The 140,580-nt window shown below is 46.0% G+C and overlaps 8 protein-coding genes and 2 pseudogenes across 20 annotated transcripts; 3 read left to right on the top strand and 7 right to left on the bottom strand.

Moving 5' to 3' along the window:
* Positions 1–3,467: 3,467 nt before the first annotated feature.
* Positions 3,468–9,120, top strand: RNF24 (ring finger protein 24; the record flags this gene model as incomplete). Its single annotated transcript, XM_080931206.1, has 5 exons — positions 3,468–3,610; positions 6,603–6,645; positions 7,469–7,510; positions 8,260–8,339; positions 8,982–9,120. The coding sequence occupies 5 exons, from the start codon at positions 3,468–3,470 to the stop codon at positions 9,118–9,120; spliced, it is 447 nt and encodes a 148-aa protein (XP_080787332.1).
* Positions 9,121–13,345: 4,225 nt separating this feature from the next.
* PANK2 (pantothenate kinase 2) lies at positions 13,346–45,484 on the bottom strand. Of its 4 annotated transcripts, none has more exons than XM_080930978.1 (7): positions 45,215–45,484; positions 35,394–35,746; positions 31,537–31,790; positions 28,235–28,411; positions 22,981–23,104; positions 17,747–17,872; positions 13,346–15,335 (listed from the first exon to the last, which is right to left on the bottom strand). In XM_080930978.1, exons 1-7 carry the CDS (start codon positions 45,459–45,461, stop codon positions 15,285–15,287), a joined length of 1,332 nt encoding a protein of 443 aa, XP_080787104.1. In that variant the 5' UTR covers positions 45,462–45,484; the 3' UTR covers positions 13,346–15,284. The 4 variants fall into 4 exon arrangements, with proteins under 4 accessions (XP_080787104.1, XP_080787106.1, XP_080787105.1 ...); XM_080930980.1 differs by lacking the exon at positions 45,215–45,484 and adding an exon at positions 38,059–38,187; XM_080930979.1 differs by lacking the exon at positions 17,747–17,872.
* A 12,479-nt stretch (positions 45,485–57,963) lies between these two features.
* On the bottom strand, positions 57,964–71,507 carry MAVS (mitochondrial antiviral signaling protein). Of its 5 annotated transcripts, none has more exons than XM_080931529.1 (8): positions 71,454–71,507; positions 67,093–67,269; positions 66,200–66,298; positions 65,518–65,695; positions 64,372–64,541; positions 63,233–63,386; positions 60,331–60,785; positions 57,964–59,627 (listed from the first exon to the last, which is right to left on the bottom strand). In XM_080931529.1, the coding sequence occupies exons 2-8, from the start codon at positions 67,207–67,209 to the stop codon at positions 59,202–59,204; spliced, it is 1,599 nt and encodes a 532-aa protein (XP_080787655.1). In that variant the 5' UTR covers positions 67,210–67,269; positions 71,454–71,507; the 3' UTR covers positions 57,964–59,201. The 5 variants fall into 5 exon arrangements, with proteins under 5 accessions (XP_080787655.1, XP_080787654.1, XP_080787656.1 ...); XM_080931528.1 differs by lacking the exon at positions 71,454–71,507 and adding an exon at positions 71,221–71,357; XM_080931530.1 differs by lacking the exons at positions 66,200–66,298; positions 71,454–71,507 and adding an exon at positions 71,221–71,357.
* A 13,888-nt stretch (positions 71,508–85,395) lies between these two features.
* LOC308431452 (rRNA-processing protein FCF1 homolog) lies at positions 85,396–86,014 on the bottom strand (annotated as a pseudogene). The gene has a single exon. The product of its transcript is annotated as an rRNA-processing protein FCF1 homolog (transcript).
* A 4,156-nt stretch (positions 86,015–90,170) lies between these two features.
* Positions 90,171–92,852, bottom strand: AP5S1 (adaptor related protein complex 5 subunit sigma 1). 3 transcript variants are annotated; one of them, XM_080931535.1, is made up of 4 exons: positions 92,775–92,852; positions 92,559–92,694; positions 91,785–91,993; positions 90,171–90,743 (listed from the first exon to the last, which is right to left on the bottom strand). In XM_080931535.1, exons 3-4 carry the CDS (start codon positions 91,958–91,960, stop codon positions 90,317–90,319), a joined length of 603 nt encoding a protein of 200 aa, XP_080787661.1. In that variant the 5' UTR covers positions 91,961–91,993; positions 92,559–92,694; positions 92,775–92,852; the 3' UTR covers positions 90,171–90,316. The 3 variants fall into 3 exon arrangements, with proteins under 3 accessions (XP_080787661.1, XP_080787660.1, XP_080787662.1); XM_080931534.1 differs by having other exon boundaries at positions 92,559–92,828; XM_080931536.1 differs by having other exon boundaries at positions 90,421–90,739; positions 92,559–92,828.
* A 12,161-nt stretch (positions 92,853–105,013) lies between these two features.
* CDC25B (cell division cycle 25B) lies at positions 105,014–115,802 on the bottom strand. Of its 2 annotated transcripts, XM_080931193.1 has the most exons (15): positions 115,461–115,802; positions 114,651–114,772; positions 113,945–113,996; positions 111,907–111,948; positions 111,725–111,761; positions 111,325–111,492; positions 110,409–110,534; positions 109,959–110,039; positions 109,697–109,870; positions 109,408–109,500; positions 108,907–108,969; positions 108,649–108,747; positions 108,330–108,463; positions 106,382–106,493; positions 105,014–106,246 (listed from the first exon to the last, which is right to left on the bottom strand). In XM_080931193.1, the coding sequence occupies exons 1-15, from the start codon at positions 115,655–115,657 to the stop codon at positions 106,106–106,108; spliced, it is 1,641 nt and encodes a 546-aa protein (XP_080787319.1). In that variant the 5' UTR covers positions 115,658–115,802; the 3' UTR covers positions 105,014–106,105. The 2 variants fall into 2 exon arrangements, with proteins under 2 accessions (XP_080787319.1, XP_080787318.1); XM_080931192.1 differs by having other exon boundaries at positions 108,649–108,969.
* Positions 115,803–117,322: 1,520 nt separating this feature from the next.
* On the bottom strand, positions 117,323–118,184 carry LOC308431656 (small ribosomal subunit protein uS2-like; annotated as a pseudogene). Its single transcript has one exon. The product of its transcript is annotated as a small ribosomal subunit protein uS2-like (transcript).
* Positions 118,185–119,869: 1,685 nt separating this feature from the next.
* LOC308431991 (microfibrillar-associated protein 1-like) lies at positions 119,870–121,183 on the bottom strand (the record flags this gene model as incomplete). Its single annotated transcript, XM_080931611.1, is given in 2 exon segments — positions 119,870–120,721; positions 120,725–121,183. Coding segments are annotated over 2 exon segments (1,311 nt in total).
* Positions 121,184–127,518: 6,335 nt separating this feature from the next.
* CENPB (centromere protein B) lies at positions 127,519–130,288 on the top strand. Its single transcript, XM_080931661.1, has one exon. It carries the CDS (start codon positions 127,714–127,716, stop codon positions 129,517–129,519), a length of 1,806 nt encoding a protein of 601 aa, XP_080787787.1. The 5' UTR covers positions 127,519–127,713; the 3' UTR covers positions 129,520–130,288.
* Positions 130,289–132,174: 1,886 nt separating this feature from the next.
* On the top strand, positions 132,175–135,884 carry SPEF1 (sperm flagellar 1; the record flags this gene model as incomplete). Its single annotated transcript, XM_080931441.1, has 7 exons — positions 132,175–132,975; positions 134,203–134,314; positions 134,768–134,924; positions 135,138–135,177; positions 135,290–135,344; positions 135,527–135,650; positions 135,777–135,884. The coding sequence occupies exons 1-7, from the start codon at positions 132,867–132,869 to the stop codon at positions 135,882–135,884; spliced, it is 705 nt and encodes a 234-aa protein (XP_080787567.1). The 5' UTR covers positions 132,175–132,866.
* Positions 135,885–140,580: the final 4,696 nt, after the last annotated feature.

The following is a 140,580-nucleotide window of genomic DNA, read 5'->3' as shown; positions in this document are numbered from 1 at the left end:
ACAATATACCGTTTTGCCAAAACAGCTTTTCATGCAAATGCTCATCGCATTGAGTCACTGGTCTGGTTTGAGGCCTCTGGCTTCTGCTACATTATCAACACTGAATCCTCACTGTGATTCCTCTAGGATTGTTGTTGCTTTGTGTCATGGAGGTCCTGTAGCTTTAGTTTTGCAGCACCAGCCCTTTCAAATGCTCTAGCAGTTCATAGATGGGGTACATGTTGTGGTAGGTCAACTCCAAGTCCTGGGTCTGGATGGTAGCCGAGTTGGTCAAACCTCCCCTCCAGCTCTCCCACACACATCTCCCCTCCCCCTGGGCTGGCTCACCTGCACCTACTCCACCAGAGCCAGCTCTGCAGCACTGCCCAGGCAAGGGACAGAAACAGCTCATCTACTGTGCTGCCCAGGTGAGGTGTGAGTGTATTAAATGCTGCAGCTGGTGCAGGGTGCTGCTACCTCTCCCACAATGCTGAGGTGAGAGGTAGGCCAGCCCTCGGAGATGTCCACATGGCCTTTGGTGTAACAGACCCCCACAGCAGGGGTCATGGGCCAGGACCTAAACCATGGCCTCAGGTGTCGTTGTAGGCTACTCACATCAGGCTGTTCCTTACTACCCCACTGAGTCTCTGGTTCAGCCCCTCTTCATTTTGCACACACCATACTACTTCTGTCTCCATCTCTTTACCACTTACTTGCTCATCTTAGTGGCACTGGAGCCTCTGGATGTCTAGGGTCATCTCGGGTGTGCTCTACCTACCCAGGCCACCAACTATTGTGATTGACAGTTTTGCTGGGTATAGTAGTCTGGGACAGTGTCTGTGGTCTCAGTCTGTCAAACATCTTTTTATTCTACATCTGGCTTTTAAAGTCCCCATTAAGATGTTAGGTGCAATTCTAACACCTTTTTTCTAACACCTGGTCTTTTTCCTTTGCAATTTTTAAATATTCTTTCATTGTTCTGTATGCACAGTATTTTGATTGTTGTGCCTAGAGGAATTTCTTTTCTGGTCTGGTCTGTTTTCTGTGCCTTTGACCTGGGTTTCTTCTTCCTCTATCCTGTTCTTCTTAGATTTGGTCTTTTCATAGTGTCCCAGATTTCCTGGCTGTTTTGTGACAGGATTTGTTTTAGTCAGGGTTTCTATTCCTGCACAAATAACATGACCAAAAAGCAACTTGGGAAGGAAAGGGTTTATTCAGCTTACATTTTCTCGTTGCTGTTCATCACCAAAGAAAGTCAGGACTGGAACTCAAGCAGGTCAGGAAGCAGGAGCTGATGCAGAGGCCATGGAGGGATGTTACCTACTGGCTTACTTCCCCTGGCTTGCTTCCCCTGGCTTGCTCATCTTGCTTTATTATAGAACCCAGGTCTATCAGTCCAGGGATGGCACCACCCACAATGGGCTGGGCCCTCCCCCTTGATCACCAGTTGAGAAAATGCCTTACAGCTGGATCTCATGGAGGTATTTCCTCAGCTGAGGCTCCTTTCTCTGTGATAACTCCAGCTTGTGTCAAGTTGACACAAAGCTAGCCAGTACAGTATCCATTTCAAATATCATACCTTCGGTGCCTCAGCTTCTCTCTTCTATCTCTTATTCTGTTGGCAAGAAAGGCTTACCTCTGAGATACCCATTTGAGTTCCTAAATTTTTTATTTCCAGATGTTTCTCAGATATTTGGGTTTTCTTTTTTTTTTTTTTTAAGATTTATTTATTATATATAAGTACACTGTAGCTGTCTTCAGACACACCAGAAGAGGGCATAAGATCACATCACAGATGGTTGTGAACCACCATGTGGTTGCTGGGAATTGAACTCAGAACCTCTGGAAGAACAGTCAGTGCTCTTAACCACTGAGCCATCTCTCCAACCTTGGGTCTTCTTTATTGATGCCATTTTTACTTATGGGTTTTAGATTGTTTTATTCACTTTCTCTCACTTTTGTCTGTTTTTCTAGAGTTCTTTAGGGATTTATTCATTTCCTCCTTAAGATCCTCTATTAGATTTATAAAGACTACTTTAAGTCCTAGTCCTGAGCTTCAGCTATGTTGACAAGCCGTGGGGCCTACTGTAGTAAGGATGCTAGGCTGTAGTGGAGACACACTGTCCTTCTGTTTTTACGCTGGTATCTAGGCATCTGGATTTGTGATGATCATACTTCTAAGTTCTCATATTAGCCTTGTCTTTGGGTAGTGTTTTGTTCCTTGTTCTTTTGCCTTTCTGGATCTTAGGAACATGTGGTAGCTGTGTACTACCAGCTAGGGGATTCTTCTGGGATCCTGCCAGGTGTGCCCATTGGGGGTTTCAGGTAAATGTATCTCTAGGTCTTGGGAATGAGGATGGGGTTGGGTGGTTTGAAGGGATCCACAAAAGGGAAGAAAGCAAGGTGTTCCCTATGATCTGTTTAGTGTCCCAGGAATGGGGCAGAGAGGCAGGGGCCTAGTAGGGTGGCCTGCTACAGAGTGGGGGTAAGAAGGAGATTGAGAGCTTCCCTGGCGAGTGGGTTCCCAGGAAATTCCGTCCACTTTCTATGGCTGACTAGAACTTCATTGTAGGTGACAAACACAGTCGTTTGTTTACCTGTTCATTTCATTAGGCATCTGGGCCTTTCCACCTTTGAGCAACAATGAATTGTGCTGCTAAGAGCATTTATACACAGGGTTTGTTCATCTCATTAGGCATCTGGGCCTTTCCACCTTTGAGCAACAATGAATTGTGCTGCTAAGAGCGTTTATACACAGGGTTTGTTTGAAGTATTTGCAGAGCTTTGTCATGTTGCTAAGACTGGAATTGTTGGATCACATGATAAACCAGTTTTTTCATTTGTTTTATATGTTGTTTTAGATTCTCACTGTATATTCCTGGATAGCCTAGAACAACTTGTGAAGACAAGCTGGACTTGAACTCACAGAAATCTACCTACTTCTGCCTCTGAACATAGGAATTAAAGCTGTGCATTACCAGGCCCAACTCTGTTATTAAAGTTTTTGAGAAATAACCAAACTGTAACATTTGATGCTGTGTAATTACTTAACCCTCTGTTTAATACATTTTCTTTTTGCACTTAAAGGCTCTTTGTGTTGATTAATTACTGACATTTTATGTGGTGCCTTAGGAATGTAAATTGAAATGCTCTATATTTTGAATCTAATTAAGTTGGTAAATATTTGATATGATGAATCAATGCCAGAAAGAAGATAAGAATATTAATACTTTACCTTATTTTAGTTAAGGTCAGGCATTAGAAAACCGTTGCCTCTCAGGTATGAATATATGATGCCATCTTAGTTCCAAAAGGAGTTTGGTTTTGGTTTCTTTGTTTTTTACAGTCTTACTTTGTAGCTTTGGCTAACCTCAAACTCATAGCAATTCTCCTGCCTCATTCACCCAAGGGCTGGGATTACAGACATGCACTACGATGTCTATCCACACCTAATTCTTTCCCATTGTTTTTTTCCCCACAGTTCATCCATGAGCTCAGATTTCCCACATTATAACTTCAGGATGCCTAATATTGGATTCCAGAATCTGCCTCTCAACATATATATTGTGGTGTTTGGCACTGCTGTGTTTGTCTTCATCCTTAGTTTACTCTTCTGTTGCTACTTGATTAGGTAATCAACTTTTAATATTTTCAAATACTTCAGAATACTTGAAACAGCCATTTCTACCATAAGGTCAAAAAAGATTATGTGTAAGAATGGACCAGTTTCTAAAGCCATAGTAGCCCAGCATTTTAGTCATGAACAGGTGTTTAGTAACCCAGTCCTGTCTGCTGATGAGGTGTTTTCTGCTGTAGTAGAAAGTGGTCTTCAGTAGTTTTCCACAATTTTAGCATCCCATTCTGATACACTTACACCATTGTCTCTTAAGATTTAATCTACTTTCTTGTTTTAGGTTGTGTTTTGTTTTGTTTTGAGAAAGAGCCTCAATCTATGCATCCCTGACTGGCCTGGTACTCATTACATAGACCAGGCAAGCCATTCACTTATAGAGATCCACCTGCCTCTGCCTCTGCCTCTGCCTCTGCCTCTGCCTCTGCCTCCAGAGTCCTGACTTAGTCTTCTGGAAGTTGCTCTGGTAGAAGGCATTTTGTTCCATTGTCATCTGAAGTCATCACGGGTCAGAAGACAATGTTTTAAGTCAAGAGCTTTAGGACTCTAAGCAGAAGTACTTGTGTATTGATGTATTAATTACTTATCTGCATAACACACTAAACAGTCCACACTCCACCTTGCATGCTAGACAAGCATTCTATCACTAAACTATATAGTCTAGCTCCAATATGCTTGAACAACAAATAATGATCATATTAAATTTTAGCCCACAGAGCACAGACTATTGTAAATTATGTGAATTTGGGGATTTATTTTTGTTTTCAGACATGATCTAATTTTGTAGTCACGATTAGCCTGGAGCTTGCTACGAAGCTCAGGCTGGCCTCCAGCTCCAAGATTTGCCTGCCTCTGCCTCCTGAGTGTTGGGATTAAGTCTGTGGGCTGCCGTAACTGGCTGCTTTCACTCCTGTGCGTGAATCCCAATTAACTACAGAAATAATTGCATCTTTGTGGTGAGAAAGGTGGATGTTAAGATTAATAGAAAGATACTCGAGCAAAAAATTAGATAGAAATATGATTTTTTTTGAAGATTTATTTCATGTATATGAGTACACTGTTGCTGTCTTCAGACACACCAGACCTCATTACAGGTGGTTGTGAGCCACCATGTGGTTGCTGGGAATTGAACTCAGCACCTCTGGAAGAGCAGTCAGTGCTCCTAACCACTGAGCCATCTCTCCAGCCCTAGGGATATGATTTTAACTTATCTCCCCAAGATGTGTGTCAGGAATGGTACAATGGAAACTTGATGGTCGACAATACCTGAACTAACCAAAGGTAATTAAGTGTCAGAGGATCAAACAGCTAAGGAATTGCCATGGTAACAGAGGCTAAGCAGACACAGGAAGGTGTAAAATGGATCCCAGGTTGGAATGTTGCTAAGGAAAGGGCATGAGTGAAAACTCTTGTGGATTCAAAGGGGGCCTGTTGGTGAGAGGTGGCCGATGTCCTGTCAGGATTATGCCATGTTGCTTTCTAATTGTGTGGTCACCGTGCTCTACTTCTATAACTGTAAGCACTGGAGAAACAGGGAAAAATGTTTATGTGAGCTGGGCATAGTGGTTCAGGGTTCTAAGGCAGAAAGTTCTTAAGCCAAGCCGGACTGGCCTACATAGTTACATTGTAGTAACATAGTTACTCAAATCAAAAATATATATATTTCTTTACCTTTTACGTGTTTGTTTTAGAATGACAGTTGTGGATTTTTTAATGTGTATGTGTGTACATGAGTGTGTGCATCACATGTGTGCAGGTAAGAGTGAACGCTAGATAGCATTAGAACCGAAATCGTAAACAGCCATGAGTTATCTGATGTGGGTGCTGGGAACAAAACCCTGGTCCTCACATCTCTCCAGCCCTTAGAATTAAACATTAAAAAATAGCATAGTATTTACACAGGGTATTAGGTTTCTAGGATCCTCTCACGTGTGGAACAGGTGAGTCCAGGCAGTCAAAGTGTGTATCTCTTATCCACTCTTTGTAGTTTTGGTAATTACCAGCAAACCCTAGCTTTCCTTGACTTAGGGCTGCTGTCCAGCTTCTGCCCTGCAATCACTTGGTCAGTTGGCCTTTTTCCTGTCTCTCCCGTTGCCTAAGTTACACCAGACCCAGAACTCAGAGTTTTTGAGGGATGCCCTTGCAACCAGTATGCAAGGCAGGAAGAGAGCACACTGGTACAGGGTGCAGAGTCCAGGTGAACTCTATAAAACCAGTAAGAATCGGTACAAGGATAAAGAGTCAAGACCTGACCTTACAACACACATAGAATATAGGTTCAGGTGGCCTTCAGACCTAAGTGAAGTTGATAAAATAGTACATGATTTTTCAGAATATGGGGCATTGTCTTGAGACTGTCTTATGTAGCCCAGGTTAGCCTCAAATTCTCTGTAGCCAAGAATAACCTTGAACTTTTGATCCCTTTATCACTGCCTCCCAAGTGCTGGGATAGCATGTTTGTCTCCTGACATTGACTTCAAGAGATTTATCTTCTTAATCTTTGGCTAAGCAGACATTTCTGTCACTTGGATGCAGAAAGAATCTGTTAGGGACTGTGGAGTGGAAGAAACTAAACACAAAAGAGGACGCACCAAGTGGCCCCTGATGTACGTCTAAAAGCAGACACAGCTAATCTACATTTGGCCAATAGGGCCCGCTCTAGGTGGACAGGGACTGGGAAAGATAATTTCAGAACTTCAGGGATCCTCAGAAGAACCTGTATCTTGATGCAGGTGATAGTTATTCCTGCAGACATATTTTTTTACATTTCTGAACTGTGTAGTTAGTTTTTGCACTTGAATTTGTGTGTTTTTTAATTAAGAAGAATGAGACAAATTAACTATTGACCTAAGACTTTGCTTAACATCTATATCTTCATTACAATGTCTAATGTATTGAGATTCCTGTTTCAATGAGATCTCTCTAGAACCCAAGGTTCAGCGGGCACCCTCGCCGAAATCTCCGTATCTCACTGTTGGTTTGTGTCTTCTAGGCTGAGACATCAAGCGCACAAAGAATTTTATGCCTACAAACAGGTGAGAACGTTAATCACAAATCGCTTTTACTGTGCTTTTCAATAAACTTGGAAGCTGTGAATGCGTTCATAGTTTAAACTGGGATTATCTTCATATGGACTCATCTTAGCTTTTGCTTTGTCAGTTTATACCACAGAATAGAGCAGTTGATCTTCTAACGTGATCTTTTATTGGTATTATTTGGAGCTATAGAAAATTTAGATGACAGGATAAAATGACAGTTTCAGTGAGTATTTGTCAAAGGACAATGTTGTCATCTGTGACCCTTCGAGTCACCTGATTTAATAGAGTGCACATCCCACCGCGTGGATCTTCACGAGGGGCCAGCTGTGTTGCTGTGTCCAGTCTCTTGCCTTGGGTCAGTGGCCTTTCGCCCATGGGTTGATGACTCCAGCTTGCTTTGTGGGCGGTGGCATCTTTTATTTCAAAACAGGGTCTTATTATATGCCCCAGGCTGATCTGGGACCTATTTTGTAGTCCAGACTGGTCTGAGCATGAAGACCATCATGAGACCCTATATTTAAATATTACTCAGCCAGTGGGTGGCACTTGCCTTTAATCCCAGCATTTCTGAGTTTGAGGCCAGCCTGGTCTACAGAGTGAGTTCCAGGACACACAGGGCTATTCAGAGAAAACCCTGTCTTAAAAGAACAACAACAAAAAAAAAAAGTGTTTTTCAAAATATTTAAAAGAATGTTGTTAATTGTAGCACTCAGAGTCAGATCTCCATGAGTTTAAGGGTAGCCTGATCTACATAGTAGCCTACGTAATCTGATTCACTATATATTTACAGTGGTGTAAGAACAATTTTTTAACCTTACAGGTTATATTAAAAGAAAAAGTAAAAGAACTTAATTTACATGAGGTAAGTTCCTTTTAAGTATTTCACTTGTTCCTGGAACCGTTTCCTAATATAAGTGGCGTGCTTCAATACCTTCGTTTTTAGAAGCTGGAAAAGATCAGCCCATCTCTCCTCCCCTCTCCCTGCATCTCTATCGGCTCTGTGACAATACCATAAGGCACATGGTATATTATCAGTTAGTCTTCTTGTCACTGTGACGAAACACTGGAAAGCAGCTTACAGGAGAGAGTTTATCTGCCCATCGCGGTGAAGGAGAGCAGGCAGTGAGCCAGGCTTAGTCATCGCTCTAGGCGGATGAGCTGCTCACACTGCCCTGGGAGCGGAGGCCTGAGCTCTGCTGACACCCAGCTTCCCTGCTCCTCCTCTCCTTACTCACTTCACCTAGCTCACACTTAAGGTGTCTTCCTCTTCAGTTACACCTCTCTGTACACCCTCACAGCCACGGCTGTGTGCTCGTGATTGATGGTGAGGAGTAACCCTTACACGAAGTCTCAGAGTTCTCAGGGGTTGGTTCCCTGTGAGATCTCATTTGTGTCACAGGTTGTCCTTGAATTCACAACAGTCTTCGTGCTTCAACCTCCCAAGTGGTGGTAGGCATGACTCAACATAGCTGCTTTAAGAATTCCACTTGATATCTGGTCCTCTCACTGACAGCCTTAGGGAGCCCGAGTTCCTGTTGCTTTGCTAAGCTTCAGGAGCCCACACTGTGTTTTGTGGTGAACACTGGCCTCACCTGTGACTTTGCCTTTCAGCTCTGTGCTGTGTGTCTAGAAGACTTCAAGCCTCGAGATGAACTGGGGATTTGCCCATGTAAGCATGCCTTCCACAGAAAGTGAGTATTGGTGTGGAATTATTTAGTTTAACCCAACTTACTGTGGGCTGTGGGGCACTGCCAGCCAAGCATGGTGGCTTTACAATTGGTTTGTAGTGTAGAAAACCGACAGCACTCCACAGGGTGGGGCACATGCATGTGTACGTGACATTAGGAGGGACTAGACTGGAACACCACTGCAGGCTTGGGCAGAGTTCCAGCCCATCCTACGCCTTCATAAACAGCTCTTTAGCTGGGCTTTCCCAACAACTCTTTCCATCTCTTGACTGTTTTAATCAAACCATTTGTTTTAAGTCACAGTAAATAGTGTAGGTCTACATGGCGCTTTCTTCGGACACATCCATCTCCCCTTCTGGAAATGTTCTTTTATTTCAAACTTTGGGTCTTCCTGCTTTCCTTCACCAGCATACTTTATAGGAAGTCGTGTGTCCGGAGTATAAAGTACCGAATGTGGTACCTTCACGTCACCCTGTAGAGATAGAAGGCTCTGGCTTGTCAAGAGGTTGGTGTGAATTTTAGGGCTGAGATCCCACCCCAGACTCCACACTGACTCTGTGTAACCGACAGTCTCAGCAGTGAGCTCGGGCAGGGGGGGCTGTAAGTCTGGAGCTGACGTCTCCCACGTGGCTGTCTGTTCCGCAGGTGCCTTGTTAAGTGGCTGGAAGTCCGGAAAGTGTGTCCCCTGTGCAACATGCCGGTGCTGCAGCTGGCGCAGCTGCACAGTAAACAGGACCGAGGCCCCCCTCAGGAGCCCCTCCCTGGGGCAGAGAATATTGTATAGCCTGCTGCAAGGATCAGACTGTTGCTGGACACACCAGTATGGAGCCAGGGGGAACACAAGCAGACTCCGTTTCGGCTGCCCTCTGCCTGGGGCACTCACTGTCACTTCCTTTGCCTCATGAAGAACTCTTGAGCCAGGCAAGCTGAGACCCTAGGCATCTGGATTTTGTGACAACCAAAGCACCCTGATATCACCCTAAGCCGAAAGGAGTGGATGAGCCTGCAAGTTTGGTTTCAGAGGTTTCCCCGACCATCTCCTGTGTCTCCTAGGCACCGCCACATCAAGCAAAGGGAAGACAACACAGGTGTCAGAAACCAGAACTGTGAATGGGGCTTTGATGCCACCCCCACCTGTGGACCCGTCCCCTCAGCTGCTGTGCGGACGTCACAGCCTGTTGTTGCCACATGTCCTCTTGGCATCCCAAGTCAAGGGAAGCCAGCTGCTCCATCCACTGAAGCACAGCTGGCTGCCAGTATTTGGTGAGGCAGCTCCCCCGCCCCCCAGGCTTTTCGGGTTCTGTTCTGTTAATAAGGCCATCTTGGAACCTGAAAACTTTGGAAACAGCAGCAGCAGAACCCCCTGCCACATGTGCCAGTTCACACTTGCTGTCAAATCTTCCAAGTTGAAGCCATTAGAAACACTTGGAAAGGCCTGGTCGGGAGCCATTCCTCCTCTGCCCTCCTAGTCATCAGAAAGACCCAGCAGGAGTTCAACCCTGCGCCTCCACTGTCCCTGTGTAACCCAGGAGCCGGGGTACTACTCAAGTACATCACAAGTGTAGTGTGATTCCATTACAGCTGCTGGCCTCAGCCCACTGGCAAAGGAGTCTCTCTGGGCCCCTCAGGTGACTACAAAGAAGAGCCCCTTTATTAGCAAAGCCCGTCCTCTCCCACCAGGATGGCCAGGACAGACACTTTGGCTTCTCTCCTCCTCTCCTCTGCTCTTTTACTACATAAGAAAAATGTCTTACTGTATTTTTAAACATTTATCCCAAATAAGCTCTCTGTAATTCCGAAGCCAGTGAGCCACTTGGAGTTGTAAATAGTTTGAGGAAGCTCCTGCATGGCTGGCCTTCTGTTGGTGTGTACCTCAGTTCTGTGGACTTGAGCTCCCTAACTGACGGTGTTTTTATAGGGAAAATGCATGCTGCTCTTTGGCTCTTTCTGTCCAACTTTTCTACAGATAACTGCCTCTGTAGGCTCTGTGAATTGTAAATGCGCCTTGTGAAGCACAGACGAATCTTACACAGCTTGCTCTCCCTTCCCTTGTCACAGCAGTGCCACTGCAGTGCCTCACTAACTGCTCTGCTCCATCCCACAGCTGGAAGGAACATTTTCAGGAAGTGCATACACTCTGGCATGGAGAAGATGGAGGGCTTTGCTACTCTGTTCTTAGATTCTACCTAATCTTAGAATGAGAGGGGACCTGCCTTTGCCTCCAGCATGATCAGATGAGGAAGATTCCCGTCTTAAAAAGTGCTATGGAAGCCAAGTGTGGTGGGTCTGTGTAGTCCCAGCCGGGGCAGGCAGGATAACAAGTCTGAGACCAGACGGCTTCGTAGTGAGATCTTCTTGCTAAAGGGGGCGGCAGGGGTAGGGATAGGGGCTCTTGGCAGAGTCCATTTGAAAAATTACAAATCCAGTTGGAAAGAATCAGCTGTTCCCAGTGTGCTCTGTGGCAGGCCAGCTGGATTCATGCAGGGCAAGGGAGAGTGAGACATTTTCTATGAGAGCCTTATCCTGATTGACCCCAGTAATTCATACCTGTGTTCTTCTGTAGTACCAGAGTCAAATGCCCACACTCAGTTAACAGTGAAATGTTTTCAAGTGACCAATACCAGAAGTGGGTTTCCCCTGGCTTAATTTTGTTGTAGGCTAGCATCTACCATTTCATATTGGATAACTGGATACAATAAGGAAATCCCCCCTTATAGATTCCCATATGATCGATACTGTAAATTATTTCCACTCACAGCTTTTGTAGAATCTTGGCCTTTAGCTTTACCTATCCTTGAATTCAACTACTCAAAAGCCAGCATCACCAAAGCCCTGTATTTTTAGAGTCAAAATTGCTCATCAGACTTTCAGATAGGTTGAGGTGGTCGGTGTGCGACCTGAAGAGTAAGGGGCATTGGAAGAATCGTGTGTGCTCCGCTCTGCTCAACCTGAATGAGGTCCTCTGACCTTTTCTGCAGCCACGGTTAATGTGATTTCTTCCTAAAAGGCACTCCTTAGGCTGGAAGCTGCACCTGGGAAGTCTGTTTCTCGTCTCCCCTTCTTGGCCACTGCTCCCACTTCTGGCACCTGCCAGCCACAGCAACCCAATCTTTGCTCCTGAAGTCTGGGTCCTACACACCTGCAGCACTGGCTGGGTCATACTCGCTCAGGCCCAAACTTACAATGAGACCACCCTTTCCATCTCATTTCCAAGTGTTTGGTAACCTTTTTGGGTAGATGTGTGAGGGCTTGGGTCTACTCTCAGACCACTGGACTCTTGTTAAGTGTCTTAAGTAGCTAAAGGATCGGGTGTCACTTGTGTGCTGTAGCATTAGAAATGGAACAAAACCTATCTACACTACCTGAGTCACTGTAACATACAGGAAGTTGACATCTGCAGCTTTTCTTTGCCAAGTGTAATTTAAGTTTTGTCTATCCCTGATCATTAAGATTCTTTTAACATGTACTTGCCAAACCAGGAAGTAGGGGGGAAAAAAGCCAGGCAAGGACAGGTAGCCTCTGGGTGAGATCTGTGATGAGGAACAGGGGCCTCCCACCATTGCCAAATACTGTTCTTGACAAGACTTGACAAAAGATACTTTCCATGGCTGTTCCAAAGCATGCTATCTCAGACTTGGAACAGCCACTCTATAAACTACTGGATACCCACAGCACTTACTTTCTGGGAATTTGAGGTATCTATAGAAGTTCCTGAGGGCTCTATGTAGAAGTGCTCAGATTAGTTTGGATTGGCCACTTGTGCTTTTATGCAGGTCAGTCTCCCAGATGCCCCTTTCCTTCCTAGATCTGCCAGTCTAGTCTGGTAGGCACGAGCATGGGGGAGCAGGAGCTGCTACTAGCACATACCTTCCTGGTCACAAACTTGGGAACTTCTGAACTATGGGACTTCTACCCCTGGCTTCACCAGTCTTTTTGAGACAGGTTCTATGTACTACCATTCCTCCAGAAACTGTACACCAGGCTGGCCTCAAAATCAGAGATCTATCCCCCTCTGCCTCTGCTGCAGTTAAAGGCAGAGCACTATGCCTAGCTTCCAAATTGAATCTTGGTTGCTCGCTCTTCTTTGAGTCTTTGACAAAACTCCTTCACAAAATTCACACATCACAGTAATTGCCTTCCTTGCAAAACTATCCCATGAGCACTGGATTTCATTTTTGTTTGAGTGGGGGAGTCATTTATACAGAGAGCCAACCCAGAAATGTACTGTGTTTGAAAAGGTAAGGCTGAAGTAGAGGTTGTTTTTACATTTACATTCCTTTTTACAGCTCCCTTACCCTTAACAAAATGGCACAGCTGCTTTTCCTACCTTCTCCAGGATGACAAAGTTCCCCCCAGCCCTAAGCAGTCTCTCTTGGTGCCTGGACCAGCTGCCACCTTCCTCCCTCTCCCTCTTAGCTGTTGCCAGTGTTTTTGAGGCAGGAAAGCATATAAGGTAGAAGTCTCCTAAGTCCCCAGGGCTAACAGTCATTAAGTTTCTACAAGTAAGTCATAGAAGCAAATGCTTCCTACAGAATTCTCGTTCCAACCAACTTACATATTTTTGCCCTCTCCCCTTCAAAGGTAAAATTAAAGCTGCCTGCTACAGGCAGCCAGTAAGGGAAAAAGCAGACCTGTGCCTTGCTCTCCAGCATCCACCACCCATGCTCTTCCTCACTCACCTGCTTCCCTGCAGCCCAAGCCCAGTGGGTAAAATATGCCTGTGCTCACCCAAGATGAACCTTGGGAGGTGGAGACCCACCCCTTTGGCACTTCATGCAATCTCTAGCTTGGTTAATCTTCCCCTGTAGCTTCCTAAAGGGCTGGGGAGATGGTTCAGTGGCCAAAGGCTGCCCTTCCAATGATCCAGTTTACCTCACGGCTCACAGCTTCAACCTGTAACTTCAGTTCCAGATCTGGCACCTGAGTGTACCAGGCTCAAGCATGTACATGCAAGCAAACACTCATACACATAAAAATAAATCTTTATTTAAAAAACTGCTTAAAATAGAACTACCCAAGTATTTAACTTAAAGGTGAGGAGCTAAAATGCCAGGTAAAGGTTTTTTAGTAAGATTAACAGGACTGGGTTCACTAAGTTGAACATCTGTCGCTTCAGGTTCAGCTTTAGAACCCAGACTGTTTCAGGATGCTTTTATTCCAGTTAGTTCAAGTATCCGAATTCTTAGTTCCTTTGCTCACAGCATCAGGGAAAAAGGTACCCGGGCTGTTTCACTCTGTAGCTCGGTCATGACCTCACCAGTGTTATGGGACTTGTGTCAGGCTGTGGTGGTGAAGCAGGGCATCTTCATGGTGATGGCTTAGAGCCATTGCCTCTAGGTCTGCTGACAAGGTCCAGGAAGTGGAGGAGTGGCACTTTAGTCTTGTAGTTTAGCCCTATGGGGCTTATTTACTAGGTATAACTCCCTCAAAAAAGGTTTATGAAATGCTGAGCCTCAGGTTTCATAGACGTGTTTGTACACTAAGAATTCTGCAGCAGAATATTTTTAAACATTGGTTTTTGTAAGCTATATTTTTGTATATTTAATTGCTATTTTAAAACTTTAATGCATTTTTTGCTAATCACTTGTTTAAAAGTAAAACATGCATGTAATCGACCCAAACGTAAATAAAGAGCAGATTTTTGAAATACTTTGTAATGTGTACCTGTCAACTTTCGCACTTGTCCCCCAACGTGTGGGGTGAGGTGTGGCACACCGATGGGGACACGCACTCCACTGTGACCACCAGCGTTTGGGATGGCTTGATGTATATAGTTTTGTTCTTTTACAGCCTGCAGCACTCCCAGAACATGCGCTAACCCTAGCCCTAACCCCAGGCAGTGAGCAGCCCCATGGCTTCACCAAGACACACATAACCCTGGAGCTACCTCTGTGCATCCTTGTAACCCATCTAGTACCCGTTACAACAGTTTGCTCTTGGAACACCTACACCCCAGGTGGTTTTCCTTCCAACCTGTTCCTTCACTGCCTGTTGTTTTCTTATGTTTTGGGGTTTACTAACTCCTCCCATAAATAAATAAATTCCATAAATAAATACACCCAAGTGACTCCATGTTTTGGGGGTTCTCAAAACCAGGCATTCTGAAACCAAACTAGCCACCCTCAAACACCTCCTAGATCTAGCCACATTTCCTCTTTAGCCATCTTCCGCCTATCTTAGTTCAAGCTACTTTGTGCTCTGGAGCCACAAACCTTCCTAAGTGGGAGGAGTGGAGCTTTAGGCTATCAAAACAATGACCTGGACTGGACAGCTGAGAAAAGGCAAGATGGTTCCCTTCCAGTTCAGAAGTGGCTGTGAGGTGCAATGTGTATATTTCTGCAAATAGTGCAGGAACCAACATGAGGACAGCTTGGAGAGACAGCTGAATGGCAGAAACATCCCCAGCCAGAGCTTGAGGTTTCCATTCCAGCTCCAAGGCTACTGTGGGAAGACCCACCCTTGCATTCAGCTACAATGCAGGCCATCTCTTCTCAGGTGCAGAACAAACCTGCCAAGTTTGCAGAAGCTTGAAATAACCCATTTTCAGTATGTTAACATAGGCTAAACGTGACCCGATGCGCAAAGGAAGATGACCTCCAAAAGTATACTGATTAGATTCTCACACACTCAACAGGACAAGCAGTCAGCTGCTGGTGGAAGTCCATACAGCTTCGTGTGCATCCAAAGCACCTCAGGGTTTATGATACCTCGAAGAACACCTTATAATCAAATCTTCACACTGTGTGGGGGGGGAGGGGGGCGCGCTTACTAAATGCTAAGTTAGACAAAATTTTAAGACTTTATCTTGATGTCTTAGAAAAATACATTTGTTTCTTGCTCTGATTTGAGTAGTACACGATCATAAAACTTGTGTCTCTTAAAAAAAAAAAAAAAAAAAAAAAGGCACAGATGTCCCTATGGCAGGTCTCAGGACGTCCTCTGGGCAAGTCAGGGTATCTTCAACAGCTCAAGGAGTGCACCAACGGCTCCAAAATAACCCTGAAAATTGACACACCAAAAGTAAGATTTTTAAATATTTTTAAGCATGTGTGGGGAGGGGTAGTGTGCATGTGCAAACAGTGCACAGAAGAGCCAGAAGCATCACTCCCTGGAACTCAAGTTTGTTAGGCAGTTGTGACCCATCCAACTAGGGTACAAACAAGCAAATTTCAGGTCTTCTGCTAGGACACTGTGTGCTGTCAGCCACTGAGCAAGCCCTCCAACCTAGTTAAGGTCACTAACTCCCACAATTATGATTACTATATTAAAGATAGCACGTCATTTGTTTCCCAAGCACAGAGAGCATACCCAGTCTGGAAAAACCCTAAGGAACTCTCTAGTAAGGAAGGCTGGATGTTGGAGATGCCCAACTAGAAGGTACTACAGTAGCTGAGGGAAGAAAGGCTCAGGTCTGGCAAAGAGTTTGTTCTGCTTAGTTTTTCTGTCAACTTGACACAAACTAGAGTCAGACTGAGGAGAGGAGACTCAATTGAGAAATGCCAAGTAGACCGGCCTATAGGTAAATCTATGTGGCATTTTCTTGATCAGTTATTGATGTGGAAGAGAACCCAGCCCACTGTCAGATCCCACCCTGGGGAAATAGTTCTGGGTTCTGTAATAAAGGCTGAACAAGCCATTAAGAGTAAGCCAGTAAGTTTTCCTCCACTGCCTCTCATCAGCGCCTTCCAGGTTCTCATCCAGTTCCTGCCTTGCCTTCCCTTGACGGACTGTGGCCATGGAGAAATATGTAACCCAAATAAACCTTTCTTCCCCAAGCTTCTTATGGTTAAGGTGTTTATCACAGCAATAAAACCCTAACAATGACAGAGAGTGGCTATCCTGTCCTGGGACATGGGCCTGTATATTTCCAACAGCCAAAGATTGAAGGTGAAAAGAGCACTTAAGTTTAATCATGGAGGATAAAAGCCTAAATGGTCTGGAAGGGAGGAAGGTGAGTTAACAGTCTACAGAGTTCCAGGCTAGCCAGCGACATAGTGAAACTCAGTTAAAAAAAGAAAAGAAAAATACATGCCTTACTGACTCCAACAGTAAAGAATGGGCTCAAATAGGAACCAAAAATCAAACAAGAATAAATATTAAATGAAACAAAACCCTCACCAATAGGAAGAAAATGGAGTCAGAAGGAATAGAAAGAATCATACAAAAGACTGACCACATCAGTCTCCAAGCAGGATGTCAGAAATTAAAGTACCGCAAGAAAGAACAACTGGGCTGAGCTTTGAACAGCAGACCATCAGGTTGGGAGATAGACCCAGGATTTGATCCCCCAGGACCACCCACAACAACTGGACAGAAAACCCCCCATGTCCTGGAGGTGGATTCCAAAGAACACAATAAATATAACCAAAAAAGGTCCCCGTCCTTTATTTCTCAGTTACAAAAGAGAAAAAAAAAGAAAAAAAGGAGTCACACCTAAGCAAGTAGGGCCAGACAATGCAATGCTCTGGATCCTATCACACCAAACCCAAGGGCATAAAGCTAAGTACCTCCCTATGTCTGAGGTTTACTTTATAATGGAAGAACAAAGTTAACACAAGAAAAACAGACAACACACAGGTTACATTAGAACAAAACCCAGGACCTACTACTGAGTAAAGAAAAAAGCTACAGTGGCTCTTCACCACTGTGGGAAGGATTAAGTAACAAAGGGGACAGCTGAGCAGAAAGCATGCTACACCTCCAAACTGCTCAACCAACTGCCTGCTAAATCAACTACCTTGCCTTGAGAGGGCGGACAAGTACCTCAGGACCAAAATAATGAATGGCAAGGGCAGCCATCAACATGCAAGTGAGAAATCTGACTATAAGCAAAGCAGCCAAGGACAAATGGCCCAAGCTAAGCAGAGGGGGAAATGAGCAAGCAATGGGAACAACAAAACAGAATCCATGAAGATGTGATTATGGGCTGAGCTCCCTTTATCCAAAATACATGGGACCAGAAGTGGTTCTGGCTTGGGATATTTTAATGTATCTGCATAGACTGACCAGTGTACCAAAACCTCAGCACTCAAAAGTTTCAAATTTGCTGCCAGAGATGTTTAATCTGTATAGATGGAGAGGAAGGAGAGGATGCTATCCTAAGAAACTACTTCCTGTGGTTTACCTAGACAAGGTTCAAACCCAGCCCCAGGAAGCAGAGATTAGGAAGGCTGTAGAAAGTTAAAACCAGCTTGATCTATACAGCAAGCTGCAGTACAGCCATGCCTATACAGCAAGGCCCTGCTTCAGACAACAAAAGAACTGCTTAACCTGTTCAACACTCACCTCCACACACTGCTAACAAATAGTCTTCACAGCTACAGTCAGAACAGGGAGACTCACTGCAGCCAGGTCAGTCCTTTAATTCTGTGCCTTTGTGTTTGCAACAGTGTCAGAAACAAGCCACTCACCTCGTGCTCTGAGAACAGTGCTTTCAGCTGCCCCTTGGACCAGTAATCCAGAGCATATGCCAGAAGCCTCATAGCGATCGTGTTGACTCTCAGGAAATTGCCGACAAATACGACCTGGTTAATGTTCTGAGCACAGAAAAGCGACAGTGAGTTCACACCCTAATTTCTGTTTCCTCACAAAGCTAAACCCAGCAGCATCTGCAGTTTTACAGCAGTAACTGGACTGATGGATCAAATTCAATCCAGTTGATTCAGGTCTAATAAGATTTGATATTTAGACAATGCTGGGCCCACTGCAAGCTTGCCCCAAAGTGTATATAGAATGATTATTTTAAAAATACTTGTATTAAATATGGTAAACAGTAACATTACTAAGGGAAATTTAACACTAAGCTAAAAAAAATTAGTAAAAACTCCTGATGATCAATTTTGTCATCCTATTAGATTAAGATACTCTAGGGCATTAGTGAGGGTCAACTTTAGGTTTATCTGGGAAGGTACTTACAGAGAATTTTAAATCGGTGGCTGGGTGGGGCACTCTGAGGAAAACAGAAAGCCAGCTGAGCACCAACATTCACTGTGCTCTCTCATTCCTGGTCCATCCATTTGTGATTGGGGGTCTCACAATCACACTGCCATAAGCACAGGCAATTCCTATGGCCACACCTTCCCCACCACTAGTTTAAATACTTCTTCCCCTAAATTGCCCTTGACAGAAATTTGCCAACAAGAACAGGAATACAGAAACTGTGAGAGACAGATACTCAGTAAGTAATGGCGCTTGTTCTACAACGGAGGACATGAGCCAAATCCCAGCTGCATATGCCTGTAGCCCAGCAGGGGGCCCAAGGCAGGTTGGCCCGAGAGCAGGGTACAGAAAGATAAAGTGTCCTGTTCTAACCACACATGGGCATGGGTATGCACAGTTGCACTTTACATGGATAGAAGAGAGAAACGGGTACAGAGAAAAAAGAAGAGAAAGAAAAGGGAGAAAAGGAGGGATACCTTTCTAGAGAAAACAGAAAAGCAACACAAAATTGGTACCAATGGGTCAGTGAAATGAAGAATCAGGTAAAAAATGCTTACCTCAAACCCTAAAGGCCCAGAACCCACATAAAGGTAGTAAGCCAGAACCAACTTCACAAGTTGCCCTCTGACATCTGAAAGTATGACGTGACACATGTATACTCCCACCCCATAGTAATTACACTTTAAAGGAACATGGTACCAAGAAGTGAGGCCATCACTGATAACACTGACTGTGGTCCACAGGCATCTGGGCTGCTGGGAGGATGCAGGGAGGTCTGGACCATGAAGCACCATCCAAGAAACATGAAAAACGAGCAGTTTGAAAGAAAGGATCATGAATCCCGTTGATGTGACTCTAACTGTTAAAGAAATTAGTTCCACTAAAAGAGAAACTAGGGATAAGTACATCAAGAGAAAGACACTCTGAGGTTAAGATCACACCATCAAAAGCTCCAGGGCATGACAATGGAATCTTATTTGGGAAACTCAACTTAGAAAAAAAACACAAAAACACTACCTGAACGAATTAGCGACAACTTGCTCCAAAAGTCTTGAGTGTTTTCCTAGGTTCAGACACTCAGAGGCCTGTCACTGTTGTAAATAAAGCATGGCTCCATCTGAGCTGAGGCAGGGGAAGCATGGCACTGTTCCGCACAGGTGTCACAATCAGAGTTGGGTTGGTAAGATGTTTGGCTCAGGAGTTTTGTTTGTCATGAGCCAAGTTTCATTCCACATGCTAAGAGGATGGAACCAATTCCCAAAGATTCTCCTGACTTAACACAACCTCTGGCATACGAACACAAACACACACACACTGTTGGCATTTCATCTAGACTCTGCCCTACAGTTACTTGGCATGCCTGACTCACTGTAAGGGGTTGCTCCCCCCACCCCCAGCACTCTAGCTCTCTTGCTCTCTCTCTGCTTGCTCTGGCTCCCTTACCCTCTCTTCCTAGCTCTCCCCATTCCCCTCCCCCCCTCTATATATGCTCATGGATGGCCTCTCCTCCTCTTCTCTCCTCCCCCCTTGTCTCTACTACCTCCTCGTCTCTACTACCTCAAGTCCCCTCCCCATACCCTAAATAAACTCTATTCTACACTATACAGTCTGAGGCTGGTACCTCAGGAGGAAGGGATGCCTCAGCATGGGCCTGCAGAGGCACCTCCCCCCATACCCACACCTCCAAACACACCTTCTTTTCTGTTTATAACACAATACACACCCACTAAATCAATAAGTAAATAATGTTCTTAAAAGATGCAGAAGATACGGAGTCACCACAGCTCTAGAACACTGAGGCCAAACAATGCAGTACTGGGTTGAACAGAAAGTCTAAGTGGCAATGTAGACTTGAAAAGACTGGAGATGCCGGGAACATGGGTTATTTGCTCATGGAAATATATATATAGATTATATGTGAAACTATAGACTCCATGTGAAGACAGCTCAAGGGAGAAACTACAACTGGCACCAACAATAGCTAAGAGAGAACTGTGGCAGCCTGAAATCATGAGCTTGCAGTCTGTTGCGCCTGCTGTGCTGCTTCTCTTTATAGACTAAAAATGTTTGCTCTGCCTCACACTCAAGCTGGACTTTGGGTTTTGATTTTTATAGAGCCTCACCATTATTCGATTATGGAAGTCTCAGAACAGACTTTGTTTTGCTTTGTTTTCTTAAGACATTCTTACTATGTAGTCCCAGGTAGCCTGAAACTCACATTGTAGACCAGGTTAACCTGGAGTTCAGAGATCTGCCTACCTCTGCCACCTGAGTGCTAGGATTAAAGGCATGGTTCTCTATGTCCATTACTCAAGTAAATAATGCCCTACCTATGTAAGCAACTCCAATTAAACACAGCAGGCCACAAAACAACAATACAATTACAACAAAAAACAAAGACATGAAAGTAGGTGGAAGATTTGGGGTAGTAGAAGGTTCAGTGGTAGACAAAAGTAGTTGCTGAGGAGCATATGTGATGTAAAGGACAGACTCTTCAGACATTCAAAAAGCACGTGTTATGCATGATGATAAGAAAAGGAGACATTAGGGGTAAGAAGTGGAATGTTAGATGTAAAATGAGGTATTTGAGTGCCAAACTGACAAGGGATAAGTTTGAGAAGGACGATATTGACTGTCGGGATAACCGAGGAGGAAGCACCCACAGCATCAGCGTGCAGGCCTTTGGCTATGTCTGAGGGCATCCCCAGAGGAGTAATTAGGAAGACTTGCCTTCAAAGTGGTTAGCAGCACCCTCCACTGAGAAAGAGGCATGCCAGCTGAGAACCAGCATCCATCTGTTCCTTAGCATGTGCAGATATCATCAGCCTCACTCTGCAACAAGTTACTCTACCACCACACCTTCCTTACCACGATGGACCCTAATCTGTGAGCCAAAATAAATCCTGCGCCTAAGCTACTTTTGTCAGGGATTTGGTCACAGTGAGGAGAAAAATAACTAACCCAAAACAGGACATGACACAAAGAGGCAAATTATGCAAGGTATGCGACAAATAAAAACAGTTCAGCTTCATTTGTAAACCAAGGAAACAAAATCTTAGAGCTGTTTAACAAGGTCTGCCTGAAATTCCACAGTATCAGTAAAGCTGTCCAGACATCAATGCTGAAGATGCTGCTCTAAATGAGCTCACCCCCTTGCAGAATCCCTCAGCAATCTGCCAGGATTCCTTAGGCACAATCTCGATGTAGAATCACAAGGTTTGCTCCCAAGTAAGACCCATATCAAGAATAAAACAGCCAAAGAACAGGTTCATACTTCTAAATACTTACCACAGTCCCTACTTCCAAAAAAACCAAATGCCCAGCTCTATTTGAATAATTATGAAACAGTCGTAACCTAAGTGCTTGCCATGCAAACATGAGGCGCTGAGTTGAATTCCCCTGAATCCACCTCAGGAAGCAGCGGCAGTAGCATGTTTATGATCCCAGCACTAGGGAGCAGATCCGAAGGATTCACTGGACTGTCACCCAGCCTAATCAACAGTGTCAACCAGTGAAAGACTTTATCTCAAAAAATAAGGTGAGCCAGGCATTTTGTGGCATATGCCTTTAATCCCAGCACTAGGAAAGCAGAGACTGCAAGATCTCTAGGAGTTTGAGGCCAGCATTGTGTCTCCTTAGTCAGTTAAAAAAAAAAAAAATCTGGGCAGTGGTTATACACACCATTAATCCCAGCACTTGGGAGACTGAAGCAGGTGGATCTCTGAGTTAAAGCCTGCCTATTATACAAAGGAAGTTCCAGGGCAGGCAGGACTACACAGAGAAAACATGTCTCAAAAAGCCAAAATCAAAACCAAAATAAACAAACAAAATAAAATAAATAAAACAAACAAGGTAGACAGAGCCCAAGGAACACCCTAGGCTGTCCTCTAACCTACACACACATACAGCATAGCCACAAACCATGTATTTCAGTTAAAAGCATAAAATGTATGTGTAACAACTGAAATATTAGATACTTAAGCACAAGAAAGAACATATAATAAAAGAGTGATGTTATTCAAATGAAGATAGCATTTTAAAAATCTGGTGTATAGTAACTTCTAAATTAAAATTTAGACAAATCCTTTGGGGTCTTGAGGTCTCCCTTTAAGGCATATGTCTATATTATTAAAAGAAGAACTGTAAACCAAAGTGTATAAATAGGGACAAGCCATAAAGCTACACCAACTGGATCCTAGATCCTCTTTCCCTAAGGGCAGCCCATTCTTGGTTCTTTCATAGCCCTGTACAATGCTGCTTGACCTGAATGCTACAAGGCAGCACTGTAAAGAAGCTGAAAGCACGAAGACAGCTCTGCTGAGGTGGAGAAGAACCAAGGTGGGCCTTCCTCTGAACGCTCAGTCTTCTCCCAGCTCCAGTGGCTTCCTGTGGCTTCCTTTCCACACCACAAAAGCACCAGTAAACATCTAGTCACCATGTGAGCCATCATTCAGCTCAACACTGGCCTTCCTCCTGGCCCCTCTATATTCTCCTCACAGAAACCATTCACTCCTGCAGCAGTGTTTATCACTTATCTTGAGAAGAGACAGAGTGTGGTGGGGGATGGGAGGACAATCGATAAAGAGGAGTCTGAAGAGTGCACACTTTAAGAATACAGCCACTGTGTAAGGTTGGGGTAGGACCTTTAGGAAAGTCAGCATTTCCTTAAGAGTTAAGAGAACAATCTCATCTCATGTGCCCTTACTTCATTAAGAGCACACATTCTCGCTATGGAGCCAATGTTGTTGGTGATGGTGATCAGAGTCGCTCTGGCAAGGTCCTCCTTACTGGCAGCCTCTCTCTTCTCCTTGCTCATCATGTTTCCAAAACTGTGGTGGAAGAAAAACATTTCACTGATGAAACAAAAGCAACACAGTCCAGGAGAACTTCAATGTTACTTTACTATGATAAAATGACTTTATAGCAAGTCTTTCTACATTTATTTACAGAATGATAAAGCATCCACTAAAAAGAGCTCAGTTTAAAAAAAAAAAAAAAAAACCATAAATTACTCTAAATGAGCAGGTAACAACTCCCTGTCATGTACTAAAATTCACCTTGGGTACCAGCATATCCCCGTGAGGCAACACTGCCTGGTCCGCCAGCAGTGCTCCAAGAAGACATCTCTTATCGACAGGCCATCCCTGCTGTACAACTGTTCTACTCAAGATAGTCACAGTCGCATCTACTATAAAAAACTCATTTGATCAGCACACAAAGGTAAACCAGCTGAGGCCCACAGTGAGCTACTAACCTTCCAGGCTGTCCTAGAAAGTAAATAAAAGACTTCAAATTTCTTGACCAGCAGAGGGGCTACAATAGCAACTGTGACCCAAACACAAGGACCAGAATAAGAAAGAGATCACCAGTGATCAAATGCTGCCAATAAAACACAACCTACTGTATTTATCCAGTGCCTATTTCTCAGCAAGCTAAGTACTTGTACATGAATGCCTTTTCTATTATTGAAAACCAAGTACTGGGGCTGGAGAGATGGCTCAATGGCTAAGACTGCTCTTCCAGAGGTCCTGAGTTCAAATCCCAGCAACTACACGGTGACTCACAACCATATGTAATGAGATCTGATGTGTCTGAAGACAGCTGCAGTGTACTTACATACATACAATAAATAAATCTTTTTAAAAAAATAAGAACTCTGCTATGCATGTTAGCACACACTTTTAATACCAGCACTTAGAGACAGAGGCAGGTAGATTTCTGAGAGTCTAAGGAGAGCCTGGTCTATATAACAAGTTACAGGACAGCCAGGGCTACATAGTAAGACCTTGACTCAAAAACAGAAAACAAAAAACACATGTTTTCTAACACAAAAAATACCAAATTAAACACCTAGGGGAGCTGGAAGAATGGCTTGGTATAAAAGCACTGACTGTTCTTCCATAGGACCCTTTCAATTCCCAGAATCCCCATGTCAGCTCCTAAGTGTCTCTAAAGTTTCTACTTTCAGTCTCAGAAAATCTGATGCCCTCTTCTGGTCTCCAGGGGTATCTGGCAGGCACATATTGCACAGATTTAAGTTCAGGCAAAACACCTATATACATAAAAGTAATTAATTGCACTGGCTGGTTTTGTGTCAACTTGACACAACTGGAGTTATCACAGAGAAAGGAGCCTCAGTTGGGGAAATGCCTCCATGAGATCCAGCTGTAAGGTATTTTTTTAACTAGTGATCAAGGGGGGAGGGCCCAACCCATTGTGGGTGGTGCCATCCCTGGGCCGGTAGACTTGGGTTCTATAAGAAAGCAGGCTGAGCAAGCCAGGGGAAGCAATCCAGTAAGTAACATCCCTCCATGGCCTCTGCATCAGCTCCTGCTTCCTGACCTGCTTGAGTTCCAGTCCTGACTTCCTCTGGTGATGAACAGCAATGTGGAAGTGTAAGCTGAATAAACCCTTTCCTCCCCAACTTGCTTCTTGGTCATGATATTTTGTGCAGGAATAGAAACCCTGACTAAGACAGTAATTATTTTTAGAAACTACATACCTAAATAAACAATATAAAATATAGAAAGGCCCAAGCTAAGCATGGTGGCACAGGCCAGCATCTCAGCACCTGAGTGACCAAGACAGACCTGGGGCTTCACAATGAAATCCTGACTCAAATACAGCAAGAGGAAGACAGAGAGAAAGACTTTGATTTTTAAAAAATAGAATTAAAGAGAAATAGGCATATATTTAACAAAAGAAATAATGCTTGTGTACTAAAATCTTTTGCAGTCTAAAGACAACCATCACCTAAAGAAATGGAAAGAAGTCCATCTTCCTGAACCAAAGACCTGACAGTATTATTAAGCTGGGAATACTCAGGTCTATAGAGCTCAGCAGCTAAAAACACTTGCTCTTGTCGAAGACCCAGGTTCTATTCCCAACACCCAAATGAAGGCCATAACTGTGTTTCCAGACTGATAGCCTCTTCTGACCTCACAGCCACCAGACACGCACTGGTTACACATACATATAGCCAAGAAAAACAAAACATTTTTAAATAATTAAAAATAAAAGTTGGCACTACTCCTCAAACTGGCCAAGAGAGTCAACAAAATCCCTATTAAAATTCTAGCTATCTTCTTTACAGACATTGTCAAGTTGATACTGAAATTCATACAGAAAATTAAAAAATTTCTAACAGCCAAATTAATCGTGGGAAGGAAGAACAAACTTATGTCCTGTATGTCTGCCACTGTCCCCTTAAAACCTCAGTGCAAGGCGGCAGTAAACAAGGGGATGTGGTACTATCAAAAGACAAATATACAGAACAGAAAGAAATTAAAAATCAAGAATTCAGGGCTGGAGAGATGGCTCAGTGGTTAAGAGCACTGACTGCTCTTCCAAAGGTCCTGAGTTCAAATCCCAGCAACCACATGGTGGCTCACAACCATCTGTAATGAGATCTGATGCCATCTTCTGGTCTGAAGACAGCTACAGTGTACTCACATAAAATAAATAAATTAATTTAAAAAAAAGAATCAAGAATTCAACTGAAACATCTAGAGTCAATGATTGCTGACAAAGGGCTCAAAAGATTAGGGAAAGAACAGACTTTAGCAGATATGGGTCAGCTGGACAAAGTGAGAAACACCACGTAAAAGAATGTGGAGTCCTATCACACACTACACAAAAAACTAACATGTCATATCCTCAATCTTAGATGGGGCAAATGACACTAAAAGCAAAAGAGATAAAACACATAAAGACAGATTTCCCCAAAACTTCTTGCTGGGTCTGATAGTATTTAGGAGGCAGAGATAAAAGCAGAAAGAGACTTAAAAGTCTGAGGCCAGCCAGGCCCACACACTAAAACCCAGTCTCAAAAAAGACAAATGAGGCTAGATATGTAGCCTTGATTGGTAGAGTGCTTGCCTAGCACCTACAGGGCCCTTTATATACCCTAGCACAAAATAAGCTGGACATAGTGGCTCAGATTTGTAATCTCAGTACTCAGAGGTAGATACAAAAAGCCACACATCAGAAGGTCAAGACCAGCCCGAGATACAGGGAGGGAGGGAGGGAGGAAGAGAGGGAGGAAGGAAGGAAGGAAGGAAGGAAGGAAGGAAAGAAGGAAGGAAAAAAAGGTCTGTACTACAAACATCAAAGCAGTGGAAAAAAAAACCCAGAAAGTACATTCTCAATTATATGTCTATAAATAAATATACATGTTAAGAGATAGATACACATGTATTATCTAGTAAAAAACTTTTTTAAAAAGATTTATTTTAGACGAATACACTGTAGCTGTCTTCAGTCACACCAGAATAGGGTATCAAATTCCATTACAGATGGTTGTGAACCACCATGTGGTTGCTGGGATTTGAACTCAAGACCTCTGGAAGAGCAGTCTTTGCTCCTAACTGCTGATCCATCTCTCCAGCTCCTAGTAAAAGAACTTTTATCTACAATATGTAAAGAATTCCTGGAGCTCAATAAACAAAAAAAACAATTTTTAGTTAGCAAAAGATTTTAACAGGTCTTTTAGATAAACAGCAAAACAAAACTCAAGATCACAATTAGAGCCTAGTTATTTATATATATTTACATATTATATAACACCTATTATTTCCAACAGTCATAAACTGATACAGGAAGATTACATGTTCAAGGCTACTCTAACTTCTGTTGAGGGGAGACAAAGGCTCTACCAAAGGAAAGAAAAGCAAAGACCCAGAAGTTGGGATAAATGACAAATTCAGGAAACAGATAAGAAAAATTATGAGAAAGCTTAAAGGAGCTACAATGGAGCGACTGTCTGTGTATCTGTGCAGTGGGAGCCTTTAGATCTCAATGCCCATCAGGATGAATTCTGCTTGTCTGGCTTCTATCACTCTCCAAGAACTGCAGCAGGATTCCCAGGGTTGTCTTTTTCCTTACTCTTTGCTGCTGTGTCAACTTCTAACTATAGCGTCAATAATACAATTTTAAGCATTTGCTTGGGGAAAATGAAGTTACTAAAGCAGTTTATAAAAAGAGGTAGGGGGTGAGGTTCCTAAACATAAGACAGAGACACAGAGTAACAATGTCTTAAGTTGCTGGGGCTGTAAAGTGGTGTGGGAAGATTAAACACAAAGTCACCATGCAGCACAGCAGTTCCATTCCCAGACAGAGATCAAGAAAATTAAAGCAGGGCACACACATCTTTAATTACATGACTCTGGAGGTAAAGGCAGATGGATCTTGAGTTCAAGATCAGCCTGGTCTACAGAGTGAGTTCTAGGATAGCCAGGGCAAAAAAAAAGCCCGAATCAACAAACAAACAAAAATTAAAATTAAAAACATGTCCAAACAAAGACAAGCACTATGGTCTTCATCACTACTCTTGACAGCCAGAAAAAAGTAAACACCCAATGTTTCCTAACTAATAAGTACATAAGATGTGGTATATTAACATACTCAACAACAAAATAATTCTGTAAATATTACACTAAGAGAGATGAAGCTAGTCATGAGAGATCATCGTCATATATATATGAGAAATGTTCAGAGTAAGCAAGTCCAGAGAAACAGCAGCTTTAGGAAGGGCGATAGCTGAAATGGAAGAGTGAAGTTTCTTTCTAAAATGATAAAAATGTTCTGAAATTGAGTTATAGTAATAGTTGCAAAATTCTGCAAATATACAACAAATCACTGAATTACACATTTTTTTAAAAGATAAGTGTTTGTGTATACCACACTAGCCTCCAATTAACTAGGAAGCCGAGAATCATCTGAAACTCCTGATCCTCCTGCCTGCACGGCAGCGTTTCTGCGGCGCTGGGGATCTCACATACTAACTAGCACAGGCTTCCTATCTACTATGTAGTCTACTAACTGAACTCCACCTTCTGCTACAAATCAAATGCTTAAACAGTTAACTTTATAAATTACATTGCAATGAAGCTGCTTAAAATAAAACATATATCTTAACAGGATTGTAGTCCTGTACTTCTTACTTCAATATATTCCCTTACCTTGAAGCCACAGCCCAGCCTGGCAATCCAAACCTCTCATAGTCTCCTCCATATATGTCTCGAACTAATTTGTCCACTTTGGTGCTATCTCCACGAGACGCCATCTCAAGAGCCTCTTCAAAAGTACTACAGCCAGTAAGAAGACAGCAGAGACCAAAGAAAGTTCCTCCTCCAAGACTATGATTAAAAGCAAACAATGTTTTTAAAACACAGGAATGAAAATGTTGGACTCATGAACCCCAAAACAATATATATCAGTCTACTCTTGCCTTAATTAAACCATGAGTGATACCAATAAGGTAAGTTTGCAAGAAGATAAATACAAGTGCCTCATAATTACAAAATGCACATACTCATGTGATCCAACAAAGTAGAAAACAATTTAAACACACAGACACACACACCATCTCCCTGTATGTGTCCTCAATGTGGTCTACTCCTGGTGAGTATGAGAGCCTCAGGTACACATAAGGCCAACATACCCAGTGTCATGCTGACACCTTTCTGTATTCAAGTGCAGAACGACCTCTAAAGTCATTCAAGCAGAGTGACCCACCAGACTCCACTACTGACATCTGTTGCTTTCCCCAATGACTCTCAATCTTTGGCTAATACTCATTAGGTAAATGGTTATTCAAATCCTCAGTTCTTCTGTTTTCAAGTAACCTCTGAACCTTAACCAAAACATCATTCTTATTCCTCTAATCCTTCCTTCTAAAATCATTTTTTCTCGTTATCAGTATCTCAACGTCTAGATCCAAACTGTCTTAGTTACTTTTCTATTGCTGTGAGAAGACATCATGACCAAGACAACCTATAGAGAAAATGACTTAATTGGGACATTACAGTCAGTGTTAGAGACCGGGAGTATGGCAGCAAGCAGGCAGCCATGGCACTAGAGCAGCTGAGAGCTCTTATCTTGAGACACAACATGAGGCAGAGAGAGCTAACTAGGAATGGCTTGAGCTCTAGAAACCTAAGTCTATCCCCAGTGACACACCTCCTCCCATACCATCCACGTCTCTTCTGAGACTCCTGGCAGGCTTCTAACAGAAACACCATGTAAAAGCAAAAGCCAATCATGTACTTTAAATATGCACTGGCACAGAATAAACAGATTAGCTTTCCAAGTGGGAGTAAACAGGCAGAGTGAGGAAATACTGAATCAAACCAAGAATGAAAACCAGCAGGACAAACTTCAAATCCTGTCTGATGGCACACTTCTCTTCTCTTGGGCTAGTTCCACACCCTGTCTGTAGCTTTCTTTGGCAGGTATCTGTCCCAAGGACTCTGGCATCTCAAACATCTTGGGACTTCCTAGGCAATGCAGGCTTCACCTTCATAGCTTCATATAACAGCCACCTCTGGGACAGACAGGGAATCCCTGCCACATGCCTGTCTTTGGTGGTTTTCCTTACCCATGGAGAAAGAGTGCACAACCCCTTTACTCATATATCCATCTTGACTCTAAAGCCAGAACCATGTGAATAACTCTGCCAAACTAGGCCGCCTGCATGGGATGAGGCCCAGGCCCCTTCTTGAATTACATTTGCAGCAGCTTCCCTTTGTTGTTTTTTAAGAGCAGAAAATTTCTGAGCCATTTCCTTCTTTCAAGCTGAAAGCTTAGCTGGGCAGTGTCTTGCCCTGAAGGTACCCCTCTCTTATATTTCCATCAGACCTCACCTTATCTTTCAATACAGGTTTTGGTTCCAACATTAAATATCCTGATACTATTTTTCCACTTCAAACTATGTATTTTGTATTTTTTTTGTCCCAATTGTTCTTTTGTACTGTAGTCAGTGTAACAGTTACCACTAATAACCACATGACACAGTATTAGGCTGACTTGAAATCTTCTCAGCCCCCGAAAATTAATCCATTATTTTCAATTTTGCCTCAGGCAAATTTTTAGGACAAAAGTAAAAAGCAGCCACGATCTTGCCAAAATATCCCAAGAATAATCTCTACGCAGTTGCTTATATATTGTTTTCCACTGAAATATTTTTTGGCTTTGTTTTTTTTTTGTTTGTTTGTTTGAGACAGGGACTTTCTATACCAGCAATTCTCAACCTGTGGGTTGTGACCCCTTTGGGGTGGTATGACACTTTCTCTGGAGTTAAGACCATCGGAAAATACAGATATACTGTTATATTATGATTCACAACAGTAGCAAAATTAGTTATGAAGTATCAACAAAAATAACTTTATGGTAGGGGTCACTACAACCTCAGAAACTATATTAGAGTGTCAGCATGAGGACGGTTGAGAACTACAGCTTTATACAGTCCTGGCTGCCTGGAACTCATTTTGTAATCCGTGCTGGCCTTGAATTCAGATCTCCTCCGGAACGCTGAGATTAAAGGCATCTGTCACAGTGACCCCTCAAAACCTCTTGAGCTGAGCATCCACAGTCAGCACTGCTGTCTTCCAAGCTTCTATTAGGATGAGCCTATTTGCCTCTGCTTACTGCATTTAACCACTTTCCTAATCCAAAATCCACACAATGCACCAAACAATGGCACAGTCAAGTCTGCCACAGCAATAGTATCTGTGTATCAACTTCTGTCTATTGCTGAGGTTTATTTAAGACACCATAACCAAAACAGCTTATAGTAGAGTTTACTGGGGGATTCCATAATGGTGGGAGCATGACAGGAGACATAATGGTAGTAATTGACAGGTCTGGCACTTGAGTAGTAGCTGAGAGCTCACACTTTGGACACAACCATGAGGAGAGAAAACTGGAAATGGCTTGGGCTTTTGAAACCTCAAAGCCTACCCCAGTAACACATCTCCTCCAATAAGGCCACATTTCCTAATCTTCCCAAACATTTCCACCACCTGGGGACCAAGTATGAGCCTTTGGGAGCCATTCCCATTCAAACTACTACACACCATCCCAGGACCATCCCTTGGACACCTTAACCATCCTCTGTTATGAACACATGCATGCCCATGCTAAAGCATTTATACATTATGTGCACAAAATCTACAGGTTTCAAAGGAAGGGCTTTCTCTTCCAAAGGGTTACTTAGTTAACTTCAGCTACTCTATATTTGCACACCATAAACTATAGATGCAATGAGTCTGTTAAGACAATACTTAATGAAATAATAAAGACCCTAAGCAAAAGAGATTAAAAGAAGTCAGTAATATCAGAATTTTTAAAGTAGCATGTGCTTGCATAGTTTCAAAACTTTAATTAAATCTTTCACATAATTTTAATGAGTGCTGTTGTGACACCTGACAACTCAGTAACCTATTATTATCAAGTATAGAAAATAACTATATGAAGGATTTACCTGGTGCCTGTGACCCTCTTATAATTATCTTTGGAATACACGGCTAAGATGCTAACCCCTGAGCCGATGTTCACCAGAAGCAGAGGGTATGGATTTTTCAAATCAAATGGTAACTTCTGACATTTTTCAGAATCAGCAGGGTTTTCAAAATAATAGCATTGTGACCGTCCATTGAATCCAACTGAGTCAATGTATAAAATTCCTTTTATTAAGCAATCTAGTTCATCCAGTTTTCGAAGCTGAAGGTCACCTATCTGTAATAAAATAAAAATTTAATCAGATGCTCCACCATGTTCATAGCAGCCTTATTTATAATAGCCTGAAGCTGGAAAGAACCCTGATGTCCTTCAGTAGATGAATGGATACAAAAATTGTAGTATATTTACACAACTGAGTACTACTCGGCTATTAGAAACAATGATTTTATGACATTCCTAGGAAAATGGATGCATCTAGAGAATATCATCCTGAGTGAGGTAACCCAGTCACAAAAGAAGAAACATAATATGCAGTCACTGATAATTGGATACCAGCCCCAGAAAGCTCTGAATACCCAAGAAACAACTCACAGACTATATGAAGCTCAAAAAAATTAAGACCAAAAAGTGGAAGCCTCAGTCCTTCTTAGGAGGAAAAAAAAAAAAAACAACAATAGAGTATAGTACCCACTCAGAGTGGGGTACACCTAGACCTTAAATCATTAACTCAAGAGCTTAGGAGATAGCCTTGTGGCAATTTTTGGTATTTAAAAATCATTATGTTGAATCTATACACACCAGGAAAACCTTGGCTATTTCCATGTTACATTTAGTTTTACATGTACTTTATGCTCACTGTAACTAGTAAGATTTCAATGCATACTATCAAACCTTTAAAAAAAAAGTGCTGACAAAAATATGTTTATATAGTTTTATTCCAAAATGCTCTTGAAAATCTGTACATGTATCTCTTTTTTTAAAAAAAAAAAAAAAAAAAAAGTAAAGTTGTAAGAAAAAAAAACGTGACAGTGAACAAAATAAGAATACAAATAAAAGGTTCTATCACTAAAGGTTCCTAACGCTAAAAAAAAAAAAAAAAAGTAATCAGACTTTTTCTAGTATTCCTAAGGCCTAAGCTGGCCTGGAACCCTCTTGCCCCACTGTGGTAGGACTGCAGGTGTGAGCCACTACATATGGCACCAACAGAAAACATTGAATTCCATTTTAACAGACATCTCTACACTGAAGGAACCATGAAGTGCACCCACAGATGTGTGACATTTGTGTACTCTTTGTAGAGCAGATCTGGGGACAGGAAAAAGGAGGATGGACCACCAAGACAAACTCTAGTTCCTACAGACACACGTAGTCTACATACAAACCACTGTGAAATGAGTAAAGTCCTAAGTGAGCAGCAGAAAACAGGACCTCTGTTGACAGGGACAGGAGAGCAGGATGCAGTGGAGGTCCCGGCTTATCAGAGTATCTGGCAACAATGGTAGAATCTATAAAGACTGGCGGCATGCTAGATGGATGGAAGGACAGCTGGTAAGGTTTCTGAAACCTAGGCAAGAAGAACTGAGTTCCATTTCTACACTCATAAAAGGCTGGGTGTGGTCAGGTGGTGGTGGCACATGCCTTTAATCACAGTGCTTGGGAGGCAGAGGCAGAGGCAGGCAGATCTCTGAGTTTGAGGCCAGCCTGGTCTTCATAGTAAGTTCCAGGATGGCCAGGACTACCTACACAGTGAAACAGTCAACAAACAAACAAACAAAAAACTGGGTGTGGTAAGCACACACCTGTAATTCCCCCAGTGCAGGGGAAAATCTCTGGGGGTCCCTGACCAGATGGCCCAGTCTAATCAAGGAGCCCATGTGGACAGCTCCTTAAGATCAATACCAAGGTTGACCTCTAGGCTCCATGTAAGTAAGCAACTTACATATGTACATACTCAAACTCAAACTCACACACACACTAACACCTACCTTCAAAAAGACCATTTAAAGCTATCGAGCAATTTCAAAGAAACCACATCTTACTATTTAATAACCTGGAGAAACTTAGGATATAACCTTGGGAATGTGTTAACAGACCACTAACTTAAACTTAAGAATGTCATAAGACAACATGTGAAACTTATAGCACCTACAGCCTAATGTCTCCACCAATGCATTTGCAAAGGCACTGCCTTATAGCTTCCTTTTGTTTTTTAACCTCTTCCACAAAAAGATGTCATTAATGTCATTCAAACAGCCCAAATTTATATTGCTAAACCTGGCTGTTCCTATTTGCTTCAGAATAAATTTAATTCCTGTGAAGCAAAAGCTATGCTTTGTGTTGACAGAGTCAAAGGAAGAACCTCCTTCAGTCAAATCTTCTTATGAGAAGCAGTTACTGAGGACAATGTTCTACATGCATTGCACCCTCAAATAGAGGCTAGGAACCTGGCCAATTCACTTGTTAGTTCTTGCAGCTTCACCATACCAACCATCAAAAGACCTAGTCACAAGACTTTGCAGTTCACAGAAGAAAAGCAAAACCTAATAATGCACAGTAGAATACTGACCTTAGGAGCTTAGCTAAGGTTGAGAAATCTGGTTGGCAAGCATAGCACAAGCTGGGACTGTATTTGCCTAGTTTGAGTAAAACATCTGCTATCAGCTTTAATGCCTAAAAGGAACCACTTTAAAATTATTATTCTGTTCTCAATTTTATGTGTATGGGGTTTTGTCTGCACGTATATATTTACCTGGATCCTCTGGAACTGTACTTACTCATGGTTGAGAGCCACCAAGTGGGTTCTAGGAATCAAACCTGGGTACTCTAGGGAGCAGCCAGAGCTCTTAACCACTTAGCCATCACTCCTGCCCCACTACTCCTCAAAAAACAACTTTTAACCAGACATGCTGGGAAATAACTGAGGTGGCAGAAGAGGAAGACTGGAGACAGTTTTGTGGTCAGGTAATGTGTATGCACACATAGCAATAAGAGGACAGCCTGAGAGGATATTCCTCGGGTGTCATTACTGTCTCCTGATTCTTCACTAGCCTGGAATCCCCCATGTAGGCTGGAGAAACTACCCAATGAGCCCCTGGGACCCACTTGTCTCCGCCTCTCTAGTGCTGGAACACCACCACTCAGTTGTTTGTTTGTTTCTGAGATGATCTAGGTATCTGACACATCTGCAACTTTCTGTAGACTAGGCTGGCCCAACTCAATGAGCTATGCCAGCCTCTGGCATAGACTCTAACTCGAGTCCTGCTGATATGAAAGATGTGTACCACCACAACTAACTTAAATTTGTACTTGTTTCTATATGTGTGCATTGCCCAAGATGACCGAGTAGGCATCATATATCCTAGTACTGAAGCACAGGCGGTTTATGAGATGCTTTGACATAAGCACTGGGAACTGAACTCAGGTCCTTACTGAGCTACTTCTCTGGCTCATACCCAAGTCATTTTATGTAGGTTCTAAGGAATGAACACAGGTTCTCCAAACACTTTACCAACTGAAACATCTCCCTAGACCAGGACTTAATTTTAAAATTTTGTTTTTAAGTCCTTAATGAGACAGGATGTTACTCCTTGTAGGCTCTTATTCCACCTTTGTGTTTATCCCATACTCAAAAGTTTTCATACTAAAGAAATGGTAAAATGCTATGTTCATATATATACCAATATACTTCAACCAGGTAAGAAATACACTACCCAACAATCACTACACGATCAACTCCTAACTCCCACTTATTTAAATATATGCTCATTTCCGTAAGAATACTCAAGCTCTATTAGAAGAAAATGATTCTACCACTTGTAATCGGCATCATTTTAAACAATCAAATTTCGATAAATTGTATATAAGCTAAAAAATGCATACTGTGAGGAAATCCTGCTCAAATTTGTATGATCCACCTCCAGTGGCACAAAAGACAGTGTGGAGACTTGAGAAGTTTTTATCTTTGCCCATTTGAATGAAAGCAGGCATGTCGTGAGTGGGAAAGCGTATAAAGTGCAGATTGCCTTTGCGTCCACACAGAGTCAGGTCCTTCAGCTCAAGGTGCACGTCCCGAATCCCTGTTGGTCCATAAGCCACATTGGAGGTCAGGTACTTCCGGATGCTTTTCAGACTCTCCACTTCCTCCTTTTCTTCTTCAGCAGTGATGTCCTTAGGTTCAAAATAAACCAGTTTGACCAGGGTTCCTCCAATATCCAAGCCAAACCACGGAAAAACTAAATTGAAAGGAAAAAAAAATGTCAAAATACCTTTTCCTAAAAATAAAGTATATATTTCTTTGACTAGCAACTTATTCCATATGCTGTGGTTTCTAAGGAATAAAATTCTAAACTAAAATGTTTTTGAGGAAAAGAAATGTAAATCAAAATACCAAAGTATTAGTCAAACTAACTCTTCTGTACAGACATGTCCAAACTATACTATGAATACTTAAAAGCTAACAAATTAAGTTTCAACCCTAAAAACAAAAACTATAAATGAAGATCATCACTCTGCCTCCAGCTCAGAGGAAGGAATGTAAGAGCTCTAGGACTCACTCTCAAGAGCAAGGAAAGCCTCAAGCCTAAGACTCTCCGGGGTCAATTCCTCGAAGAACCTACTCTGGGCTTTGTGTACAGCTTAGTGGTAGAGTACTAGTCCACTATACACCAGGCCCTAGATTCTGGGAAGACAAAGGAAAACACTGGCAGCTTAGAAATAAAAGGCTTTAACAGACCTGCTTCGTAAAAAGAATTTCAAAATTAAACAGAGGGCTAGAGAGAGCACTTACGTGGCAGATCACGACCACATTTAACTACAGTTTAGGGGATCTGATACCCTTTTCTGGTCTCCATGGGCTCTAGGCACACACATGGTACACAGATATACAAACCATACACATAACATTAGTTAAACTAAAAAATAATAGTTTCAGAGACAGATAAATATGTACACATATGTCTCTTCCCAACCCTAATTCAAGAAATGACTAATAAAAGTTTAAGTTTCCTGATATTCTTTCCTAAAAAAATTCTGAAGAACATATACAGACACACAAAGACACAGAGACACAGACACGCACACACCTAGTCAGTGGCTGTTTAGAACCATCAAAAGGAACAGAAAGCAGTGTGAAGGTGGAAAAAGCACACAGGGTTGCTCTACCATAACAACAGATGGAGTAGTTGTCCAGAACAAGCAGCTATGAGGATATGGTCAGGAAATGGATTTGGAGGAACTCAACAGGCCACCAATTTCTCTCCACCAAGAGTGCTTCCCACCTTCACAGAAACAAAGACTCTCTTCCCTGAGAACATAGATCAGAGACAGAGTCAAGGTGGCATGCACTTTACTTTACCCAAAGTAAAGACAGCCTCCACACCTGGCTACACACACCCCATTTCCCCACTACACTCATCCCATGGCCCAGAACAGAATCTATAATCACCGACAGACAGATCAACAGCAAATTCTCACCCAAGGATGAATCACAAAAAGAAAAACACATGCCACAAAAAATGAGAAAGTATCTGAAGAAAACTTTCCAGGAATAATGAACTGCAAACATCTTTAGACACAATGTAATCTCATCTATGAAAAAACAAAAACTAAAAACTGTAAGAATTAATGTACAATAAGAAAAGTATGCAGAACCAGAAACTTGTAAGTCTGTGTAAAACTGTTGAACAGGGGCTAGAGAGATGGTTCAGCAGAAAAGAACAGATACTGTTCTTGTACAGGACCTGAGTTCAGTTCTCACAACTGCCTGTAACTACAACAGCTCCAGGTGATCCAACTCTCCTGGTCTCCCCTGGCATTTACAATCACAAAGCACATACTGACACGCAAATACACATACACACAAGTTTAAAAGAAAATAAATTTAAAACAAAACAAAAAACAAAAAAACAAAAAAACCTGGCAGTGGTAGCCCATGCCTCTTTAATCCTACTACTCAGTAGGCAAAGGCACAGGCACAGGCAGGTGGAGCACTGAATTTGAGGTCTAAAGTTTAGTCTGGTCTACAAAATGAGTAGAAACCCTGTCTTCAGGGGGGAAAATAGCAAAACAAAACTGATGACTAAGCTTGTTCCTACTTATGTGGGGAACGGGGTGAGGGGGGTGCTTTCAACACTTGCCCTTACCAAAAAGGTGTCGGGGAGGGCAAAAATTTACCTAAGAACTCAAAAACAAGCTGAGTTTCAGAAGCCTTGCAGAAAGGCTACATATTCTAGGAAACACAAACCAATCACGTCTGCAACTAGGAGAGAAAGCCAACTGATCCACTGATAGAAAGGAAGAACTTTATTCACAAGGACAGGTCGGTGTGATCCAAATCTAAACTTTAAGGGGAGGGGGACACGTCATAGAGCTATATACTCTAAGCCCAACGTACACTTAACTGTAACCTGGGTGTGCAGACACATAAAATGGGAATCAAAACTGAGAAATCCCTCCCAGAACGTCTCTCAAACATAAAAACAAAGGGTGGAAGTAGAGGTAGAACCAAAAGCCCAATGCCTTATCTTCCACAAGCTCTAAAACTTACTTCCTGGGACAGAGTGGAAACACTTAGGAAGACTTTTAAAAATCTTATAGAAGCCATGTATGGCGAGATGTACATTTAATCTCAGCACAGGCAGATCTCTTGAGTTCCAAGCCATCCAGTGCTCCACAGTGAGACCTTGTCGCAAATAAATGAATAAATAAATAAATAACAGAAAAGAAACCATAAGAACCTGAGTTCTTAAGAACAGAAATAAATTACACAAAGGTGAACAGTGCTCTTCAGCAGCAGCAAGTGTGTTAGAAGACGCACATACGCTTCAGATAAGGGGAAGTTTAGAAAGTGTTATCTAGTCATCCAGCTCTCAGGAAGAAACCCAAGAGACAAGGACTGCCACGTGCACAGCAGCATAATTTTACATTTCCAAGGGCTCTAAGAAAAGCTGTATCCATAAGCTGTAAGCAGAGGAATAAATGAAATGCATGCTGACTTTAATACCTAAAATACTTACACAAGTGCAACAAAGACATCAAGGAGAGAAGTAGGAAGTGAATGCAGCACGTCTGTCTTGTAGGGAAGGAAGAAGACAAGACTGAACAGCTAGAGACAAGAACAGAAAAGGGCCGCTTAAAACAAAACAAAACATGCAGTGGTAGTGAATGGCTGCAATCCTAGCACTCAGGAGACAAAGGCAGATCACTGCAGGTTCTAGACCAGCATGGTTACATATGTTGTGTGCATACATGGGAGGCAGGGATCGACAGAGTGTCTGCCTCCGTCATTTCTCTACCATTATTGAGTTTCTCACTAAACCTATAACTTTGGATCTACTGGCAGGCCCAGGATCTTTGTCTCCACCTCTGCCACGGGTCTGCATCATGCCTGTAAGTGGGTACTAGGGATACAAATGAGGCCCTCACCTCTGCACTACGCACCTTACAACTGAGATACCTAACTTTTCTCTACAAATTAATTATTTTACAAAGTCAAAGATGAAAAAGTTCATGTGGAGAAATTTTAAAATCAAGTATCTTTGTAACAAAAGTTTAAAAGGAACACTGAGATCAGCTACACGGGGAAAAACTCATAAAAAGTAGCTCAAAGGACAGAAGCTGACTCTTGTAAAACCATGGAAGAAAAAACCCTTAATCCCCAGTAAAAATATAAGGAGCTGAGCGTCTCAGCTCCCATCTGCAACCCCAGCATTCCTAAAGATAAATGGGAAATGGAGACAAGAGAATCCCCAGAAATTGATGGGCCAGCTAGCAAACAAAGGAATCCTTTCTCAACCAAAATGGAAGACTAGGACCCACACTCAAGGTTGTTGTCTAACTTCCACCTCCATGCCAAGACCCATACATGCCTGCACATACACACAAATCATACACATACAAAAGATTTTTTTAATTAAATAGAAAAAATTAAAACCACGAAGATCAAAAGCACTAAAAAAATCTATCACGGAAGGGAGTAGGGGGCATGCCCTTTTGGTTTCCAAATAGTGACACTTATGAAACACAAGCTCCACTCTGCCAACACCAATGTTCTCTAAAAGCCAAGGAACCCTTTTCTAAATTAGTACTGCCAAGCTACAGAAAGCTTCATTTTCTAAAGTAATGAAATTTAAGGGTATCCTGTGATTGGCAATGAGTCTAAAAATCATCAAGTTCCAAAGAGCTCCTTCATGTGCTACAGCACACAAGGAGTCCTCGTCAAAGAAAAAGCGAGTCCTCCACTGTGCCAAGGGGCTCTGACCCCAGTGTTCCCATGCTTCCTACATATGTGATACTCTACTGCACAGACACTGTGAAAACGGTTTTACTGTGTCACTATATCTCAATACATTTTAGAAGTTTAACTAAGCCTATGTTTTCATCTGGAAACTGAAAGGAGAGGGAGATGGCTCAGTGAATAATAACTTATCCTTCACAAGCATGAGTCCCTAGAGTCCATAAAAAACCCGCACTCAGCACAGCCATGCATGTATGTAGTCTCAACATTTGAGAATGGAAACCAGTGGATTCCAAGAACTCATTGGCTAGTCATCCATGCTGACAGGGTATCTCTTGCTGATATGAGCTTTATATTAGTTAGACTCGAGCAATAACACAGCAATAGAGAAAGAAAATACCTTATATTCTGCTCAAGACCGTGTGTACACTTAGGTGTGTGTGTGCACACACACCTCTACCTCACTGGATGAGACCTAGATAAAATCCAGAGGGGGTTCGGGGGGCACACAATCACCATAGCTATGCCACCATTTTTTACCTATTTAAAGCAATGCTAAACTTGCTACCAACTGAGTTACACCTTCACCCCATATTTCCCTTTTTTTTTTTTTTTAAAAAAGACAGAATCTCATATTCTCATATATCCCAGAATAGTCTTGAATTCACTGTGAAGTCAAAAATGACTTCAACTTCTTATCCTCCTGCCTCATCCTCCTTGGTGGTGGGATTATAAGTGACACCACTGCAGTTCAAACTCGAGGGTTCCTGCATGCTACAGACCCAGCCTTCATAATTTTTTTTTAAATGTTCTTTATGCTCTTGTGCCACAGCATGTGTGACACCCCTCCTCCCCAATCACAGAACAACTTTCCAGGAGTCGGATCTCTCCTTCCACTGTGAGACAGGGACTGTTTCTTGGAGTAGAGATGGGTTCTAGGGACCAGACTGAGGTGGTCAGGTTTGCATGGTGTTCTACAGCATTGTCCTGCCACTCGTTCCACCTTCAAAAGAGCATCACAACTGGGCTTGCAACTGCTAATGCTCCCTCACAGAAAGCACAGGGAGGGTCACTAGACCCTCACCTGAGTACCCAGTCTCTCCTCCCAGTCATCTGCATGCAATGCTAATGCTGCTGCAACTGATGGCTGCTTTAGGCTCTAAGTAACCCTAATCAACTCACTGGTTCTTCAGTGTGAACTTCTGTGGGACTCAACTTTGTAGTTTGTCACTAGAACCTTGGAAGAGGAGGATAGAGGCTGCCTTCTCCGCACACCGCAAAATTTCTCACAATACATGATAAGTGCTTTTATCCACTAAACCATCTCCCTGGCAATTCCCGAAATTTTAACATCACCTTTATTTGGTATTTTCTCATCCTGTGACATAAAACAATCACCTGATCTAAAGGCCAGTAAGATGGCAGGGAAAGACACTTGTCGATAAGCCTGACAACTGAGTTCAATTCCTGAGACCCAAAAAGTGTAAGGAGAGAACCAACTCTTAAAATGTGTCCTCACACATGCACCACAACACTTGTGTACACAAACACAGCATTTACTGTTTTTTCAGAATTTAGTAGGTTTTTTTCAGATGTTGTTAAAGTACACATGTGTTTCACTTGTATTGTTTTTTCAGAATTTAGTAGGTTTTTTTTCAGATGTTGTTATAGTATACATGTGTTTTACTTGAATCTTCGTGTATGTGCACCTCATGTGTGCCTGGTGCCCTAAGAAGTTGAAAGGCAGGTCCTCTGGGACTAGAGTTAGACAGTTGTGAACCACCATGTGGGTGCTGGGAATCGACCCAGACCCTCTTAACAAAGCAACAAACTCTCATGACTGCTCAACAAATTCTCTAGCCCAAATTTTATCACTTTAGAATATTTCACATTTCTTACCCATGCCCCTCATCTCTCTTCTAATACAGAAGTCTAGGATAAAACCAGTCTGGAAACCACATATGTGGTAGAACATTACTATAAACCAGGATCACAAGTCACAAAACAAATTAGCTCCTACTAGTTTCAGCTGCGTTTGTAAAGCTGTATAGGCCGAGCATGGTGGCAACACGCCTCAGGAGGCAGAGGCAGGCAGAGCTCAGTGACTTCAAAGCAAGCTGATCTACATAGTGAGTTCAGTTCAGCCAGAGCTATGTACAGACCCTGCCTCCAAAAAGAAAAAGAGAAAAGTAGTACAAAGACCATAAAACAAGTATTTCTAACTTTAGATGGCTTTCCAATAGAGACAAAGAATTATTTAGTTATCAATGGATTCTCTCAAAATTATGACTAAAATACACTCTTGGAAGGGTTCAACAGCCAACAAACTGCATTCTCCATCCAGCAGGGCATCCCTGGACAGGACAGAAGATCAAATGTTTTTTAAAAGGCCACTATCTTGTTTGAATCCTGGAGTGGTGGCTTTGTTTGTAATCTTAGCACTCAGAAAGCTGAAGTGAGAGACCACAAGTTCAAGACCAGCCCGAGACCATCTCCCCAGTAAAACAGCAAAAATTGTTTCTTCAGCACATTCATTACCTGAAATACAGTCTTTCATGATTTGTCATACAATCAGAGAAAGCAAAGAAAGGGATGGCCGATATCAGACGCCTTATTAGAAAAAAAAAAAAAAAGAAATCAGAGGTTGGTAGGATAGGTGGGCGAGTACAAATGCCTGTGGTTTGTTTAAATTCGAGAGGGGCAGGGAGAGAGGTTGCTCAGTGTGTAGAATGCTTGCCTAACATGCAGAAAGCCCTAGGTTCAACCCTCAGACAAAGCAGACATAGTGACAAAAAAAACCTGTAATGCCAGCCTTCAAGAGGTGAAGAAGATCAGAAGTTCAAAACAAGATCTCAAAAAATATATACACAAACTCAAGCTTTGTCTACTTAGTACTTTCAAAAAAGTTCTGAGATCACAGTAATATAACACTCTCAAATGTTTTTCAGAATTTTCTTTAAATCACTTGGATATGAATGACTTATTTGTAAGGCAGCTTTTTTTATTTGATTTTTGATTTTTTGTTTCTTAAAACAGTGTTTATGCAGTCCTGGCTAAGACAGGGCCTTCAACACCTCTCTAGATTCATTTTCCTTCATATTCCTTTTCACCTGACTCTATCTCCTGAGTGCTAGAATTAAAGGCCTGCACCTGGCCAGATTCTTTTTGGGTTTTGAAACAGGGTTTCTCTAAGTAGCCCAGGCTATCCTGAAACTCACTTTGTACCATAGGCTGGCCATGAACTCAGGAATCTGCCTGCCTCTGGCTTGCTAGGATTAAAGGCATGGGCCACTACCTCACCTCTCTCATTCTTATTCCAACTACTGAATTGGGCCCAGCAATCTGTGTTCTAACTCTCCGTACACATGAAAATGTGCAACTACAAACTAAAGCTCATTTCTAGATCCTCAGGTGCCCTCTACTTTTTGAGCTAGTGTGCCTCCCTGGCCTGGAACTTTGCCGAGTAGGCTAGACTAACTAGCCAGTGAATTTCTAGGGATCTGCCTGCTCTCCCACACGGCCATCACAGGCACAGGCCACTGTATTCCCAGCTTTTTTACCTGTGTTCTGAAGCAAGTACTTTACTGACCAAGTCATCTCCCCAACCCTGTAGATCATTTTTACATTCAGCACTTGGTAGTCACTTTTCCCAAGACAGCCTTGAACATACATACATACATACACACACACACACACACACACACACACACACACACACAATCATGTTTGTTTGATCTAAAGCAATGATTAAAAAAAAAAAAAAGAACAATTCAGTAAAACAGTAAAAGGAGGAAAAGCACAAAGGCTAAAATTCCTCAAATGCATTTATATTCTACTAAAGTAGCTACTTGTCACCAGGCACCGTTTTTCTGGTCAGTGAAACAGACTATAACCACATACCTACCACAGGATTTCATCAGACTGAATTGTGCTGTACTCACACACAACTAATCCAAAACAACACTGATATGGGTGACATAATCATCTACCTAAGGCTGTCACCTTAAACCTTTAAAATTGACATTCATGTTAATGTAATACAAACCCACAAAGGAACTAAGGTTTTTGTGTTGCTTAACAATCAGGTGCTTGGTGCACAGGCCTCAGCACTTGGGAGGTAGACAAGAGGATAAGAGTTCAAGGCCATCCTGGAATATGAGATTGTCTCAAAACAAAAACAAAACTCAGGTGCTTGGACTGGAGATATACACAGCTCAGAAACAGAACATTTATCGCATGTACAAAGCCCTGTGTTCTAACCCACGACTGAAAGAAAGGTGAGAGAGCCTAAGAGGAGCTTGGTAGTGGCACAGCATAATCCCAGCACCAAGGCGGCTGAGGGAGGACTGCTCTGAGGATACAGCAATTCCAGGTCCCATCAGTGTAAGACTGCCTCAAGCCTGACAACCTGAACTCCATCTCCAGGACTGGGGAAAGTTGTCCTCTGACCTACACCTGTACACAGACACACACACAAGACAAATAAGTAAATATAAGAAAAATTTTAATCATGTCAACAACTCTACAACAGGAATTCCTTGAAAAATCCGTTTTTCTTTTAGGACAAGGTCTTAAACTTCAGACCCCTCTGCCTCCACCTCCCAAGTGGTTGGTTATTATCAAATCTCTTGCAAGTTGAGAAAAGGATATATACACAGAGATATAAAATATTACTTTCTATGGCAAAACAGAGTTACATCCAAACACTCAAATCACCGATAAAAGCAAGTGGGGGATAGGGCTGGGTACAGACTATCCAACACTCACACATCAAGACACCTTCCATAACCCTCACAGCCTGCAATCAACATTTACCTTCCTCATACAGTAATCTGATAACCAAGTCTTAACCACATGTAAAACACAGCGAGGCTGTAAAGTTCCTATTACAGTATCAGGACAATTGACACTTTCAACAGTAGTAATGGCTGCTAGACAACAGCCCTCAAGGTCTTAAAGGGGAGAAAACACACAAGGCAAGAAACACAAAGTGGTAATAAAAATAAGAAACTGATTCTCTGAAGACGAACTCCCTAGGCTTACGAGTAACTGAAGAACAGGTCGACTCCCCTCCAAAGAAAGGGCCTTACTGCACAGAATGCTATGGCTGAAACCGGAATTCCCGTGTACTAACGGAAAGGAAACGGGGAAAGCCTCTGGGTGAGAGATGACCTGAATTCTCTCGGGAAGAAAAGCGAGGCGTACCGAGCCCAGAGTCGAATCTTGGGCCTGCTGCGCTTCGGGGGGAATATTTTCGGGTAGGCTCCAAATCGCCATGTAAAAGGCTTAATTTGTGAGCGCGACGGGGGACTCAAAGGGTCTTGGGAGAGAAGGAGCTTTCTTCAGAAAAAAAGGGGAGGGAGGTCCCAGGAAAAGAACGTCCCAGGGGGCAGGGAGGAAGTGGCGGGGAGCCCACGCGCGGGTACCGCTAGCGCGCGAACAACGACGGCCGTGCCAGGGCACTTACGCGGCCGCCTCTTCCGGAGGCCCTCGCCGCGCGGGCGGGCGGCAGGAGCGGAGCCGCCGAGGGAGCCGGGTGGCTCCCGTCTCCCGCTCTCTGCCGCCCCGGACCCCGACGGCGCCGCGCTACTCGCCCGGCGCCTGAGCGGCTCCCGCCTCCGCGCTTCGGAGTCCGCAGACTCGCTGGCTGCGGCTGAGGTGGCGGCAGCCCTGCCCTGGCGCTCCATAGGCGCACCAAACCGGCCCGCTCCCATCCGCAACAGCCGCCGCTGCCGCCCGAGCCAGCCCCCCAGCGCCGCCTCGCCGCCTCCGCGTAGCCCGCTGGAGCGCAGGCGTACGCCGGCTGCCGCCTCTTCCGTTGCGCCAACGTGCAGCGAGCCAATCCGAGCTGGCTAGGGGCGGGCGCCAGGGCTCTTGTCCAATAGGCTTCCAGACTCGAACCGAAGCTACTGCGCCGCCATCCAATGACAGGCACTCAGGACGGTTGAGCGGAGCAGGCGGGGTCGGCGCTGGCGGGGAGCGATGGCTGAGGGGCCCGAAGGATTTGTGTGAGGGGTACCCTCTCTTGCGCATCCACGAAAGCGACAGCCAGGCTGCTCCTCTTCTCCCTAGAGCTCTAGGAAGTCTAGTCTAAAGTCTAGTATGTCTTTGCTGCTCATGAGTCGCTCCGGCCCAATAGCGCCCCCAAAGCCACTAGAAGTCCGTGTTAGCAGAAGGAAGGACTCTAAACTGCGACTAACCTTAGCCTTTGTCCCTGGGTCTGGTTCTATAGCTGCCGTAGGGGCGCACAATACAGGCACCGTCTTTTCCTTTGTGCTAAGACCCTTCATTCCCGGTACCAGAAGGAATGAAAAGATTGAGGTTGGTCTCCTTGGCAACTGGAGGGAAGAGGTGGATTCTAAATCCTTCATCTACCCCCACCCCTCCTCTGTCCTGAAGGAGGCAGTGTGAAGGCCTGGAAGTTGGATGTGTTTTTGTTTTTTAAATATTTTAGCATTTTTCATGGATGTGTATCAGTGAGCCAGGTGCGTGCCTGATGCTCGCTGAGGGCAAAAGAAACCGAAGGATTCCCTATATGGATCCCAGGAGTCTGACCCAATCTGCAAGAACAGCAAATGCTCTCACTGAACCCATAGCTCCAGCCTCCTGGGTTGGCTTTTTACAGAAGACCTATTTTTTAAAATCGTTTGCCCTTCCCAACATCCTCAGGCTGCCCTGACCCCGGATATCCCACCCAGCTGTGCCCCAAACCATTCCCTCAGTCCCTCAATTTTAAGTGACTGAGGCTGTCTCACGATTTCCCAAGTACCTTTCTTGGGAGGAGATGGAGGAGATGATGTCCCCTGAATGACAGCCCTCTTACCTTCTAACTTAGTCCATCACTAATAATTCCAGGCTGAGAATCTTTTGTTCTGCTGAATAACACTACCACACTCACTCCAAACTAATACCCCACAATGCAGGATTATTAACTCTGGAAACCTTATGTCCTAACTTGGGATTCCAGCTTCTGCAGGAAATCTCCCTGCTCCCCGCTTCCCTCTCTCCCCCCTCCCCCTCCTCTCTGGATCTAACAAAAATCAAGAATGCCCTTAGTAGAGCTGGAGAACCCGATCACCAGCTCAAAGCACTGACTGCTCTTCGGAAGACCAGGATTCAATCCCCAGATTCCACATGGCTCACAACCCTCTGTAACTTCAGGGCATCCCACGATTTCTGGGCAGCCACATGCTGAAGTAAGAATGCATGCTGCCAGCCTCTCTGTCCAGGCTGCCTCTCTCCTATGTGTAACCACTATGCCAACCCAAAGCACTGGACTAGGGCCTGAGAAGAACTCCTTTTAGACTTTAAGCTAAAATCTTCAGACATCATTGGAATTCTGAATTATGTGCAAATAATAGACAAGATATAGATGAGACAATATGAGAGCCATCAAAGTCCTAATGCTGAACCCAGCATGCCCCTCCTCTGGGCTGGTCATCAGCTGGTGTTCGTTGGCCCTGCAAGCCCGAAGTGCTTGCTATCAGAGGAAACTGTTCCTGCTCCTGGTGTTATCTGCAGACTGGTTAGCTTACTTTGGCCACTATGCCTACAACTGAACACACCTCCCCTCTACCTGATAAGATCCAGGCCTTCTTAGCTAATCCATCTGCATTGCTGCTCCTGTAGTGACAGCCACCACTACTGCTCCTGCAGCCTCAGCTAAAACTGAAGGCAGGGAAGAATCAGAGGAGTCGGGTATGAATACGGGATTTCGACTAATTACAAAACCTTAACCAATCCAACTAGCTTTATTTGTAAAGTGTGGAAATCAAGGCTTAGATTTAGGTGATGAGGCAATTTATCTAAAAACACATAGAAGAGAGAGAGAGAGAGAGAGAGAGAGTGTGAGAGAGAGAACAGGGAGAGGGAAAATACCTCCGTCGAGAGTGCTTCAAATTGGGAAAGCCTTAGATTCAGGCCCCATCATGGCAAAAAGAGAGTAGGAGGGGAAGTTAGACTGTTCTCTGTCTTCATAGTCAAAAGAAGGCAGAGCCTGGAGTCAAGCATGGTGTTGCACGCCTGTACTTGCAGTGCTAAGAAGGCTCCCAAGTTTGAGGCTACCTTGGGCTATGTAGGAAGACCCTATCCCAAGAAGAAAAGGGATTGTACAGATTGAATTTTCAATAGTTTTCTAAAAACCCACCCTCAGCTTTTTCAAACCATGCCCAGATTTGTCTCTTAAATATAATTCTCACTCTTCGCGTCGCTTATATTTTGAACTTGCTGACATTCTTTGTATCATCAAATTTAATCACAAGTGGGATGTTTATAATCTTCAATCAGAAATGCAAATTGTTGGCACATACCTCCAATTAACCCCAGAACCATGCAAACAGAGAGACTGGCAGATCTCTGTGAGTTTGAGGCCAGCCTAGGCCACATAGAACCTGTTTCAAAAAAAAGGGGAGGGGACATAAGATTCTATATTAAGTTCAGAGGCTGGGGACTAACTTGGTGGTACTTGCCTCATATTCCCAAAGCCCTGAATTCAATCCTTAGCACTACAATTACTAAATTGAACTAGAGGGCTGGGCTTAGTGGTACATACATGGAATCTGAGCACTTGGGAGGTGGAGGCAGGAGGATCAGGAGACCAAGTCAGGCTGTCTCCCTTATGTAGGCCAGCCTGGGCTACATAAGACCCAGTTTCAAAACCTATTTTTTTTCCAATATTAATTTGAAATATAAGAAGTGAAGATGGTATTTGGGGGGAAAGGCAGGAAGGAAAAGAGATCTAAGAGATGGGGAACTTTGTTCTGGGCCCTGGGCCTGTGCCCACGTGGAAATCAGAAGATGAATTTTGTGGAGTCACTTCTCTCCATCTTTCATGTCCCGGGAGTTAAACTCAGGCTTACATGTGCTTTGCCCAGTGGACTCTCAGAGCCCCAGAAACTGATAGTGTTTCTTGATCTGAGTGGTTACATGTGTTCTCTGTGCAATATCTCAACAAGGTGTTCATTTGTGAATTGAGCAATAGTCTGTGTGTTAACATTTTAAAAATAAATTGAATGTTAGCATTTTAATTACAAACTTATGATTAAGCAATAGCTATTTACCTTTAAAAAGTGAGATAAAGATATGAGATGAAAATAGCAAGAAGTTTCCCTTCTCTGGAGTTAGGATGGGGTTTTCAGAGAGAGCATTACTGTGGGTTTTAGCACTTTTGGTCTCCCTCAGTTTTCTTGTGAACAAGTCAGAGCAAGCAGCAGCGCAGGGGACTTCATAAGCACTTCAGAGGAACTGACCAAATTCTAAAAAGAAAAACTTGCTCAGCTAAAGTTGCTTCTGGGCTGAAATACCATCTTAGTTATTTATTGCTATGTTTAAAAAAAAAAGTTTAAACAAATTATTAGTGATTTTCAGTTGCCCTGAGTAATGAAATTAGGAGTGATTTAGCTGTCAAGTTTAGCCTTAGGATTTTATTTTTATCTGTTTTTGAACAGGGTTTCCCTGTGTAGTCCTAGTTGTTCTAGAACTTGCTCTGTAGACCAGGATGGCCTCTAACTCACAGGGATCTATCCTGCTCTGTTTCCTAAGTGCTGGGATTAAAGGTGTGGCACCACCTGCCTAGGATTGGGCTAGAGAGGTGGCTTAAGGGTTAAGAGCACTTGTTGATCTTACAACTATCCAGATCTAAGTCCAGAGGATGGAACACTCTTCTGACATAGGTACACCCATGATGCACAAACAGACATGCAGACAAAACACTTTAGAAGACTGAAGGGAAGACTGTAAATAACAGGTTGAAGAAGGACAATGCCTGGACATCACAGCAGGGTCGTGCCGGCAATTAGCAGGAAGCCCCAAATCAAAATGTGGGCTTGTTTAGGGTCCCTTAAGTATCCACACAATATAGCAGCTTATGTTCTCCAGAGCTGGTGTTCTGTGAGAAAACAGGAAGAGGTAACAGTGTCTTTTATCACATAGGCTTGGAGGTCATACTCCATTATCTATGACAATATCCTGTTACTAAACAGGCCAGCCATATTCACTATGGATTCATGCTTCACAAAACAGAAAAGAGAGAACGCTTAAAGGCAACTTGGAGCCCCTTGTCTACCATTGGCTTCCAACGAGTCACTTCTCATCTCTCTTCTAAGAGAGTAAAATCTTAGTTTCCACAGGGTTTTCTTGCATTTAAATGAGAGCATCACTGGATAGTAAAAGATGATAATTGTCTTTGTTCCTGTTCATTGTCCCCAAAGCATCCTCCAGAACAGCCATGCTGAGGACAGTATCTATACTGGCTGGTTCTATGGCAAAATGACACAAGCTACACTCAGAGATGAAAGCCTCGATTGAAAAATGCCTCCATAAGATCCAGCTGTAAGGCATTTTCTCAATTAGTGGTCCATAGGGAAGACCCAGCCCATGGTGGGTGGTGCCATCTCTAGCCTGGTGGTCCTGAGTTCTATAAGAAGCAGGATGAGCAAGCCTTTGGGGAGCAAGTCAGTAAGCAGCACTTCTCTGGCTTCTGCACAAGCTTTTGCTTCTAGGTTCCTGCCCTGTTTAAGTTCCTACCCTGACTTCTTTGGTGATGAGCAACAGTGTGGAATTAATAAGCTGAATAAACCCTTTCCTCCCCAACTTGTGTTTTGGTCATGGTGTTTAGTTGCAGCAATAGAAATCCTAACCAAGACAAGTAGATACCAGGGTAGTGGGGTATTACTGTGATAGACATGACCATATTTTGGGAAGACTGTGGAAGGACCTTGGAACTTTGGGCTAGCCACTGAGTGTTAAGGGCTCAGTGGGATGCTCTTTAGGAGCTTGGAAGATAAGAATGTCAGCAATGCAGAGGATGAAGGCCCTGCTTGTGAAGTTTCAGAGGGGAATTTAAGGACTATCAGAGCTGTTTGCTATTTTGAATTAAGCATCTATTATTCTGGCCAGCTTGGGCTAAAGAGCCAGTCATGATTAACAAGATACCAGTACCATTGAAGTAAAACCCTTGCATTACTGGGATAGTTTATGCTGGTTAGTTAGAGCTGAGAAATTATCAGTGATCAAGAAGAAACCAGAATCACTGAGATGAAATCTTTTGGGAAGTGTTTCCAGAGAGCACAGAGAAGCTTGTTCCATAGGTGGCCAAAATTCTACCTGGTGCTGGCAGCCGGACTTGGTAATGTGTAAGAGTTACCCAGGTGGTACTTGTTTTCAAGGCATGAAGGAAATCATGGAAAGCTGCTGAGGCTTGGCACTGTGAGAGCCCAGGAAAGACCATTGGTGAGGGTACAGCCTCAGTGGCAGCTAAAGTCTCAGAAATGAACAGGTCATGCAGAGAAGTTGAGGCTTGGCACCATGAAGAGAGCCCATGAGAGGTGATTGGAGAAAGTGCAGCCCAGTTGCTGCAGAAGACTCCAGCATTTGGGAGATGGCAGTACCACAGGAGGACCACTAAGAACAGCAGGAGCAGTGGAACGGAACTAGCAGAGCCTAGAAGACAAGCTGTGTGTACCACAGAGACCTGAACTGAAGATCTGTGAGTGAATCCCAGACATTGGATGCCTAGAGTTAGATTTGGTTTGATTTCTGACTGTACCCTGATTTTTCCTTCTTGAAGTATTTAGCTTTTTATTTTTAAATTTAATTTTTTTAAAATTTTATTGGAGCCCATGACCGAGAGACTTTGAACTTTAAAAAACTTTAGGTTTTAGAAGGAATAATTTTAAACAGACTGAAATGTTAATGTGCTTGATTCTGTATAAAATGTGGGATTTTAAAAGTTATATATGTTTATGTTGGTCTTGGTGGACTTAACAAGAATAGGCAGACACATTTTAGAAGCAATAATGGCAGGAATGCTTAACGTGAGTGGCCATGGACTAACAATTCTAAATGCATCACTGTGACAGGAAGCCATGAAAGAAAAAGATCAGGCAACTGATGCTTGAGTTGGAGGATGTGTGGTTTGAATGAGAATGGTTCATATGTTTAAATACTCAGTCTTTAGTTGATTTTTGGGGAGGATTAGGCAATGTGGTCTTGTTGGAGAAGATGTACCATGAAGGGCGGCGGGCTTTGAGGTTTCAAAAGACTCCTGTCATTCCCAGTGCGTGTGTTGCTTCCTGCTTGCAGTGTTTAGGGTGTGAGCTTTCAGCTATTCATGCTGCCATGCCTTCTCTCCATCCTCATGGACTCCAACCCTTTGAAACTGTAAGTCTAATTAAATGCTTTCCCATTGATAGAAAGAAGCTCAACTTCACAACCTGACTCACTTGGTTAACGGGCACAAAGGAAAAGAGGGTGGTTCAGGAAATGCAGGCCCTAATAGGGCTTTTGGGCGATAATCTCAGGTCATGAGGAATTAAGGCAGGCTACACAATAGTTCTGAGCCATAAAGAATTGCTTAGCACCAAACTAACTGTTCTTTCTGTTGCACCTACAAATATGCCAGGTGAACAGCCCACTCTGCTCCCAGTCACCCCACAAAAGCAGCTATATTTAACTTCCTGTGTGTGTGTGTGTGTGTGTGTGTGTGTGTGTCTGTCTGTCTGTCTGTCTTCCAGCTCCTCTCATGCACTCAATTTTCATCCCAGGGGAGTGGTGGTTACTGGAGTCCCATGCTGTTAAAATAAATCAGACTCAGCCTGTTAAGATCAAATCTGTCTGCTTCTTTGCTTCAGTTCCATATATATATATAAATTACTTTTTTTTTAAAGTCAAGACAGGGTTTTATATAGCCTTGGCTGTCCTGGAACTTACTGGGTAAACCAGACTGGCCTCAAACTCAGATATCTGCCTGTCTCTGCTTTCTGAATGCTGGGATTAAAGCCTTGTGCCACCCCTGCCCTGCTACTAACCTTTTCACACTAGGGATCAAATACAGGGATAGATAAGAATTGTGGCACTGTGTTAAACTTCTGGGGAAAGACATACATCTCTACTCAGCCCAGATAGGAAAATCATGACAGGACAAAGTCCAACTAGGTGAACCAATGAGTTTGTACTGAAATTACTTACAGGAATATGGATAGACCTACTTACAGATCAGAGGTGACTAAAATGGAGCAGCATCATTTAAAAGCCACCTCGACACTAATGACAACTTGCAAAAGTTGTATCCCTGGAGGACACACTTGGCAGAAGCTCAGCAGATCCAAGAAAATCTTGGCTGCTCAGGCGGCTAGAGTCAGGGCCTAGCCATTGTTTATTGCTTCCATAAACTCGGAACAGGGCCCTAGGAAACCTTGTAAATTCCAGATTTCTCAGACAAATAAAGTTTGTTTACTTCCTGAGCTTCATGAAAATCTTCCCTCCTTCCTGGAGGAAATAATTCAGCTTAGAGTCTCCCATAGAACACTAAGTTACATCAGCAGTCTTCCTGGATTTTCTGTTTTGCTGCAGTCTGGTTTGTTTGTTTGGGTTGGGGGCTGTTATTTACTGTAATTAAAAACAGCCTCAGCTTTGCCAGTGTGTATAATCCAATACTGTACTGAGCAGGACAGGAACGTTGCTGCAAATGCCTCAAGGTTAGCCTGGGCAACAAATGGGTTCCAAGCCAACCTGTTGAAAAATAGAAAAGAATTGGGAGGTTGGAGGGGGATAGATTACAGAGGCAGCTTAAAGAGATGAGATGGAAGACACAAGCAGAAGTGTCTGACGCTGCCGTGTGCTCATGGAAATGCACAGCAGGGGGCAGACTCTGTGCGGAGGGAGGCTGAGCAGTCTGGCAGAGGGAAAGATGGCTCTGACTTCATATGGTCAGGGAAATAACTGCAGCAGTTGGCCTCCCAGAGCTGCCTGCCCAAGGCCAAACAGGCTGTCTCGGCTGAAAACCCAGCAAACTGAGCAAGATCAAGCAAGATTATCTTGCAATCTCATAAGAATACTGCCTTAGAGGGAAAACACGTTACTATTCCAAACCCTAAAGGGGTGGGAGTGTAGATTTTTTCTTAGCTTTTCCTGCTGAGGAGAGCTGTTGTTAGACGTTAGCTTAAGATTGTTGGAAAGGAGGTCCTCTGGGGTTTTGAAAATTATTATAGTTCTGTAAGCAGATGACTTGGTTAGAGTGAGACGGAGAGCTTGTCCAGGAAGTTGGATAAAGCAGGGGTGAGGGGTGGGGAGTAGAAGATAAGAGACAGTGAGACCATGAATGGAGGTGAGTCTAGAGCTGGTTTAGGGTGATGGTCCCTGGTCCCATTACCAGGAGTGCTCACCACAGTGAGCGAGCAGGAGCATCAGGGAGCTACTGAGCAGTGAAGGAAGGAAGCAGGAGAACACAGGACTAATGTAAGAATTGCATCTGGCCTGGGATGAAAGGGATGAAGGTCTGTTGTAGCCAGAGCCCTCCCCTCTGCACGCAGCATTGCAGATGCATCAGGAGCAGCTGGAGCAAAAGGAGCCGCTGTCAGGTGAGAGCCACTGGGGGAGCTTAGAGGAAGTTTGTTTGGGTGCAGGGAGAAGTTCTGTAAGGAAGGTGTTTAAAAGACAGGGTAAACACATAGACTGGCACCCAGAATGCCCTTCCTCAGCTCCATCCTTCCTCCATTCATCATTCTGACTCCTACCCAGAAGGCCATGCACATGTGCTATACGAACACCACTGTGTATGGCAAATTCTTTCATATTCATTGGCTACATATTAATGTGACAATTTCCCCATAATGGTGACAAAATACTTTACCAAACAACTTACAGAGAGAAATTACTCCAACTTCGTTTCAGATGCCAGTCCACACTCCTGGGTTCTATTGATTCCCAGTCTGTGTTGAGGCACTGTGCTAGCTTAGTTTTATGTCAACTTGACGCAAGCCACTTGATGCGGAGGCGAGGGAGCCTGAAGTGATGAGCAGCGCTCTTGGCTTCTGCAGCAGCTTGCTCCTGCCTCCAGGTTCCTCCCCGCTTCAGTTCTTTGTTCAGTGACGGATTATGATGTGGAAGTGTAAGCTAAATAAACTCTTTCCCCCTGACTTGCTTTTTGTCATGGTATTTCAAACTGTTTCATCGCCATAGTGATGGGAATGCGTGGAGGAGGCAGATGTTTAACCTTGTTTAACCTTCGGGTGGACAGAACAATGGTTTGGGTAGTGGACTGTACAAGATACAAGAAACGGGCAGTTTCCATAGTGACTGCCTCTTCCAGCCAGGTCCCCACCAATTGCAGACCAAGCATTCAACCCATGAGCTATCTGTGGGGGCCACTTATATCCAAACTGTAATACCATTTTACTGTGGGTAGCCATTTGGGTTGTATCTAGTTGGGGGGCTGTTATAGATAATGTGATGGTTAGAGACATTTTACATTTCTTGGAGAACATGAGTCCTTCTGTCATGAGCAAACCAAAAGACTGAATTGCTGACCCATAGGATAAGCCCCAGATTTCCACCAGGGTGACATCAACTGTCTTAGTCCACTTGCACTGTTATCAATGAACACCTTGGACTAGACAGTGTATAAATAACATAATTTATGACATTACTGGAGGTTGGGAAACCAAGATCCAGGCACTAGCAAATTCGGTTTGCTCTCTGCACCCAAGCTAACACTTTCTCCTGGCTACCTTACAGAGCGGTAAGAAAGAAGGACTTCATACTATAAATTACAGTGTACCTGTGCTTGTGTGCTTATGCATGCGTGCCACTGTGCATATGTGTTGCAGTGCATGTATGAAGATCAGAGAAGTTGGCTCCTTCCCTCTACTCTATGAGTCCCGGGGGTCACTGGATTTGGTGGCAAATGGCCTTTACCTGCTGAGACATTTCACTGGCCTTCAAGCCTCTTTGAGGGAGGGTAAGTTCCATTCAGAAAGTGTGGCACCACATGATCAAATCTCATTCCAGAGGTCCACATCCTAACACCAAGACCTCGGTACTGGGTTTCAATCTATAAATTTGAAGAGAGGAAATACACATTCAAACCACAATACCAACTTATATTCTCTCCAAATGAGTGTCAATTGTTGTATGTTTTTATCAACATATGATCTTAATCTCTTATGAGCTTCCCTCTTAATCTCTTTTAGCTATTAAATTACTTTTCTCATCGATATGATAAAATGTCTCACACAAAAGCAACTTAAGGATGGATATTTGTGGCTCACAGTCTGAGTAAGATGACAGCCCATCATGGTAGGGAAGTAAATCATGGCAGCAGGCCCTTCAGGAACCATCTTCCCAGATTCTAAACCCAGTCAAACTGACAATGAAGATTAACTGTCACCGGTGCTGTAAAGTTTGTTGCTGTGAGACGGGCCCTTGGTTCTGAACCTGCAGCTCTCATGCTTATGCCTCCCCGAGAACCAGGATGGTGAGCATGGCGCACCAACATGCCTGCCCTGGTTACGATAGTTCGTTACTAAGGCTATGTAGCACATCCACACAAACTTTCCTTCTCTCCCATTCTCCTCTGCCATGGACACTTCTTTTTTTTTTTTTTTTTTTTTTTTTTTTTTTAGAGACAGTGAGTAATAAGAGGGGTGACTCTTAGAACAATAAAGAAAGAAAAATATGAAGCCAGTTGTGGAGGCCCATGCCTTTAATCACAGCACTCCAGAGGCAGAAACGGGCAGATCTCTGTGAGTTTGAAGTCAGCTTGGTCTTTATAGTGAGTTTCAGAACCACCAGGGTATAAAGAGACCCTGTCTTATCAGGCGTGTCAGCACTCGCCTCCAATAGTGCACCTATGACAACATGGACCCTAGCATCAGAGTGGTTTGGCTTTTTTATTTTGTGTTATTTGAATCTTGCCTGCATGGGAATTTCTGCCTGCTAGAAAAGGTTGCCAGGCCCAAGGTGACACAGGTCCCTGATGTAATGGAGCGTCCCCATGCTGGGTGTCTCGTCTCTGAGAGTCAGAGGGCCTCTAGCAAAGGAGAGGAGAATGAGTGCCGCTGCACTGAATTCAGTCACAGCAGGGCCCACGTGGACCTGGCAGGGATGGAGCCGTTGAGAGTTCTTGGGCTTCTGAGAATTCTTTACCAGAGAAAGGTGAGCAGGGCTCTTTTGCCCATGGGTCTGTACACTGGATGCTCAGGAAGCACTGGTTCCTCTAGCCAACGGTGATCATCCTAAAGGAAGTTCTGTTTCCTCAAGTCAGTAGGTATGTGTGCCCAGACGCCTTCTGTGGGTACAGATGCTGCTTCCGTTGCCTGGGTTCTGGTTCACCCCGCCCAGATCTGCTCCAGCTCTCCTCCCTTCGACACAGTTAGGAAAGCAACATACAAACACCGGACCTGACAATACCAAAGCCTCCCTCTTCCCGAAGGTGGCGTCTAAGAGGCCAGCTGAGGTGAAGGTGTCAAGCTGGCCTGGTCATCAAAATTCACAAAGCGCAGGGAAGGCCTTTGATACTTCCTACACATTCTTGACCTAAGAGATGTCTAGTGACCAGTGCTTAAACTCTTGCCATTTGGGTGACCTCTGTAGGGCTACATACTGTATTATTGAGATTAGTCTTTCAAAGCTACACTAGAATGGTAACACACTAAAACTAGTAGTACCCATGCACAACTGTTCACTAGCATAGCCAACATGACCCCGGGAGAGGGCACAAAGTCCAGGGTTTGTTAGAAACAAAAGGTGATAAAATTTATGTAGACAACTTGGGGGACAGATTACACAGGTTGAAGTGTCTCTTGAAGTTCAAAAAGTATAGGTCATTAGGGCACGTATGGAAGGCTGTGATTGCAACCCCCATCCCTGATTTCTCTAAGGTTTGTGTTCACAGAAGAGCCCAGAGATGAAGTTGGCTCCATGCTTACCCCTTGTCCAGCAAAGTGCAGCTTAAGAGAACCCATGAGGGCAGCCTCAATATACAGCATTGTATTTCATTTTCTGGAGACCGGCTGGCCTAGAACTTGCTGTGTAGACCAAGCTGGTCTTGAACACACGCAGAGATCTGCCTCCTGAGTGCTGGGATTAGAGGCATGAGCTACCACACCCGGCCGAAACCTAACCATATTTCTGGTATAGGAGTAACTAGTCTTCCCATGAAGGAGCGGAAGAATGCTGGCACCTATCTCTCACTGAGGTTTGTACATCCAACAGTTCCAGCACCTTTTCCTTTAAAAGTGATAATGTGTCAGATGGTGGTGGCCCATGCCTTTTATCCTAGCACTTGTGCTAGGACAATGGATCTCTGAGTTTGTGGCCAGCCTGGTCTACAGAGTGAATTCTAGGACAGCCAGGGCTACTCAGAGAAACAGAGTCGGGTGGGGTGGCAATAACCAGTATCCAACCATTAAGAAATTTGGAACTCACAAGATTTGCACAGATAAACTCTTTTAATTATCCTGATAAAACTAGAATATATTAGCATATATGTATGCATACCCACCCCATCTCAAGGTGAGAATATATTAGCATATATGTATGCATGCCCACCCCATCTCAAGGTGAGAATATATTAGCATATATGTATGCATGCCCACCCCATCTCAAGGTGAGAATATATTAGCATATATGTATGCATACCCACCCCATCTCAAGGTGAGAAAAGAGAGGCACAGAGACTACAACTGACCAGGGAGGAAACAGGCAGGATGGAGGCGAGGGCTGCTCCCTCAAAGACTGCGCTATTACCACTATGCACTCTGCCTCTCATGCTCCCCTCTCAGCTCAACCAGCCCGGGCAGAGGGCAAGACCTTGTACTCACACCCTCTGGGATAGGCACTAGGCAAATATCTATATCCTTCAGTCTCAGAGGAGCCCAGTAAAAGGAAGTTACCCACTGTCCACATTGGGAGCAAGACTAGAGAAGCTAAACATCTGCTAAAGGCCAGAGAAAAGGCAGAACCAATCCAAGCCCAGCCTGAGCTCTACCCACTTGGTATCTCATCATCCAGTTTAGGAAGCCAATGAAAATGGAGACCAGGAGGGAGCAGTAAAGAGCCCGGAGAAGGAGGCTGGAACAAGGCTCCCAAGGGCTTCCTCAGGCCTAACAGCTGCTTCTGGCTATTTTGGAGTCCACAGAGAACCTCCAGATGTACCCTTAGGCTGTCTGGCTGTGGAGAGGGACCAAGGGGGCAGAGCACCCAAAGCTTCCTGGGGACCAGTTACTGTGCTGCTCAGCCTTAGGCCAGGCTGCTGGTGGAAGGCTAAGATGCTACGAGAGCACTCTTGTGTTTCAGGAGACCTGGGTGAGATGAGGGGCACTGTCAACAGTGTGATGCCTCCTCATTTTCAGGCTTGGGCCAACAGGGATGAGGCTGGTGGGGATACCGCCTTTGGAGCACATAGTATGAATTCTTACACTGCCATGTGGGCAGGTCAGAAGCAATGGAAGTAACACAGTGCCCCCAAAAGCTGAAGTCCTGAAGACCACAGGAACCAGGATAGAAACAATGTCTCTTCTCCCACCCCATAGTGATGGTGTCTTGGTGCAGCTATTCATCTGGACAGCTCAGTGGACTTCGCCATACCTAAGTTTCCCTGACTCAGCCTCTACCAGCCCAAGCCTGGAGAACATGCCTGACAGAACTGAGCTAGTGAGCGGCATACAGCGGAGGCTTCATTGAGCCAGACGTCTACGGTACAGCAGCACTGCCAGGAATGCAGCCAAGAGTGCACTGGTGGCCCCAAACCACTTAGCCCAGGGCAGTGAATTGGCACAAGGTTCTTCCTCTCCTGGGGGCTGCTGGGTAGCTAGTGGCTCAGGGTTTCTTAACAGATCAGCACTGGGACTTTCATCCACCTGGATTCGAAAGGATGAATACTCATTCTCCTCTGGACCATGGTTGGGTTCTGAGTCCAAGGAGCTGCTAGGGCTGATGGCAAGGTCCACAGAGCAGGCTGAGAATGGCTCATTGTCCCCCCCGGACACCAGCACACCTGGCTTGCTCATCTCTGTCACAGAGTGCAAGCTCCTGGAACTGCTATCTGGTCCAGTCACGCTGCCTCCAGTGGTGGCTATGGTTGCTGGAGCCTTCAGGGTCTCCTGGAAATATAAGAGGGGTCCAGGTGACGGGGAGATAAACCAGGGTGTGGCAAGGGCTTGAACTAGTGTCCCACAATAGCCGAGATTACCCTCTCTCGGGGGCTCAACACATTAGTGGTGAGACACAGCTGAGTAGGAGATGACCAAGATGCTGCGGCACCCCTCCAGGGCAGCTCTCTCCCACTCACCTAACTGCTGTGAGCGCCACTGTGAGGAAGCCCTTGCTGGGGTGTGAGCCACTACCTGACCCTGAGCCACAGGGCAGGCACAAGATCCCAAGGTTTACAAACTTGGTTTCCTTAGGTAGAGTCTGGTCTTGGGGAAAGTGGCTATAGGGGTCACCAGGTTGGAGGAGCTACTCCCCAGCAGGATGCTTGAGACCACTGTCAAATGAACAGGACACTAGGACACATGACCCACCATGTTTACTCCTCACTACTCCATCTACAAAATGGTAAACTTCACTGAGGCTGAAGCTCCAAATAGGTTAATATGCAGGTCAGTGGGGATAGTCTCACGCCCCACCCTGCTTAGAAGTGCTCATGACTATCATTTCTCTCAGAAAATAAGGTGTGAGGGCTGGGTGGGGCTGCTTCCCAATCTGTCCCAACAGCTTGAAGAAACCGACGAGGGACAGCATAGGAAGTAAAAGGGTCTAAGGGAAAAGTAGCCTGAGTCACTATTAGGAGGAACGAAGACTCACCTTGGCTGACTTGCTGTTCTTCTCAGGTGGCACTGTGTTGGCAGCTACTTTGGATGGCACTGTGCCAGCATTCACCCTGTTAGTGGGTAATTTTGATGGCACTGTATTAGTGAGCACAGTAGATGGCATTGCCACAGTGGACTTTGCACTGATGGGCAACTTGGAAGACATAGTGTTTACTGGTACCAATTTGACAGAAGGCACTGAGCTGGAAGACACAAAACTGGTGGGTGCTCCCCCATTGGTACTGAGAGAGACGGCAGCCTTGGCCTGATCACCAGCTGCCTTTGCAAACGCTGATCCAGTGGAAGAGGAGGACAAGGAGGTATCAGCAGATGGAGCTGATACTGTGACCCCAGGCAAGAGGTTTGTCCTCGGTGCAATACGTGGAAGGGGCTGGAAGGAAACAGTTGGAGACACGGGTCCATAGGTTGCTATGGGAACAGAGTCAGCATCTACAGGTGGGGAGACAAAAGCAGAAACAAACCCAAAGGGTGGTTTTAACTTAAGAGCTAGAGAAGGGTCCCCATGTGCTTGGTCACATGGTTACTTCCACATCCTGCCTCCCAATCTCCTCCCGTGGAGCAGACTCTTGCACCTCAACCCTTAACTTATAACCCTGTCGTGTCACCAAAGTAAAATGGGCTCTACCTTCATTCACACAATTAAACCTTGTTATAAACTATTCTTCTTCCTTCCATCCTGGACACTCGCCTCTTTTCCCACTTCAGCCTCTTCTACCTTGTCCTGGAGCATGAGCATGAATGTCCCGAGACATTCCTCTTACTACTGTCCCCCACTACCTTCTATCAGGAATCCTGAATCAGGGCAAGCAGAAGCAGGATGGCTTAATAGAACTGCTAACACCAGTCAACTGACCCATGAGCATTTGCCTCCAAGGGTAGGGAGGGACCTAGTAGACCCAGAAAGGGAGCTTGATCTGGGGAAACAGGAAGTAGCAGGTAGTAACAGTGCATAAAGTTGATGACATCATACTCTTCACACAACTCTGAGGATACACTTGGAATGGCTGACAAAGGTCAGAAGTGATGTCTGATGTCTCCTCCTAAACCTGATAGAAAATCTCCTGGATCCATCCCATATGCAGCCACCAAACCCAAGCACTATTGCTGATGCCAAGAAGTACATACTGGCAGGAACCAGATATGGATGCCTCCTCAGGGGCTCTGCCAGAGTCACACAGATACAGCTGAGGATGCTAGCAACTAAACACCGGACTGAACCAGTGTTTCAGTGAAGGAGACCCCAGTGAAGGAGCTAGAGAAAGGACTGAAGGAGCTAAAAGGGTTTGCAACTTCATGGGAAGAACAACATTATCAACCAACCAAACCGTCCACAACTCCCAGGGACTAAAACACCAACCACTGAGCACACATGGAGAGACCCATAGCCCCAGGTGCATATGTAACAGAGGATAGCATTGTCTGGCATCAATGTGAGAAGAGGCCTTTGGTCCAGTGAAGGAGCGTTTTCCCAGTGTAGGGGAACGCCAAAGTGCTGAGGTAGAGAGGGTGACTGGGAGAGAGTGCACCTTCATGGAAACAAGTGGAGGGAAGGGGAAGGGGAGGGGGAGAACATGTGAAATGTAAATACAGAGAATGTCCAGTAAAAGAATTTAAAAAGAAAATCTCCTGGAACCTGTGCTCACAAACACGCTACAATAAAGTGCTGTTGGTGAAGGGGTTGGGAGCACTAGGGTGCTTTCCTCTAGCCTTAAACTGTTCAGCTGGCAGTCCTAGGGCACTAAGGGCTGACCTGGCACCAGTAACAAACAGAACAAACACAACTCAGTTTGGAAAGTGGAGGTGAGCCACTCTAGCCTGAAAGCTGGGGTGGATAGACTATAGTCCTGAGGGAGACACCAGGTTCTGACCTCTGACTCACTCATCTGGGGTTGATCCACTTCAGTGATTTTTCTGGTGTCTTGGTTAGTTTTCTGTTGCTGTGACAATACCCTGACCAAGACAACATTATATATATATATATATATATATATATAGACACACACACACACACACACACATATAAAATCACTTAATTTGGGGCTCATAGTTTCAGGGTGTTAGAATCCATGACCATCACGGTGGGAGCATGGCAGCAGGCGGGCAGGGCACTGGAGCAGTAGCCGAGAGCTTACATCTGACCCACAAGCATGAGGCAGGGGGTGGGGGAGCGCTAACTGGGAACATCATGGGCTTTTGAAACCTCTAAGGCCACCTCTTTGACAAGACTACACCCCCTAGTTCTTTCTAAACAGTTCTACCCACTGGGGACCTTGTGAAGAGCAGTGTTTATGAGCTCCCTCGTCAGCTACTCGTATGTTGTCCCTCCTGTCTCAGGTCCTGGACAATCACTACCTTTTACCTGAGTGCAGAAATAGCCCTAGCTCTCTCCCATATTCAGCAATGTACAAAAATGTATACCCACAGGGCGAAAATCGTACTCTTCAATGTGATTTTAGCAGTTTCCCCACTCTCAGAAGCTGGGCTGGCCTTATTTGTTTTGACCACAGAACAGAGCAGGAGCAATAAGGCCAATTTTGAGCCTATGCTTAGAGCTCTGCCTCTTTAACCCAGAGTCTTGTCCAGATGCCATGAGTTGGGTTTTTGTGCTAGAGGAAGAGAGGATGAAGAATACCAGCCAATGGATAGTAGTAGGACATATGCATATGTCCGCGAACACCCAAGAGAAAGTCAGCAAGACCAGAAGACCTTCCCAGCTGCTACGCACACAGGCATGCATACAGCACCCACACACTCTTTGAAGGGAATCCCTTTTATTTCTACCCTGCCTCCTGACTAAGGAAGGCCAAGTGGTAACTGTAACCCTAACCTTCATGTGAGAGGCCCGACAGACCTGTGATACCACATTCTATACATACTTGTTGTGTAGGTGCCACTTAGTTCTGGTCCTTGCTCGTGATGCTCTCCGGAGGGCTGAAGGCTGAGAGGTCTCAGGTTAGGTGAGGGTATCAAAGAACCACCAGACATCCTCGGAATGGTCCCGAAGTTGGCCGTTGGGGGTTGCTCTGAATTCTGAAATGGAGGAAATGAGATAAAGCGGTTGCTTCTCTCAGGACTGACAAAGGGCAGGAGATACTTATGGGGGCTCTTCTACCAGCCTCAGCTCCTTGTCTAGAGCCCAGGATCCTCGGAAACCTTCGCATATGAGTGTATAGCTCATCGGCATTATACTTGCCTAAGGAGAGCCTTTAGTCTTAGAACCTACTTGGTTTTGTTGTTGCTGTCTTTGTTTTGAGATAAGATCTTGCATATCTCACCCTAGCCCTGAACTTACTAAGGATGACTATGAACTTCTGATTCACTTGCCTCTACCTCCTGAGTGTCAGGAGGTATGTATCTCATGCCCAGTTTATATGGTGCTGGAAATTAAACTCAGGGATGTGTGTGCCACACAAGCACTCCACCAACTGAAAGCTGTATTTCCCAGCCTCCCTGGATGACTTCAAGTACATTGAAACAAAATAAAACAAAACAAAACCCAGGCACTGCCCAAGTTCCCTACCCACGTGTCTGTGTTTGGCTCTGTAACCACTGCCCTTTCTTCAGCAGTCTGCACAGACCCTATGGCTTCAGACCTACAGTTTAGGCCTGGGGTTTCCTCTATACCCCATGGCTAACTGACTTCATCTCAGTAGAACTTTACGGTTGATAAGTAAGAGCTCTGTCACCACCCACCCATGACTTCCTGAGTCCTCGTGTCTCCTCCCTCACATTCAAATCTGGTTACCTCTAGTCTTTTTTACCCAGCTGAACATGTCACATCACTACTGCAAAGACCTCAAAACCATGACCACTTAGCTTGCAGACAACAGAACACTAAGGGGCCACAGGTCTGGCCAGCAGTTAGGTAGCTAGTTAGGGAACCCCAGCATTTTTAGCAGAAATGAGGCATCATTTTTCAGGAGGTAGGAAGGGGCTTCTGGAAGGCTCGGTGGGCAGAAGTGGGCAGAGAGGCACACAAAAGCAGACAGTTTAAAACAGACAGTGAGGAACCTACCTCTACTGGGGACTTTGGTTGCTGGGTGTCCTGGACAGGCTTAGGGTAACTTAGTTTCTCTTGCAAGTCATTGTCAGGGATGTTGTGGCCTGGTCTAAATACAGAAGGTCCAGAAACCGTGGTAGGAATTGCTGGTAACTCCAATGGGTCTAGGGAGCGGAGTGACGTCCCTAAGGTACAAAGATATAGTGATGTCCAGAAAGAATAAGAGGTACCCTGGTGATAGAAGAGGCCTGGATGCTTTGGGGGATCTAGTATCCCTTCAATAAGTCCATGACCCGATGTGGGATGGATTCATTAGACATAATAACCATCACTGGGAAGGGGAACAGGAGGGAAAAAAGAGCCAGGGAAGATAGGAAAGGTGGCAAGAAAGATGAGAGAGGAGGGGACGGGCCTCTCACCAGCCAGACTGTGAGTGCCCACTCTTCGATGACCCAAGACTTTCTCCTCTCAGCAGCCATTCCCAACTGACACACACCACAGCCCATAGCCATCTCTTCTGTATTTGAAAGAACACCATTCGCTTCCACAAACAAAGAGACCAACATGGAAAGAAGGGAGAAAAAGAGAAGCAAAAGCAAACATAGTGTGCTCAAGATTGGCTTGTTTTTTTTTTTTCTTCCTGGATCTTCTCTTCAGGCCCAGATACTAACCCCCCCCTCTGGTCACATGACTTAGCAGTGGCATTGAGAGGAATTAAGGGGCAGCCAGGCAGTTGGGTGTTATGGTTAGCAACCAGGATGTTCTCAGAGAAACCTTGGGGCAGGGAAGAGAAATGGAGAGTAGGGCAGAGGGACTGGGTGTGGCCTCTGTACAGATGGAGACAGAGGAAGGAGGACAGGTAAGGAGGCAAACACCGAGCCAAAAACATGATGGCAGGTGCTGAACACAGGGAAGATGTGGAACCCCAGCTAAGTGCAGCCACGCATGAGGAATGTGGCCATTCACTCTACTGTGACAAACTCAAAAATTAAGGAATAAGGCCAAAGGGACATATAGCTAGTGAGTGACTCAGCTGGTTCTAAAGCCAGGTATATCCTACAATGGAGAGTGATGGAGACAGAGAGGTAGGAGGTCCGAGGGAGATTGCAGGCCACAGGAACAGGTAATGGCCTAGGAAGAAGGTTAGGGCAGGATGCTCACCAGGAGGCAGGTATCTCTGATAAACTCGAGTCACTTCCTCAGCCAGTGCAGGAAGCTCACAAATCCTCAGTGCCCGGATGAAGACCTCCACCCAGCCAAGCCGACGCTGGAGCTTATTGAAGAGTTCCCAGAGTGTGTCCCGGTTCCCTAGTTGCTTGTAGGAAGCCCGAAGTCGGTCCTGGAAGACAGCACAGCCACCCTACTCAGGCCAGGTAGCCTAGCCTCTTCTCTACTACAAAGGGGACACTATGAAAGCCGCAGGAAGAAGGCAGCTGTCTGAAACTGGGTGAGAGGCAGGACAAGACCACGATGGTAGCCCAAATATGGCGTGAAGAGTAATGAACAACAATCAAGGGAGGTGCTGGGAAAGGCTAGGGCACGTCAAGGTTTGCAGGCATTGTCTCACTAAATGCTGTGACCATCCCTACTTTACAGACAAGGAGACAGAGGCTGAGCAGACGCAAAGCAGCATTGAGAAGGGAGCAAAGCTTGAATCCCACAGCCCCTAAAGCAAGAAGGGTCTGAACGAGCTGAGAAGGAAAAGGGGCCCAGCAACTGTGTTATGAAAGGGGCAAAGAAAGGGAAGGAGAGGCCAGAATGGGAAGCAAGGCAGGTGAACATACTGGGAAAGTTCTAGAACTATGACAGCAGCTACAGTATTGTTTATTCACTGGATTCCCACCTGAAAATGATCAGTCCGTTTGTCATCCCAGCACCAGGAAGGCTGAGGTATGAGGATTACAAGTTTGAGACCAGACTGTGATACACAATAAGACCTTGTCTGAAAAGGGAGGGAGGGAGGGAGGAAGGAAAGAAGGGAGTGGAGGGGAGGAGAAAGAAGAGAAAGAGATAGACTTGGAGGAGGATCAAGAGGAAGAAGAAAAGAAAAACAAGTGACAACCCACAGGAAATATTTATTACAGACTAGATGCCTGGGTGTTCCAAAGAATGTCCAGCATAGGACACTCTCCTAACTGCCCAGCCCTGCGCTCTAACAGTATCTGCAACAGAGACTGCACAAGAAAACACAGGCGTCCAGAGATACCTGGAACAGAGACACCCCCCCCCCCCCGCAAGAGCACACACACAGACAGCTCTGAGAGCACAGGAGCCCGTCCATCTGAGAAGAACCAAAACTTAAGTACAGTTTTGTCACTTCATGGCTGCTGAGTGCAGGCCCGCAGCACGTCTCAGTGTGACAAGGCACGGATGGCTCCAAGTCCTCAGGTCTTGAGGCCCATGCCAAGGTAAGGTCCTATGAGAAAATAAATCAAAACTAAGCAGGACCCTAGAACAAGCAAAGAGAAGGTTCTGGAGAATAAGGAGCCAGAGGTGGGGAAACCTGCTGATCTCGGGCCATGTTCTTGTGTACAACATAAAAAGGAAAGGAATTCAGCAAGGTCAGAAAAGCCAACTTGAATACACTAAAAGTCAGAAAAGCAGGGCAAACAGCAGTCTCAGGGGAGAGGAAGGAAGAGCTGGCCCTGACTTGGGAGAAGGGCCGGAACAGGCTCAAACTTGGACTGTGTAGCCCTGTGGCCAGTACACTGGCCAACTACGGCTTCCCTTGCTCACCTGGTCACTGGCTGTGAGGCAGGACAGGTAAGGCAGAATCTCCAGAACATCAACACAGCAAAACTTGCTGTGGTTGTCGTAGATATACTTATAGGTCTTGTCCTCAGCGAATGTCATGGCTGCTCAGCTTCTGGAGGGACTCTGACCCTGGGAGGGTGGGATGGACTGAGAGGTGGACTGGAAGAAAGATGGACAGGAGAACAGATTGGCAGTGTGGCCGGAAGAAGATAATTCTTTCTCAGCTTCTAGAATCTTCGCTTTTTTTTCCCCCTTAATTTTTACTTCTTTCTCCTTTTAAAAGATTTCTCTTATTAATTAAAAAAATTATGTATATGACTGTGGATATGTGTGTGAGTGGAGGTTCCTGGAGAGGTAAGAAGAGGGCATTGGAACCCCTGGAGCTGGGTGCTGGGATCAGCAGCACACTCTAAGCCAATGCTAATTTTTCACTTCTTTAAATCACCTGTATTATTACTGACTGTACTCAGAAGCTCTAACTGATGAGCGGAGAGCTAACAATGTAGAACCCACGTCTGCTTGTTGGGCTTAATCATTGGTTCATAGCCGCTCTAACAAGTCCTCAGCTGCTATGGTTGTGAAAAGTCCTGGATCCCCTCCTACCTCTAAGGCAGGATAGTACAAGAGTCACCTACGAATGTCGCTTCGTTGGGGTATACTGAAAATGAACAAGAGATGCCCATGTGATAATAGTAGAATAATTCTACTGTAAAGATGGAGACAATGCTTGCCATTAGGGGGTTTGCCAGCTTCTAGAAGAGTAAAGAACTAAGGTCTCTCAGATCAGGTTGTTTCTGGATGATGATGTAGGCCACTAATGTTTGCCATATATACATACATATGCCCTCATGGAAGAAAACTGAGTTCCACCACACTGAAGTCACTTTATGCCACAGGGTAAATTACCAGCCTCTTCCATACAATGGTTCAGAGAGGGGCTGGGGGGCTGGTTTAATGGCTAATGGAAAAGGGCATTGGTGAAGACGTGGTCCTCAGCCTTCCTGTTGCTGAGACCCTTCAATACTGTTCCTCATGTTGTGATGACCCCAACCATAAAATAATTTTGTTGCTACTTCATAACTGCAGTTTTGCTAATGTTATGAATCAGAATGTAAGCATCTGCATTTCCTGATGGCCTTAGGCAGCCCCTGTGGAAGGATTGTTTAGGATTGCTTGACCCCTAGAGGGGTCACAAGAACTACTCCTGTAGATGGTTTAGGGAAAAGAGCACTTACTTACTTGCTGCTTTTCCAGAGGACCCAAGTTTGGTTCCCTGCACCCACATCTGGTGGCTTGAAACTACCTGCAATTCCAGGTCCAGGGGATATGACACCCTCTTGTAGCCCAAACACACTTGGTACATACTCACACAGACGTGCACGTAAACTAAAAATTTTTAATGATGTAGAGAGATTGTAAAACATAGTTCAGAGATAAAAGTTTTTTTTTTTTTTTTCAAATTATTTATGTATACGGGCGTTTTGCCTACCTGTATGTTTACACACCACTTGTGAGCTTGGTGCCCATGATGGCCAGAAGGTGCCATTGGATGCTCTGGAACTGGAGTTAAGACAGTTGTGAGCTGCCATGTGGGTGCTGGTAATCAAACCCAGGTCCTGAGGAAAAGCAGTCAGTACTCTAGCCACTGACCCATCTCTCCAGCCCCAAGATTTATTATTTATATTTTATGTGCTCAAATGTTTTACTTTCAGGTATGTCTGTACACAGTGTTCTTACGGAGGGCACACCCATATGGTTGTGAGCTGCCACGTGGGCCCTGGAACTCAAACTTGGGTCCTCTGGGAAAGCAGGCAGTTCTCCTACCCACTAAGCCTTCTTTCCAGGCCTTCTAAGCCTAAAATTTTAAAAATACACCACTTTCATATTTTCACTCATTTATTTATTATTGTATGTATATGACGGGTGTGTGAATGTGTGCACACACATGAAAATTAGAGGACAACTTTTGTGATTTGGCTCTCTCCTTCCACCTTGGGCTCCAGGGATTGAACTCAGGTCACCGGGCTTGCACAGCACACACCTTCACCTGCTGAGCCATCCCACCATTAAGCACTGGAAGTGCCCTAGATGCAAGCGTTACATATGAAGCCCCACCATCTGCATCCACGTGTTTTGACCACTTGTCTCTAAGTTGTCCTCCACATCAGGAAGATGAAAGACGAGATATGCCACATCCAATTTATGTACTATTGGAATGGTACAGGTACCAGATCCACCTAGATGACAAGTCCAGAAGGGAATTCTGATTATGAAGAAAGTAAAAGGAGACAATGGGACAGAATCCAGGAGGAACTTCCTTGCTTAAATGGAGGGGACCAAGAAAAGCCCCGATTGGTAATGTCTAAGCTGAATTATTTTTCTCTGTGAAAAGACTGTGGAGTCTTGGGCAGAAAGCAAAGCAGATGGCAAAGTTCTAAGATCTGACAGAATTTGGGAATGAAGAGAAAGTAGGTGACTGAAGTGGTTAAAAAAAGCTGAGGGGAAGGGACAGAGGTTGAGGAAGAGGCTACTGGCATGTAAGGTGTTGTGGGAAGGACTCTGGGTTTTACTTGATGTGAAACAGGGAATCACCGGAGAGCCGGGGCTCTGATTTGCACTGCAGAACTCTCTGGAGGTTCTAAAGTCTTTGGGAAACCCGGGATAGAAGGAAGGTGACAAGTCACTACCATGTGAGAGGAGGATGGGTGTGGCCAGGATGGTGGCAAAGGTGGGGATGAGCAGCTATGTTCCTGGTGGGTGGGTGGGAATCAAACATTGCTTCTTGGGAGGTGGGGCAAGGAAGGTACCATTTACTATACTAGGGAAGGCAGTGAGAAGCCATGGAAAGACGGCCCTTCAGAGCTCCGTTTCTGACAAGTTTAACAAGTTGTTGGGTTCTAAGAGTATTATTCAGGAGGGCAAAAGGAAGGGGTAGAAGAGGGAACCAGGTGCCCATCATGGAGTATGAGGTCTCTGGGAGACAGTGCAGAGAGCCTCTGCCACACGGGAGACTAGGTACCAGTTCTACCTATGACCTCAGCCCAAGTTAGCACTGGTACTGCCAACTACCAAATGCTACATTCTTAGGAAGAGAGGAATGGAAGGTCAGGAGGAGGGAGATAAGACTGAGGTCTGTTGGGCCTTCAGGGGATGAAAAATGATATCTCTGTAGAGGTCAGCCTGAGGGAAACCCTCCTTCTTTCCCAGGTCACCTAGAAAGATAGGAGTCAAACCAACCATAATACAGAATGCAGATTGGGGGCGGGGCGTGGCATGTGTCCCCACCAAATGCAGAGGAAGCTCACACATTTATTCATTTCTTGAAGGTTCTGGGTTAACAGAAACAGCCTGAGGTTCTTTTACTTAAGTCCACTGACACAATCACAAGAGAGGAAGTGATACCAGGCTACACGGCTGACTTGCAGTGTGGAATTTGTACCCCAGACTTGTTCGGTGGACTAAGTCCCTGCAGCAGGAAAGCCACAGAACCCATCTTTATGTCAAGGTCACTGCCTGGGGATGAGACTACAGGGTGAGAAGATACAGCTTTTAGGCTCTTTGAAGACTTTAAAGTCTCTCGGACACAGCTGGCCTTAATGCTGCCTTCAGTGACATTCATCCGAGTTCTGAGATCAAGGCTGAATGCCCTTCAAGTGTTTGAAGCTTCGCAGTATCCAAAGAACATTATTGTGTTTTGCTTTCTTTTGTTTTCATCCTTTTCCTCAAACTTCTTTCTTAAATCAGATTAAGGGAGATGGCAGGGATGTCCTGGACACAGCAAAGCTTCCGACCTGACTTCCACAGAGCTTCTGACAGGGTCACGGAAATAAATATCCACACTCCCGAGAGACAAGTCTCCTGGCCTCAGACTAGATTCCTGGCGGGACTCAGGTCTCCAAGTGCAGGGAGGCCGTAACAGATGTCACTGCCTACAACTGTCCAGATCCAGGATCAGGCAGTATCCCGGACTGGCAGGCCTACTCCCTGGCGCGGCTGCCACAGGGCGTTGCTTACGGCCAGGCCTCGCTCGAGTCACCAGGGCCTGAGAGAGGCAGGGGGCACTCCGAGGTTCTTTCTGTCCAGCCTGGGCAAACGCTCTGCACCACCTACCTGCTTGCTAATGGTGCTGGATGCGACTGAAGGAACTGCCGGGGTCACGAATCCATGTGGGGGCAGACAGCATTCTCCTCTAATCCCGTTCAGGAGCCTCCCGACCCCGCGCGCCCAGGCTCGGGGCGCCCCTGCGCACTCCCTGGCGCACTCGGCTCTGGCCAAGGTCCCTTCTCTGAAGAGCCTCAGTGAGCACAGAGCCCAGAGGACCCACGCCCAGGCAGCAAACTTACCAAGAAGAACTCAGACTAGGCAACAGGTTGACCGTGTCCGACTGTGCAGAGCCCTCCCAGATGAAGGGGGCGGGGCGGGACGGGGCCAGCACGCGGCCATTGGTCAGGCGTGGAGAGGTAGGGAGGGGCGGGGCCGGAAGCGCGGCCATTGGCCTAACGGGGTCTTGCGGTGATGGGGTCGGAAGTACCGCTGTTGGCTGGGCTGGGAAGGCCTGGGCGGAGCTGAGCCAGGCCGGTCGCCAAGCCACTGGAGGAGTCCCAAGGTTCCAGAGCAGCTGCTCTGGCGGCTAGTTCTCCGTAGGCCTTGCTTGGGGGCTCATCTGACATCTTGCGGGTTCATAAAGGAGATTGTTTCTTCCTGCTTTGGTCTAGAACACTTTCCAGGGGACGTCCAGAAGCCCAGAACACTGGTGTTCTTAGATTCCGTCCCATGTTCCTCAAGCAAAGCAGCTCTTCTAGTCAAGTACTGGAGGAGAGGGTCTTGGTGTGATCCACCCCTTGTCTCCAGTGCTCCATAAACGTGTGGTGTCGCTCAAAATGTCACAAGGGTGTGGGTGCCTAACCAGGTGACACCAGCTGGGCCGGTAGGAACAGGGTGCAGCAAGAGACTGCACCTACCTGGGGATAAGCACCAAGTTACAACCGCTTTTAGCTCCAGCACTAGGGTAACCCGACACCTCTGACCTCCACTGGCTAACAGAGACAAAGGAATGTATGCTTTTTGCTTCCAGTCAATTGTTTCAACAAGAAGTAAAAACTAATGTACTTTAAAAAGAAACCATATTAGTTACCTCAGCACACCTAGATGGTAGAAATGTTTTATAACTTGTGTAGGTGGTGAGTACACAACTGGGGCTGATGAGATGGCTCAACAGGTAAGGACACTTTTTGCCAAGCTAGAGATCGGAGTCTGATCTCTGTAATCTGCCTGATAGAAGGAGAACTAACTCCCCAAAGCATTGGCATTTATCAATCCTCCCCCTCCCCCCCCCCATAAATGTAAAACATAAAAAAAAGTTGAAAAATGTTTCAATGACATACTTCATGTTATAATTTCCTAACACAGTTTTAAAGAGAAGCCTAAAATACTCCATGGTCATTGCTGAGGTTAGAGCTGCCACTAAACAGAATTAGTCGTGTGACAAAGATGCTGAAACTCTTTGAGATTAGATTTTATTATTACGGTGGGGTAGACGCCATAGCAGGCAGACATGGTGCTGTAGAGGGGCTGAGAGTTCTCCCCCTGCATCCTCCGGAAGCAGGAAGGAAGATTGAGCCACTGAGCCTAGGTCGAACTTATAAAACCTCAACATCCACCCCTGGTGACAATTTTCTCCAACAAGGCCACACTCACTCCAATAGGGACATATCTCCTAATAATACCACTCCCTATGGGCCAGTGGGAGTCGTGTGGATAATTCACAACCTTCCGCATATGCAAATCACACATAAGTTTCATCCCTGTGACAGATACACACACACACACACACACACACACACACACATATATATATATATATATAGAGAGAGAGAGATCCCCAGAACTGTCTTCTGATCTCCACAATTGCCTGTCCCTACAAAACAAACCTGAAAATGTAAAAAACAACTCTAAAGTGAGTTTTAGTGACTTAGTCTTGCAAACAACAAAGGCTTCTTATTTAATTCTTGCAAAAAGAACACCAGGCCTGAGGACCAGCTTCTAACTGTGGGTATAGATGCCTTGTCCTTGCTGGACTGTGAAGGGCATTGTAATAGTCCAGCTTCCTGGCCTGCTTGGCTCCCAATCACCTGTCAGTAGCTCTTTTAAAATCTAGACAGGGGACAGTGCCCCCAGCACTCTCAGCCTCATTGGTCATAGTTCGAATGTAAAATCCACCCAAATGTGGATCCGCAGATACTGGCCATTGAGATACAGCACATTTCCAGCTTAGAAATGTGGTTGAGAATTCTGAAATTTCATTTGGTTTTTAACACAGACATATAAGAATGTGCTTTTGTTTTAATCCCAGAACCAGGAATGTGGGGCTGCTTTGGACTGTCTGCAGCAACTGACCATGATTTATTTGTCTTGTGCTTTAGCAGAAGTGTGGGTTTGCAGGCTGCAGATATTTTCTAGGACTGTGTTACATTAGGAGTTCTGGGAACTTTTCAGAGAGTACATTAATGCCAGGACCCTGAGAGGCAGGGTCAGTCTTTGTTGGTTGTTTAGGGAGGTTGGTTGCAGTTTGTGAGTAGCTATGGCTAAAGGAGAAACAAAAGGAAAGAAATTAGATTCAGGGATTTTCCTAAATCCTCTCCCTTATGTCCTTGTTTCTCTCTTAGTGTTAGGAGATGAAATAACCAGGGGGATAAAAGGGGGGGGGGCAGGGAAGAATCCACAAAGTGTCCTGTGGTACACAGCCTATGACTCCAGCACGTAGGCAGTGGAGGTACAGGCAAAAACATCCAAAGTCTGAAGTCAACCTGGCTATATAGCAAGACCCTATCTCAAAAAGGAAAAGAAAACAAAAATCGCAAGGTCATGAAAGTCATGGAAAAATCAAAAAACTATTCCAGAGTAAAGGAGACCACAGCAACATCACAGCTAAATGCAGAGTGGGACCCAGTGTGGCTCTGGAACTACACAGGAAAAGGCCACTAGTGGGACAACGGTGAGATCTGAAGTAAGCTTTGGACACTTATGGCTCTATTGTGTTACTATTCTGTTTTGACTGATAGACTGCAGTTGAACGAGAGGCTTGTGTTGTTTGGAAACTGTGTTGTGAGCCTGAATTTTTTCCCAAATTATAAAGCAAGATAAAATGAACAGTTTTGGGGCTCTGGTTAAGGTATTGTGTTGTTTTACTGCTTGTTAGAACCCCCTGCTTCATAGCCACAATTAATTGTTGTCTTTTTTTATTTCGTTTGTTTGAGACATGGTGACTGGATATATGTAGGCCACGATGTTCTAGAACTCAGTGTATACACCAGGCTGGCCTGGAACTCACAGACATCCACCTGCCTCTGTCTCTTAAGTGCATTACTAGGCCCAACTCATTGCTGTCACTTAGAGCAAGGAAGATCTAAGCTCCAAGTCGCTCCCTGTGGTGGCCTCGGAATGTCTCCTCTCTAGTAAAGTTCATCCTGGGTCAGCGCTCTGAGAAGACTGTGCCCACTATGATGGCCCAGCAGTAATCGACTCATGTTTTCTCCAGAGAGCAGACAGTGACTGAGGACCTCAAAAAGGGGAATACTCACATGCCTCAGTCCTTCAGGCTGCTATCTAAGACTGAAAAAATAAAATAAAATTATCCCTGCCTTTACAACTTCATAGCAAATAAAGTTTTCATTTAAATGGTTACTTCGGTTTTTTATAAAATACAGTGTGGCCCAGCATGAGCTGGGAGGGGGAAGCATGGCTCTTAGATGCTAATTTAAATTCTAACATAGTTCTACCCCAGACCTGTTCTACAGTTAAAAGGCAAATGGGAGACAATCCTTATGCCCAGGTTTCCTTCTCTTTAAGAGACAATCTCCACTTCTATAAAGGCTATGGATTCTCGATTCAAAAAGTTTATTCCTATGAGCAAGTCTGCTTTCATGAGTACAAAATTCATGATGGGGAGCTAAAGCAATGGTTCATGGTTAAGAGTACTAACTATTCTTCTAGAAAAATGTAAGTTCAATCCTTAGCATCCACATAGTGAATCATCATAAGTGTTTGTGACTCCAGTACCAGGGGATGGAATACCAGGGGATCCAGTACAAGGGAATCTGGCCTCTGAGGGCACCAGGCACATAAGTAGTGCACAAATAATGTATGTGCAGGTACATACCTATATTCACAAAACGAATCAGTCTTTTTATTCTGTGGGGAGTGAAACTAAACACCGGCCTATCTATATCATAGAAACTACTAAATCTTAAGCATTAAAACGTTAGATGGCATCCTTTCAAAACCAAATACTCCCCTCCAGTAGCTTTTCCTTCTTCCTAGATGCTAGTGATAACCACACCTGGCGGGGGGGGGGGGCATTTTCTTAATTAGCGACTGATGGGGTAAGGCCCAGCCCTTAGTGGATGGTGCCACCCCTAGGATGCTGGTCCTAGGTTTTATGAAACAATCTGAGCAAACCATGAGGAGCAAGCCAGCAAGCAGCACCTCCCTATGGCCTCTGCATCAGTTTCTGCCTCTAGGTTTCTGCCCTGTTTGAACTCCTGTCCTAACTTCCTTTGATGTTAAATAAACAGTGCTGGGGAAGTATAAGCCAAATAAACCCTTTCCTCCTCAAGTTGCTTTTGGTCATAATACTCTAGTGCCCCAGTTCTCTCTTCTAACCACCACAGGCGCCAGATGTGCTCTTGACATACATGCAGGCAGGCAAAACACTCACATATATTTTTTAAAATTTAAAAAGAAAAAATTGTAGATTAGATTAAGATACCTTTTATACCTGGATGTAATGGCCTATACCTATAATCTCAGCACTTGAGAACCTGAGGTAGAAAAATCTTGCATTCAAGGCCAGCTGTCTAATGAGATCCAATACTTACAAAAAGACGAAGGGGAGAGCTGTTAAAATCCACAGTCTTCCCCTAATGCAGTGAACTTTTCCTTAGGAGGCATGAACCAGACACCAATAATGGACCAAAGAAATCATTACGACCAGAGTCGTGTCATGAACCAGTGAACTTACTGGTCACTTACAGAGCACAGGTAATGGGTTACTTACAGGTGACCTCAAAACAGCTGCAGCACCACAAAAAGCCAACCCAGCACAATGAGCTCATGGAAGCTGCATTGTGGAGCTCCCTTTCAGTCACTCTTTCACTTCAGTGACTCATCACTTGTCACTGGGGGAGGGCAAGAAGAGATGAGTGTGATCCCAGGAGAGGGTGCATTGTCCCCTGGCCAATCCCCCATACCCGCCCATCCTCCAACTATCTCTATTAATATTAACAGAGATCTGGCTACTTCTGGTCTGCTCTGCCCAACTGACTGCAGCGTGAATGGGTGAATGTAAGGTCCACTCCAAGATGCCAATCATATTATGTAAAAAAAACCTTTCCTTGGCCATGCCTCTCCAGGACTCCAGCCTCCCATTGTACTGCTAGACCATTCATGCCCTCAGTCCCCTTGCTACCTGTTGGTCTAGAGCCCTTCCCCAGTGGCTGGTGTTCAGTTCAGGAATTAGAAGTCACTGGATATTTCATGCATGAGAAGGTTTGGCTGTTTGAAGCATAATTTACCTTCAGTGAGTCACACCAATCTTCATGTATGTGAATGTATGTGTGTGTGCCATGAATGTATGCCACAGCACATGTGTGGAACTCAGAGGATGGCCCCAAGTGTCAGCCTCACCTTTAACTTCATTTGGTGGCAGGGTCTCCCTCTCCTTTCTTGTTTGCTAATGTATGTTTCAGGCCAGTTGGCTTGCAGGCTTCCAGAGATTCTCCCGTCTCTCTCTCCTGTGGGTATGCAGGGTCACAGAAACACACTGCCAAAGCTGGCTTTTAGATGAGCTCTGGAGATTTGAATTCATGCCTCCCTGGTCCCTAGCACTTGATTTCTATCCAAGTAAATACCTATGTAGTAGCACTTAGATCAAAATCTATCACTCAGGAGGCAGAGGCAGGTGAATCCCTTTGAGTTCGAGGCCAGCCTGGTTTACAGAACAAGTTCCAGGACAGCCAGGACTACACAGAGAAAACCTGTCTCAAAATCTGCCCTCTTAAAAAAATTTAGAATGTTCCATATTTTAGACAGTTCTCCCAACACTTTAAAAAATGGGGGGAGACCTTCACATAGCCCAGGCTGGCCTTGAACATATTTATAAACGTGCTATGTAACAAAGGATGAACTTAAACTTTTCTCTTTAAAATTTTTGATTACATTTAGTGTGTGTGTGTGTGTGTGTGTGTGTGTGTGTGTGTGTGTGTGTGTGTGTGCCCATGTGCATATTCATGCATGTGCATGACTGCTTGCTCATGCTCTATAGTATGTATGTAGAAATTGTAAGATAGGGCATAGTAAAGAAACCACAGAAATGGCAACTTCTCCATGGTTTGTGAGGTTTTTATTTTTTTAAAGATTTATTTTTTTATTTATGAGTACACTGCAAATATCTTCAGACACACCAGAAGAGGGCATCAGATCTCATTACAGATGGTTGTGAGCCACCATGTGGTCACTGGGAATTGAACTCAGGACCTCTGGAAGAGCAGTCGGTGGTGCTCTTAACGGCTGAGCCATCTCTCCAGCCACTGTGAGGGTTTTATTATAAATATGAGCAAAAGCATGCACCCAGAAGCATCTGGAAGAGTTTAGAGCAGACAGAAAAAGAAACAAACTGGCTATTGCTGAAGCAATCTCTTGAGAGCAGAGAAAACAGCAGGGAGAGAATAGTGGGGAGAGGACGGCCTTGTTATAAGAGAGCAGAGCCTCTGAGAGGGGAGTGAGCTGTAATCTGGAACAATCTGGGAGCTGGCACAGTGGGGTAGGAGTGGGTGGTGAACAGAACCAGAGGCTGCCATGGGACTTTTGGTATTCAGTAACAGGTCCATGTCACTAGGGACTAGAAGAGCCTGGAGGAGCCTGGAGGAGCCTGGAGGAGCCTGGAGGAGCCTGGAGGAGCCTGGAGGAGCCTGGAGGGGTCTAGAGGAGCCTGGAGGGGTCTAGAGGGGTCTAGAAGGGTCTGGAGGAGCCTGGAGGAGCCTGGAGGAACCTGGAGGAACCTGGAGGAGCCTGGAGGAGCCTGGAGGAGCCTGGAGGAGCCTGGAGGAGCCTGGAGGGGTCTAGAGGGGTCTGGAGGAGCCTGGAGGAGCCTGGAGGAGCCTGGAGGGGTCTAGAGGGGTCTGGAGGAGCCTGGAGGAGCCTGGAGGTTAGCTTTGGGCTTTGTTATTTAACCACAGATATATGCCAAGAGAACTGGCTCTTTGTAACAGGCAGAAACCCATTTCAAAGATCCCAGAGGAATGCTGTCTGTAGGCTTTGGTTCATCTGCCAAAAATCTTTCTAGCTTGAGCTGAGCCTCAACCATCAACTGGACAGAGTCAGTAGGCTTGCAGTGTGTTGGGAGTGCTTGAAGGTTTTTTGCTTTGGACCTGACAGAGTCCAGAAGACAACCTGGAAGAGGTCTCTCCCTCCAACATGTGGGTCCTAGGGATCCATCTCAGGTTCTCAGTCTTGGCAGGAAGAGCCTTTACCAGCTGAGCCATCCTGTGGCCCTACCTTGAACTCTGATCTTCCTACTTCCGCCCTCCACATGCAGAGATTACTAATGTGCTAGCTCTATCGAGCTCTGAGCTCCCTACTGCTTTTTTTCTGACTCTCTCACTGTGAAGGAGTAGAATGTGTAATTTCCCCCTCAGGCTTACGTCTTGAAGTCTCTCAGACCCCAGCCAATGAATGGTATTATTTTGGGAAGTTCTGGAAACTTTAGTTATGGAACTTAGCTGGAGGAAGTGGGTCATTGGAAGGTGGGCTTTAGAAGGCTATATCTGATCCTTCTGGGTTATTATCACCAGGGATGGTGATGAGTGGTAGTTTGGCTCAAGAGGAAGAGGCAGAGGTGGGACCACACCCAGCTTGTTCTGAGCATGTTGGGGTCCAAACTCAGGTCCTCACAGGTTCATTGTGAGCACTTTTAACCACTGAGCCATCTCTCATGTCCATATTCCTTCTGTTTTTACTGAACATTTGAGCTCTCTCGGGTTTGGATGGACAGGGATAAAGCTGCTATGAATATTTACAAGAAGTCTTTCTGTGGGATGCTCAGTGCCCTTGAGTAAAAAGAGGTTATATTGTATTTAGCTTTATCAGCAGTTTCCAGAGTTCTCCAAAGAGGCTGTACCTCAGTTCCCGATAGCAGTGTGGTGGGAGCTCCAGTCACTTCAGTCTGGTTCACTTCCTCACCAACTCTTGGCATGGGTTTTTCAGGTCAAGGAGTTTTATGCATACATTTAGTGGGCTTCAGAATTGTAAGAGACAGGGTGCCACTTGAATGGATTCAAGAGCACATTATTGCACTGATATGTACCTGTAACCCCATCACTTGAAAAGCTGAGGCAGGGAGATCATAGATTTAATTTAAGGGTATCTGTGCTACATATTCTGATTTTTCTCAAAAATAATATCTAGGCTAGGCAGTGGAGGTGCCTGCCTTTAATCCCAGGACTAAGGAGGCAGAGGCAGGTGGGCCACTGTGAAAAAAATTTGCCAAGATGAACTGTCAATCCTGAACATCTATGCTTCAAATGCAAGGGCACCCACATTCATAAAAGAAACTTTCCTAAAGATCAAAGCACACATTGCACCTCACACAATAATAGTGGGACACTTCAACACCCCACTCTTAGCAATGGACGTATCATGGAAACAGAGACACAGTAAAACTAGAAGTTAAGTACCAAATGGATTTAAAAGATATCTATAGAACATTCCATCCTAAAACAAAAGAATATTCCTTCTTCTTAGCACCTCATGGTACTTTCTCCAAAACTGACCATATAATTGGTCACACAACAGGCATCAACAGATACAGGAAGATTGAACTAATCCCATGCACCCCATTAGATCACCAAGGACTAAAGCTGGTCTTTAATAACAACAAAAACAACAGAAAGCCCACATACACATGGAAGCTGAATAACACTCTACTAAATAGCTTGGTCAAGGAAGAAATAAAGAAAGAAATCAAAGACTTTTTAAAATTTAATGAAAATAAAGGTACAACATGCCAAAACTTACGGGACAGAATTAACGCAGTGCTAAGAGGAAAAATCTTAGCTCTGAGTGCCTCCAAAAAACAAACAAACAAAAAACAAAACAAAAAAAAAAAAAAAAAAAACAACTGGAGAGAGCATACACTAGCAGCTTCAAGCCCTAGAACAAAAAGAAGCAAATACACCTGAGAAGTAAAGAAAGAAGAAGAAGCCAAGAAATAATCAAACTCGGGGCTAAACTCAACTAAGTGGAAACAAAAAGAACTATACAAAGAATCAACAAAATCAGGAGCTGGTTCTTTGAGAAAATCAACAAGATAAATGATTAGCCAGACTAACCAGAGGGCACAGAGACAGTATCCAAATTAACAAAATCAGAAATGAAAAAGGAGACATAACCACAGAAACTGAGGAAATTCAAGAAATCATCAGATCCCACTACAAAAGCCTATAGTCATAGTCAACAAAACTGGAAATTCTGGATGAAATTTTCAAGACAGATACCAGGTTCCAAAGTTAAATCAGGATCAGATAAACCATATAAACAGTTCCATAAACCCTAAAAAAATAGAAGCAGTCATTAAAAGTCTCCCAACCAAAAAAAAAAAAAAAAAAAAAAAAAAAAAAAAAAAAAAAAAAAAAAAAAATCCTAGGACCAGATGGGTTTAGTGCAGAATTCTATCAGTTCAAAGAAGGCTTAATACCAATACTCTTCAAATTACTTCACAAACTAGAAACAGAAGGAACACTACACAATTCATTCTTTGAAACCACAATTATGCTTATACTTCAACCACACAAAGACCCAACAAAGAGAACTTCAGACGAATATTGATGCAAAAATACTCAATAAAATTCTGGCAAACCAAATCTAAGAACACCTCGAGGGCTGGAGAGATGGCTCAGTAGTTAAGGACACTGACAGCTCTTCCAGAGGTCCTGAGTTCAATTCCCAGAAACCACATGGTAGCTCACAACCATCTGTAATGAGATCTGATGCCCTCTTCTGGTGTGTCTGAAGACAGCAGCAGTGTATTTACATGAAATAAATAAAAATCTTAAAAAAAAAAAAAAAAAAAAAACACTTCAGAACGATCATCCATCATAATGGCTTCATCCCGGGGATGCAGGGATGATTCAGTATACAGAAATCCATCAACATAATCCATGATATATACAAACTCAAAGAAAAAAACACATGATCATCTCATTAGATGCTGAAAAAGCAACTGACAAAATTCAACTCTCCTTGAATTTTGGTAAGTCTTGGAAAGATCAGGAACTCAAGGCCCATACATAAACATAGTAAATGCAATATACATATAGCAAATCAGTAGCCAACATCAAACTAAGTGGAGAGAAACTTAAAGCAATCCACTAAAATCAGGGACTAGACAAGGCTGCCCACTCTTTCCTTACCTATTCAATATAGTACTTGAAATCCCAGCCAGAGCAATTAGACAACAGAAGGAGATCAAAGGGATACAAATTGGAAAGGAAGAAGTCAAAATATCACTATTTGCAGATGATATGATAGCATACTTAAGTGATCACAAAAATTCCACCTGATAAACAACTCCAGCAAAGTGGCTGGAAATAAAATTAACTCAAATCAGTAGCCTTCCTCTACTCAAAGGATAAACAGGCTGAGAAAGAAATTAGAGAAACGACACCCTTCACAATAGTCACAAACAATATAAAATACCTTGGTGTGACTCTAACCCACAGCTCTGCCTAATGCTTAGCCAAACATCCTGTGTCTTAACAAGCTTTTAACATAGAATGTTTTGTCTCAGAGACATTGCTACAGGATACTTGGTCTTACCCATACCTTTCAGGTCAGTTGCCTCTCTTGTTAGGAACATCATGATAATTACAGATGGACTCAGCTGGAATGGTTCTCTTAAATTTTAATTAATTAATTTATGTATATATTAATATATTTATTATATATAATTTATTATTGTGGGAGGAGTACGTGTGCATCTCTCTCTCTCTCTCTCTCTGTGTGTGTGTGTGTGTGTGTGTGTGTGTGTGTGTGTAGTCAGAGGAAACTATAAAGTTTTCTTTCATCTTTACATGGGTTAAAGGGATTGAATCTAGGTACTGTGGTTTCTGCAGCCTTACCCACTGAGCCATCCCACCAGCCCACTGATGGCTCTATTCACTTACATAGTTTCTATCCTCCTTCAGGCTGAGCCAGGCATCCTTCATGACAGAGACCCCATTAGGCCTTGACTCTAAAGGGGCACAGTATCATTTCTGCCACATTGTAAAAGACTGAAGCAAGTCACGAGGTCAGATGCTCTTCACCCTCTCAAGGGGTGATATCAGACCACATTGCCTGGTGTGATAAAGTATGGGGTGGACAGGTACAGGAATCTCTAAGATATAGCTGGCAAACCTTGAGTCTTTGGGAGTTTATTTGTTTGGTTTGGTTTGGTTTGGTTTTTCAAAACAGGGTTTCTCTGTATATCCCAGCCTGGCTTAAAATTCAAAGAGATCCACCTGCTACTGGGATTAAAGGTGTCCACCACATATAAATTATGATATATACTTATTTTACTTCTACACAGAGACTATATTTCTTTATATATTGATTATGCATGTTGACCAAAATCCTCAATAAACTGTGATATGCAGATATATTAAAAAAATAAAAAGGCGTCCACCATTGCTTGTTTTGTTACTTTGGTTGGCTGTTTTCTTTTCTTTTTTTTTCTTTTGAGAGAGGGTTTTGCTGTGTAGTTGTATTAGGCTGGCCTTAGAGATCCACCTGCTTCTGTCTCCCAAGTACTAGGACTAAAGGTGTATGCCACCCCACTAACATCTTTCAAGTTTCTGGTTTGTAAAATAGGTAAATAAATAAAAATTCCTGCGTTTGACTCTTATACCTTCTGTTTTGTGGTGCACCCTTGGTTGGTTAGCCATATTTTCCAAATTTTCTAGTTAAATTTAAAGATAACACATGAATCCTGGTATGGAGGTGCACACCTTCCCAGCACTTGAGAGGCCGAGGCAGGGGGATCTTTGTGAGTTCAAGGCCAGCCTGATCTACATAGAGTTCCAGAACATCTAGGGCTAAGCAGAGAGACCCTATCTAGAAAATGATAAGAAGAAGAAAGAGGAAGCGGAGGAGCAGGAGCAGTCAGCAGGTGTATGCCAGGCCCAAAGGAAATTTCAATTCCTCACACTCCAAAAGGCAGTCCCAATATCCAGAAGTGAGATCAACCTAAACTGTAGGTAGATTCCTGTCTCAAGGGAAAAGACTGAAGCAATGAAGCAGGAAGGTATGGCTCAGTGCTGTGCCTCCCATTCGACCCCAGCCTCATGAAGAGGGTGTGGGGAAGTAACACAGTAAAGAGCCCTTAGGGAAGTTCTATACACATCTACTGACATTGGATTCCGGTAGGGACCGCCTGTAGAAGGGCCTCCAAGGGCATGAGCATAAGGGTCTCTTACATGCAGGTTTCTGCTATCCTGATCCTGTGAAATGTGGGTGGGTCACCTTGTTTGAACCAGCATTTTCTGGAGCTATCTGGTAAACTGCACAACCCAGATTAACGTCTTTAAATGTATAGAGGGATACCAATAGCTTCTGTCACGTTAGCATGGGAATTATTAGCTAAGGTATATTGCATTTACTTAATACAAAAGTGCCTAAGCAAACGACAGTGCGCGGCGTCCATGCAGACACGTCGGGTATGATAAGGGCCTTTGCAGAACCATGAAAAGACAAGTCAGCTTAATCAGTATCAGTGCAGTGCAGGCATGGCATTCCCGCCACCTCAATGTCATAATGTCACAGCAATATATCCCCTCACGTAGCCAGGGCACAGCCATGAAATGAATATTACTATAGACAAAGGGCTAACAGTGTGCATAAGGTGAAGCCCCACTGTGCTCAGGGTTCAGCCTTTGAATGTGAGTTGGCCGAATTGGCACCAGCATGAAAAAAGCTGCCTCTTAGCAGAAAACCTCAGCGTCCTGTCTCTTTAATGGAGAATTCCATTTCTCTAGCTGACTGAGTCTCAGATTCTGAAAGTGACATCAACATCTGTGGCTGTCCAGGCTCCATCCACCTAATAGCAGAGGCCTGAATTAATGTTGGAGCCTACGGTGTCTGTGCAGACTATACCACTAAAGGTGTGGTAAGGCACCCGGAAATCAGGATACTGGTTTCCCTGGTGCCTAAAGAGACACCAACCAGGTCTGTTTCCCAGGGTACACCCTTCAGAGAGAGTAGCACAATAATTCATTGTCACATAAAGAAGTTTCCATTTTATTTGCCCTCACAGCTAGTCACAAAGCTGCAGGCATCGAGCAAGAACAACTGAAGTACCCATTTCAGTCAGTGAGTTGTGCAGAGCACGATGCATTTGCCCACTCAACCTTGCAGAGCCTCCAGAATTCTCACTGGGCGCCCTGGAAAGCTGGTGGATTCTGGGTGGAATCCTGACCCCATCCATCCTACTGTGCTTTGAATTAGTCTTTTGTCTCTTCTCCTTAGGTTTCAATGCCTTGTTCTGCTTTTCAGAGAACAGATTAAATCCTTCAAAAGATTCTCTTCTGATTTGTCTGAGGTTTCTTATTCTTCCTTTCCTTCTCCTCCCTCCTTCTTCCCCTATCTATCTATCTATCTATCTATCTATCTATCTATCTATCTATCATCTATCTGTATCTATCACTACATCTATACCTATCTATCTATCTATCTATCTATCTTATCTATCACTACATCTATACCTATCTATCTATCTATCTATCTATCATCTATCTGTATCTATCACTACATCTATACCTATCTATCTATCTACAGACAGATAGATAATATATATAATCTTTCATGGCTAAATTCAACTCAGAGTTTTCTCCTAAGTGCTCTAAGCCCTTCCCTTCATCAGGTGGGGTTTTAATTTTGAATTTATTTATTGCTTTTTGAGACAGTCTTAACAGGAAGCTAAGGATGGCCTTGAGCTCACTTTGTATCCCGCTTGGCCCTGAAGCACTCACTCTTTCTGCCTCAACCTCCCCATTGGGAAGATGATGGAAGTGTACCACCACCTGTTTCAGGTGAGCACTCTTGACCTCAAAACCCGTGGAGCAACTTAACCATGTCTGTCTGTCATGTTACTAAGGAAATTCACTTTGATTCCTTGGCCAGGGAGTATTGAACATGCCAACCTGTAGGGGTACTGATACCCACTTTTCCTTATTGTTGTGTTGTTGTTTAGCATCTTTAAAAACAGAAAGTGTGTTTAATTAGCTGGTCCAAGAATGACAGTTGGATTTTGTGGAGTGAGAAGCAAAGGGCTCTGTAATCGTCTGGCATCTGCTCGATGTTCTATCTGTGGTTAGAAAAGTACGTGATAGGAACACCAGGGATCTTCCGGATTCTTCCTGTGAGGTCACTTGTGCTGAGTTACTATCTGTACCAGGCTGTCATTGGCCTAGGTTCTGTGCATGGCAAGTGGTCAAATTGTGGATCCTTGGTGATTCTTAGTGCCACACGGTACTTCTGCCCCAATTTCTCAATTTCAGCAATTACACAATCAGTTATACAAAGGAAGCACTTGGCATGCAGACAGTCCATCATCGACTGCACTAAGTCCTGTTTGTCCTTAATGGAAAAGTTAATGAAGTTGGTATCCACAAGGATGTGGTAAGGTGGACCCAGCTGTGTATTATACTGGAAGAACAAACAGGAAGGATTCTGGGGGACTTCTCTTCAGCACACTCGGATCTTTCTTTTCTTTCTTTCTAGGCTTCAACCTATCCTTTTCTTTAAGTCGCTCATCTCTGAGACTAAGCATCTGCTTCATAGTGACATATTTCCCTGTTTTCTTTTGCTGCCCCATGTTCATGCTGCGTTCCTGTTTCTTCCTGTTTTTGGTTTTTCAAGAAAGGGTTTCTCTAGGTAACCCTGACTGTCCTGAAACTTGTTCCATAGGCCAGGCTGGCCTCGAACAAACTCAATGAGATCTACCTGCTTCTGCCTCCTGAGTGCTGGGGTCAAAGGTGTGCCATCACCGAGTGGCTCTGATCCTAACTTTGAGTGACCAAGTGATCAGGCAAAGGCACTGTGAGCCTGTTCCCCACTGTCCTTTTGGTGTCTAGTTTGACATTTCCAGATCGCTTGAGGTCTTTGCACAGACTGTTTATATCTAATTATGCCTGGCCGTGAAAGCTTTGTGTTTAGCCCTGTAAAGTGGTTAGCATCTTTCTTTTCCTTATTAGTTTTACTAGTTTACTATTTAGTACCTAGGACTGCTGCTCTGTGCGTCTGTCTTTACTGCCAGCCTTTGCTTGGGCCTCTCTGAGGCTGAAGTTTGCTCTGCCCTGCCAGCACTTTGTTCTTATCACTCGGACATCCCAGGACTACATGAAATGGCTCCAAACACTGGTGGCCCTTTAAGCTGGCAAGGACAGGCTGAAATTACTCTGACCTTGCCCCAACAAATCAGGTGACTGTCCCTGAGAGGGAGGCGTTCTGACCACTCTTTTCACCTGCCTCCCCTCAGGATGGAAATTGTGCATGGGCAGTAATGTCCCTTTATAGCTCTGGCCTCACGGAGAGCACACAGTGGAAGAAAACATGCTGTCCTGAACACTTCCCTAAGCTTGTTGTTTCTGAATCCCAAGAGAAAGGAAAATCCCTTCACTGGGCTAGGAGTGTAGTCAGTACAATACCTGCCAAGCATAAACAAGGCTCTGGATGGTTTCTAGTACTGAAATGGGAAAGGTTGGCACACGGTGAGATATCAGAGTCCCAGCCCCATGGATTTCCTAGAAACAACCAGCCACAAACCATAGAATGTCTGTCTCAAATGGTAATGTTCTAGAAATAGAAATGCCACCAGGTTCCTGCTCTGTTCTGCTCCTTATACCCTCTACTGAACTAAACTGAAAGGGACCTACAGACATAGTGTGGACTGATGATCAGAGACTGTGCTACAGAAGAGAATTTAATAAACTGAACCATTTTCACTCAAGAGAGAGAGTGGGCAAGGACCAAAGGGGCTACTGCTTGACATTACAAGACAGACTTTATACTGGTTCTTACAACGTCTAGAACATGAGGACAGGTCCATACAAGCCCATGGATATCTATGTGGCTACATCACAGAAAAGACACTGTGCATATATCTAATTGTTCTTTATGATTTTGAGATCAGGTCTTGCTATGTAGACAGGCTACTTATCGGTACACCCCCCAATACCCACACCAAGTTTTCTGAAGGACTCTGGACTGACTTCAGGGCCTGACCTTCCACCCTAGCCTTTAAATGACAACTTTTTAAGTTAAATTATTTGTGAATGTGATGTGTGTGTGTGTCAGAGGACACTCTTAGGAGTCCATCCTGCCTTCTGTGTTTGAATCAGGGTCTATTACAACAGGTGGGCACAGTGTCATCCTGTCTCTGCCTCTCTTCTAGCCACAGAAGCACTGGAGTTTCAGATGCAGTCTACTGAGTCAGCCTTTACATGTTTCTGGGAATTCAAACTCAGGTGCGCATGCTTCTACTACTGGTATTAAGATCCAATTCAACACTCTCTCCAGATCTGCCCGAGAACTGATAGGAGGCCCCAGGTAAAGCCAGGAATGACTAAAAGCTCCTCGGAAGAATGGTTGGGAACTTCAGGGAATCAATGTGCTGGGGTTTCTCTTTTTTGGATTCACCTCTTAGGAACTTGGTCCCAAGTCTGATACTGGGAGGTAGCAGACCTTTCAGAGGTGGTTGTGACCATCCAAATATCTGAACCCAGATAATCTTCCAACTTCACTCCATTAAGAGAGGCTCACTCCAAGAAGACAGGGTTATCAGTCTCCAAGTGTCCTTATCTTTAGTAGGGTGACGATATGGGAAGGGGAAACAAAGGCAATTGATCACTCCCAAGTCTAGTCTAGTCCCACTCAAGTGGTTGGCCTTGGCTCTTGAGACTCACTGTGTGTGTGTGTGTGTGTGTGTGTGTGTGTGAGAGAGAGAGAGAGAGAGAGAGAGAGAGAGAGAGAGAGAGAGAGAGAGAGATGGGGAATTTTCACCTACACAAAGGCCAACCTGAAACATTTGCATTCATCCTGAGACATCAAGATTGAGGGTTAACTCCGAACAAACTAGTAGCTGGGCATATGTGCATTTTTCTTTCAAAGATGTACAAATATGCTCTTACAACATAGTTGTGGGTATTGAGTACACATAGCTGTCAGCTACTAGTAGTGCTTACTATGAGATCATGGCTGCCTCCTGTCTGTCCCTCAGCTTCCTGTGTGGCTCTCTCTTCTTTTCTTATCCCCTCCTCTTCCTGTCCACACTCTTACCATGAGGACATCACCAGAGTCAAGCTGATGCCAGTAACACACTTGAACCTCAAACCTTTTTCTTTAATTTCATTATAACCTCAGGTATTTCATTGCAGTGTCTGATTAAGTGACAAGTATGAGGATTCTATAATAAACAATTATGAGATTTGGGGACACAGCTCGGTTGTTCTTTATGACCCTGTCCCCTTACATGTTCATAATAGTCTGCTGCAACCAAATGTGTGTTTCTCTGTGAATCAGCATCAATGGAAACAGCATCTGTTACATGCGTAAGAGAGCAAAGCAGAAAGAAAAGTCACATGTTCTGAAACCCAAGAGAGACTGACAATGCCATAGAAGCAGAAACGTAGGACAAATGATGTCTTGGAGACACAGATGTTACATGAGATCTTGAGACGCTGGGGTGGTACTGAGCATCCCACTGCAGAGAATGGGGCTGAAGACGTTGTTATGTGATCCAAGTCCATAGGGTAGATGATTTGGAACTAACTACCCGTGTAGCAGAGATGTGGGACTCAGTTGAACGTCATTTTGCAGCCTGCAGGCCTCCTCCTTGGTTAAGAACAATCATGCCTTCCCTGTAGAACTGTTCTGTGGATCCTTATTCATTGTAAGCAAGAGATCTATCTTCCAGAAGTCACTTTTCTTTTCTGGAGCTCTCTGATATCTGTCACACTTAGGGTGGGGGGAGATTAGAGACAGGTGGCAGGCTGGGGAGAGCCACCTACTCTGCAACTGGATGGCCAGAATGGAACAATCAAACACAATAGCTGCCTAATGACCTAAGATGGGAAAACATTTCTGAAATGAAAAAGGGCTTCCGTTTACTTTGGAAAGAAGTACATCATGTACCGGTGAGACAGCTCAGCTGAGGAGAGAGCCTGTCAGGAAAGTCGGATGACCTGTTTGGTCCTCAGGTTCTCCAGTGGAAGGACAGAGCTACCTCTGGAAGGCGCCCTCAGAAATCTTATGCCTCAGTCTCCTCCGCTTCTCAGGTAATACCCACACTAACCTCCCACCTGTGACACATACCACAGCAAAAGAAAGCACCACCATCCAAAAGAAGCACAAGCAAGCAAGTCTGAGGAGGAAGAACTGAAGCCTCAAAAGGAAGCGTCTAAAGGGGGTACTTGAGCAAGTGGAAGAGAGAAGGAGACGGGGGCCACCCAGGCAAATGCTCACTCTCAAGAGGTCACACCAAAAGAGGACAAAATCAGACCGCATTGTTTTTAATTCAGAATAAGACATCACCTGGTCCAGATGCCTGGCACCTGTCAGCCAGCAGACAAGAAAAGCTGTTGTGCTCTCCTGGCAGACACAGGCTTTGCACATAAGGAGCTGCAGAATCCCTCTGCTCTGAACTGTGGTGGAGCTGGATGCAGAACAGGTCTTGCTGACAAAGTCATTGCTGATGTATAAAGGCAGGGACCAAGCCTGCCAGAGTTGAAGCTCCTTGAAGAGGGTCTGAAAGATTCCTTTTGTGCCAGGGCTGTGGACTAAAGTGAGCTTGGCAGGCACACTGCTCCAGCACTAACAGCTGGTACAGACGAGGAAGTGGAGTCAAGGACTAGCATGGTAGACACTGCAGAGTCTCAGAGGTCACAGGGCAGCTCCAGGTTCAGGATGCTCTACAATTCCAATGTCCTGACAACAGGCACAGACTGCATTCTACCCAGGTCCCTTCCTGTGGGCTTTCCCAATCCATATATCCTGAGTGTGGCCACACATCAGAGTAGGGAGCAGGCTGGACAAAAGGCAGATGTCCAACTTCCCCTAGCAGTATGCAATCTTTACCCTCCCTCTTTGTCCTTTCAAGAAGCCTCATTCTGGTGAGGGGTCACCGAGGCCAAGCAGCACTGAATTCCTTCTCTAGGTCCTGGACAAACTGGTCATTGAGGAAAAGCAGCTGCCCATGTGGCAGGAAGCGGGTGAGGATTCCCTCAATGCGGTCAGCCCGCAACAAGAAGTTGGTACCTGGTGTCAGCAGCCGGAGGTGGTCCAGAAGGAGGCGGGCCAAGAGCCTGAGTGTGCGCTCAGCCAGCAGCAGGTTCTCATGGGTATCCAACACCAGGGCGAAACCTAAGGAGAGCACGCCCAGCCACAGCACTGTCTGTGGCTCCTGGAAAGGGTCCCCAGCTGCCAGGTGGAAGGCTCCATGAGGGGCCTCGTGCAGGGACACGGACTCGGCTGAGAACTGAGGCTGCGGGTCAGTGGGGGAGCATCCAGATGCTTGCTGCTGCAGCCTACACAGTGACTCCACCTGTCTGCAAGAGAAATCAGGTTTGTCTGACAAGCTGGGAAGCCTGGTAAGACCAACAAGGCACCCCTCACCCCCAAACACACACACACACACACACACACACACACACACACACACACACACACCTCTGTCACTGTCACAACTTTCAATGTAGCTGGGAGCTGCTGATAGCTCCTATCTTGGGTAAGAAAACTTAGGCTTAGAAAAAGCTTAAGCCATTTGCCCAGGGACACAGAGCCAGGTTGGGAAAAGGACCAGCAAGTAAGGTCTTGTTTCATTTGTTTCACAGAAGCCTCAACGGAGACAAATAAGTGATCTCTCAACCATCCATCCTCCAAGTCAACGGTGCCTTCCATGCATCTGTCAAGACTGCCTCCGCTGCTTCCTCAACCCCATCTTCTACACTGGGCCATTCTCAGACTAGTATCCTGATGCAGGCCTATAATCCTAGCACTAAGATGCTGAAGTGGGCGTCCGGGAAGGGATAAGGTTATGGCCACCCTGGAATACACAGAGAGGTGGAGGCCAGCCTGAACTAGATGATTAGTCTCTGCCTCAAAACAAAATAAAACAGTTAACTCTGACAGGCCTTTGTTTGGATTTCTTTGTTGCAAAAGAGAAAGAAACAAGTTGAGAATAGACGGGTGGCAGAGCTGGCAAAGGGCAGCACCCTTCATGTGGAGCTGGGATGCCAAGGTTCCAGTCTAGCAACCTGTCTTATCCAGTGTTGCCCCAAACTGCCCCAAGTCCCTGGCATCTTCTCTCTTAGCAAGACCTCCACTGTAAAGCATGTTTCATCTGCACAAGAGTCTGCCTGTCTGTACTCTAGTCTCAATTACCCTACTTTTCAGTCACATAACCTTGGGTGGGTTAAGTGCCTTACACACTCTGTATTTTATAGTTTCTTTAGCCTCTTTCCATAGTGATACACTTATAAACAATGGTAGACACTAGGGGGAAGCATTCAGAACTTTTGCCTTCCTGCTTGCCCGTGTCCCTCATTATTACCTGTTTGATAAAACTTGGGGCTGGGTTGTGTGATTACCTGGCCACCGCCAAAATCTGTTCCTTGCGCAAGAGCCTGTCCCTTTCCGCACCATGAGGCCGGGGATCATGGGGTGATTTCTCAGCACCAAAGACACAGGAGTAGAGCACTCGGCAAAGGCCTGTGTCTTCCAGATTCGGGGCCCTCAAAGTGTGGATGAGGAAAGCGTGGACCATAGCTCCAGGGTTGGCTCCAGAGAAGCCAGAGACCTAGGAGGTGAAAGTGAAACTCCTGATAAGGAGGCATCTTCTTGAGGAGTGTGGCCTGGGTGTGTGTCCACAGATGGTTGTGGCTAGACAAAGATCACCATCTAGATACACCTAGCCTCTGAACAATGTTACGCCTGGTCTGCATAACACACGGAACAAGGGTCTCATAAGTCACTAAGCCTACTCCTGCGAAACTGTCTGGGAATCTCCGAAAGCATGAGAATGCAGGAAAAACTGAGAACTAAAAAAAAAATCAGAGACCACAGCTGAATGCCTTCGCAGTGCCTGCTTCTGGAACAAAGATAACCCAGTCTCCATACCGGGCATCATTAGGACAACTTTAAGTATGGAGTGTGAGACGGGAGTCTTCATGAGTGCCACTTGGTCTTGAATGCAGGAACATGTTTTAGGAAACACACACGGAAATACCTCTAAATGCCGTATCTGCAAACTGAGTCACATCAGCTGGGACAGAAGGCGCAGAGCGAGTGGGGCAAACCTTATCCAAAGAAACCTACCTAGATAACCGAAATCGTTTCAAAAAGAGAGACACGGTGGCACATACCTGAAATCCCAACCCTCAGGAGGCGGAGGCAAGAGAATCAGGAATTCAAGTCAGCCAGATTCATCGAGGGCCTGGCCGCTCTAGGCAATGTGAAAGTGGCGGCCCTGGGGTCTCAAGGCTGAGGCCACCGCTAAAGCTAAAGAAACCAAGAATTCAAAGTTACTCAACAGGAAATTTGGCAAACCCGCTTCAGGAAGAGAACTTAGATTTGCAGACCTTGACCTCTGGTCACCCTTCTGCAGCTGGCAGAACGCGTCATTACCCCAAGCCGTCCCCCTCCACCGTCGGTCCCAGTTACGTCACTGCCTCGCGCGGGCAGCAGCGGCGCGCTGAACTCTGGGGGTTGTAGTGCGGAGGCAGCCCTGGGCCTATGGCCCCGCTGTGGCCCTCGACTTCTCGAGGACGCACACGCTTCTGACCAGCCGATCCCCCCTCTTGGCTGCGGGGGCGCCCTGGAGGGTTCGTGGCTACCGCAAACTTCTTTGGAGGCGCTGGAAAGCCCTTGACCAGCTACGGCCTGGCCACTGCGAGGATGGCCGCCAGGGGGCGCCGAGGCCCCCGGCGGCGTGCGCGGAACTTTCCACGGAGGCCTCTGCTTGGCTGTCCTCAAGCTAAGCTCTGTGAAGTAGTAATGATGGAATTGCAGAAGCAGAGGTCCGCCTGCCAAAACGGAGTCATGAGTTTACCTCTGGATGTGACGACTTTGGAAGGAGATACCAATATGTAGGTAGTTGTGAAGATTCTGACCTTCGGTGGGTTAAGGCTAGTTCTAGATTTGACATAGGATTCTAATTTCTGTCCCAATTCTGTCATGGTGGTAAATCCCTGACAGGTCCATCAACTTTGTTAGGCCCTAGTGAAACTCCATAGAGTGACAGCTGGGGCAAGTGTTTAAGGATATTTTTCCCTTCTGTAGCCGCCGTTAGACTCCTAGAAAGGAGCCATAAGGTCTACAAAGTGAGTCCAGGACAGCCAGGGCTATAGCACAGAGAAAGCCTGTCTCAAAAGCCAAACCAAACTAAACAAGCGTAACATTTGAACTAAGTGGTACCAGGCACCAGCATTAGATGGAAGATCCAATCTAGAGGTGACTGGAACAAAGATGAACACATATTTCTTTAACTCTGAAAGGCACGGGGCCTGAGGCTTTATAAGTAGAGTGCAGCAGTGTTCTGTGCTTCAAAGTCCCCACCAGGGCTTTTCCCTCAGATTAGAATCCCCCTTCCTCTTCTTTCACCTTTCTAAACCTTTGTCTCTTGTGGGGTGGGGTACATCTCTGTCATGGTTCCTGTCTTAACTCCCCAAGGCCAGGTAGGTATAAGGCAGGTCTACAGTCACTTGAATAGTGTCTGAGGACCTAAAGGAAGATCAGAGTGACCCAGGCAGGGGTTCTGAAGAAAGACCCCCATGAAGAACTGCATCCTGAATTCTTCAGGCCTTAAGAACTGGGGCCGTTTGCCCGGGACAGGCACTGCATATCCTGTGTGGGTGTTTTGATCTCAGGTACAACACATAAATACTCAGACCAGAGGATGAGTCCAGGCAGTGTGGGGCCTCAATCAGAGAGCCAGGGAGTGATGTCTACTCTGTTCCTGCCAGCAGTTCCTGGCCCCTGGTCCCTATCACTCTTGGCCAGGCCTCATGTCTGCCAGCAGATTGTAGCAAAGAACTGGCAGGAAAGTCTGTGGCAGCTGGGGGTGGGGGTGGGACACTGGCATTAGGAACACGATATCTTGGCCTTTGTTCACAGTTCAGACAGTCCATATCAAGTGCCAAAACCACTGGAAACTAACCTTGTGTGGGGGTGCGAGGAGAAGAATGCCCTGAGCCGTTATTCTGGAGGTCAGTGGAAGACCCAGACAGGGGTAGTACAGAAGAAGGCTTCCCTGGTCAGTGCTGGGGCAGGCAGCACTGGAGGGCTCGCCTAGTGTGGTTATGGCCTGGGAGATCCTTTCCCTATGCCCAATGGTCCCTTCTGACCCTCACTTCAGAGTCTGATGGGCCCCCTGGAAACCTGCATGCATGCTAACTCAGACATGATCAAAAGCAGCCAGCCTAACAGTGCCTACTTCATGTTAACAGTGTGCTTGACCATCTAGCAAGCCCACTAAAATAATAATTTACTTTGAATTCTTTCTTTTTCCTTTTCTTCTTCCCTTCCTTTCTTTTCTTGAGCTCCTCGGAGATCCATCTGCATATGCCGTGAATTTTGACGTTAAAGTGAGCTAAGAGCCAGGCAGTGCACACCTTCAACCCTGGCACTGGAGAGGCAGAGGCAGGTGGATCTTTGTGAGTTTGAGGCCAGCATAGTCTACAAAGAGTTCCAGGCTACACAGAAAATCCCTGCAAAAACAAATCCCATCAAAAAACAAGCAAGCAAGCAAACAAACAAACAAAAAGAATAGAAAAATAAAAAATTAAATAAAAAAATAAAAATAAACAAACTAAGTATGTAATAGAATCCATCCCTGCATTAGAACAATACAAGGCTTGAATTAGACATGGCTCCGATTTATAATACGGAAAGAGACATGGGCAAAGTCTTTCATTTGGCAGATGACTAAGTCACACATCACAGTGCTAACTGGAAAGTGTTTGGATCCTGAGCTCTGCTTCCCACAGCAGCCAGTGTGGAGGGAAGAGAGGAGGGAGAACCTGCCCAAGATGGTGAAGGGCTGGCATGATCTGAGAGGACAGATACAAGGATGCTTTCCGTGTAGAGCATGACAAGAACATGAGATTCCACCAGAGCCCGACTTGGGAAAGAATGAGTTCCACCACCCTAGTTATTAGGTGAGCACAGCGGGAGGTGGGAGGGGCTGGCTAGCCTCGTAGGCAGCTATGTAGGTGAGCAGTCTTAGGCTGTACACATCCAGAGAAGAAGCCAAAGTTGCTAGTCTTTGCACACGTTGTTCAATTGGTTTTTTTTATGATTTATTTATTTATTTATTTATGTGAGTACACTGTTGCTGTCTTCAGACACACCAGAAGAGGGCATCAGACCCCATTACAGATGGTTGAGAGTCCCCATGTTGTTGCTGGGAGTTGAACTCAAGACCTCTGGAAGAGCAGCCAGTGCTCCTAACCACTGAACCATCTCTCCAGCTGTTAATAAACATACACATTGACTTCTCAGGAAAAGTTTGCCAATCCTCTTGTGCCTGATGGGCAATGGCTTTTCTAATTTCTCACGAGGCAACTGGCCTCGGAGTCCTTGACAAAACACACATTCACTCATGACATCACTGGTTCAGGGCTTCCTGCACTCCCATGGGAATGCCAACAGTCAACAAGTCCGATCTTGGGGGTCTCTTAAAAAGATTCTCAGCTGTTCTGTTGAAGACAAAGGCTCTTATACTTGGAGGAGACCATTCTACAAGTACCAATGCTTGTAATTACAGCACTTGGAGGTGAAGGCAAAGTCACCCTCGGCTACATAAACATACACTTGAGGCCATTCTGAGCTACACCAGACACAGTCTGAAATGGGAGTTAGGAGGAAGAGCTGATCATGGTCCTCTAGGTCCTTCTAGCAGGTTCTGTGTGGGCAAGTGCAGTTGCCACAGCAGGTAGGAGTTAAGAAAGAGGAGCAATAGGTTCACAGACAGGAAGAATCCTAGCACTGACCCTGCAGTAATGGTCTGTGTGGACGCACAGAGGAAGTGATATCTACCATCTAAGTTGTAGTGAATGTAAATAGTGAGAAAAGCCATTCTTCCTAGTCTCAGACTCTCAAAACCTTCCCGCTTTATCTCAAGGACCAGAGTCCCATGAAAAATTCCTCCCTGGGGCACTGAAGCCACCACCTAAGATAGGGTTCAAAAGAAGTAGTTTAAACGGACGTCACGCACCGACAAGCATAAAGGCTAACCACTCGTACACATAAAAATAGTTTTAAAGCTGCAATTTTGGTCAGGTGGTGGGACTTACAGTGTCATCCTCTGACCTATTATTATAACCCTCAGCCATCTGTGGCCACTGAGGAGGAAAGACCTAGTTGTAAACAGTGATGGGAAACATCCTGGGGCCTGGAAGTGCTGTGGTCATGCCACACGATGACCACACACAAATATGTGATAAAAAACCACTTCAGGGTTCTCGCACATGTGACCAGAAGTACCCCTAACTGACAATGCATGGGAAGAAATCCATAGGCAGATGAGGAAGACATTTCCTAACCCTGGTATGTCAGCTACTGTTGGCATGTCAGAGACTAAGGATGGTATGGGGGTGGGACAGGGCAGCCACTGGGTTATAGGGCCTTCCCCAGGACAAAGCAGGATCATGTGATAGGCTGGGGCAGTGTGTTGCATATTGGTTGTGTATTAGTCTAGCTCCCAAGGCAGGGCTGGGTACACAGTAGGTTTAGACATGGAATTGTGTGTTTGTGTCAGAGGAGCAGAGAAGGAACAGAATGTTCTACCACAAAACCAGAGGAGCCTGAAAGGAACATAGAGCTGGATCCGTGCATGGCCCAGCCTCTTAGCCTAGATGGGGCTGAGCGCTGTACACCACGCTTTGTCTTTCCTCTTGCATTGTAGAGGACTCCATTACTCCATACACCCCAGCCTTGCTCTTTTCAGTTGTCCTCGGAGTTAAGGATTGCCTGCATCCCCAGTATTGAACCCTTCTTTCCACTACTACCCTGGCCCCCACTCCTCTGTGCGTCCACACAGACCATTACTGCAGGGTCAGTGCTAGGATTCTTCCTGTCTGTGAACCTATTGCAGGCAGCCTGCGGTTTCTGTTTAGACTCTCTTGGTACCCACTGCTAGGATGTTGCATGAAGCAGCTACCTCTGACTTGGATGGGAAAGTGAATCTCATTCTTCAATTGCTCTGGCTGCGCGTCGAATTGCTGGTGGGCAGCCAAGCTTGGTAAGCTGTATTGCTTCTCCCAGACACTTATACCAGTCTCCAGGTTCAGGCTAACCACCTGTGTGGATGGCTCCCTTCCAAAGACTGTCCCATTTGCCTTTGACAGCCAGAGACTCTCACTGGTGACCTTTACAGAGCCTTTTTAAGGGACCTTAGGCTATCACTATCTGCATCTGGATGTAGGAAGGGCCATTCAGTGGAATCTGCCAGCCTCAGGCAGGGGATTTTTCTTCACTTGGCTTCCTGATAAGGGTTAGCAGAAGGGGGGATTATGCGATCTTTTTTCTTTCTTTCTAGAATTGGTGTGGGCTGAATTTGAGCTGATTACAGTTGCCCTAAGAAGGCAAAAATTCAGGCACCATCTGAACATTGCTGAGCTCCACCTCCCTGTGCACGTCCTTGTGCTGGGAGCCTTTCTGGGCCACGGGGGCTGCTTTTCTTTCTAATCCTTTTTGCTTCTGTGTGCTGTCAAGACTGGGGCAGAACAGCCACCACTTGCACACCAACGCTGGGCGTTACCCTGGTACCGTAACCCAGGGGCTTGTCCAGGTGAACGAAGGATCCCTTTCACTCCCTGGTCTTGTCTTCATCCCCAATGCTGTTCCTAAGTAGCAAAGGCAGAGGGACTCTGGATAGTACTTGCTGTAGGTAGGCCTCGCTCTGTGCACCCTGTACATCTACGTGCTTGAGCCAATCCGTAGTCCTTTGAAAGGGCTTTATTTTAATTTTGTTCTGTGTGTGGGTACTTTGCGTGGATGTATGTCTGTGCACGACTTGTGTGCTTGGTGCCCACAGAGGCAAGACGAGGGTATCAGATCCCCCTGAAACTACACATACAGAAGACTGTGAACCATCATGTGGGTGTTGGGAATCAGATCCAGGTGCTTTGGAAAAGTAGCCAGTGCTTTAACCACTGAGTCATCTCTCCCATCCCGGGGACTTTCTTAGCCCCATTTTTCAGATGAGGAAATAGAGGCCCAAGGAGTTGACTAAATGATCCTGATGTTTGTGTCATCATATGTGCCAGTAGACTTCAGCTCGTCTTTACTCTCCTTGGGTTTCTCCTCCCCCATTCCCTAGTAGCTACCCCATAAAATGGTTTAACCTCTTCCCCTTAGATCTGTGGAAGGCCTAACACCTTCACCCTACCCTGCCCAGCCAGCCATAAGAACGGCCTTTTTGCCCAGAACTGGATGTTTGTTTCACCAGCATTCAATCCTACCGCAGGAGCCTCCCTCAAGTTTCCCTTCAGGGAAGTGATCCTGGCCCAGGCCCAGGAGGACAAAGATGTACGTGATTTGTCCTTTCAAACAGCCTTGCTTCCTGTAGGGCTGCAAGCCAGGAGGCTGCACGAGGCAGTCTAAGTTCAGCCACGTGACCTGCTGACTCCAAACCTGGCAGCTGCAGCCACCCCCGTACCCCACCCCTGGGTGTGAACGTCAGTGTGGGCTGAGGGTGGGGCTCCGTGGCATCCAGACTTTGTCGTGCAGAGGGTAAGCATGCTTCTTCCTCCACACAGGTACCTATCAGGTTCCCTTCACCCTCCCCCACAACTTCTTCAGCAAATTCAGTTGTCATCTGATTGTTTCCAGATTTCATGTGCCCGTGGACTTCCCTGTCCAAACCTCTTTCAGGACCAACAGGTTTTTGTGTTTGATTTTGAGTTTGTTTTTTTGTTTTTTGTTTTTTGTTTTTTTTTTTTTTTTGCTGGAGGGATTTATGGGATTTTTTTTTTTTTTTTTGTTCTCTTTTTTGAGACAGGGTCTGTCTTGCTATGGGTTACCTGAAACTCACTCTTATAGAACAGACTGTCTTAAACTTTCAGCTATCCTCCGGTCTCTGTTTGCTAAGTACTGGGATTAGAGGCGAGCCGTCAGACACACTTTCCCAACAGCTTCATTGCCTGTAAAAAGTAGGGTGTCCCAGATGCCCAAAAGACCTCACGTGGGGAAAAGTGCACCTTAGATTAACATTACTTCACCTCACAGCATCCAAGTCAGAAACTAGGCTTGGTCTATATTACTTAAATGCCTGTCTAGGCCAGGCTGCAGTCTGTGAGCTCAGCTCTGACCAACGCTTGCACTCTTTGCTATACAGGAATAACAATTCATGCAGACAAAAAATTATAAATTTGTCCAAACCTTTTTGTTGTTTTTGCTTTTTGTTTTTGGTGTGTGTGTGTGCACACGCGCGTGCGTATGTGTGTATGTGTGTTTATACTCCCAGGCATGTGTTCAGGAGTGCAGACCAGAGATATCCAATGCCTTCCTCTACTGCTTTTTTTGCCTCACTTTTTGAAAAGGGTCTCTCACTGGACCAGGAGTACATTTGATTTGAATTTGGCTGCTTCTAGTGACTGACCTAAATTATTAGCTTAATGAAATTCAGAATCATCTACAAGACAGGCCTCTGGGCATGCCTGTAGGAAGTAATCTTGATTAGCTTAACGGAGGTGGGAAGACCTGGCTACTGTGAGTGGTACCGTTCTCTAGGCTTGGGTCCTGGGCTACATAAAAAGGGGAAGCAAGCTGAGTTCTAGCATCTGCTGCTCTTCTTCCTGACTTCAGATGCTGAAATCCTAGCACTGGAGAAGTGGAAACAGGAGACCAAAAGATATCCAGAGCTTGCTGGCCAGCCATTTTAGCTAAGTCAGAAAGCTCAATGAGACCCCCTGTCTCAAAGAATAAAGTTGAGATTGTGGAAGACTCACCTGATTTCATACTGACATTGACCTTTAGCCTTCACAAACACACACACAAATCCTAGCTAGAGGTAGTGGCACATACATAGTTCCACATATTCAGGAGGCCAAGACTAAATAGATGATCACTTAAACTTAGTGGTTTTGAGAACATGGTGCAATCTTATTTTTAAAAGACAAGTTTTATACTGCAGCCCAGGGACTGGCTTTAAAATCATAACAATTTTGCCTCAGCCCCTTAACCCAAATCTACTATAACCCAAATCTAGAATAAGGGTCCTGAATGGTACTGAGGTGCTAGGGATGAGAAGAAGACAGAAGCTAGGACCAGGAGGTTTTGCATAAGCTAATGATGTATGCCAAGCAAGTTTATTAAGAAGTACCTCTTACCAACTATTTGTAGAGGTGGTAGTGGCAGTGGTGGTGTGGTGGGGGTGGGAGTGGCCAAAGTCAGCAAAGCAGACAATGCTGGCAAAGAGAACTAAGGACATCTCAGATCCAGCTGCCTTAGGACTGATAATGACAGCCAAGAGCAAGAGTGGTTCCCCAGGAACTGCAGCCTGGATTCCTGAAGAGGCAGTGGCTCCAGCCCTAGACCAGCCTTGCTAAGTCCACTCCAAGACAAGGACACAGAACTCATGTTTCCTTTGTCCTTTCATTGGGGCCTCTGAGAAAATCTTGAATTAGTCTGGCTTTTCACAGCCTCTAAAATGTTGGGGTTAGAGCTGAGCCCCTATGCTCAGCTGAGACTTCTATCTTAATCAAATGGAAAAAGAAGATGTACTGAACCTCGTGGCAAAATCCTATAATCCCAGTTGCTTGAAAGGCTGGGACAAAGTCATCCTCAACTACATAAGACCAGCCTGAGCTACACGAGGTTCTGTCCCAACAGCAAAACCATGAAAGCAAAGGAACTAAAAACGAAAGAGGGAAGAGGTAGGCAGTGCTTGCTGAGCAGATGTGAACTCCATACACAACTCTGAAAAAACTATAAGTAAACAAAGCAAAAGAACAGACTTGAATGAAAACCTATCCATTTTATAGACTCAGCACTAAAAAAAAAAAAAAAAAAAAAAACAAAAAACCCTACTTTATTAATGAGGCAACACAACATCAAAATCACTAGGCCAAAAAGATTATGAAAAAAGACTATAAGCAAAAGAGTACTAACTATAGACTTCATAGGAAGTTCATGAGACTAAACCAAAGTGCTAAAATGGGGATCAGAATAATGGTTACCTATGGAGTTGGGGTGACCTGGTCTAGCAAGAGAGCCCTCAACATCCTCTACTTAAAAAGACACACAGCCAGGTGATGGTGGCACATGCCTTTAGTTTCATCAGGACTCAAAAAATAAAAGCAGGCAGATCTCCGAGTTCAAGGACAGCCTAGTCTTCACAGTGAGTTCTAGGACAGGCAGGGCTACACAGAAAACAAACAAACAAACAAACAACAAAGAAGACATGCTAGGGGTAGAGATCAGTGGTAGAGAGCTTGCTTTGCTGGGTTCAAACCCAGAACTACAAAACCACATTCACTCCCATTTTTTAAATTTATTTTTAATTCATTTATTTTATGTATGTGAGCACACTGTTGCTGTCTTCAGACACACCAGAAGAGGGCATCAGATCTCATTACAGATGGTTCTGAGCCACCCTGTGGTTGGTGGGATTTGAACTCAGGACCTCTGGAAGAGCAGTCAGTGCTCTTAACCACTGAGCCCATCTCTCCAGCCCCTCCCATTAGAAACACTGTCATTGACCCAGGCCTGGCGGTGCACACCCTCAACCACAACACTCAGGAGGTAGAGGCAGGTGGATCTCTGTGGGCTGGAGGCCAGTCTGACCTACACAATGAGCACCAGGTCAGTCAGAATCGCACAGTGAGACCGTTTTTTGTTTGTTTGTTCGGTTTGGTTTGGTTTAAAGTCATTGAAAGAGTCACAGAGTAAGAAGATGATGGTTCTCCCTGTTGCCTCCCAGGTCCTATGACCTGCCCCAGCCAGGCCACAACCAGCATTACTTGTGCTTCTGCCCTGCTGTGTTGGCAGCACAGTGATTGGTGGCTGCTCCCAGGCCCCTCACAAGCTGGAACTCCAGACTGCCCTGATCCCGGCAAAACTACCATGGCTAGCTGGCATCCCAGGAGTTTAAATGCCTCACCTCCTGCCCATGTTTTCCCTTTAAGAGAGAGGAACATGGCAGCTTCCCTGGAGAGGCGAAAGCAAGCCCCTCTGCTCTCACCTCAGCCTCCCAAGGCAGAGTGTATCCTGGGGAAGGCAGAAGCCAAGAGGCAAACCCATGATTGCTTAGGATCCCTGCCTGATCCCTGCCTTCCTTGGCATGGATGACATTAAGACTTGTCTCAGGAGGACTTCTATGTCCAATCTTTACCAATGTTCTCGGCATTTCCTCCACCTCTCAGCTCTTAGATTAAAAGTGCTGCATGTCTCTTGCTGGAGGCTGAGAAGACAATGTCTACAGGTGTCTATAGCATACAAAGTATGCCCCATTATTACCGTTGTAACTATGGCTTAGGTGGGGACCTATATGACCAGGATGTTGTGTAACAGTTTCCATCTTACTCAGAAGCTCCTTAAGCAGAAAATGAACAACTCAAAATAGGCTCCAGGAAGTCCCTGAAACTGAGCAGATTCACTAGGCCCTCCCTGCCAGTAAAAAAAAAAAAAAAAAAAAAGCTGAGCCAGGGGTGGGAGTAGGAGGTGGTTACACACACATTTAATCCCAGTTAATCTGGCCAAGGCTACACAAAGAAACCCTGTCTGGAAAAAAAAAATGAATAAAGAAATAAAAGCTGAGCTTCTCTCTTAGAAAAACTGATACTGGGCTGAGAGGATAAAGCTGTAAAAAGACTGAGACAAGAGCTGCCTGGAAGAAATTTGTACCAGCAGAGGCAACTGGAAAGGACATGCTCCAACCTGCTGAGCTGCCTACCAGAGGTGCACTGAGCTCCAGGTTCCCTGCCTTTTATGAACTGTTACACATGCTGGCTGGGTCTTGGTGATGCCATCGTCTGAGTCATTTCTGCTCCTATAAAATTCACTGGGTCACCTAGTTGGGCCCGTGGGTTTGCTGTCCCAGGTGAGTAGACCTGGCCAGTTTTATGTCAACTTGACACAAGCTAGAGTCATCTGAAAGGAGGGAAACTCAATTGAGAAAATGTCTAAAAGCCAGCTGTAGGTACCGTAGTGGGTGGTACTATCTTTGAGCTGGTGGTCCTAGGTTCTACAAGAAAGCAGGCTGAGCAAGCCATGGAAGCATGGCTTCTGTGTCAGCTCCTGCCTCCAGGTTCCTGTCCTGATGTTCTTTGGTGATGAACGGTGCTGTGGAAGTGTGACCTGAATAAACCCCCTTTGCTCTCCAAGGCGCTTTTGGCCATGGTGTTTTGTCGCAGCAATAGAAACCATAAGTAGGACAAGTTTATTTCCTCTCCCCAGGAAGTTTTGTCACACAACACAGGGACATCACCAGGTTGCATGAGGCTTGATAGTCTCTATCCTGTCCAGGGACAATACAGATGATAGCAGAAGCAAGGCAGCTGACCCATGCTGCCACCCTGATGCTCTCAAAGGTGCAAGGTGACTGATGTGTCCTGGGTGGTGTGGAATGTGTCCTCAGGGCAAGTAAGTGCCTTCTCAGAGCCTTCAGTTGCTTTCCAATGATATTAGACCACCTGGGCTCAGAGTGGATTAGAGTTTCCTGTCCCTGATCCATTTACTTGTGTAAGTATGATGTATGTGCCTTTTTCTGGGGTGAGTTCCTTACCCAGATAGATGCTGTTTAGTGGGGAATCTTTCATGACCTTCCCTCCATCCACAAATGCCAAGGCCTAGACCATTAAAGCCACATCCCAGCATAGCCCATTTTCTGTGCCATTCAGGACACTCTAGACCAAAGGTAACTGCAAAATGGGGCAGATAACCATTGCTCTATCTATTTCAGAAAAACTCTATAGAACATGAGACTCATACTGGAGGTGTATGCACTCTGGCTCACTACCTCCTGCCCACTGAGTCATACCCCAGCCTGGCTGCACTGTCAATTCAAAAGGGCCTATAACCACAAAGCTCATACTTAGGGGTCATGCACTGGTATTCAAAACAAAGGGATTCCTACTACAGGGCATGCTGGGACACACCTTTACTCTAGCTCAGAAGGCAGAGGCAAATCAACTTCTAGAAGTTGAGGTCAGCCTGGTCTACATCATAAGTTCTAGGCTAGCCAAGGACTGTATAATAAGACCCAGTTTCATTATTTGTTTTCTTGAGAGGCTTGGTTCATTTGGATTGGCTGTTTTCTGCTCTTCTGAGGAGACCCAGCTGGAGAAGACTGAAATCTTAAGGACTATAACATAATCCTTACAGGACAATGGAAACCATTGGCAATCCCATAAGGTGTGATGAGGTCATTCTGACCACTAAGAGCAGGCTTGGAGAAGGGTGAGCTCAGGAGAGCTTGGGTAGCACAGGGAGAGGGGGAGGAGAGGGGAGGGGGAAGGGAGAGGGAAATTCAAAGCCTTAGCAGGAGAGTCATGCATAAGATTCACCAGCTAGGAGCTGTGGTGCAGGACTACAACCCCAGCATGAAGAAGGTCAAGAGAACAGCCACAAGTTTGACACCACTCTGAGCTACATAGGAAGAGGACCCTTTCCTCTATGCCAAAATACCAGGGAGAACACGAAAAACTTCAGAAGAGAGCATGAGGTATAAGGTCCTTCCTCCAGATAGTCTTTCCACTTTCACTGGTCTGTCTGTACCCCCACCCTACCATCCATCTGCTATGGTCTTGTCAGCAGCTCCGCATAACAAACAGATTATCCAGCTTGCTCAGTGCTTTATTAAACCAAGGCCCCAACAGAGGACTCATTGGGGCCTTCCAGCATATCCTTCTCATATGAAGATTCTGAACCCAGAGGTTGCTTATGTTTCCCCATGACAATGTTTCTTTAATATTTCCAAATGCTAAGTGTGAAGACTTTGTCCACACGCACACATACACTCCTGCCATAGGCCACCATGTTTACCAAAACTCTTCCACCCAGTTTGTGTGCATCCATGACCATCCAACAAAGGACCCAGACTCAGTCACTAGTATGGCAACACAGAAAAACCACGCACACTCAAAAGGTCATCTGGACCAGATATGGAGAGGAGAGGGAAGGACAGAGAAGGATCAAAAATGGAAACTCAGTGACTGGTCCAATGCCCAGCAGCAAGTTTTGACCAGTGAGGCTCTGGGGTTCACAGCAGTGAGGATGGGGCTCCCAGAGGCTCCTGAATCAGGCCTTTGCTCTAGCCCTGAGGGTCTTAAAGGAGAAGATCCCTTTCTGGGCTAACAGAAGCCAAGCCTAATGAGTAAATGATATTTGAATCTCTAACCTCAAGTGTACAAGGGCATCTCTCCAGCTGTCAGTGTGTCTGGAAACACGCTAAGTCATACAGACAAAAATGAAAGCGGCAGGTAAGACTACAACAAGAAAAGTTAGCACTTAAGCTCCCAATGTGCAGAGGCCAGGGGAGGAGAGCAGATATACCCCTGTGCAGCAGAGTAACATCCTACATCCAGGCCTCCCAAGAAGCTACCGTGTACATCCTAAAGGGCTGAGGCTCTCCCCACAGAGGGGTAAGGCCAAGAGTTAACACAAACAAGGAAAAAACAGAAGATTGTAAAAGGGCTCCCATTGAACACATAGGCCATCCTCTTAGCTGGTATTCCCCCCGCCCCCAATCAGGTTCAGCTCTTTGAGACTGGTACCAAGAGACAGAAAATTAGTGGAGTGAGACAGGAAAATTGAGGACAGGGACAGACAGATGTGACACCACACCATCCCCCCCACCCACTATAGCACCTGAGGCCTCTAGAAGGTAGGTGGGCCTCATAGGCCCATGGGACCCACTGGCTCCCAAGCCTCACGAGGTAAGGATGGTAGCTGGGCTGAGGCTGACTCATCACTGGTCTTGCAGCCTGCTACAGAGTTCCCTCCGGCTCCGTTCCCCAGCCCAGCTGCGTGTCTTGAGGCGGAAGTTCCTCAGCTCATCCCTGAAAGCCTCATGGTTCATGGGTCGGTAGTCCTGGGGCTCACAAAAGTTCTAGAGGATGAGAAGATGAGTAGAATCCATCGGTATGGGAGAAAGAGTAAGTTCTGGGGACTGGGGTGGGGTATAGGTGGGGCCTGTGGCCTATAGCCCATGCTAGGAGAGCTGTGACCATCCCACCCATGTTACCGGATGTTGTGGGAAGAAGTCCTTGTAGCCGCCTTTGAGGATGTACATCTCAGGGTAGTACAGGCTGGGGTAGTGGTTAGCTGCACGGTCCCGTTCCCTGATGAAGCGGCACCTGAAGCAGCATGGGAGGAGGTTCAGGGCAGGCCACATGTCGGAAAGAGACCATACCCTGTACACACTGCTTTAAGAGCCTCTGAGTGCACAGACTCCTCAGCACAGCATGTCTCCTACGAGGGAAGCCTGGTTTTAGAGAGAAGACTCTGGGCTGAAGGCAGAGGTAAACCAGGAGTGGTCACTGTTTCTGGAAGGCTGTTTCGTAACCTGTTACAGCACTCAGTGACATGTCCCAGGAAAGAGGAAGCAAGAGAGGCGACAGATTGACACAGTCAAGGTCCACCCAGAGGCTGGCCTGGTGGTACAAGTCTGTAATCCTAGCTATATAGAATCCTGAGGCAGAGGGATTACAGGTTCAAAACCTGCCTGAGCTATAAAAAAAGAACTTAAGTCCAGCCAGCTTGGATTTAACGAAGACCTGTCTCAAAATAAAAGGTAGGTGTGGGAGGTAGCTCAGTGGGTAAGAGCACCCTCTGAGTAAACATGAGGACCTGAGTTCAAATCCCCAGCACAACAAAATGCCTATAATCCCAGCACTGGGGTAGGGGGGTAAAAACAGAAGAATTGTTTGGAGTTAGGCTGACAGCCTCAAAAGTTCAGTGAGAATCCCTGTCGCAAGGGAATTAGGTGGGGAGTATACAGCAGGATGTGTGAGGTCTTCCTCTGGCTCTCTGCATGCGTGTGTGTGTGTGTGTGTGTGTGTGTGTGTTTAAGGGCCAAGGGCTGAAGAGAAGTCTCAGTAGTTAAGAACACAACCATAAAGAACACCAGCACTAGGGGACTCAATGCCCTCTTCTGATGTCTGTAGGCACCAAGCATGCATATGGAGTACACATATACATATAGGCCAAGTACTTTCATTTGAACTTTTCTTTTCAAGACAGGGTTTCTCTGTGTAGCCCTGGCTGTCCTGGAACTCACTCTGTAGCGCAGACTGGCCTTGAACACAGAGATCTATCTGCCTGCCTCTGCCTCCCAAGTGTTGAGATTAAAGGTGTGTGTCACCATCACCGCCTAGATCAAAATAAACTTCCTTAAAAGGGGGGGAGGGAGCAACGAGATGGGCCAGCAGGTACTTTCTGAGTAACCCTGGCAACCTAGGCTCAACTGAAACTCCTCTAAAAGTGGTAGAAGAAAACTGATTCTATAAAGTCAACCTCTGGCTTCCACATAACTAATAGATAAATAAAATGTAGCGAGAGGGGCTGGGGCTAACCCTCACTGGTAGAGTACTTACTTAATATACGTGAAGGACCTAGCACAGTCACTAATACTGCGACATAGAAAACACACACACACACACACACATACTCCAGAGTCTCCTGGATCAGATGTAGTGAGTGAGATGTAGTAAGGAACAGAAAAATCGACGAGTGAAGCTCTGTGATTGGTCCAATGCCCAGCAGGAACCATATGAGAAAGCTGGAACCCCACTGGTGGCCACCCTGGACCAGGAGGCAGAATAAAAGCCAGGAAAGATCATGAAGCAGGGACAGAGGAAAGGCTGCTGAAGGAAGGCAACAGATCCCAGTGGCCACCAGCATAGGAACAGGGTACCAAATACTTGAGTGCCACTGAGAGTGTGGCTTGAACAGTATCCTCAGATCCTAAGGATGCTATTATATTTTGGTGGGGACGCAGCTATGGATGGAAGATGGACAGATGATGTGGACGGAAAGAAGACAAATGGCAAGATGTGTTGTCTACGACAGGGGAGTTGAAGTCGGCTCTAAGCAATCATACACAGCAAGATGCTATAGCACTCAGTGCCAGGCAAAGAAAGCCTAGGGTGGGGCACCGCTGACAGCAAGGGCGGGATGGAGCTAGGACTCACATTCGTGGTCCACGCTCAGACGAGAATTCACAGTGGAAAATGAGGATGATTCTCTTGTCCAGGCTACAAGGCATGATGGGACGCTGCAGCAGAAAGGTCTCGGCATCCCGTTCCAGGGGCAAGTTCACAGCATTCTGTCAGAGGATCTGGGTGTCAAGCTGTAGCCTGTACCATGCCCCTTCTTGTTCAGTTTCCAAGTAAGTAACCCCACCTCTTGCTGGGCAGAAATCCTCCCAATGGGAAATTCACATGGAAGGTTATTCATCTTCTTGGCAAGGAATCTGAATGGAAGATCTGGCCTTACCAGCACCCGTCTCACCTTGATATGCCCGCCTTCATACTCATAGGGGTATCTGCAGTCCACAATTACAAATTTCTCCACGATGTTGCTGAACTTGCCTGTCAACAGGGCCACCATCTGTAGGAGGCCATCAGGGTTGGTGCCAGCAGGTAAGGCTGGTAGCCAAGGTTTTCCCTCTCTCTTCTGATGGCCTCTATGCAGCCCATCCCCAGGGGAAGATAAGAGTAAAAAAAGGTGGTCCCCAATGCACCTGGAGAGTAGTTCAACCCTGCTTACAGTTTCTGGTGAGATGTACTTGAGGTCTTGGTGTTTGCCATCCACAGTCTGCAGGAGGAAGGCCTGAAGGGGAGGATGAGTCAGAGTCAGGGAAAGGAGACACACAAGGCTAGAAGGACGGAGGCAAGACCTGCTTTGACCTTCAGATTCAGCTAAGAGAAACCTCCGAGGGCCCTTACCCAGGGAGCCATCTTCTGAGGATAAAAGAGGAAGGAAAAGCCCTAGACCTTCTTGCTTCTTCCTCTTGGGTTTGAAAGCTGGGGGCTGAGGCAGGAGATTGCATACCAGAGATTCATTTGGAAATGCTTTTCAAGGCTGAGATATGGCTTATGCCTGGACAGATTTGAGGAGGCATCAGAAGGGGAGCCAGAGGGCAGAGTCTGCATGAGAAGAAGAATGAAAAGACACAAGAGGGAAGAGGGGACCTCTGGGGACAGATTGCTCCTGCACTAGGGTGTTCAGAACAGATGAAAGAAGCCTCCTGAGGTCCTAGAATGCTACCTTAGAGTAATCTCCAATCAATCCACGGTGGTCACTGTCCAGGATGCTCTCAATATCATGACACAGGGACTTTGAGCGGAAGACACGGGCCTTCTGGAAAGCAAGGCAGATAGAGGGCGGGGTCAGGGAAGAGGCTGCCTCTCGGTGCTATTTGGTTAAGACCTCCATGCCACCTAAACAACTGTACACGACCCACTGCTACACATCTGGCCGAGAGAGTACACCCAGAGCATCTTCAGGCCAACCGTATCCCCAGGTGACAGCCCAGCTCCCGGAGGAAGGAACTAACAGGTTCTTCGAGCGGCTGTTCTTCCAGGGGTGTCACACTCTTCCTGCGCTTGCTCTGGACAGGCACGTCCCTGTCCTGGGGCCGCTCTAGCCTCTTGAGGATGGGCCGGATCATACTGCACGGCATGGACGGAGAGCGGAAGAGCCGCTGGCACTTGCTGAACATGACGAGGTCCTGGCAAAGGTGACATGGCAGGAGTCGGAGCGCCAGGTCCCTCCACCCCATGTCCCCTAAGCTCCAAGGGGGTACTGCTGGGCCTCACCTGTTCCTCTTCCTTATCCAGCTTTTTGACCAGTGGGGCACTAATGAGGTTCTCCATGCCTGCCGGGACCATATCATCACCCTGAGGTCAAAAGAGTAAGGGCAGAATCACAAACTCAAGCATGGAGTAAACCGTCTTCTCTTGCTTACTCCCCCAGAAACACTAGGCTGTCCCCAGCCCTGCTGACTATGGCAGCGCCCCACCCCCCACCCCACCTACCTAAAGAGCAGTATGAAGAGCAGCTGCTGCTGGGGCCTGCCCTGAGTCAGAAGTACCTTTATCACGCCCAGCCTCCATCCCTTTGTAGCGCCAGCCCACCAGGGCTTCTGATTGGCCAGTATCAGTTCCCCCAAAAACCTTTCTGACATTGGGTGAGGTTGTAGTCTTGCTGATAGTCTGGTCTATCCAAGTGGGGAGCGAGTAGGGGCCTTGTGGCCCAAGGCTGTTTACCTTTAAATCACTCTCTAGGATGTCCACAAACCCATCATCTTCTTCAGAAGCCCTTTCGACAGGAGTCAAGGGAGACTGTGCCACAGGGCTAACCTCTACTTCCATCTTCCACTCAGTGGTAAGACACTGTCCAAATGACAACAAGCACAGAATACCCAGATAGGGACTCCTTCCGAGAAAGAGTCTCCAGTACCCAGGTGGTTGGTGGGGAAGGAGTCTAGACCACCCTTTTCTTCTCCTACTGTCTCTTTAAAAAATTTTTTTAGCTTCTTAAATTTGTTTATATTATAGTTCAAAATTATTTCCTATTATAAACATATATGCTTTTTTATAGCATTTACTTTTTTTTTTTTTTTTTTTTCAAGAAAAACAGGTTTCTCTTTGTAGCCCTGGCTGTCCAAAACTCACTATGTGGACCAGGCTGGCCTTGAACTCAGAAATTCCCTTGCTTCTGCCTCCCAAGTGTACATCACCACCACAGATTTTTCAATTTTTAACTTTATTTTATATGCATGGGTATTTTGCCTGCACATACGTCAGTGTACTATTTGCAAACAGTGCCCATAGAAGCCAGAAGAAGGTATTAGGTCCTCTGGGACCAGAATGATAGAGGGTTGTGAGGTGGGTTGGGTGCTGGTAATTGAACCAGGTCCTCTGGAAGAACACCCAGTGCTTTTAACCACTGAGCCATCTCTCCAGCCACTACCTCTCTCCAGAGCTGTTTCTTGGCCCTATTCTCCTTATATACCATCAAGTCAGGGGCTGAGCTGGGCCTGGGGTAAAGGCCTCTCTGCAGGTGACCCATTCTGCCAAAGCTTGGGCAGGGCTGGAATGAGGGAGGTTCTGTGGCATCATGAAGATATATCCATCCTGCGGGCAAGATGGGAAAGGAGACATCAGGATAAACCCAGCGTACCCTTCTCTCCCTGGAGCTCCTCCATCCTGGTCTCTGGAAGCGCACATTCTCTTTGTCCTCCCCAGGACCACTGGCAGCTCTGCAGACTGCTTCAGCTTTCTTCCGGCTGACCAGCGCTTGGGAGTTGGTGATGTTCTGTAGCACAGGGCTGTACTCCAGCAGCCTCACCTAGGAAACCAGACAGGGCAGTGATGACTACAGGTGCATTCTGGGTATCGCCCAGGAATACCACCTTCTGCCTTCAACCCTGCTCCAACTCCCCTGCCCGCCCGATGAAACCCCATCTCCCCCAATAGTCCAGGAATGCCTGGCTACTTCAAACACCTCTCGCAGGTACCCCTAGGATGTCGATGCCAGCCAGGGTGCCTAAGCTCCCTGTCAGGCCTCGGGGGACACTCACTGGCAAGGATCGGAAGCGTTTTATGGCAAACTGCTCACTGCACAAAAAGAAAAGAGAAAGAACAGTTCAGAGCTCTGGAACCGGGGGCCAGTGACTTAGAGCCGGCAGGATCTCCTCACACCCACGCCATCTACATCCCACGGGACAGCAGGAGGTGGGTAGGAATGGATGGAAAGACTCACTTTTGAATGACCCGACTGGCTGCCTGAATAGCCTGTTCAAACCTAGGAGAGAGCAGAAATGACCCATTTCTCTAACATCTACCCCAAGCTTCAGGCCCAAGCCAGGCCCATCCCCAAAGGGCCAGCAATAAAAGCAAGGGCAGGAACCTGTGCTCAGGCAACGGGAGGGGAGAGTAGAAAACAGTGCACTGTTGGGACCAGGGACCAAGGATGAAGGGTTTGAGGGATTGTAAAGGCTGCCTTGAATGAAAAGCAGGCCCAGAGAAAGGCAGTGATGGAGGCAGCTGGGGCAGGTCACAGGGTCATTAAGACATCACCAAGGCAACAGTCTCGCCAGCCTGCACACACTAGCACAGGCCTTCCACCTGTATGCAAATTACATCAGTGGGGCCATATGGCCACCATGAAAGGCACTGATCCATCCATGACAACAGGCTGAAGGTACCCTGTAATGTAGGTGACCCTGGGGGTGGATGCCGGCACTGCTGAGATTCCCTTTCTGCTAGGAGAAACTGGCCTGGCTCCCCGCAGGACAGGGGCTGCTTTGGCATTTCTCTGGATCAGCCCAGCAGACCCTTCAGTGACAAGTGTACAGGATTACATTCTCTCCTCCCTCCTAGGGAATTTTCTAAGACCCAACCTCTGTTCCACCCCCTCCTTCTGTTTTAGAAGTGGCCAGCTGGCAAAGAATTCCAACAGATGTTCCATTTGAGGCCGAGGCATCAACTTTTACACACAGGCCCTGCCTTCCAATGTTGCTGGGGCACCTGTCTTGTGGAGCTTAACACCCCCCCCCCCACACACACACATCAGCTTCTTTTTGGGAAACTGTAAATAGCTGAAAGTAAGTGCAGACTAGAAAGGCACTTAGTGCCCAAGTGATCCTGTGTCCACCAACCCGGTATCATTTGTAGCTGGGCCTTAGGGGTGAGGGATCTGTGCTGTCATTTAAAAAAAAAACGACCTACACTCCTCCCATCCCCACCCAATTCTCTGTTTCCTGTTCATGAATAAACCCTGAGACCAACCAGCACAGTCTGATCAAAGGCATCAGAAGGAAATAGTAACCGCCACCCTAAACCAGAAGCTCTGGCTGCTGGTGCTCAGCTGTCCCTCCTAATGACTGTCAGCTACCCCAGCAGCTGGATGGGAACAGGTGTGCTCTAGAAGGCTCTATTGTGCCTTAGCCAAGGACGAGGTGTCTGCTCAGAGCAAAGACCAGCTTTTTCTTTCCATTCCCAAGGGTTGGTTCAAAGCATCAAATGTCACCAAAAGCTGGGAGCTGATGATGAGAGCCAAGCCACTCCAGCCAGTCTGCAAACACCATTTTTGTTTAAACTGTTTTGAGATACGATCTTACTATGTTAGCCTTGAACTGCCTGCCTATCTTTCTGTCTGATCTTCCTGAGTATTGGGATTACAGATATGGGCCACTACACCCAGCAAGACCATATTTTTAAATTGGAAAAAAAATGTTACATGTAACAAAAAAAATGTGTACATGAGAAAAAGAAAAATGGGAACATGAGGGACATTGCATTGTTTTTCTGAATGACAAGGTTAGCTAGAGCTAATATTGGAGTATACTTCCCCAGAGGCCGTTGTTTCTATGACTTGTGATCCTGAGCCCACCATTATCTGGCTTCTACGACATCAGGCTCTTCTCTGAATAGGGAGCCAATTCTCAAGACTTAGCAAGAGACCAACCCCTCACAATGGGGATCCTGAGGAACCTGCCTATTATTTGGTTTCCCTGTAAGAAAGCCAGATACTGGGGGCTGGAGAAATGGCTCGGTGACTAAGAACATTTGTTATTCTTGCAGAGAGAGGACCTGAGTTCAGTACCCAGCACCCATGTCAGGCATCTGGCAACAACCTGGAATTCTAGCTCTAAGGGCTCCAAAGCCCTCTCTGACCTCTACAGGACCACACACTTACATGCACATATCCCTAACGCAGAGAAACAGAACATAATTAAAAATACATCTTAAAGAAAGATCAGTCCTCAAGGGCAGGTACCAAGTCCTCTCTTACTCACGTGTGCTCTGCCATCTGTGGGTCCACAGGGCTGGGGGAGTCCATGCAGAGACCTGGTGGGACAGAGCACCTTGGCTTGCAAGTAGCAGTCTTTCCTGCTTACTTTTTCCCCCCAAGAAAGGAAAAAAGAAATGACTTCCTCTTTGAGATCAAGACAGACTTTAGAGAAACACAAACTACTTATGAACCCTAAGCATTGGACATTGCCCCCCACCACCCAAAAGGACACAAAGCTACATTCTGTTTACTATGGAAAACATATGTACACTTTTTGTTGTTGTTGTTGTTGTGCTTTGTGTGTGTGTTTTTTTTAATGCTTCCTAAGCATATTTTTTTCTTAAGCTGGTTTAAAACAACTTGGTAAAGATAAAGGTTTTCTAGAGAGAAATCTAGGGCTTAAGAGACAGACTTTTGGTGCTGTGTGCCTTCTGGGTGGAGCTGTAGTTCAGTGGCTTAACCGCTAGGTTTCGGATATGTAAGATACCATCTACCAAGAGCCATCCTTCCCCAGGATCCCTGTTTAGGTTGGGTGTGGTGAGACCCACCAGAGGTTTGTTTTCTTCATAGTTTTGAAGGCAAGGTGGGAGAAGATTCTGGGCCCATCAAGCTGTGACAAGGACAGTGATCTGATGGGTAGGAGGTCCAGGAAGTTCCCTGATAGTGGTGATGTGTGTGTCTGTACCCCCACTACAGGCCCTGGGCCTTACCTGCATCAGAAGATTCTGAGGACTCGGATGACAGGGAGCACTCAGAGGTACGCCTAGACAGGGATAGGTCTGCCAGCCTGTTCTGGAACGACAGGCTTCCTATTTGAGCTTTTGGGGTCTCGCTAGGAAAGGAGAAGAGGCACAGAGGCGCAAGGGAAATGAATGTTGGATTTGGAAGCTGGCTGGGCCATGCTCCCATGTATTCCCTATGAAGGGCCCATCTATCACTGACAGGTGACCCTAGGACTAGCCTGTACCTCAGGCCAAAGCTTTTCTTTCCACTGAGGCCCAAGAAGGTCTTCTCTGGTTTGGCTGATTCAGGAAAGACTCTCCTAAGGATCTGGAAGAGTGAGGAGGATGAGCAGGAGACAGCCTAGAAGCTTGGAGAACCTGCTCTTCACACCTTCACCTATCCAGCGTTTTCCTGGAGGCAAAGGCTAAGCAAGACCTGGATCTTTACTGCGGGCTGGATCACCTAGCTGGGAGCCCACGGGTAGGATTAAGGAGGTGGTCTTTTGTCAATTTAAGCTTAGAGGAGTTTGGGAGATACAGGGTGCTTTCAAAGAGCAGAGCACAGCCTTTTAAGATTCATTTATATGCCAACTTCATAACCCCCTGCCTAAGGATAGTGTGCAGGAGGCACAGTGAAGGAGCAGTGAGGTAAATGATCCTTTGATGGTCATCTGGAGGTTGTAAGTCGCATAGCTCGTCCCCATGTCACTGAAAGGCTAAAGGCTAGGCTCTGGTGCCTAGTCTCTCCTGGTCTGGGCCTCCCATCCCACCACACCCAGCGCCCTTGGGGCATCCTACCTGCCGAGCCCAGCGAGGTTGTGCATGGTCTGGGTAAGAGTAGTAACCGGAGAGTAAGCCACACGCTCCGGAGATCTCAGGAAGCCATCAGACCCAACCCCGAAGTCTGAGAGGTGGCCCGGCCGCTGAATGCCACCCAGCACGCGGGCAGGACTGAGAGCTGAGCCCGGTGCAGACTGCTGCGGAGGTACCTCCATGGTGGCGGGACGGGCAAAGGCTAGGTAGAGGGCCACAAGTACAGCAGCCAGCAGACGCCGGCTCCGAGAGTGAGCCAGGGGTGAGGGGAAGGAGGGAGGGAAGGGAGGGAGGAAGAGCAATGGGCCTGGGAGTGAGGAGAGGGAAGGAAGGGAGGGGAGGACGCGGAGCTGGGCAGCTGCCACCTCCACCTCCTTATATATTCGAAAAATAACAGCGGCAGCGCCGCCAGACGCCACCAATGGGGGCGCCGGTTCTGGGAGGGCGGGACCAAAGGCGGGGCTCTCGTGGCTGGGGCTGAGGCTGGACCAGCTACTTCTGCCCGCCCGGCTCCTTAGGGTGACTCAAGGAGTTGGGTTCAACCCCATCCCCCACCCACCCCGCTCCACACATACCTTCTGCTCCGTTTGACACGAGACTCCTGGTCTCCAGGATATTGCCTCCTAGGGCAGGGTTTGGAGGTACATATCCTCAGAGGGAGTCGCAACCCTTAGGGTGGCCACGTAAGGAGCCCCTCGACGTTTACCATCATGCACGGTCACCGGCAAGGGACGGCGCGACGCTCTGCTTGAGTCTAGGACGCTTGCCAAGTTTGCTGTGAGCTCTGCATTCCCTGTCCGGTTTACAGACACGAGCGTTGAAAAGTTTCTTAACTCCTTTAAAGTCACGGGTTTGGTTGAGTGGGAGACTTACGATGCTCCCTCCGGGGCTCATCTGATCCTGTAGTCTCCCTGTCAACGTCCCTGAGCCTCACAGAGCAGCTGCAGTCATTCTCCAGCAGAGCTTTGCGAGGCACAGCGAAAATGCTGGGTTCTGGGGCTCCAGAGTTAAGCTTATATTTAGGCAATGATTTCTGCAGCTGGCAGTTGGGATATGCCACCAGAGAACCCAGTTGGGGAAGAATCTCACACCCACTTATGGCTTGCCTAATTTGGGGTTAATAGCACCATGTTTAGTGTTTCTTTGAAGGTGAAAGAGGCTGACTTTGCTATTAGCTTACAATGAGCGCTTTCTAATGATCTAATCACCTTGTAGCCTTGTCTGTTTTTCTGGAATGAGGTGGGAAGGACCTAGTGGGCAGTTGGGAACTTTTTCAAATTCCCGAGTGAAGGTGTGGCTTCTGGGATAGTCATGGGGGTGCAGTACAGATCTAGGAGCAGCCTTGCACACCTGCCTTTGTTGTTTTAACCACCACCCTAGGCCCACCAGGTCGGAATGGCAAAAGGGTAACTAAGGGCAGGAATGAGATCTAAGAGGTTCAGCTGTGTGTGAAGAAGGACACTAACCACACCTGAGTGGAGTGACTGAGGCAGGAACCATGACTGCTCTTTCAACATTTTGCCCCGTTCCTGTGGTATGTCAGGAACTTACGTACCCATTCTTAGGGACCCATTTCTTATTCCAGTCCTAAGTTGAGCTCCAGACCTACAGCCCTTTAGTGCCAGGACTGGGTGAGAAATGTGTCCCCACACGGCCTTCCATTCCAAAGACCTGGAATAAAATCGCTCTGAGGACTGTATTTTCTTTCTTTCTTTCTTTCTTTCTTTCTTTCTTTCTTTCTTTCTTTCTTTCTTCCTTCCTTCCTTTCTTTCTTTCTTTCTTTTTCTTTTAGAAACTTTGTTTTCCTTCCACCTTATTTCCCTTTCCTCAGGTGTCTGCTGAGCAGCTCAGGACCACTCAGTGGTGGCTCCAACCCACTCAGTGGCCTGCGCTGTAGGAGCCGCTGACCAGTCCTCAGTGGCTGGCTGCGCACTCCAGTCTTCTGCGGGTAATGGCTGGATGGGCACAGAGGGCACCCGCTCAACCTCAGACCAATCAGCCACCTCAGGCTGAGCGGCAGTGAACTCAGGAGCTGGTGTGGTCCATTCACCCTGGAATTCCTCCTTGGTCACAGCCTTCTCAGCAGCAGCCTGTTCCTCCTTCTCAATCTCCTCTGGATCTCTGTAGAAGTAAAGATCAGGCATAACCTCCCATGGGTGCTCACAGGAAATAGTACCTCGCATGCGGAGTACCTCCCGGGCCAGCATCCACCACATCGGAGCCACTGAGTGAGCTCCCTTGTTGTTGCACGGGATGGCAATGTCCACAGAGTGCAGGGGAGAGTCTGTGTTACACAGAGCAATGGTGGGCAGGTTGACATAAGAGGCCTCTGTGAGGGGCTGGTGGTCAGCCCTGGGATCAGTCACCACTAGAAGCTGTGGCTCCCTGAAGGCTGCTTGGATCTGGTTAGTGAAGGTCCCAGGTGTGAAGTGGCCAGCAACTGGAGTGGCTCCTGTGGCAGCAGCAAACTTCAGCACAGCTCACTGGCCTGGAAGAGATGACGCTGACGTCGGCGGGGTTCTCAATGGCAACAACAGCGTGAGCTGCAAGCAACAGCTTCTCCCAGGTCCTCTTCAGACTTATGATGTAGATACCGTCACTTTTCCTTCTGTAGATGTACTGCTCCATCTGAAAGTCAAGGTTGGTGCCACCTAAGTGGGTTCCTGCAGCAAGGAATTTGAGGACATCCTCCTCCTTCATCTGCAGGACATCAAGGCTCCGGACATTGTGTAAGTTTCCCTTTTAAGTTACTATGGAAACCAAGAACAACGCCGTATGGACCCTTCCCCGGGAAAGGCTGAACTGTATTTTCTTTTCTTTCTTTTTTCTTTTCTTTTTCTTTTCTTTCTTTCTTTCTTTTTTTTTTTTTTGGTCGCAGGTACACAAGTTTATTATTATCATTATTATTTTTTTAAGGTAGGATTTTTGTTTTAGCTTTGGTCATCCTGGAACTTACTCTGTAGACCAGGATGGTCTCAAACTTGAAGACCTGCCTCTGCCTCCTGAGTGCTGGGATTAAAGGTGAGTACCACCACACTTGGCTGCTTTTCTTTCTTTTTAAATTACATCTCTTGTGAACACTAATACATACATACATCCCATGGAATACATATAGAAGACAGATGACAATTTAGTGGTTGCCAGACTGAGTTTTCTACCACTGTGGTTCTGTGGATCAAACTCAGGTTGTTAAGACTTGTTGGCACAGGTTTACCACTTTGAGACCTGCGTGAGTAGTTTAGTGAGACTTTTTCTGAAAACACACACGGATGCACACACACACAAATAAAAGAACTAGAGATATAGCTCAGCAACAGAACACCTGGCAAGTATTTACCAGGCCCTGGGTTCAAATCCTAGTATTGAGGAGAGAAAAGAAAGACCTTTGCCTCTTTTTTTTTTTTTTTGGGAGACATCTTATATTGTTCAGGAAGGCCCTGATCTATATAGTTTAATATGCCTGAAGTCTTTATTTTTTGACTCTGTATAGCCCTGGCTTTCCCAGATCTTGCTCTATAGACCAGGCTGGCCTTGAACTCAGATCTCCTGTCTCTGCCTCCCTGGTGTTAGGATTAGAGATGTGTGCTACCATGTTCAGTTTGGATAACTGAACTCTTGATTTTCCTGCTTCTACTTTCCAAGTGTTGTGATTACAGGTGTGTGTAACCTACCTAGCTAGACTTTTAGTTATTAGAGTTCTGTTTTGTTTTTGAGATAGGCCCACTGTGCAGTTATGGTTGACCTTGAATGAGAGATCTGCATGCGTCCCTAACTTTTATTGTTGGACTGAAGGCCTGTGTCACTGAGAGCAGTCTCTGTTCCATGGGTTATACATCTTGTTTCTAATAGTTTAGTAAAAATATTTCTGGTATGTTGTTTCTCTCTCTTACACACACACACACACACACACACACACACACACACACAGAGAGAGAGAGAGAGAGAGAGAGAGAGAGAGAGAGAGAGACCAAAAAGTATATTTACTTGGAAAAGTAGATTCAACACCCCAAATGCAAAACTAGGTTGGACTGAGCGTGGATTTCCTGATAGCTACTCCTAACACTAAGGAAGAAGTAACGTGCCACCCATTCACATGCCCAGGTATCTGATCCAGGCTGCAAAAACAAACTCAGAATAGTCCCAAGTCAATATGGGAAGCCACAGTAGAGAAACCTAAGATTTCTCAGGAATAGTTTTAGGTGGGAAGTCTCTAATCCTACCTGGTTAGTGCTTTTGGGTTTCTCAGTATGAGTCCAAATCTCTTACAAAGCACTTTCAAACACAGACTATGGCCATGAGTCTGAAAAGCTCTGTACAAGAACTGTGTAAATAATGGTTCAGGAAAATGGAGGACCAGATCCCTGTGTCCCACAGTTGGAATAAGAAGTTGAAGCCTAGGTGGTTTTCCTCTTCTTGGCAGATGGTCGCTCAAATACATCTCGAACCCCTGCGGCCTTTTGTTTAAAGCATTTTGTGTTCTGGGCACTCTCTTGGCCCCATGCAGAGTCAAAGGAAGTGGTGTCTTGATCCACAAGGTGGGTGTACTTGGTGCGACCAGACCGTCCAAAATTCTTGACCTGCATGACTTTTGGAAGAATGGTTTTGTTGAAATGGCCCTCAAGAGTAGGTGCACTAAACTCTCTCTTGTAGACTTCTTCATCCTCATCCATGAAGAAGGCTCCTCGGTGATAATACTTTTGTAAAAACTTGTATTTGCCTTTAACGGCTTTATTGGTAATGACTTTGCCATTTGCCCGAAGTTCAGCCCGCCTTTCTTCCTCAGTCAGATTTCTCATGCGTTCAGTCTCTGCTTTCTCCTTTTCAAGCACTTCTCGGTCTTCTCTGTCCCGCTTGAGTCTTTTGAGCTCCTGGACTTTCCATGGCTCGTACTCCTCCTCATCATTTTCATCATCAGTATTGAGTGTATCCAGGGCGGCAAGGAACCACTTGTTCTCCTCTAGCTCTTTCTTGGTCTCTTCTTCAACAATCTTGAGGGTGTACTTGTGCCACTCCTCAGCTGTGCATTTTGCTTCCTGTTCCAGTTCCTTCTGTCTCAATACCTCAGCTTCTCTCTCTTGAACTGTCACCCAATCCTTCTTTCGAATGAAGACAGGCTTAAGTCGAGGCTCCATTTCATCTTCACTGTCTGTGTACTCCTCATACTTGGACTCAGACTCCTCCCCAGAGCGCCCTTCATCTTCCACCTCTATGACTTCCATCTCTTCATTTTTCCCCTCCTGTGCTTGCTAACACCTCCTGCCACAACTCTGCTCTATTTCTTCATCATCAATTTCTTCCTCCTCTTCCTCACTGCTAACTTCTCGTTCCATGCGCCAAGCATCTCCTTCTACTTCTGAGTCACTTTCTCCTACTACTTCAGGTTCCACTATTTTTCTGTGTCGAGCCAATCTCTCTTCCACAACTTCACTAATGCAGTTCTGTAATCGCCGAAGTCGAGGGTCACTGGATGAATCCTCCTCCTGTTCCTCAGGTTCTGCTTCTTGTTCCTTAGCTTTCTTAATGAACCGAAATTCTTCATCCTCTTCATCTGAGGATTCCATTGGGCCATAATCTGGTCTCTTTCCGGACACATAACGTTTTACCGTCACTTTTTCCATTGAAATCTCACCTTTCTCTTTGCGAACTGGGACGGCCCCAGCCGTAGACTGAATGGGCGGCTGCTTCATGAGTGCGCTTGGGACCGACATGGTGACAGCTGTCTCGCAGACTCCCCAAAATGGACTAAATCCCAACAATGAAGACCAAGGAACTGAACACCGCTGCCCACCGAGCTTTGCCGGACTCTCAGGACGGTATTTTCAAGACCAACGTAGCCAGTTTCCCCCACCCTGCATCGCAGCACACACACTCTTCTGGGTGAGGAGCCAAGCTGCATTGATGTTTGAAGATCACTTGAATCTCAAGAAGTCCCACAACTGAAAGGTGCTCCTTGTCCCCGTGGAGAAGAGAGTAGACCTTCCCACGGCACCTGGAACCCACTCGCACCCTTCTGAAGCTCATTTTTCCACTTAGATCACAAACTACATACTCAACTGAGATGACAGTAACAACAAAAACCAATCCCTAGAGATCAGTTGGAGAATTTGCTCTTTTTGGGATTAGGGAGAGGAGTGTTACATTATGTAGATCTGGCTGGCTGCTGGCCCTGTATTTAGAGCAAGCTGGCTTCCCACTACTGGCAGGTTAAAATCTTACGCTGCAGCCTGCAGAGTTTTACGTGTGTGGGTGTTTTGCCTGTGTGTGCACCATTTACCTGCTTGCTGCCTGTGCAGGACAGAAGAGGACATCAGATCCCCTGAAAGAGATGGTTGTGAGCTACAGTGTGGGTGCCGGGAATCAAACCTGGATCCTCTAGAAGAGTAAGCAGTGTTATTTACCTAGAGCCATCTCTCCAGGGCCTTTTTAGAAACTCTTGTTTCCCCTACTGGTCCCCCAACACACACCTTTTTCTTTTTTCCAAAGCTGTGACATGTTAAATTTTTGTGCCACCAAAACCTCAAAGGACAGCATCATATGACACAAAAGATAGCCCTACCCCTAAGTCTTCAGAAACAGCACCGTGAGAAACTGCTTGAATCGTCTCCTGAAGGCGATTCATATTTAGCCAAAGGAAACATGGTGGCAGATGTGGATGATGGCCACGAACAGAATTAAAGATTTCCTAGTAGCCACATTCAAAAAGCAAAAGGGAAGCTGGCCTTGGTCCTGTATTCCGTAAACTCACGGAGGAGTGAGGAATAAGGACCGTTGACAGTTCGAGGCCAGCCTAGACTGTAGGGTAAGACCCTGTCTCAAACGAATAAACAACCCTAAACTACTACCAACACAAATAGAAAAGGGCCTGAAGTGTGTCTCAGTGGCAGACCATTTGCCTAGCACATGCAAAGGCCTGGCTTCTGGCATCTACTCAAAACACAGCAAAAATATAAATAAACACAGTTAAAGACAGTAAGTTTTAGTTTTACAATTTAATTTTAGTATTCTATTTAACTTAACATATTAAAAATATTATTGTGCTGGTTAGTATTTTTTGTCAGCTTGACACAAACTAGAGTCTTCTGGGGAGAGGAAACTGAAGAACCAATTTTAGGCAAGCCCAAGGCTTTGTCTTAGGCTAAAATGCCATCTTATAGTAAAGACAAACACTAGGTTCATCCCTGGTTATGATTAAACCTGTTTCTCAAGGATTGTGCTGTCCCCCCTGTAACCTTACCTACCAATGGCTCTGTGCTGCCCGTTCCAGAAAAGGCGATCATGCCCTTGCTTCAAAAAGTTGTTTGTAACCATCTCGAAACCCTACCTTTGGTTCAAAGGTCACTTGACCACCTATAACTGCCGGTTGTCCTGACGACCTGGTAATGCCCATCTAGCAACCATGTCTTTGTTTTAGGAATAACTTGTGTTTGTGTTCTACTCCTCATCTATTCTGCCCACCAAACCCCCACTGGAAACGTCCTACCCCTGAGCTATAAAAGCCTCGTCTTCCTCACATCCAATGCTGACCTCTTGAGCCCAGCCTTAGGGGGAGGCAACCTTTGTGCAGACTTTAAAAAAGCTTACTTTCATTAAGTGTTCGCTTTAGTTAATTTGGCCACGGTGATATGGCTCGGTGGTCTTTCTCTTCCCATCTTTGGGATTAACAGACATCTCAACTGAGAACATGCCTCCAGCAGACTGACCTGTGGGCAAGTCTGTGGGGCATTTTCTTGATTAATGACTGATGTGGGAGGGCCCAGCCTACTGTGGGTGACATCACTCCTGGGAAGGTGGTCCTAGGTTGTATGTGTAGGGGATGGAGAGACATCTCAGTAGTTCAAAAGCACTTGAACTCTTCCATAAAACTCAGGTTTGATTCCCAGTATCCACATGGCAGCTCACAACTGTGTGTAACTCTCATTCTGGGGGATCCAATGCCCTCTTTCTGACCTCTACAGACAACTAGGCTTGGTGCACAGACATATATGTGGTCAAAGCATTCATACATATGATAGTTTGAGTAAGAATGGCACACATAAGCTGGCTCATATATATTTCAATGCTTAGGAATGGCATTATTAATTGGAGTAGATGTGGCCTGTGTTGAAGAACGTGTATCACTGGGGGTGGGCCTTGAGGCTTTGAATTCCCAAGCCAGGCCTCTTCCTGCTGTCTGTAGAACTCTCAGCAACTTCTCCTGCACGGTGTCTGTTTGCAGGGCCTATGCTCCTTCATAAAAGTCAGCAGAACCCCTGAAAGTGCAAGCAAGTCCCCGAGGACATGGTGTCTTCACAGCAAGAGGACATTTATGACTAAGGCAATACACACACAGTAAGTAAGTCTAAGGAAGCAGACAGAATATTTGCCACTTGGAAGGTTCAGACTGAAGGTTAACAAGAGTGAGGACACCTTGGGCTACATGCTGAGCCCCTAACTCAAAAAACAATAAGCAAAGCCAGCTGTGGTGGCACCAGACTCTAATTCTAGCTTATCTTTGTGAATTCATACCAACCTGTTCTACATAGAGTTTCAGGACAGCCCAGTCTACATAGCGAGACCTTGTCTCAAAACAAACAAACAAACCCTAAACCTAATCCAAACCACACAAAAACAACAATAAATTCCAGACTGTTTTAGAAGAATGCTTTTGTCCTGGTTTTTCTGAGTCTGTGTAACCCTTTGCTGTCCTGGAATTTGCCCTGTAGACCAGACAGTCTTCAGTAATTTGTTTCCCCGAGTGCTGGGATTAAAGGTGTGTACCATTACACTCAGTTTAGAAGAATGCTTTTTATATCTCGGGTGGGAAAGGCCTCTGTGTTAGACACAAAACCAGAAGCAATATAGCAAAGTGTAGCCAGAGCTGCCTACTTGAAGTAGTTTCATAAACGTGGAGAAACAAGCCATCTCTAAAACATTTTCTAAACTAAAAGACACGTGGCAATTTAAGGGAAACTTTTATAATATACCTATCAAAGATTTTATATTCAGAGCATACGTAGGGTTTTATTTATTTATTTATTTATTTATTTATTTATTTATTTATTTGAGACAGGGTTTCTTTGTATAGCCCTTGCAATCCTGGAACTCTGTGTAGACCAGGCTGGTCTTGAACTCACAGAGATTCATCTGCTTCTCCTTCCCAAGTGCTAACACTATTTGGCAAAAGTGGAGTTCTTAGACGTCAGGGGAATATGGTTGGCGGTAGAGCATATATATGATTGGCAAGCATGAGGCCCTAAGTTTGATCCTTATGGCTCATGTAGACAGGAAAAGACCAGCAGGAGAGATGTGGACAAAGGCAGAGAACCTTACATACAGGATACAATACACACACGGAAAGAGAAATGTGTATTTGAAGACCAGAGAGTCACATTCTCTTCTCCGGCCTTCAGGATGCAATAGTGACCTGATTTCTGATTCCGTCTTTGGGAATTTCTAGAGCCCTTAACCTGGAAGCTCTCAGGGCTTGGTTCTCTATGTTTCTTGACCCAAAGCTTTGTCTACCCCAGCTCCTCAGCCAGCCATCCTGGATGCTGTTCTTCCAGGACCTTTAAAAACATGTGTAACCAAAGGTGGCATCATGCTTCCAGAAAAGTCTCAAGGAAGAGTATTGCACGGAACAATCTTGGCTGCGGGGTCAGGGAAAGGATTGCAAGGAACAGTCGTGGCTGTGGGGTCAGGCAGGAAAGGAAAGGGTGGAGAGATTGAGCCTTTCAGCGTGAACATCAGAGATAAAGTTCTTCTCCCAGAATATGGAGGCGCCGAAGTAGTTCCAAACAACAAGGATTATTTCTTATTTAGCCATGGTGACATTCTTGGAAAGTATGCGGGCTGAAATCACTGTTGAAATGGTGACGCATGAAGCTGCCCATTCCACTGATGTTCTGAACTATTTCATCATGTAAATAATTTCTGCGTCTCCCTTTTATAATAAACGGACGATGCCCAAACTGACAAAAGCAAATAAACAAACAAAACTATGGCCACCAGGGCTGGAGAGATGGTTCAGTGGTTAGAGCACTGACTGTTCTTTCAGAGGTCCTGAGTTCAATTCCCAGCAACCACATGGTGGCTCACAGCCATCTGTAATGAGATCTGAGGCCCTCTTCTGATGTGTCTGAAGACAGCTACTATGTACTCACGTGTGTGTGTGTGTGTGTGTGTGTGTGTGTGTGTGTGTGTGTGTTAGATAGTTAGATAAATCTTTTAAAAAACATGGCAACCTCACTCCTAAATAGGATATCTTGATCAAAATCCTCACCTAAGGGCTCAGGGATCTATGCAGAAAAGGAGGTAAAATGATTTTTAAGAGCCAGAGGTGACAGATAATTCCACAGTGACTTCCACACACAACAGGACTGATGCACACATGAACTCACGGTGTGCACAAGGCCTGCAAGGGTTCAAGACAGACCAGGTCCCAGCACTGAAAGGGGAAGTGGACAAAGTGTCCCATCCCAAACCAAGATGTTATCTGCAACTGATATCCACCGGCAAAGGGACAATCAGTTTTCCCCATGGATCGTCACTGAGTGTATCAACCACACTGAGGGCAGATCCCATGCCCAGGTCAGCACAAAATGAACTCAGTGGTATTTCGTGGACTTTTGGGGCATTTTGTCTTACTGGTCTTTTGCTTGTTTGTTTTGAGCTTTGTTTTTGTAGGGCTGTGTGCGTACGTGTGTTCGTGTGTATGTTTGCATTTCTTAACTTGTCCCCAGCACTGGGAAGGCAAAAGCAGGCACATCTCCGTGAGTTTGAGACCAGAATGGTCTATACAGAGTTCCAGGCCAGCTGAGGCTACATATCGAGACTCTGCTCAAACAAAACAACAACAAACAAACGGACAAAAACAGACAGGAAAAAACACTACAGTGTGCCAGTCTTGAGGGTCCATCACTTTCATATTTGGTGCTACAGGAGGAAGTTTTAAGGTTTATTTGTACTTATGTGTTTCTGTAGTTTTAGATATGGTTACTTGCATGGGGGGGAAACAGTAGCACCCTGATGTTAACAGTGTTTATAGATTTGAATGACTGGGTTTTGTTTTTTAAGAAAGTGTTATTCTGCAAAAAGCCCTGGAGCTAGCTCTGTAGACCAGGCTGGTCTTGAACTCAGAGAGATCCACCTGCCTCTGCCTCCCTCATGCTGGAATTAAGGCATGTGCCACCACCCAGAGCTAGATTGCTAGAATTTTTTTAAAAAAGATTTATTTGTTATATTATATATAAGTACACTGTAGCTTACACACACACCAGAAGAGGGCATCAGATGGTTGTGAGCCATCGTGTGGTTGCTGGGATTTGAACTCAGGATCTCTGGAAGAGCAGACAATACTCTTAACCACGGAGCCATCTCTCCATCCCGATTGCCAGAATTTTAAAAATGTCATTAGCACCGTCAGATGGATTTAAATGCTATGTTGTCTTTACAATAACCCGTGTAACCACAGATTGGCCTTTTCACATTTGGAACAATATACACCATCGAAGTTCATGTTAGATGTCTGAGGAGAAGGTGCAGCACTTAAGTGCTTGGCTGCTCTCAAGAAGAACCGGTTTGGATCCCAGCACCCACGTTGCAATTCAGAACTACCTGCAATCTCACTCCTGTCTGACGCCTTCTTCTGGTCCTCTTGAGCATCTGCATGCAGGAGCGCCTACACACAGGCAGACATACACATGCATAAAGACAATTATTTTACATAGAAGCATACTGACAGTTGCATTTACACATAGCGAAAAATCCTAACCGCTTGACGCCAGCCAATTAAAACGCAGTCTAAGCACCCTGATGCCAGCCAGCAAGCCTCCTCCGGAGGAAAGAGCAGAAGCGAGAGCACCAAAACGTCCCTGTGCATCTGTCCAGGTGCCTGAGTGCGTTTTGTCTGCGTCGATGACCTTTCCCGCGCGTGGCCGAGGCGCACGCTCCGGGCCCCAGCGCCCCCGGCGGCGGATCCCGGCAGCGGCGCGGGGTCGGGGAGGCGGCGCCCAGCGTCCCCACGCTTCCCGCGAGATCCCGCGCGCGCTCCGCCCCGCGCCGCGCCGCGCTCCCCGCTGGGCACGTCCTGCCGCCCGCGCCTCCCGCGCCGCTCGCCACCGCCCGCCGCCGCCCCGCGAGCCGCTTTGTCTCGGGCGGGGCGCGCGGAGAGGCCGCCAGGTGCCCCCCCGCCGCGGGCCCGGGCCCCCCGCCCCGGGGCGGCGACGGCGGTGCCGGGCCCCGGGGCGGAGGGCGCGCCGGGATGGGCCCCAAGCGGCGGCAGCTGACGTTCCGGGAGAAGTCGCGGATCATCCAGGAGGTGGAGGAGAACCCGGACCTACGCAAGGGCGAGATCGCGCGGCGCTTTAACATCCCACCGTCCACACTGAGCACCATCCTGAAGAACAAGCGCGCCATCCTGGCGTCGGAGCGCAAGTACGGAGTGGCCTCCACCTGCCGCAAGACCAACAAGCTGTCCCCGTACGACAAGCTGGAGGGGCTTCTCATTGCTTGGTTCCAGCAGATCCGCGCCGCCGGCCTGCCGGTTAAGGGCATCATCCTGAAAGAGAAGGCGCTGCGGATAGCGGAAGAGCTGGGCATGGACGATTTCACTGCTTCCAACGGCTGGCTGGATCGCTTTCGCAGGCGTCACGGAGTAGTGGCCTGCAGCGGCGTGACCCGTTCCCGGGCGCGAAGCTCTGCCCCTAGGGCCCCAGCGGCACCTGCTGGCCCAGCCACGGTGCCCTCCGAGGGCAGTGGTGGGAGCACACCGGGCTGGCGCACGCGGGAGGAGCAGCCACCGTCGGTGGCTGAGGGCTACGCCTCGCAGGACGTGTTCAGCGCCACCGAGACCAGTCTGTGGTACGACATTCTGTCGGACCAGGCCTCAGGGCTCTGGGGAGGTGATGGACCAGCGCGCCAGGCCACGCAGCGCCTTAGTGTTTTGCTGTGCGCCAACGCCGATGGCAGCGAGAAGCTTCCTCCACTAGTCGCAGGCAAGTCTGCCAAGCCCCGTGCAGGCCAAGGTGGTCTGCCCTGCGACTACACTGCCAACTCGAAGGGTGGAGTCACCACCCAGGCTCTGGCCAAGTACTTGAAAGCTCTGGACGCTCGAATGGCAGCTGAATCTCGTCGGGTCCTTCTGCTGGCCGGCCGTCTGGCTGCCCAGTCCTTGGACACCTCGGGCCTGCGGCACGTGCAGCTGGCCTTCTTCCCTCCTGGCACCGTGCATCCCTTAGAACGAGGAGTGGTCCAACAGGTGAAGGGCCACTACCGCCAGGCTATGTTGCTCAAGGCCATGGCAGCGCTCGAGGGCCAGGATCCCTCAGGCTTGCAACTGGGCCTAGTGGAGGCCCTGCACTTTGTGGCTGCGGCCTGGCAGGCAGTGGAGCCCTCGGACATAGCAACTTGCTTTCGGGAGGCTGGTTTTGGAGGTGGTCTTAATGCCACTATCACTACTTCCTTCAAGAGTGAGGGAGAGGAAGAGGAGGAGGAGGAAGAAGAGGAGGAGGAGGAAGAAGAGGAGGGTGAAGGGGAAGAGGAGGAGGAAGAGGAAGAAGAAGGGGAGGAGGAAGAAGGAGGGGAAGGAGAGGAGGTAGGAGAGGAAGAAGAGGTAGAAGAGGAAGGTGAGGTTGATGGTAGTGATGAAGAGGAGGAGGAAGAAAGCTCCTCTGAGGGTTTAGAGGCTGAAGACTGGGCCCAGGGAGTAGTGGAGGCCAGCGGTGGTTTTGGGGGTTATAGTGTCCAGGAAGAGGCCCAATGCCCCGCCCTCCATTTCCTGGAAGGTGAGGACTCTGACTCAGACAGTGATGAAGAGGAGGAAGACGAAGAGGAGGATGAGGAAGACGAAGAGGATGAGGATGATGATGAGGATGGTGATGAGGTCCCTGTACCCAGCTTTGGGGAGGCCATGGCTTACTTTGCCATGGTCAAGAGGTACCTGACCTCCTTTCCCATTGATGACCGAGTGCAGAGTCACATCCTTCATTTGGAACATGATCTGGTCCATGTGACTAGGAAGAACCATGCCAGGCAGGCGGGAGTTCGAGGTCTCGGACATCAGAGCTGAGCTCCTGGACATAGCTATGCTCCAGCCCAGATGGGCGGCCCCTGCCCAAGGCAGAGAACTCTGGGCAGCTGCTGGAGATGGCTGGAGAAGCAGGGCTTTCAGTAATGCTTTGCCAGGCGCCAGGCTCCGAGACAGGCCCAGGGGCTGAGGCCCGCCTCACTGCTATTGCCTCTTTCTCAGAATCCTCTTTCCTCCCCATTAGTCCCTGGGCTCAGGGCACTGGATGGGTGGGGAGCTGTCCGGTGCTACCACACCATACCACCAGTGGGCTAGATCACAGCAGCAGCCAGGGTTGGGTCCTGGAAGCTCTTGGCCAGAGAGTGCCTCTCCCCCTGCCACCCAGCCAGGTCTTTGGTCGGGGGGATCCCAAAGCCATTCTGGAAAGGGCTCCAGAGGAAGGTCTAGCCTAGGCCCCCCCACAAAACTAGCAGCCCCCCTCCTGCATCTCTAGGCTGCATAAAGAAGCACAGTGTAAGGTGGGGCAGGCTCCCGAGCCTGCCTCTGCCTGCTTCCCACCTCCCCACATCCCTTTCTCTGGCCCTTGGTTTTCTTTCCAGATAGGAGGTTTCCAAGAGGCCCTCCGGGGGAGTGAGAGCAGGCACCTCCAAGCTGGGTAGCTGCAGGCCTTTGTGCATTATCCTCTGCAGGCCCCATCCTGGGCAGAGGGGCTTGGGGCTGAGCTCAGAGGCCAGCCATCCAGGTGCTCCTTCCCCAGTTTGAATTCAATAAATCTGTCCACTCCCCTTTTGTGGGAGTGAATGTTTTAACAGCCGAGGATGCATCCTTCATGGTCTGGGCTTGCGTCTGTCTTGGGGGACACATCCTTTTCAGATTCCCCTTGGTTCCTGCTGTAGTGGGACCATGGAAGCAAGGTTTGAGCAGATGGGCATGGCTGGGGTGAGTGACAGGTGGTGCCACCCACGTCTAAATGTTACAGAATCCTGGGGAAGGAGGGGGTTACGTCTTTGGATAGACTTGAGGGACCTTAGCTTTAAACTTTTGTTAGTGAGAGGCTCCAGTGGAACAGGGGATAAGGAGCCAGCAGTTTCTTGGGGGCAGATCAGTGTGTAGCTGATGACTGAGCCCACCAAAGCTAGTTAAAGTCTAGTGGAGCGGGATTGAGAACAGTTTTGGGATGGCTACGAGCCAGGTTGGAGTTGGAGGAGCATACAAGATACCCTTTACTTTGAAAGAGGAACTTCAGGCCTTTCAAGCAATTGACATTTTCAAGCCTGTTAGCCATGGGACAGTGACAGAAGGTGACGTTGCTGGGAAACAGATTGCAGCTCCATAAATTGGTAGTTCACGGTGCAAGGCCACTCCCCCAGTCCAAAGGTGAAGGCATGCCCTTCTTTCAGTACCTGCACCTCCGTTTATGGCCCTTCCTTACTGAGGCCTTCAGGTTCCAGCCAAGGAAAAGCATCAACAGAGTAGGTAACTCTCAGTACCAAACCGGTTTCCCCACCTTGACTAGGGCTGGCATATTACCTCTGGTACATTCCCAATCCCAACATACCCCAGTTCTCCCTACCCTGGAACGTAAGGGTGTGGGGAATATCCAAGTCACCTTTTGTTTGCCTTAGGTGCGGGCCAGAAAGGGTTGAGTCTTTTGTATTTCTGACAGTAGGTAGAGGACTATTTCAAGGGTAGCTCCCTTGAAAATTAGTTTTGTTTTGTTTTTATTTGTATCAAGGTAGGGAGGAACTAGGACCTATAGCAACCTAGGCAGGTGTCTCACTGCTCAGCCATACTTCCCTTGAAAGTTTTGAAACAAAGCCAAGAGGGTCAAGCAAAGGAGTTGAGATTCCATTTGACATCACCCCTTCCTCTAGTTGGAAGTCTGGAGGAGATGACCAGAAAGTCCAGTCTGCCCAGTAGCTTGCTCTGGAGTAAGTAGGGAGCAGTAGTAGCCTTTTGTCTAGGTGCCCTGGCTAATCCAGGAACTTTATCTCCAGTACTGAGTCAAATCCCTTTGATTGGTCTCCTTCCAACAAGACCTCTTACTGGGCTCATGATTTAACACAAGCTGATGCTAATTCGATAATTCGGCTTTTTTTTTTTTTTTTTTTTTTTTTTTGTGCTAGGCCTCAAACACTCAGATGCCCATATGAGGTGACAAAAGCCCTGACAGGGGCAGAGGTTCCACAATTGCACAGTGCCACATCTCTTGTCAGGCAGGCTCTAGAAGTATCCCTTTGGTAGTTTTTATTCCTGCAGAAATCGGTTTTCAATCCAGACTAGCCTTTAGAGGGAGACAAGAGGCGTGGTGGTGTCTGCAGAAGCTCTTGCTGTAAGTGTACAGCCAACATACAATCCCCCAGACCCATACAAATTCAAGATACTTTTATTCCTATTTTGTAAATTACTTTCCAAGTACACCTTTGGGACAGGTAGATGAAAACAGTTTCCATTTTACAAAGGAAATAGGGTTAAGGAATTAAATGACCTTCCCTAAGAAAACAGCCTTGATCTGTTCTCCTTGGGAGTCTGGGTTACGTATTAAAGCTCCAGTAGAGCACACTGCTGGAATGAGGACATGGTAATAATGGCCCTAGGCCTACAGAGCTTACGGGGAGGGCGTTATTGAGGAAACACGATTCAGGGGCAGGAGAGATGGTTTAAGTGGTTGAGAGTCCTGGCTGTGCTTCCAGAGGATCCAGCTTTGTCCCTAGGACCCACATGGTGGCTCATGACCATCTGTAAAACCAGTTCCACGGGGAATCCAACACCTGACCTTGGCGTGCACCAGGCACACACATGGTACACGTATATCAATACAGGTAGAACACCCATACACATAAAATAAAACGATTTCAAAATAGACCATTTATCACACAATCTCGGTATGTGTCAGATTAGCAGAGCTCTGCGCTGCCCACCCCCACCTTCCACTCCGATGATGTCTTGCGTGGTGATGCTGCCATGCTGCTTCCTTTAGAGCTGATAAACGACGCAGAAAAGGAGTGGGTTTCAGGGGCAGAGTAGGTCTTCGCAAAGCCCAGAATGGGTCGGTTATTGTTCAGCAGGTGGTGTGGGCAAGTAGGTGATGCCTTCTTGGGGAGAAAGGAAGATATAAGCACAACTAACTGTCCTTTCAAAGCTTGGGCCCCCGGGGAAGGCAACATGGAAAAAACTACAACTCCCAGAAGTCTCTGTTTCTAGGCAAATAGCGACGGTTACTATGGTTTCGGAAAACAATATGGCTGCTCCCAGATGGGATTTGAGTCTGTGTGGAATAGGGACCCAAACATATATCTGAACGCTCGCAGTTGCTATAGGAGGCATTTGAAAGGTCCTGGGACTGGCGCTGGGCTCTGTCAGAACAGTGAGGCCTTGCTCTGGATCCAATGGAAAGCAGCGTGGATGAAGAGGCTCTGCACCAGCTGTACCTCTGGGTAGACAACATCCCTCTGTCCCGACCCAAGAGAAACCTCTCCCGGGACTTCAGTGACGGAGGTGTGCATTGTTGTGTGTTTTGAAATATTGTTTTTATGCGTGTTTGGTGGGTTTGTGTATATGTTATTTTTTGTTGTTGTTATGTGTGAGTGTAGAGTGGGGCGGGGTGGGATCCGTATTTCGGGACTTCGATGGTGGAAATGTGCAGTTGCGTATTTCTTCAGTTCGTGCGTGAACAATGTCCATTCTATCATGTGTGCATGAAGTGTGTCTGTGTGTCTTCTTTCAGGGGCTTTAAGAACTAAGCTGTGTGTTTGGGTATGTATCTGTGAACCTATGCCTGCCCACATTGCTGTTTACTGCAGTCTGTCTTGTAATTTTTGTTGTTTTGTGAGATAGTCTTCAACTCCCGACTCTCCTACCTCTACTACTCCTGCGTTTGCCTCCCATGAGATTATGGGCATTGTGCTACTACTCAAGTACTGTTGTTTGTGTTTTAGTGTGGTGCTAGAGAGTCAAACCCAGGGCATTGTGAATGCTAAGCAAGCTTGCTACCAAGTGGGCTAATCCCTAGCCTGTGTTCTTCTGTATTGATATGTTCTATCCTGAATGTGTATGTATTTGTGTATGTGTGTGGTTGTGTGTTTGCTTTTCAGGAAAGGCTCCTGTATTTAAGAAATGCATAGTTCTGTAGTCAGAATGCCCTTCATTTCTATGTGTATAATTGAAGAGGCTATGTGTATATGTGACTTATGTGTGTGTGTTCTATGTGTGCACTCATATGTACGCATTTACTTGTCTATACATTCTGCCCTATGTGCATCTAGATGGATATTTTCAGGACACACAGTTGCTGTGTAGCCCAGAACTATTTTCCTGCACCCTGTGTGCTGGATTGCAGGCATGTGTTGCTATGCTGTTTCTATGGTCCTGGGGACTGAGTACAGGGCTCTGTGCCTGCTATTACCAACTAAGCTATACCTCCAGACCTGTAGAAGGATGTCTTTCTGCTGTGTTAATCTGTGAATCTTCCGAGACATGCGTGTGTGCATTTAAATTCCTAGGATAAGGCTGCAGACTCCTGTAGGGCCAGCCTTCTTGGAGACCCTCAGTTTTTCTGTGATCTGAGGTTGAGGAATATGCTGAGAAATGGGGGGTCTTGAATTGATCATTGATCTAGCTTTCTTTGTCTCCTTTCTGTGAACCTTCCCTTTTCTATATCGCTACCCTTCCTCCTTGACCCCATGCTCCTACCTTCCATATCTGTTCCCAACCCTGTCCCCTCAGTCCTGGTTGCAGAGCTTATCAAGTTTTACTTCCCCAAGATGGTGGAGATGCACAATTATGTCCCCGCCAACTCTCTCCAGCAGAAGCTCAGCAACTGGAGTCACCTGAACAGGTAGTAGAATGCCCGGGTGCAGAAGTAAACTCTGTGGCCCCTGCCTGCTTTGCAGAAAGGGCTGCTCAGCCATAACCTCCTATGGCCTTGGCTGGGGATGTGGCTTAGTGGTAGAATGCTTGCCTAATGCTCCTGTGACCGTGCACACCACACACACACACACACACACACACACACCTGGATCTGTCCCTAGCAATATAAAGCGGGGTTGGGGGAAACAAAACTACAACTACAACAAAACCTCCTATGATCTTGACAGGCAGGCTGGGACTGCTGGGGGTAAGGGGAAACAGAAGAATCCATTTAGAAACAAAATCAAGTGATTATTTTACCTGGATAGAAACAAAGAACTCGGAATACTCAAGCAGAGGGCTTCAGATGTCTGCCCTTCCTCTGGTACTATGTCCATTTCCTTCCCATTTCCCCAGTACCAATCTCCTATTCACTCCCTAGAAAGGTGCTGAACAAGCTGAACTTCTCGGTCCCTGACGACGTGATGCGGAAAATTGCGCAGTGTTCTCCAGGGGTAGTGGAGCTAGTACTCATTCCACTGAGGCAGCGCCTGGAGGAGCGGCAGAGGCGCCAGAAGCTGGGTGTTGGTTCCTTACAGGTGGGGCTGCTGAGCTCAGTGACTGGGGCACTGCGACTGTGGGGTGGGGTATGGGCGCTGCTCCCCAGACAGTGGAGAGCCCTGCTGTGGCGATACTGGAAAGACAAGCTGGGTGCCTATCTAAAAGAACATGGCCTCTGGGGCTGTGCAAAGGGAACAGGGCTTCTTGGAGATAGATGAACGCAGGCTCACAGGAGACATCTGTTCTTTCAGGAGCTGGCTCCTCAGGATAGCAGTGGTTACATGGATATGGGTAAGACGTTGCCCCCTTATCTCGGGAAAAGCTTTCCCCATGTTCCTTTAATCAATTTTAGGGTCACTCCAAGACTCCAGCAAGGACACTTTCTCCACTTGCTGTGTCTTAGGTTTGTCCCAGAAGGTTCGAGGAGAAGGTGCCCCAGCCCTGGGAGAGCAGCTCAGGTAAAGCTCAGAGCTGTACCTCACCAAGCTTGGTCACTCCTCCACACGGACTAGGTGGCAGTGCCTTTGGGACTGGGGGCTGCGGTGGGGAAAAGGCGAAGAGGGAAGGTCTGGCCACGGGTATTAGAAGGGAAAGGTGGGGTCTGACGTCCAGGCCTCTGCTAAGCTGCTACCCACTGCAGAGAGGGCCGTCCGCTGGCTCCCCGACCCTCTGGGTATAACCAGGCGCTGCAGGGCGATCCGAGCTTCGTCCTCCAGATCGCTGAAAAGGAGCAGGAGCTGTTGGCTTCTCAAGAGACAGTGCAGGTAGGTGAGGAGGGGACATTGAAGCCTGGGGGGGCGCAGCTTGAGGCCTGCGGAGACAAAGTACTAGCCGGGCAAAGCAGGGCAACAACAGGGGGTCAGGCTTGACGTCTCTGCGCCGCCACCCAGGTCCTTCAGATGAAGGTGAAGCGTCTGGAACACCTGCTCCAACTCAAGAACGTGCGCATCGATGACCTCTCCCGGCGGCTCCAGCAGGCCGAGCGCAAGCAGCGGTGAGCGGTGCCAGGGCTGCGCGGGACTTCCCAGTACCCGCCAGAGCCCAGACGCCGCGACCCACCCACTCCGCCTGCGGACGCAGGGTTGGGAGGGCGGAGCGAGCTGCTCACTGGCGCCTACTGCAGCTACGGCGCTCGGCTGCGGAGGGTTCGGGCGAACGCGGGGGTACCCAAAACCGAGGCCGGGCAACTGATCATCCTCCTTACGCTCCATCCGGGTCAGGAAAAAGGACCGCTTTCCACAGCCCAGAAAACCTGTACGAACACACCGCATGACCTCCCAAATCGTGTCCGCTTTGAAGCTCCCGGCGCTGGGCCTGGGCCTGGAGAGGCGGTCCTCTGGCTCGGTCCACACCCCTAGAGCCGGTTCCTCTCTCAGCATAGAAGATAGCTTCATCTCTATCCATGCTAAATCTCCATGGCCTCCAACACGCGAGAAACTATCCCCGGAAGCTGAGGAATTCTCTTGTCCCTCCTGGGACTCTTCTCGGGGCTGGAAATCGCAGCAGCTGAAGAGGAAAGGCTAAGGTGTTGAAGTAGTCTGGAGTAAGGGAGGCATCTAGCTGTTAATCAGGCTCCTTTCCTGGAGCTTTCTTTATAAGGAGAGCCTGGGGGAAGACAGGGCAGACTTGTCTTCATTAAAGGTGGTGTTGTGCGTTCTTTCCTGTGCCTGCCTTCTCTTTCAGCCTGCGCAGATCCCCAAAGGCAGGGAGTTCCTGGCTTGTCCTTTAGCCCTTACACACCCCGTGGACACGTTATGATCTAAGTTATGGTTCCCACTGCTTATTAGATGGATGATACTACCAATGGGAAGATTTTGTGAAGTGTGACAGCCTGCTTCTAGCCCTGGGTAACCCCTTCCAGTGCCCTCCAACCTTGTCTAAATCCGAGCTGTTGATTTTCACCAATTGTGACCCCTCATATTCTCAACCTTGCCCATGGACTCTCTTAAATTAGCTTTCTGTATGACTCTCAACCCTGTCCACTCGCTGGTCTCAATTTATAGATGGCTAGCTACACGTCACTTGAAACCCTGACCAAGACATCTGACCATGGCCTGACCCTTACTGTAATGATTTGCTGACTGACAATAATGCTGAACATTTGTAAATCCCAAGGCCTGGCAGTTCCATTCATAGGCATATTGCATGGGAGAAACTCTTGTGCCCTGAGTTCTGGGAGACACATTACAACAATCACACAGAATTGAATCGATGAGCTGGAGAAATGGCTTAGCCATTGTAAGAGCGTTTGCTGTTCTTACATAGGAGCCAGGTTTCATTCCCAGCACCCACATGGCAGCTCACAACTGTGGATCACCCCAATTCCAGGGCCTCCAACACCCTCTTCTGACCTGTATGGACTCCAGGCCCACATGTGGTGCATAGAGCTTATATGAGCTTAAAACAACTCTAAAAACTTTAAAAAGATAATTAAAAGGAACCTGTATTTGATTATCTATAACCATGTAACAAATTACCATCAATGTAAAGGCTTAAAACAACATATGATAGGTTTTTGTTGTTGCTGTCTTGATTTTTTTTTTTTTTTTTTTTTTTTTTTTTTTTTTTTTTTTGAGGGTCAAGTCTGAGCATAGCTCAACTAGGGTGTAGATATCCAGGATCCAGAATGCTTACAAGGCTAAGGCCAACGTCTCAACTAAAACTATGACAACTGGAAGAGGAGGCACACTCTGTTGTTAACAAGCCAGTCCCTCGTGGGTTGCTGGGCTTCAGAGTTCGGATGATGGCTTGCGACTGCTCTGATTTCCTTGACAATATAGCCATTCCCAGTGGAGTAGCTTTTAGTGATAAATGTGGCATTTTGGATTCTTTAGAAAACACAGAAATATTGTAATTTTATTTTTAGTCCCAGGTGTGGGATCTGGGGCTGCTCCAAACTGTCCAAAGAAGCTGACTATGATTTGTTTCCTGCATTAGCAGGTGCATGGTTTTGTCAGAGGCAGATAGTTTCTGCAATTGTGTAACATTTGGAATTCTGGGGACTTTTCAGAGGATGTATGAATGCTAGGGCCCTGAGAGGGTTGGTTGGTTGGTTGCTGTTGCTTGTCGTTGGCTGTAAATCAAAGTTTGTTAAGTAGCTGTGTGCAAAGAAGAAAGAAATTAGATATTCGGATGGCAAAGATCAAACTTGACCCAAGGGACTCAATGTCTAATCAGCAGGAAGTAGTCTAAGGATAACACCCCCTTACCCCTCTATCCTTTTTTTCCCCCTCTCATAACTAGTGGTAGGTGATTGAGGGGGAGGGGAAGAAAGAAGAACCCACAAAACTGCCTAAGTCCAGATATAGTAGCTTACTTAAACATTTTTAAAATTTGCATTTTAAATTTATGTATGTGTGCATATGCATGCCACAGCTTGTGTGTGTGAGAGAGAGAGGAAGGGAGAGAGAGATACACAGAGAAAGAACCTGAGACCACATAGTGAAGTGTTAGTGCAGTTTTAAAAGTGCTAATTTTTTCTTTAGCCCACCTTGCTCCCAGATAAATGACACCGAGACTATATGATTTATTTAATCATGCTTTATGGTAAATAGCTGAGCAGCTATTAATCTGTTCTAACCCTCTAAAATAATCTGGCTACCTCCCAGCCAAAATCCCTGAGATACTTGCATTTTTTGTATTGACCTGGCTCTCTCTGATCCAGGTTTGTTCCATGGTGTCTCCACAACCCTTTCCTCCTGGGGAATTCTCTCATCCTCTCTACCTCTCTATTTCTGTCTCTGTCTCTCTCTTCCCCTCCACAGCTGGGATTGGAAGTCCAGCCCTATTCTCTTTCTTCCCAGCCATCAGCTGACCAGTTTTTATTGACAAACTAGAGAATAAACGGGGAGCAATGAGACAAGAGATTCTTAGAATAATCATTACAATGCCACATCTGGATTGCAACCAGATATAGGGGCAGAGAACTCAGCATTTCAATAATACAAGGATAATCTTCACACAGTGCACAATAACATTATGCCTACAGTGAAGGAGAAAACTGACTTTTACAATGAACTGGAGAATCAGACTGAACACAGGGAGCCCAATGAAGGAGCTAGAGAAAGGACTGAAGGAGCTGAAAGGTTTGCAACCTCATGGGAAGAACAACATCAACCAGCCAAGGCACTGAGGTGGAGAGGGTGATTGGGAGAGGGAGCACCTTCATGGAAGCAAGTTGAGAGGGAGGAGTGAGGGGAGTGGGAGTTGCGGGGGAGGGTATAATATTTGAAATATAAATACAGAGAATATCCAATAAACAAAACAAACAAAAACAATAGGCTGGAGAGATGGCTCAGTGGTTAAGAGTTTAATTCCCAGCAATCACAACCATCTGTAATGAGATCTGATGCCCTCTTTTGGTGTCTGAAGACAGCAACAGTGTACTCATATACATAAAATCTAAAAAAAAAAAAAAGTATTCTTTTTCTATACACATCACACCTCAGATTGTGGCAAATGCCTTTATTCACTGGGCCATTTTGGTGGCCCCATTGTAGCCTATGTTTTACCAGGCTCCTGGTAATTTACCTTATGAAAGCTGGCAAGCAAGACAGTAAAGAATGGGCTAGCAAAGCAGTTGTGGTACTGCATATCTCTAAGCACTTGGGAGGCAGAGTCAGTTCAATCGAGGTCAAGGCCAGTCTGGTCTACATGGCAAGTTCCAGGTTGGCTATCTAGGACTATATACTGAGACCCCATCTCAACTGATTATTAATTAAAAAGATGAAAGGACTAACTATAAAGTTCAGTGACTGAGTATGTACTGTTCTTGTAAGGACTAGAATTCAATTCTCATTATGCACAATGGGCAGGCCATAACTGCCAGTAACTCTGGTTCCAGGGGATCTGCTACCTCTGGTTTCTGGGTGCCTGCACACATGCAGACACACACACACACACACAAATAAACATAAAAACATTAAATATTTTATATGAGTATGTAGCAAAAAGGAAATTACAGATGAGACACCAAACCTATTCTATCTTGGAACTGGCCTCCATCTTTAAAAAAAAAAAAAATCCTGAGAACTTGACCTACAGCTAAACCCAAGTACCAGGAAAGGCTTGTCCTTGGCCAGAGTTACTCCCTAGCTACTTCCTAGCAACAGTTAATCAAAGATTAGTCTGATTGTTTCAGATGTACTTTCAGACCATGTGTGATTGTATACAGTCTTGCTTCAGAGCACCCACCTGTTTGCTTACAATAGACATTCAGTAAGCTGCTTGCCCATTTTCTATAAACCTTGTCCCTGTGAGAGTTCGGAGCTGCTTCACCAAACCATTCTGTGAGCCAGCGGTTAGTAAGCCCAAACTTGAAGTTGTAATAAAGTTAGGGACTGTATCTCAGTTGGAAGAATGCTATTCTAATGTGATTACATCAGGGTTAGCTCCTTGCTGGTCTTTTGGGGTTCATGAATTCCTGGCACAACACAGTCTTATTTAATATAATCAGTTAAGTGACATCCCAACACATTTGCTGATTCTGCTTATTAGAAGCATGTCACTGGGTCCGGTCTGAACTTAGGTGTTTTGGCTGGTTTTGTGTCAACTTGACACAAGCTGGAGTTATCACAGAGAAAGGAGCCTCAGTTGGGGAAATGCCTCCATGAAATCCAGCTGTAAGACATTTTCTCAACTAGTGATCAAGGGAGGAGGACCCAGCCCATTTTGGGTGGAGCCATCCCTGGGCTG

This window comes from Micromys minutus (genome assembly GCF_963924665.1).
Source record: "Micromys minutus genome assembly, chromosome: 17".
NCBI lineage: Eukaryota > Metazoa > Chordata > Mammalia > Rodentia > Muridae > Micromys > Micromys minutus.
Note: the sequence above shows the minus strand (reverse complement) of the source record. Positions and strands in the feature narration are given on the sequence as shown.

What these genes read in the sequence shown, in the direction of transcription:
- AP5S1 (XM_080931535.1), bottom strand. Translation starts at nt 91,960, where the DNA reads ATGGTCCACGCTTTCCTCATCCACACTTTGAGGGCCCCGAATCTGGAA. An exon ending in CAGATTTTGGCGGTGGCCAG is followed by an intron (nt 90,744 to 91,784) that starts GTAATCACACAA and finishes TTTCTCTTGCAG; the next exon opens with ACAGGTGGAGTCACTGTGTA.
- CDC25B (XM_080931192.1), bottom strand. Translation starts at nt 115,657, where the DNA reads ATGGAGGTACCTCCGCAGCAGTCTGCACCGGGCTCAGCTCTCAGTCCT. An exon ending in TCCTAGAGAGTGATTTAAAG is followed by an intron (nt 110,040 to 110,408) that starts GTAAACAGCCTT and finishes TTTTGACCTCAG; the next exon opens with GGTGATGATATGGTCCCGGC. An exon ending in ACTTCTTCCCACAACATCCG is followed by an intron (nt 106,247 to 106,381) that starts GTAACATGGGTG and finishes CTCATCCTCTAG; the next exon opens with AACTTTTGTGAGCCCCAGGA.
- PANK2 (XM_080930978.1), bottom strand. Translation starts at nt 45,461, where the DNA reads ATGGGAGCGGGCCGGTTTGGTGCGCCTATGGAGCGCCAGGGCAGGGCT. An exon ending in AAGAGGGTCACAGGCACCAG is followed by an intron (nt 28,412 to 31,536) that starts GTAAATCCTTCA and finishes TTTTAATCATAG; the next exon opens with TCTTGGAGGAGGAACTTTCT. An exon ending in CACTGTTCTCAGAGCACGAG is followed by an intron (nt 15,336 to 17,746) that starts GTGAGTGGCTTG and finishes GTCAATTTTCAG; the next exon opens with GGTTATTTTGGAGCCGTTGG.
- CENPB (XM_080931661.1), top strand. Translation starts at nt 127,714, where the DNA reads ATGGGCCCCAAGCGGCGGCAGCTGACGTTCCGGGAGAAGTCGCGGATC.
- MAVS (XM_080931529.1), bottom strand. Translation starts at nt 67,209, where the DNA reads ATGACATTCGCTGAGGACAAGACCTATAAGTATATCTACGACAACCAC. An exon ending in AAGTGGCACCTACACAACAA is followed by an intron (nt 60,786 to 63,232) that starts GTATGTATAGAA and finishes CCCCACCTGTAG; the next exon opens with ATGCTGACTCTGTTCCCATA. An exon ending in AGAACAGCAAGTCAGCCAAG is followed by an intron (nt 59,628 to 60,330) that starts GTGAGTCTTCGT and finishes TTATATTTCCAG; the next exon opens with GAGACCCTGAAGGCTCCAGC.